This window comes from Sesamum indicum, linkage group LG11 (genome assembly GCF_026168435.1).
Source record: "Sesamum indicum cultivar Baizhima isolate 11 linkage group LG11, ASM2616843v1, whole genome shotgun sequence".
Classification (NCBI taxonomy): domain Eukaryota; kingdom Viridiplantae; phylum Streptophyta; class Magnoliopsida; order Lamiales; family Pedaliaceae; genus Sesamum; species Sesamum indicum.
The window spans coordinates 871,825-1,015,358 of NC_142667.1; the positions used below are offsets into that span (position 1 = coordinate 871,825).

The 143,534-nt window shown below is 35.7% G+C and overlaps 8 protein-coding genes, 5 long non-coding RNA genes and 8 pseudogenes across 17 annotated transcripts; 18 read left to right on the plus strand and 3 right to left on the minus strand.

Annotated features, from left to right (window-relative positions):
* Positions 1-681: 681 nt before the first annotated feature.
* Positions 682-3,480, minus strand: LOC105173122 (heavy metal-associated isoprenylated plant protein 39). Its single transcript, XM_011094778.2, has 4 exons — positions 3,401-3,480; positions 3,051-3,100; positions 2,439-2,514; positions 682-1,277 (listed from the first exon to the last, which is right to left on the minus strand). The coding sequence occupies exons 2-4, from the start codon at positions 3,054-3,056 to the stop codon at positions 892-894; spliced, it is 468 nt and encodes a 155-aa protein (XP_011093080.1). The 5' UTR covers positions 3,057-3,100; positions 3,401-3,480; the 3' UTR covers positions 682-891.
* Positions 3,481-32,013: 28,533 nt separating this feature from the next.
* LOC148784963 (uncharacterized) lies at positions 32,014-34,575 on the minus strand. Its single transcript, XR_016062899.1, has 3 exons — positions 34,524-34,575; positions 32,523-33,183; positions 32,014-32,449 (listed from the first exon to the last, which is right to left on the minus strand). It is a non-coding gene; the product is annotated as an uncharacterized LOC148784963 (long non-coding RNA).
* Positions 34,576-39,680: 5,105 nt separating this feature from the next.
* Positions 39,681-40,235, plus strand: LOC148784964 (uncharacterized). Its single transcript, XR_016062706.1, has 3 exons — positions 39,681-39,776; positions 39,876-39,953; positions 40,052-40,235. It is a non-coding gene; the product is annotated as an uncharacterized LOC148784964 (long non-coding RNA).
* Positions 40,236-41,844: 1,609 nt separating this feature from the next.
* Positions 41,845-45,113, plus strand: LOC105173123 (uncharacterized protein At1g01500). 2 transcript variants are annotated; one of them, XM_020697891.2, is made up of 2 exons: positions 41,845-42,754; positions 44,136-44,293. In XM_020697891.2, the coding sequence occupies exons 1-2, from the start codon at positions 42,059-42,061 to the stop codon at positions 44,190-44,192; spliced, it is 753 nt and encodes a 250-aa protein (XP_020553550.1). In that variant the 5' UTR covers positions 41,845-42,058; the 3' UTR covers positions 44,193-44,293. The 2 variants fall into 2 exon arrangements, with proteins under 2 accessions (XP_020553550.1, XP_011093082.1); XM_011094780.3 differs by lacking the exon at positions 44,136-44,293 and adding an exon at positions 44,314-45,113 and having other exon boundaries at positions 41,872-42,754.
* Positions 45,114-46,727: 1,614 nt separating this feature from the next.
* LOC105173124 (uncharacterized) lies at positions 46,728-50,091 on the plus strand. Its single transcript, XM_011094781.3, has 7 exons — positions 46,728-46,882; positions 48,079-48,178; positions 48,263-48,325; positions 48,405-48,452; positions 48,563-48,616; positions 49,429-49,486; positions 49,767-50,091. The coding sequence occupies exons 2-7, from the start codon at positions 48,095-48,097 to the stop codon at positions 49,808-49,810; spliced, it is 351 nt and encodes a 116-aa protein (XP_011093083.1). The 5' UTR covers positions 46,728-46,882; positions 48,079-48,094; the 3' UTR covers positions 49,811-50,091.
* Positions 50,092-53,417: 3,326 nt separating this feature from the next.
* LOC105173147 (C-terminal binding protein AN) lies at positions 53,418-58,785 on the plus strand. The gene is made up of 7 exons (XM_088875354.1): positions 53,418-54,256; positions 55,134-55,302; positions 55,388-55,518; positions 56,402-57,205; positions 57,390-57,437; positions 57,811-57,924; positions 58,466-58,785. The coding sequence occupies exons 1-7, from the start codon at positions 53,684-53,686 to the stop codon at positions 58,535-58,537; spliced, it is 1,911 nt and encodes a 636-aa protein (XP_088731480.1). The 5' UTR covers positions 53,418-53,683; the 3' UTR covers positions 58,538-58,785.
* A 1,665-nt stretch (positions 58,786-60,450) lies between these two features.
* On the plus strand, positions 60,451-64,462 carry LOC105173125 (protein REVEILLE 6). 3 transcript variants are annotated; one of them, XM_011094782.3, is made up of 8 exons: positions 60,451-60,925; positions 61,342-61,399; positions 61,920-62,043; positions 62,146-62,313; positions 62,400-62,516; positions 62,878-62,987; positions 63,445-63,504; positions 63,826-64,462. In XM_011094782.3, exons 1-8 carry the CDS (start codon positions 60,672-60,674, stop codon positions 63,898-63,900), a joined length of 966 nt encoding a protein of 321 aa, XP_011093084.1. In that variant the 5' UTR covers positions 60,451-60,671; the 3' UTR covers positions 63,901-64,462. The 3 variants fall into 3 exon arrangements, with proteins under 3 accessions (XP_011093084.1, XP_011093085.1, XP_020553549.1); XM_011094783.3 differs by having other exon boundaries at positions 62,158-62,313; XM_020697890.2 differs by having other exon boundaries at positions 62,164-62,313.
* Positions 64,463-64,590: 128 nt separating this feature from the next.
* LOC105173126 (uncharacterized) lies at positions 64,591-74,636 on the minus strand. Its single transcript, XM_011094785.3, has 10 exons — positions 73,812-74,636; positions 73,600-73,698; positions 73,211-73,422; positions 71,957-72,150; positions 71,728-71,833; positions 71,317-71,636; positions 68,923-69,318; positions 67,869-67,950; positions 66,189-67,775; positions 64,591-64,945 (listed from the first exon to the last, which is right to left on the minus strand). Exons 1-10 carry the CDS (start codon positions 73,877-73,879, stop codon positions 64,788-64,790), a joined length of 3,222 nt encoding a protein of 1,073 aa, XP_011093087.1. The 5' UTR covers positions 73,880-74,636; the 3' UTR covers positions 64,591-64,787.
* A 1,395-nt stretch (positions 74,637-76,031) lies between these two features.
* On the plus strand, positions 76,032-79,903 carry LOC105173127 (sphingoid long-chain bases kinase 2, mitochondrial). Of its 2 annotated transcripts, XM_011094786.3 has the most exons (13): positions 76,032-76,141; positions 76,226-76,387; positions 76,856-76,932; positions 77,071-77,124; positions 77,209-77,268; positions 77,803-77,880; positions 78,014-78,060; positions 78,141-78,181; positions 78,313-78,397; positions 78,488-78,602; positions 78,719-78,841; positions 78,926-79,026; positions 79,318-79,903. In XM_011094786.3, the coding sequence occupies exons 2-13, from the start codon at positions 76,228-76,230 to the stop codon at positions 79,445-79,447; spliced, it is 1,071 nt and encodes a 356-aa protein (XP_011093088.1). In that variant the 5' UTR covers positions 76,032-76,141; positions 76,226-76,227; the 3' UTR covers positions 79,448-79,903. The 2 variants fall into 2 exon arrangements, with proteins under 2 accessions (XP_011093088.1, XP_020553344.1); XM_020697685.2 differs by lacking the exon at positions 76,032-76,141 and having other exon boundaries at positions 76,162-76,387.
* A 689-nt stretch (positions 79,904-80,592) lies between these two features.
* Positions 80,593-83,432, plus strand: LOC105173129 (Nuclear transport factor 2 (NTF2) family protein). The gene is made up of 5 exons (XM_011094789.3): positions 80,593-81,017; positions 82,309-82,463; positions 82,645-82,711; positions 82,841-82,892; positions 82,979-83,432. The coding sequence occupies exons 1-5, from the start codon at positions 80,681-80,683 to the stop codon at positions 83,076-83,078; spliced, it is 711 nt and encodes a 236-aa protein (XP_011093091.2). The 5' UTR covers positions 80,593-80,680; the 3' UTR covers positions 83,079-83,432.
* A 2,738-nt stretch (positions 83,433-86,170) lies between these two features.
* LOC148784965 (putative UDP-rhamnose:rhamnosyltransferase 1 pseudogene) lies at positions 86,171-87,718 on the plus strand (annotated as a pseudogene).
* A 1,890-nt stretch (positions 87,719-89,608) lies between these two features.
* On the plus strand, positions 89,609-90,307 carry LOC148784966 (uncharacterized). The gene is made up of 3 exons (XR_016062758.1): positions 89,609-89,677; positions 89,807-89,858; positions 89,945-90,307. It is a non-coding gene; the product is annotated as an uncharacterized LOC148784966 (long non-coding RNA).
* A 1,040-nt stretch (positions 90,308-91,347) lies between these two features.
* Positions 91,348-92,894, plus strand: LOC148784967 (putative UDP-rhamnose:rhamnosyltransferase 1 pseudogene; annotated as a pseudogene).
* Positions 92,895-93,999: 1,105 nt separating this feature from the next.
* On the plus strand, positions 94,000-100,065 carry LOC148784968 (uncharacterized; annotated as a pseudogene).
* A 10,354-nt stretch (positions 100,066-110,419) lies between these two features.
* On the plus strand, positions 110,420-111,907 carry LOC148784969 (putative UDP-rhamnose:rhamnosyltransferase 1 pseudogene; annotated as a pseudogene).
* A 1,890-nt stretch (positions 111,908-113,797) lies between these two features.
* LOC148784970 (uncharacterized) lies at positions 113,798-114,496 on the plus strand. Its single transcript, XR_016062949.1, has 3 exons — positions 113,798-113,866; positions 113,996-114,047; positions 114,134-114,496. It is a non-coding gene; the product is annotated as an uncharacterized LOC148784970 (long non-coding RNA).
* A 1,040-nt stretch (positions 114,497-115,536) lies between these two features.
* LOC148784971 (putative UDP-rhamnose:rhamnosyltransferase 1 pseudogene) lies at positions 115,537-117,083 on the plus strand (annotated as a pseudogene).
* Positions 117,084-118,282: 1,199 nt separating this feature from the next.
* Positions 118,283-124,254, plus strand: LOC148784972 (uncharacterized; annotated as a pseudogene).
* A 10,354-nt stretch (positions 124,255-134,608) lies between these two features.
* Positions 134,609-136,096, plus strand: LOC148784973 (putative UDP-rhamnose:rhamnosyltransferase 1 pseudogene; annotated as a pseudogene).
* Positions 136,097-137,986: 1,890 nt separating this feature from the next.
* LOC105173149 (uncharacterized) lies at positions 137,987-138,685 on the plus strand. Its single transcript, XR_002288097.2, has 3 exons — positions 137,987-138,055; positions 138,185-138,236; positions 138,323-138,685. It is a non-coding gene; the product is annotated as an uncharacterized LOC105173149 (long non-coding RNA).
* A 1,040-nt stretch (positions 138,686-139,725) lies between these two features.
* Positions 139,726-141,272, plus strand: LOC105173148 (putative UDP-rhamnose:rhamnosyltransferase 1 pseudogene; annotated as a pseudogene).
* The last annotated feature ends 2,262 nt before the right edge of the window (positions 141,273-143,534 follow it).

Below are 143,534 nucleotides of genomic sequence, written 5' to 3' on the forward strand. Positions count from 1 at the left end.
TATTTATTAAATAAAAATAAATATCATAAACATTATATATAAGTTTTTTCAAACTATAAGAGTTGTGCATTATAATTCAAGCATCTAGTTTCAACTGGGCCACTGCCACAAAAGCAAATAACTACCACCAACTAATCATAACTTAATTCGGACATGATTCAAGACCACTAATACAACCAATTTCTCCACAAAAATTGATTCTCCCTTCCACTACTGCTACAGAAAATAATAATAATAATAATTTTTGAGGTACCAAATATTACATTTTTATCAGAATTTTTGTGTATTTTTTCTGGAGCGTAAGCAAAGAGCAGAATTGTGACTAGAAACAAACAACAACAAAAACTATGGCTAGCGATGCAGATTTGTCAGGTAATAAATCAGTTGTCACCCTCATCAGTTTTGTCTCAACCAATGGACATTACATGCACGATTCCTACTTTCCAGCAAAGATTTCATCTCTTCACAATTTCGTTACCGGAAATTTTAACTCAAATCGAGATTAATAGTACCCGAATCAATTATATGATAAGTAAAATACACTTATCATTTAATTAATATACAATTCAGGAAAAATGATAAATTACATAACAAGTATATCATACTTGTTGTGTGATTAATTTGATTCGATCAGGCTTGATTTGAATAAAAATAAAAAAAAATTAACTGTAAAAACAAAAATAATAGGCAAAAATGTCATTTATTAACTTCTATACACATCACAAAATCCTGAAAATGCCATAATAGCCTGACCATGTATGAGCAAAAGCTCAGGAGTTTTTTCCCCTATTTGCATCCATTCATATGATGCAACAAAACCAAGAACAACAAAAACATAAATCTTAGTACCATTGTTAAGGATGTTTTGTTTGTTTTTATTTTTCACGATACTTAGCAGATAACACAAGCATTTGGATTCTCTTCCATGCTGTGGTGATAGTAGTATGTGTTCATCGGCGGGTAGTACTGCCGGTACGGCATTATTGTGCCGACCACTAGTTCTTGTTCGGCCTTCTTCTCCTCCTCGCTCTTGGCTTCGTCTTTCTTCTCACCTTCCTTCTTGGGCTCGTCCTTCTTTGCTTCCTCCTTTCCCTCCTCTTTCTTGGCTTCTTCTTTCTTCGGCTCCTCTTTCTTCTCCGGCTCCTTGGCTGGCCCGACCGAGATGATGTCAGTCGGCCAATTCTTTTTCCGCAATTTGCTCACAACCGTCACTGGGTCAACCGTTCCAACCACGGTTAACTTCTTTGCTTTCATGTCGATGGTGATTTCATCAATTCCTATGACCAAAAAAGCCGTAAAATCAATCAAGTAAGCATATTTTGAACTCAATCCCAATCAAACAGAACCTCTTAGATCACTTAATTAGTAAATTCATAAGTTTAACATAGTCGTCATGAAAGCTTAAAATTTACAATAATGGTTGTTCCTACCAACGGCCATAATGATAAATGCCAAACCAGGAGAAGCGGGATGCATTTTTCAGTGAGTCCGCATCTATGCTCGACGACTTTACAGGCAAGATTACAATAACCGTCTTTCTTATTCACAGGCAAGATTACAATTTAATGCACGGATTCATAAGAAACAACTATGTCGCGCGAGGACTAATAAACACGTCCGACGCTTTACATTAAGTCTTCCGAATTCAAATAAATCATTAATGCCTAACCGATGAATGAGCTGTTCCTGACCATAACGTAAACACAAACCAAACAAAGAGGAAAAACGTAGCACTGCGATTTTCCAATGAACGATACTTTCCTTTTTGTCACGTAAAGTTACCTTTTATTTACCAAGTGATAATGCAAGAGCCACGTTCGTCCTTAGAGCAATTGAATATCGAATTATCTATTCCACACATTAGTTTCATTCTTATCTCTACATTACTCTCAAAACGCCGGCCCTAAGCAACATTGCGATATTTCAGTTTCATTTAAAGCTCTTCCAGCGAAAAATTAATCTATTTACGGAAAACTCTCGTCAAAAGCAGGTCTGGCGGACCGAACCAATCACACAGCAGCACTTACTATGTAACTGGTCAACATTCCTGAATTGTACAACAATCACATGGCAAGTGTATTACACTTACCGTGTAATTGGTTCAAGTCCGGCCATCCCCAGTCTGTACTAGAATTTCCCACTTTTTATGTTCTTGACTCATGCATTTTTATCTCCTTTTAAACTAAATAAATGTCAAGAAATATAGCAAAAAAATGTTTCATGGAATCCGATAATCGACTATGCAAATAGGATCAAACCGATGTAAAGACAGGCAACAATCTCTAACAACTAAATATATGTGAATCATAACATCCCACCAATTCATTTGCCTAAGACAATTAAAGTTCAGACAAAGATTGAACTAATTCATTTTTTCTTTTTTCAGAGAGTATTTGCAGAAGTTAAAAAGAGAAAAAAAAAAAAAAAAAAAGTACTACCTGAAAGAGTGGAGACCGTCTTCAAAGCCCTCCTCTTGTCTTTGTCTTCTTGCAAATCCAATTTCAACACAAACTTCTGTAAAAAAGAGAGAAAAATACACACAAACACACATATAAATGGTAAATGCAAAAATTCAAATTTAAACAAGAATCTTGGAGGAAAAAAAGGAAAAAACAAGTATCATCATGATCACTATGGTTACAGTCATCTAACTACACCCCATGAAAGTATAAAGACCATCAATGATCAGAAAAAATTACAAATTAACCCCAAAAAATCATAAAAATTCCAATAATAACCCAAAAAAAAACCGACAAACAAAGCCATACATATGATTTGTGACAACCCACAAAAGATTTTGTCCGAAGAAACAACATAAACAAGATCTTGGTCTCATTCAAACCAACAACCTATTTATTTAAAAAAGAATGTTTTAAACTGTAAAAAGAGAAAATACTCCATTAAACAGAAAAACTAAACCACAAAAAGAAATCCCATGAAGAATCAGAGCAAAAAAGGAAAGAGCTGCATGTAAAAAAAAGGGGGGGGTGGGGGGGGAACTCAAACTCAAATCACTCTGAAAAGGGGGGATTAAGAATCAAGAATCTAACCTTCATTTTCCTCCTGCTGTTTGTGGTCTGCTCAAAGAGTTTAACTACGCCTGTAAAACGTTGGATTCTGATCAGAAAACCAGAGAAAAAAGCAGGAAATATATATATATATATATCTCACTACTGTTCTACACTTCGAATAAAAAAGGGAAAAGAAGAGGGTGAGAGGAAAAGACAGAAGCGAAGAATTATGGGGTCATTTTAAAAAGAATCAAAAACAAAGAACCAAAACAATAAGAAAGAGAAAAAACAAAGTACTGCCCACTTCTCTCTCTCTCTCTCTATCTCTCTCTCTCACATATATATATATATATATGATATAGAGAGAGAAATGAATAGAAAATACAGACCAGTGCACGTTTCTCTTGAAGAAATGAGAAGACAGTCACCACACCACACTGAAAAACTACTGAGGCGGAGAGGGGGAAGAATTATTATATATAAAGCCCCGAATTTCTTTGAGGCTGTAATAAAATTACAGTTTAAACAACTGGCTCACAGATTTTCTGTTCCAACCCACACGCGCGCTTCTTCCGAGCGTTGCTTCACGTGTCCACGTGTGCGGCTAAGCTCATGCCACCTCGGATTCTGCATGCATGTGTCCATGCTGGAAAACCTTTTCACTTTTCTTTTTTGTGTGTGTTTTTGTGGCTTCGACTTCTCCATGCAAGCAATTAAAATTCAATTTATTGAAAATTATATGTTTGATTTTAATAATTATAAAAATATTATAACTCAAATCCAGTTTTGTCGAATCTATAACGATTATATATCAAATGCTTGTCAAGTAATTAATGTAAAATTAAAAAAAATAATCATTTACTTAATAAGTGTATTATATTTGCTCGACGATGATTCTATTCGGCAAAATTTAATATATCTTAAAAGTTTCTAGTAATTATTTTAATAATTAATCTGTAAGTACCATTTCTAAACACCAGAGTTGAAGTTAAACAGATCTTTTTGTGCATAAAAATAATTATTTTTGTATTATTATTTCTTTACTTGGAATTTATGTGATTAATTATAGTATTGTTGTAAGGATTCTTTGTCATGGAAAATAAAGATAAAAATTGCTAAAAAAGTACAAAGGGTAAATTACAACAACCTCTTCTAACATTTGCTATAATTACGAATATCTCTCATTGTTTGAAAAATTACCAATAATTCCCTAATTTTAACGGCTATTTAACAATTAGCTCATTCTGTCAGTCTCCATTAGGTTTTCATTTATTTTTTGTAGTGAACTGACTAAAATGTCATTATGGACTAAAAATTATATTTTTATTTATTTTTAATTTTTTTTTACTAAATGGATAATTTTTTTTTATAATTTTTTAATTCTTTTCATCCACTTTATTTGAATTTTTTATAAACTTTTATTTTTATTAAAACAAAATACAGTAAGAGTGTAGTTGACAATTTCATACATTCATCCAATAATTACATAATTTTATCAAATACCAGAGGGTATTTGCATTTTTTTAAAATAATAAAATAGTATTTATAATTATGACAAATCATAGAAGAGGTTGTTATAATTTACTCAAAATATAAATTAAATATCAAGATAATATTTTATAAAAAAAATAAATATTGTTCAAGCTGGACCTCTTAATGTGATGTGATACAACCCAATTGAGTAGACCAATGTCGTATACGATAAGGTCTCGTTTATTTCAAAAATATATTAAATGAATAATAGGATTATTCTTTACAAAATGAACGACAAAAAATCATGTATAGTTAGGCGTTTACTCACATGTATTATCAAAACAGAATAAATTCTATCAAATGTTTATTTTCATATATCCACATACTTTTGGTAGGAAAACTACCTTAGAGCCCTTATTCACAAAATTTAATAGATAACAAAATAATAATAATAATAATTTATTGTTATTATCATTATTATTATTTATTTTTATTATCATTATATTTATTATACTTTATTTATTATTGCAACAGTAGCATAATTTTTTTGGGTTGCTTTCTGTTTTTCTGAACGGAATCTAACTAATTACTCTTGTTCATTCATTAATTTTTCCTCCAAGTCTAATTTCAGAAGTATATGTTTCTATTATTTTCTTCCAATTAGGATTAGCAAGAATTAGACATGACAATGATTTAACTTTTTGTTTGATTAGTTTAACAATTATTATTATTTTATTATTATTATTAAGTTAAATTTCAAGGACAATGGTCATTTACATTTAATGCAATCTTAAAACTAATTATACCATCTCATAAAATGGTATTGGTATTCAGGTGTAATAGTAAATAGTCTAGCGTTTTGGTTTTATACGGCCCCCATACAATAAAATAAATATTGTATTAATTTATATTAATTTTTTTATACAAACTTATATATCAAAGTAAACGGGGCCTAGTATCTGCGCGTGAAAGTCAAATTTATATGGCGGAGAGGGTAAGTCACTCTGAATGATGCGGAAGATTTAGTTAATACATAATATTTCACAAATTCGATGAACAGAATATTTATTTACTCACTCTTCAATCAGATTACGTTTTGAAAATTGAATCTGTCAGTTTCTTTCAAAAAGTGTTTGAAAAATATAAATTTATTATCAGTTCTGAAAAATAGTCAAAAGCACATTAAATTTATGAAATAATTATTTGTCATGTGATTGTCCAGTGACTCAAAAATATTATATATATAATATTTGCCAAAATATTTGAAAATTATTGAAGATATAATTTGAAAAATCACTTATATATATTGCTCATTGTATCAGAAATTTAGACAAATTTAATATAAAAGTATCTCAACATGATAATAATACCTTAATAAATTGAGTGCAAATTTTAGAATGTAATAAAAATCAATTAACCACTAAATTAATTAACATCAATGATTATGGTTTCTATAGTTTTATTTATTAAGTATATCCAATATATGATTTCAAATTATGCATTAATACGATGCCATGTTTATCGTCATGTCTGATTTCGATTCATGTATATTAATACTGATACTTGCAAAAAAAAAACATGTATGAAATAAATGTTGCAAGCAAGAAATGCCGGATTTGGCCCATTTGGAGTGGAAAATGGTGAAATAAGTGGTAGAAGGTAAAAATAATTAAGTGAGTGAAGAAGAGTGTTATTGCTTGATTTTGTGTACAATAGAGAAATTAATACTGAATCAAAGTTCTACGTATGAAATTACAATGTTCCTTTAAGCAAAAGTAGTAGCAAAAAAATGAAAATTGTAGTAGATAGGCTCAAAGTGTAAAATATATATCAAAATGTATGAATGTGTGAATATGTCCTTCTAATCATGTTCTTTTGATAGTGTGAATTTGTCCTTCCCCACTAGAGGAACTCTCCATTTATAGACAACCACAAGGTTGTTGGAGAAGATCACGAATATAGGGGGCAGGATCTCAAAATTGTTGGATAATGCTGAGTTCCCCTCAAATTTGGTACAGAGTCCCTAATGGTTGGCTGATCCCCCTCGAACTTGAAGGGTAGCTGGAGGATCCTCATCAAATTCAGAGCACTGGTGGGGTTTGTTGTGTATCTACTAGGGGTAAGTATGTTTACATTCTCGGATTTTAAAAAAGGTGGTTGAGGAGACATCTCCCAACTAGAGTCCAATCCTTTTAGGGTTTATAATACTTCTCTTTGGGGGCGCCATGTGCTCCTGAGGGGGCTGTTGGTCCATATCTGATTCCGTGAGGGAACAACCAAACATCTTGTGTGGCTACCACCTAGATTTCCTGTGGGTGCCATGTGGATGACCTTTTACTTTAACCAGTGGAGTTCAAGTCCCTAAACCTCCTTGGATCAAGGTCCTTTCAAATTTAGGTCGGTTAGACTTCTTCTGGTCACTTTATTTTTTGGGGGACGTCTCCCTGGGCATCATGGGGGGGATCATGAGCTTGCATTTCTGCCTTCTTTTTGAGTTGCTTGAGCATTTTTGGGCCAACCCATTCTTATTCACATTAAATGCAATATTATTTCTGCCCTAATATATTTTAAAATATTGCCTACAGTTTTATTAGTTATGAACTAAAACCCAGGGTAAATAACTATTATCGACTATAGTTAAAGAAAAATTGACACAAAAGTTTAGTTTATCCACTATGAAAACTACTTTTACTATGGTTGTGTGCCATTGTAAATATTTTTGTCTTGACTTTTAATCATGACAAATATTTTAATTACACTTATAAAAATCACAATCAACAACCATCGCCTAACTTTAATTAATAATTATTTAGTAAGATTATTTATTTTTTAAGTATAACAATTAGCCATAATTTTTTATACATGTCATTATGTTTCGAGTTGGCACGCCCCGTATGCAGCGTGTTGCATAATTGAGTTATGTTAATCTCAAGATATTTAGAAATACTCAGTAAAATATTATTTACATATTTAATTAAGTTTTTAATATTAAAATTACAATAAATAGTATACTAAATTATATTTTATAAACAAATGTTGGTATATATACTCACAAGTTAGAAACACTAATTTATTTAATCGCAACATTATATAGATATAGAGTAAATTATAATTGAATTTTGAAAGTTGCGATAATTATAAATATCTAAATATTGTTTGAAAATTATAAATATTCTTTAAATTTGATATAAATATCTCATTGTTACTTTCCAGCATAAAGAAATATTTATTAAATAACGTTAATTTTAATGAGTATTTATAATTTTTTAAATAATAAAAAATATTTATAATTATTGCAATTTTTATAATTTTTTTAAGATAAATATAATTCTCATTAAATAAATAGTACAATCGTACAATATAACAGTATTCAATGAGTGGTATCTCCCTCAACAAGCCAAGGGATATCTTATAAAACATATTTTATAATTTTTTTTGGTAATTTACACTATATATATATTCAAGTATTCAACATTAATTCGTGAAAACAAAATGCAGACTGGTACACGCGTGTTTGAGGCGCGTGCAACAACTTATTCCGTTTAATTTGGATCCTCAGGAATCGGCCGGATCACAGCATTTGGGCCCGCTGGTCAATGTCAAAAGATATATGGTTAATTAGTGGTTCCGTTGTCTTTACATTTATATAATAAGTAATTTTTATATTTTAAAATATATTATAAACAAAAAATAAAAATATACAAATAAGCAATACACATTTGAAAAAACAAAGAAATTAACTTAATGGTATTAATCCACATAACTTAAAAATTAATATAGCGGTACCACATACAACCATTAATAAGAAAAAAATAGTTAATTAATTAGCTATCATATTTAAAAATAATGATTTAACATACAAATAATTTTTATTTACTTACCAACTTCCTCTTGTGCATGCAGACTGAGGAGAACCTCCCTATACACAGTCGAGGACGACGTGGAGTTCGCCGCCCGGTTCGCCTTATTCTTGGAGGACTCCTACCAGAAGTCCTCGCTAGCCCAGTACGACTGAAGTTGGTGCTAGACCTCGTTGGCCAGCCATAGTGGCCTGACCAGGCTGGATCGAGCGACAGAGAAGGTCTTTCGGATGTACTTCCCGACCCACATATGGATGACCCGAAATATGGACTCATCATCACAGTCCCACCAGTAGGTTATCTGCACTAATAAATTTTATTAAAACAGTAGTAAAATAAATTAAATAATTAGATTATATATTAGATAAAAAAATTAACTTAAAACTAATTACCTTCATGTTTTCGAAACAGAAATACTGGTGCTCTAGCGGCACCTGCCTCAGACACGACCACGGGTGGGGGAAAAGTTTCCGCACGACCGCATTGATGTGCTCGTGGAACTGCCGATCAGACCTTATTTTAATTTGATATTAAACAATTAATTAACATTTTTAAGATAAAACTATTCATAACAAAAAAATTATTTAATAAACTTACCTCGCGTCATCGAGGCTGGTGTACTAGCACGCTGATGGTGGGGGGATTGATGGTGGTGGTGGAGTAGCCGCCACTGTGGCAGGCTGTTGTAACGCGTCATCCGCAGCCGTACATACAGCTCCAGATGTACCAGCATCATCTGGAGTCTGCGGGTCGAGGGAAGTGCGGGCATATCAGGTGATGTGGGTGGTCGAGGGGATGCTTTCCCAACATGGGAAGCATCTGATGGTACTGGTGGTAGTACCGAGCCACGACCACGCCCTCGACTATACGATAGAAGCGGTGTACCACCAGACATTATCTACAGAAATTATATAAAAGTATTAGTCTAAAGCTCGTTGGATTATTGACATTAATATTAATCTACAGAATATACTATTTTTTTATTATTATGTAAAAATATTAGAAAATTTGGATTAGATTAATTTTGTGATTATTTACATTATTATGTGAAATGTTAGTATATATTGGGAATATTGTCCTAATTTATTTAATTTTTGTATTAATATGTAAAAATATTAAAATTGGTAAATTGGTCTAAATTAATTTTTTGATTATTTACATTATTATGTAAAAATGTTAATATTGGTGAAATTGGCCTAAATTCAGTTTTTGATTATTTACATTATTATGTAAAACTATTATGGGAATATTCTTGTAATTTATTTCAATGTTTTTTTATTATGATTGAAAAATGTTAATATTGGGGAAATTGATCCAAATTAATTTTGTGATTATGTACATTATTGTGTAACAATGTTAGTATGTACTGGGAATATTCTTGTAATTTATTTTAATTTTTATGATTATTTATATTTATTAATGTATTATTGTTAATATTGCCTAAATTGTTCCAAAATTCTTTATTCATGTGATTATTATGTAAAATTTTATTAAATTTTCTAAATTGCATAAATTACAAAAATTTGTGTAAATTACACATAAAAATTATAAATTGCATAAATTACACATGTATTGCATAGATTACACATAAATTGTATAAATTACACATAAAAACTATAAATTGCATAAATTACACATAAAAGTTATAAAATGCATAAATTACACATGTATTGCATAAATTACACATGTATTGCATAAATTACACATAAATTGTATAAATTACATAAATTTACAGAAAATTAGAAAATTTTGAAAAATTATTTCAGAAAATTATTTCTGAAAATTCTTACAATTTTTTTTAAATACCAAAAATTTTATAGAACATGTTTTAAAATACCAAAAATTTACAGAAAATTAGAAAAATTTTTAAAAAAATATTTTCAGAAAATTACACATAAATTTTATAAAATACAAAAAAATTATAGAAAATTTTTAAAAAATACCAAAAATTACGAAAATTTCAAAAATTTCAGACCACGGCGGCGGAAGGTGGTGCAGGTAAGAGAAAACCAACAGTTGCAGCAACAGCAGACTGATAGTGAGGGAGAGAAAGTAAGAAAGAAAAACAATCCTACTAAATGTTGTATATATATTAATCGTTGGAATGGTCACTCTTAAAGGAGAGTTCCTAAACCCGTTCCTACTGAGTAAAACGACGTCATTTCGTTTAACGCACATTGCTTAAAAAATCGTTCCTATTTAGTAACCGTGCCAAACACCTGTTCCAAATAGAACAAAACAATGTCATTTCTGTATAGTATTATGTAGACCGTTCCAAATAATTACACACTGTTCGTAATAGTGTCTCAAAATGAATTTTTCAAAAATTAAAAAAAATAAAAAATATAGGAGAAATCATCCCAAACATGTTAATGATAAAAAAAAAAAAAAAAGTAGACCAATAAGTAATTAAGACAATTGAAAATATATAATGTTACGAATAAAATTTGGCAACTATTCAAAAGATCAAGTACATTTGTATATACAGAATTGTTAGTATTATATAGATGTAACTAGCATCTTATACTATTGTATTGGATCGCATAATCAGACCGTTAAAATTTTAATTGGACCGTGGATATTATTAAATCGACAAAATACTACATTCGATGATGTTTCGAACATTTTTGTTATACGGATGCTGAGATATCGTATCTGAAACACAATCAACGATGTTAAAATGATATAATTGTCCATCAGACTGTTTGATTTTAGATCGGATAGCTAGAAATGTTCACATATGGTAAGTTTGTTATACATTTAAATTTAGCATTAATCAGGGTTTCAGATATAGAGATATGATAATCGAGAACAAAATATCAAGCTTGTTGACATTCTTAGGCACAGATTCAAAAACTCATTTAGGAACGGGCAGAAAAATATTATAGGAACAGATTTATCGACAAACTAAGGATCGGGTTTGGGAAAATTCAACTTTAGGAGTGGTAAAAAAATATCAAACCGTTCCTAATTTAATTTTTCCTCCGGTTCTCCTTTTGGCCCGTAATTAAATTTGTTGGAACAGAATTTGGAACGGTCAAATGTAGTCACCCATTCCTAAGTTTTGAATTTCTCCTGCTTTTTTGGAATATCAGCCAAATATAGGAACAGTTGAGGAGCGGTCTAGCAGTTTTTAACCGTTTCAAGGTGTAAAAATATTATACGTAGGCACAGTCTTGGAATAGTTCTGAAAATATTGATTGTGCCTAAATTTAAAAATATTTTTGTGGGTATTAAGTATAAGTAACATTTAAGAATGGTTATAGGAAAAGTTTGGCAAATTTTGACCATTCCAAATATTAAAATAAAGTTTGAAAGTTATACTTCTATAACTATGAAAATTAAGTTTGAACTTGCACTATCGACATTGTTTTTCGCTACCTCTCTTGATGATCTCTTACATAATTTCTTCTCAACTACTGGTAATTCCTCATCAACTCCGAATATAGTCCCATCAACATTAATTATGAAAATGGTGAGATTAAGTAGAGAATAAGTAGAATTGAAGAATAAGTAGAATTGAAGAAGAGGGTGAGATAAGTGAAAAGAGAGGAACATATTTATATAGAAAATATTGAAATGGTCTTAGGAACGGGTATAGGAACATATTAATAACCGTTAAAAAATAGTCGTTAATTCCTACTTCAGAAACGGTCGTTGACACGATTTTTGGAACGGTATATTGGACCATTGAAATATAGTCGTTGAAGATCAGTTGGAATGGACTCAGTAACACGTACGAAATAATTTAAAGGAACTGTTCCAATTTGTACCACATTTTGGAACGATTTTAGAAACACATCGCTTCTTTAACAAAACTTTTATTTGGAACGATTTATGGCATTTTTTAGTAGTGTACCCGTGACTGTTTCAAATTGTATCTAATTTAGGAATATATTTTTATCTGTCAATTCGGAACATACTTTGCATTGGATATAGGGACAGTTACACTGTGTTCGTTCCTAATCTGATATAGTGTTTCAAACTGAGTTCCAACGATTTTTAGTTATCATTTTGACACGGAATGTGGAACGGGTTTAGGAACTGTCCTTTTGGAACTCGACTTGGGACGATTGGACTATTCTAAATTTGTAATCCAAAAAAAAGATATTCCACCTGACATCATCTTTCAATATCCATTCCATAAGTGTTCCAAGGCCCGTTCCAAAATGGAATGGGTTCTCCGACTGTGCCAAATCCTACCTTTTCTTGTAGTGTTTCTCTTTTCCCTTGCCAGAACACTCCTTTGAGAACTTAGTAGTTTTCTTGGTAGGAACCTTAGAACGAGGCTCAGAAATCATGATCCCTTTCCTAGAAAGAGTTAGGATGGGCAGGTTATTAGCATTATCATCACCTTGCTCTTCATTAAAATCATTAGCCTTGATCAATATCCTCTTACAGCGTCGGGGAACGGCGACGATGGGAGAACCATGGTGATCCCCAGAATCCACATTGATGGGAATAATGGAGGGTTCCACCTACCCTTCGGGACGTGAAGAAGAATTGAGATAACCGCAGCAATAGAACTATGCAATCGGCTGCAGGAACCGTGAACAGGGGGAGTATTACTCCTAAAGGGAGCAAAGCTTGGATTTCAACTAGAGCCCCAATGTAGCGAGAGTAAAATACAAAGTACAATGATAAGTACCCAAATAGAAAGCATCCACAACAAATGTAGCGAGAGATAAACCCACAAATAAGAAGACCTCCTGGGTCATGAAGGTCTTATACTCATATAAAGTAGCAAGGATAGTATTCCTAAGGAAATTATCATCCCAAGTCGGGGAATCAAGGGCGACGAGGGAAGGCTTCTCTACATTCACCGATTAGGACTATGCTAATCGTGATGTGGAGGATAAGAGACATAAAAAAACCTTATTTCCACCAGTTGTAAGATATCTTATCCATTTTCACTAGCTTGTGACCCTTTCTGCTCATGTGGTAGATATATCCCTTACCACCTATGCTACTATTTACTTTATTCAAGGCACAAAAGTTGCTAAGGTAGGTTCAATATTGTAAAACTTCATTGATATGACAAAGGAAGCTATGGTCCCGAAAGAAGACGGATTTGATCGGGAGATGCATAATAATACATGTGGCCTAGATAAATCTAGTCCAAGAAGGAAGAGAAAAGCCCAAGAGCACTTAACAGCCCAATGAAATCACAGCACACAAGAAGAAGGAGGAGGCCTAATGTACTCATGAAAGTAGCCCAGAAGAAAGGCCAAACCAAAGATGCTTGGCCTGAGGCCTGTGCTCACATGTCCACACGGCACACACTTAGCTCTCTAAGTGTACCCCCTAAGTTAGCAGGAAAGAAACGGTTCCAGGGAGGTCCCCCCAAAGCCTCGGACTCTTTGGCGGCTAGGACTCCCTCAACAACTAGAAGTCCTCACAGATGAAAGATCTTCCCTAACTTGAATACAATCTTCAAAAAACAAACCTAACAGTAGATAAGAATAGATCAAGACTCATCCAAACAACCTTCACCATCTTTATGCAAAAATTAAAGAAAACATGAAGACTCCTATTACAGGAAGGCATCCCTCTATAAATACAGGTTTGGTCCCCAAGTGGGGGACACCTTCCAAACTCTAAAATATTGTTTTCAATTGTTACTTTGGACTCAAATCACACTTTTAACACGCTTTTTCTCACGAACCTGATCATCATATCTCAATTCTTATTACATTTAGTCTCTTACGATTATTTTCTCTTGAATCCAATACTAACTTAAGTGTCGGAGTGCTAACGTGTTGTTTTGCAGGTTCCATTTCTCAAGTTCTTTATTTGTTGGCCTGAATCCAGCATTAAAGTCCAAGCTTGCTAGACCCGTGCTATTTTCGCATGCATCAATTGGCGGCATCTGTGGGAAACACAGAGTTCAAGATGTGAGTTACAATGGAGATTCCTAACAACGCCGCGAACAAGCAGAAGGCTATGTAGGCACCTGGCAACACTCAGGCTTTCAAGTTCTTGCACCGACATCCCTGGCCCCAATTAGTGTAGGTTCTGCTCCCCCACATCTAGCACCAGTGCCACCACCTCCTAGAAGTACAGGTCTTGTGGATGACCCCCAAAGACGTAGCATTTCCTCGGATATTTTCTTGAGAGAATTATCCCTAGCCCTATTGGGAGCCATTTAGGAGATAGTTTTGGCAACTATTGAAAGCAAGTGGCAACATTGGTTCCCACCCGCACAACCGCTCTGTTTGATGTGGATGCCCCTAAAGAAGAAGCTGAGGGAAGTATCCCCATACCCACGCCTCTAATGGTTGAAAGACAAGGACCTCCGCCTTTGGTATCTCAGGAGGTTCCCCCGCAGTGGCTTGGGCATTTGGAATACCTTCAAAAAGGTCTCCAGGATATCTAGTACTAGATTGTAGAGGCCCCCAAAGATGAGCAGCAGGGTGTCCCTTCATAGACACGGTGATGGCGGACAACTCCTAGCAAATTTTCGTACCTCAGACATTGTTGAATACGATAGCATTACACCAAAAGGAGCATCTCTCGCGCTTTGAGAATGCAGCCCTCCCTCCCCTAGTACATGAACGAGATCAAATATTGTGTTTTTGTCACTACCTTAGCTCGGGTAGCACAACAGTGATTTAACCATTTGCCTACAGGAGCAATAGGAAGTTTTCAAGAGTTTCAATCTCTCTTTTTGCACCAGTTTGCCAGTAGTCAGAAGCTTCAAAAGATGAAACTTAGTCTCTTTGAACAAGCCTTTAAAGGAGTAACTCCAAAGATTCAATGCAGCTGTCTTGGAGGTGCCCTCTACTACCCAAAAAGTAAAAGCTAGTGTTTTCTCTCAGAGGCTTTTGGATAGAGACTTCTTTAAGTCCCCGACCAAGAAGCTTGTATCCAAATTCGACGCTCTTCTAGCTCGTGCTGCAAAATATATCATCATGGTGGATGGCCAAGCCTCCAAGAGGGAGAGCCATGGAGAAAAGAGGAAATAAACGAAAGAGGAGGCCCCCTCCAACAAACCGCGAACTGATTTTCAAGACAAAAGCTATCATGACATAAACTGAATGCGATGTACACTCCGTTGACTGTACTAATCACGCAAGGCTCTTGTGGCGGTAGAAGGAAAATGTTTATTGGCTCATTCTAAATCGTGGAAGGATGGCCCCCACCGCCCTTGTCCCTTTGTGGGATGATTTCCGCTTGCAATTCTTACTTTTAGAGGGACCGAACAAAGGTGATCTCGATTATTACTTAAGGAAAATTGAACGCATGGATTTTATGATGTTTTTGCCTTTTAGAATGCTCTTTGTGATACGCCCCCTTTTCTTTTAGCTATTGAGCCCTTTTGTTTGCTAAACCAGAAAAAATACCATAGCCTGCCTTTTTTGTCTTCCCATTTGGAGCCATTATTTCTTTTATTGCGTTTCAAGAATCCCTATGCAGTATCCTTGCTTTGAATTGGTCTATTTTAGAGCGGTCCTTCCCTGGAATTGCTTACCTCATAATTAATATTAGACTACATGGAGGAAGGATGGTCTTCGTTCTCCTTTAGCTTATTCCCCGATTGGATAAGTTCTGTCATTTTCATAATGATTACGGCCGCACCACTAAAGAATGTCGACACCTCAAAAATAAAATAAAGAGACTTATCCAAAATGGATACCTACAGGAATATGTGTGTCGAGAGAAGGCCCGGGGGAAGGACCCTATTAGAAATAGGAAATTGATAAGTCAAAGGAAACAAAAGTCTCTAGCCTAGAACCATTCCCTAAGGAAGAATCCAAACATGCTCCTGGAAGCAGAACTGAGGTCAATGACGCCCCTTGCAAAGAAGTCATATGAATGATAGCTAGAGGACCTATTGGGGGTGACTCCCACCATGCTACAAAGTCACAAGTAAAAGAAGCATATGATGTATCCTTGAAGGAAGTACTAGATGTGGAGGCGACGGAAGACACCCCCCCTTATCCAGTTCGGGCGAGCAGAACGATTAAGACCTAAAAACTCTCACAATGACGCTCTAGTTATCACAACATTGTTGGCCAATTACGAAGTAGGGTGAATTTTCATAGATTCTGGAAGTTCTGCAGACATACTATTTAGGGAAGCCTTTGACCAGATGCAGCTAGGGGATACTCTAACTTGGAAACATGAATACCTCCCTATATGGCTTTGTTGGGGAGGTAGTTCATCCTCGAGGCATGATTTCACTTCCCTTGACCCTAGGAGCTGGATCTACCCAAAAACCCTATCTACTAAAGTTCCTAGTGGTGGATGTACCCTCAGCCTATAATGTTATCTTGGGAGACTTACCCTCAACGCTTTCCAAGCCGTAATCTCTACTTATCATATGAAGATTCCCTGCACCTGGTGGCATGGGAGAAGTGCAAGGGGACCTCCTCCAATCATGCAATGCTATATGGAGATTGTATGCAAAAGGAAAAAGAGAAACAAAGACGAGGCATTTAAGGATGCACCCCCAAACAAGCGAGGGAAAAACACTGAGTTGGTGGAGGAACCTAAGTGAGGTGCGGGGGCGCCCGCCAAAGTTCAACCAGCTGAAGAATTTTTAAACATTGAACTCGTACTAGGAGACCCACAAAAAATCACTTGAATTGGTTCACAAATGGAAGATCCGTTGCAAGAAGAAGTAATTCACTATCTACGCCACAACACAGACATCTTCGAATGGACCCCCAAGATTTTGAAGTATTGATCCAAAAGTTATCACTCATCACCTTAATATAGATCCCAATATCAAAATCGATAAAATAAAAGAAAAGATATTTTGGGCCTGAGAAAGATAAGATAATCCAAGCTGAAGTCAATAAATTAATAGCGGTAGGACACATCAAGGAGATTCAGTTCCCTAAGTGGCTATCCAATATGGTCCTGGTAACCATGTCTGGAGGAAAGTGGAAAATGTGCATTAGTTTCAGGGACCTCAATAAGATTTGTCTCAAGGATTTTTATCCTTTACCCCAAATCAACTAGTCGACTCTACATTCGGATGCGAGTTACTAAGCATGATTGATGCTTCACAGGGTTACCACCAAATTATTTTGGCTCCTGAATATTGTAAGAGAGTCAATTTCATCACTTCTGTTGGCACATTATGTTATGTATCCATGCCATTCAGCCTGAAAAATATAGGAACCACATACCAGCATTTGGGGGACAAAATATTCCATCCACGGATAGGTTGGAATGTCGAAACTTATGTGGATGACATGTTAGATAAAAGTAAGGAAGCTACAGATCACATCATGAACCTAGAAGAAATATTTTTTATTTTGAGGAACTATTGATTGAAACTCAATCTAGGGAAGTGTGAGTTTGGAGTATGGGGAGGACATTTCCTCGAGTTCATTGTAACCGAAGAATTGAAGCCAACTCCCTCAAGATTAAAGTCATCTTAGACATGAAAGCACCAACTAACATTAATGAAGTACAGAAACTGGCTGGGAGGATAGTCGCACTTAGTCTTTATCTACAAAGCATATAAAAAGAGTTCGCCTTTTCTTCAAAGTGTTGAGAAAGGCGAAAATATTTGAGTGGGACACCACATGCCAACAAGCCTTTGAAGAATTCAAAATGTATTTAACGGGGACCCCCCTATTGGTGAAACTATCCCCAAGAGACACCCTCTATCTATATCTCTCAGCCACTCTTCAAGCTGTCAGCTCCATTCTCATTCGCGAAAATGAAGAAAAGAAAATGCCAATATATTATGTTAGTAAGGTACTTAATAGTGCGGAAGGACACTATACTCCTATAAAAAAAATGGCTCTCGCGTTAGTAATTATAGCTAGGGGATTGTGCTTCTATTTCCTTTCACATCCTATTGGAGCGAAGACAAGCTTACCATTGAAACAAATTTTGGGCAAACCAGATACTTCTGGACGCTTAGTGAAGTGGGCTATGATTTAAGTGAGTACGACATTTCATACCTGCCTCGAACAACCATCAAAGTCCAAGATCTAGCCGATTTCATCTCCGAAACGGCAGGAACATCCATAGAGGATACCTCCAAAGTCAAAAAGTGGTTACTTCATGTAGATGGATCATCTACAATCCAAGGTAGTGGTACGGGCATATCATCACTTCACCTCTTGAGGAGGATTTAGAATTTATTGTCAAATTCGAATTCAAAGCCTCTAACAATGAAGTTGAATATGAGGCACTGATGATAGGCATGAAAATGGCTCACGAAGCAAGAGCCGAACACCTTGTGACTTACTCAGATTCTCAACTGATAGTCAAATAGGTGGAAGGCACGTATGAAGCCAAAGAAGAAAATATGATACAGTACTTGCAACAGCTAGTGAAACTGAAAAACAGGATTTAAAAGCTTCCAGCTTGTTCAAATCCCCAGAAAATAAAACATTAAAGCAAACTGCCTAAAGCTTGCTAGTGATTTAGAGGATTGCAGAACCAGGCACATTACTATACAACACCTCTGCAAACCGATGGCTCCTTTAAGTATTCTAGCGATATCTCCTATAGAAGATTAGAGATGACCTGTGAGCTGATGGTTGGAAGAGGAACACCTACCTAACAATAGGTGGGATGCAACCAGGCTCAAGGTTCGAACCACTCGTTTTCTACTGCAAAAGGGGACCTCTATGATGCGTGTGGTTTTACCACAGATTCAACAAGCTTGGATTTAGGCGATGCACTTAGGCCAGTCAAATAAAAGAACTTGAAAAACAAGATCTGCAAAATAACACTTTAACACTCCGATTCCTAAGTTAGTTTCGAATTGAGGAATAAATAATCACAAAACTAAATTGTTATGAGAAATTGAGATATGATTAAGAAATTTTGATTAGAGTGTGATTCAAATGCTAAAGCAAGAATAAAGAGTGAATTTTTCATATCCTAAAAGGTGTCCCCATTGAGGGAATCAAACCTGTATATATAAAGGGGGAGTCCTCTTCTGCTGGGACTCTGCACACTACCCTAATTCTTACAAAAAAGAGTCAAAATACATGTAGATAAGGCCTGATTTGATCTTATCTCCAACTGACCACCTCACAGCAACATATCTTTGCTTGGGCAGGACTCTTTGCATGTGATGACTCCTATTCTATGGGGAGTCCCTCTAGGTTTAAGAGTCCGGGGTCTTAGGGCGCCACCCTTCTCCTGGACTGTCCTAGTTGGGCCCTAAGTGTGAGCCTGTGGTTTGGAAAGTTGTTTTACCAGGCCACCCTCTTGGGTCAGGTCCATGGTCCTCCTAATAGGTTATCCTCTTCTTGGGCTAATGGGCTATACTTAAGAGGTCTTAGACTCTATAAACCTCTTTTACCAAATCTTTTTGGGCCGTATACATCATTCAGTCCCCTCACTCTAAGGAGGAAGGGTCCCTCCAACTTCTTAGAGTAGGAGCCTTTGTTACACCAAAAAGGGTAATCCCCTTTTGAATTTTTTGCTGCATATTTGCCTCTGCGACTTTCTGCAACTTAGGGAAGCGGATCTTCACTTTTTGTCAGTTGATATGATGGCCATAATTATCTGTTGCATGGGGGATGGTATTTTGGTAACTACCCCACCCACGCACCTAGTAACCGCCTAACCAAAGGTGGTTAAAATGTGGGTTTAACTCCCTTCCCCTACGATCTTAACCAGGGTGTAACCTGTCTTCGCCCTTCATCTCCCCTCCACAAATTTCTTTTTTGAAGAACGAGGGTTTTCCATTTCCATATTCAGTAAGCATCTTTAACCTTTCTTCATCATCATCCAAACTTGTCTTTTTCCATGTCTTCTTCCAACAAATCCGTCTGTTTCATCAAGAAAACTATTCTAAGCGATGATCCTTCCGTAGCCACTTCAAGAAGGGCTAGCCCTGTTTTGCCTCAATTACTGGTGGACGGAGGAGGAGCTTGCGGCTGCTACCTGGAGGTTAATAGATGAGGAATTCAAACAGGAGGAGGCAGGGGGAATGAGGAAGATGGGTCTTCTCCTGAGGAAGAGAAGGGGTTGGGTCTTCTCATGAGAAAGAGAAGGGGCCTTAGTCTTCTCTTGGGGAAGAGAGGATGTCTAGGACTTCTCCTAGGTAGGAGGAGAATAGATCCCCCAAAGAGGTGGAGTTGGAGAGGGTGCTTCAATCACCGATAGACTAAGGGTCCTCTACTTTGAAAACTTCTTCCATAGATCAGTTGCTTCAAGAGTTCCATATTCCGTCCTCTTTTATTATTTATCCTCCCTCCCCCACGAGTCGTCCGTCTCATCCTCCCTCAAATTGCTTCAAGAAGGGCTAGCCCTGTTTTTCCATCCCTCTTTGTTATTCTGAAGTGTCTCGTCTCTTTCAGGTTCCTTTGACCAGTTAGTCCCCAGTTCTTTTAGAGTCTTGGCTAGTGCTTTTTATGGTTTTCCAGTTTCATGGATCCACTTTAACGACTCATATTTTTGCTAAGTGTTACCGCCTCAGGTAGGTTGAGATGGGTGTTTTCTATTTTGTACCTCGCAAGGGGGTATCCTTCTTGTCGACTCCAATTCCCCCAAAGTACTGGAAAAATGCTATTTTTATGTCCTCCCCGCCCCTCCATGCTTGGTCCTTCCTTAATCAATGGGTTCAACAAACGCTACCTCATGTGCATGTGGGGCGAGAACAGTTGCTTTATCCTCTCTGTTGGCCATATTGAATGAGACCCCTTATGACTGTTGGTCTCTTCTTAATGAAAGACTGTTGGGCCATTTTGGTCGAGCCCCTTAAACAGAAGCCTTGGAAGATTCCTTATGTATCTCTTTGTTTTCTTTTTGCTGTTATGCTTTTTTTCTTGTGTATCTTTGGATCATAACTTTCCTCTTTTGATTTCCTGATAGAAAACATCATGCTCAGCAAGCTTATGCGTGATCACTTCTTGGGGGGGTCGTGCTGGGAGACCCTTACTCCCAAATCTTTAAAGGGGGCTCCTTCTTCTAGCAAGTCGAAGGGCAAGCGACCTACTTCCTCCTTCTCCCCAGAATTTCTTGTTGGTTGTTCCACAAAGAAGTTTCATACTGGTTCTTTAGGGGCTCCTTCTTCTCGTCCGTCCCCTGGGCCTCTCCCTCCTCCTCCCCTCAAAGACGAGAGGGATACTCCTCTCAAGTCCTCGCTTATTTCTTCAAACTATCTTCACAATCGCCAGTCTCTGGATCAAGAGAGGGGGAAGTACCCTCTAGTGGCTAATCTTAGAAGGGGGGGGGGGGGGTCTTTTCCTACGGTGATAAACATCTTCTGGGACCCCTCCCTCGGGAAGAACTTGAGGGGACAACGGCTTCATGTTTGTTCAAGGTATTTCCCCCTTGTTGCATTTTTCTCTCCTCAGGGTGTTATTCTGATGTTTTGTATTTTTTCTATAGGCGGCTTCCATATGCGAGGAACTTTCTCCAAGTTCCATGGGGCTCCACCCATCCCTTCAACCGATGCCCAAAGACAAAAGTTGGAGGATAAGGTGGAGCGCCTAGGAAGTGAAAATGCTAAGCTAATAGAGGCAAGAAAAGAAGCTACAAGCCATTGTCTGCAGTTGGAGAGGGACCTAAAAACGTTGCAAAAGTAAATTGTTGGTCACGAGTGGACCGTTAAGAAAGCGGTAGAGAAAGCAATGCTGGACTTTCCTGATTCAAAAGAAGGCTAGAATTACTTGGAAGCCTACTGGGAAAGCCGCCTCAAGGAATTCAAAAAGTCCCAAGGTTATCAGGAGGAGGTAGCCAAAATAGTTGGGCTTTATTTTGAACACGGCTTCCTGGATTGCAAGGAGCAATTCCAGGCTCAAGGTTATCCTCCTTCAAGAGAAAAGCCCACTTTCCTCAACCTTGCAACCGCTCTATATAATGCACTGGATCCTTATGTTGAGCCTCCAATTCCCAAAAATGGGAGCCCCTCCATTGATTCAGGTTTATTTCTTCCTTCATCCTTTAATTATGCTTCATTCCCATTTTATGTTGATTCTGCAAAATTTTGATTTTGTAGAAGGAGACTTAGATCGTTTGTTAGGGGAGGTGGAAGCAGAGGTAAGGAGTCCCCTCATCAAAGCAACAATTGACTCTATAATAGGGCACATCCATGGTGAAAGCGCCCCCGAGTCGAAGGAAGGAGATGCCCTTTTGGTTGCTGATGTTGAACTGCCCACCACTTCTATGAATGCTCCTAGCAGCCAGACTGAGCAAGAAAAGGAAGACCTCGCTTGTGAGGAGAAAAATGATGATGTAGCTTGATTTTCCCCTCCCTTGTTGCCTTGAAAACAATTTTACTTTTTCTGTTGTGCTCCTTTCCCCCATTTGAAATGAGGATGAAACAATTGAATTTTTTTTCTTGGACGACTCTTTCGGCCCGGCCATGTTTTAGGACAAGCCTTATGACATGATGGGATAGGATGAGTTCCTTTTTGCTTTATGCTTATTTGGATGCGTACTTCATGTTTTCTCCTACTAGGTGGAGTATCAACATCCTGTTTGAGAATGACTTGTTATGAGGGATGTCCACTTCGAGGGGGGGGGGGGGTATCCCCCTCAACATTTTTCTTGCATTCCCTGTTCTTGAAACAAAAATTATTTTCCCACTTTTTACCATAAGCTATATATGTATATATGAGATGTGCATAAAAACAAATAAAAGGTGCATGAGGGCTTAGTAGTAGGAAGCAACGCTTCCTTTACAATTGGATGCCTGTTTGATTTTTAACAGGGCTTACTCCTATGTTCAATTTATGCCTCGCCTTATTACGCACACAAAGTAGGAAACCATACCTTTTGTTACGGGGATGCCCCCAACATAAGAAAAACTCATCCTTCTTCAAGAAAACTGATTGGGCGGATGTCTCTCAAGAGGATTTATTTAGGGGGAGTCCTTTAGGGGGATTTTTTTAGAGAGAGTCCTTCAAGAAGACTTATTAGAGGATGTCTTTAGGAAGACTTATTGGCTACGAAGGAGATACCCTCCTTCATGTATAGTATTTCTTGAGGTTGTGTATGTTCCAAGGACGTGATAGTGAGCGTCCCTCAGGATCTTCTAACTCGTATGCTCCTCGTCCTATTATCCCTGTAACTTTATAGGATCCTTCCCAAGTGGCGACTAGTTTTTCCACTGGTTTCAAAGTATCCACACTTCTTAATACTAGATCTCTGACCTAAAAGTTTTGTATTTTTACTCTTCTATTATTTGCATTAATCATAGTGTTCTTGTATCTTTGAATGCGAACGAAAGATTTCTCTCTCAAATTATCTATAAAATCCAGGGTTTTTTTACCAACTTCGTATTATTTTCTTTAGAAAAGTGTAAAATTCTGTGACAGGGTACCCCCAATTCTGCAGGAATGGTCGCCTTAGTTCCATAAACCATTGTGAAAAGACTCTCTCCTGAAGAACCTCAAGGGGTTATTCAGTATACTCATAAGACACTGGTTAGTTCTTTCGTCCAGTTTCCAGCAACTCATTCTAGTCTTTTTTTGATTCCTTGCACTAGGATCCAATTAGTGACCTCCACTTGCCCATTCTAAATCTTCTCTTTGGGGTGAAGTGACGACTATTCCTGTGCCGCTGCCTTGAATTGTGGATGATCCATCTACATGTAATAGCCATTTTTCGGCTTGGGGGTGGCTTCTTTAGACGCCCCCATTGTCTCAAAGACAAAATCGGCTAACGCTAGAACCTTGATGGTTGTCTGGAGCAAGTATGAGATGTCATATTTACTTAACTCTACTGCCCATTTCACTAATCGTTCTGATGTATTGGGTTTGCCTAGAGTTTACTTCAAAGGCAGGTTTGTCTTTATTCTAATAGGATGTGATAGAAAGCAGGGACGCAATGCTTTAATAACAAGTGCAATGGCCATTTTCTCAATAGAAGTGTATCGTCCTTTTGCTCCATTAAGTACTTTGTTGACATAGTAAATTGGCATTTGTTTTCTATCATCCTCATGAATCAAGAAGGAGCTAATAGCTTGGCAGTAACCGATAAGTATACATAGAGGGTATCTCCGGGGGACGGTTTTACCAATAAGGGGACCCCTACTAAATATCGCTTAAGTTCTTCAAACGCTCGTTGATAGGCAATGTCCCATTCAAAATTTTTCGCCTTCCGCAACACTTTAAAAAAGGGCAAACTTTACTCCACCTACTTAGAGATAAAACCGTTGAGTGCTGCCACCCTCCCACTCAGTCTTTGTACTTCATTAACGTTGTAAGGTGTCTTCATGTCCAGAATGGCTTTAACCTTGAGGGGGTTGGCCTCGATTCCTCTTCAGGCGACCATAAACCCCAGGAAACGTCCCTCTTTTACTTTAATTGGTTATTTTCTAGGATTGAGCTTTAATCGATAGTTCCTCATAATAGAAAATGTTTCCTCTAAATCTACAACATGGTCCTTAGGCTCCTTGCTTTTTACTAGCATATCATCCACGTATACCTAGACATTCCTTCCAATATGTGAACAAAATATTTTATCTACCAAATGTTGGTAGATGGCTCCTGCATTCATTAGGCGAAAATGGCATGGCCGCATAATAGAATGTTCTAGTGAAAGTGATGAAACTGACTCTTTTACGATCTTTCGGAGTCATCATTATTTGACGATATCGTTGAGATGCGTCCATCATGCTTAGCAATCCACATCCTGATGTGGAATCCACTAGTTAATCAATTCACGATAAATGATAAAAATCCTTGGGACACGCCTTGTTGAGATCCCTGAAGTCAATACACATCCTCCATTTTCCTCCAAGCTTGGGTACTAATACTACATTGGATAGCCATTTAGGATATTGTATTTATTCGATGTGTCCTATTGCCAATAATTTGTTAACTTCAGCTTGGATTATCTTATCTTTTTCAGGCCCGAAGTGTCCTTTTTTTTTTTATTTCACTGACTTGATGATGGGATCTATATTGAGGTGATGGGTAATGACATTAGGGTCGATCCCTTCTAAGTCTTGAGGGGTCTATGCAAAGATGTCCACATTGCGACGTAAATATTGAATTACTTTTTACGTACTGCATCTTCCATCTGGGAACTAATTCGTGTAATTTTCTCCAGTTCTTCGGGTACGAGTTCCACATTCATTATTTCTTCAGCTGGCCGAAACTTGGGGGACGCCCCCTCAGTTTCCTTATTTTCCACAGCCTCCTTCCCTCGCTAGGGGTTACCTCCTTAAGCGTTTCATCCTTGTAATTTTTCTACCCTTTGCGTACAGCTTCCACGTAACATTTGCTAGATTAGAGGGGGCCTCCTTGTACTTCTCCTACGCCACCAGATGTAGGGAACTTGATCTTCATATGAAACTACTTGGAAAGTGTTGAGGGTGGGTTTCCCTAACATGATGTTGTACGCTGAGGGTGTATCCACCACTAAAACTTTTAACAAGCAAGTCTTTTGAGTAGTTCCAGTACCTAGAGTTAATTGAAGTGAAACCATGGCCCGAAGGTGAACTACTTCTCCAGCAAAACCGTAGAGGGAAGTATTCACCTTTTCTAGGGGGGTGTCCCCTAACTACATCTGATCATACACCTTCCCGAATAATATGTCCGCAGAATTTTCCGAATCTATGAAGATGCACCCTACTTCATAATTTGCCAATACTACCATGATGACTAGACCATCATTATGAGAATTTTTAGGATCTGACCATTCTGCTCTCCCGAACTAGATGAGGGTGGTATCCTCCATTGCCCCAACATCCCACATTTCTTTTACAGTTTTGTCGTGCGCCTCCTTTACTTGAGTTTTTCTAGCATGATGGGAGTTGCCTCCACATGAGCCTCCTGCAATCATTCATATAACTCCTTCACTGGAGAGGGGAGGGTTCATTAGCCTCATCCCTCCCCCCAAATGCATTTTTTGTCTCCTTCTCTTGCGACAGATCCAGGGCTAGAAACCTTTGCCTCTTTTGCTTTGTTTGTCTCCTGCTTTCATATGGCCCTGTTCCTCAAGCTTTCTCCCAAAAACGTACCCCTGCAAATATCGATTTTGGATAAGTCTTTTGATCTCATTTTTCAGATGCCGACACTCTTTAGTGGTATGGCCATAATCTTTGTGAAAATGACAGAATTTCTCGGACTTAGGGCATTAGGGGCCATTTTTCCATGATTTAGGACGAGCTAGTAGGCTTTTTCCTTCTACCGACAGAAGGGGCTTGAGTGATAAGAACCGTCAATGGGTCTATACTACATTCACCCTTTGGAAGGGTGGCTTCTTGGAGGGGGCTTCCTCCTTCGTTTCTTTCCTTTTTTCTCCAAGACTCTCCTTTCTAGCAGCTTGGGCGTCCTTCATGTTAATACTTATTGCAGCACAAGCTAAAAGGGCGTCGAACTTGGAGACAGGTTTCTTGGCCCTGGACTTAAAGAAGTCCCCATCCAAAAGTCCTTGTGAGAAAGCATTAGCCTTCACTTCTTGAGTGGCAGAGGGCACCTCCAATACAGCAGGATTAAATCTCTGCAAGTACTCCTTCAAAGGTTTATTGTCTTTTTGGGCTATGGCAAAAACACTGAGCTCCATCTTTCTAAGCTTCCGACTACTAGCGAATTGGTGCAAAAGACACGATATTTGATTCTGTCTGTGTATCTATGTAAAGGAGCTACATTCTTAAAACGTGAGAGATGCTCTTGAGGATCAGTCGTCCCATCATATTCAGCAATAGCCGAGGTGCCGCAATTTGCTGGAAGTTTGTCAGCCACCACAGCATCCGTGAAGGGGACACCTTGTTGCTCGTCTTTGGGGGGCCCTACAATCTGGTATTGGACGTCTTGGAGACCCTTCTGCATGCATTCTAATTCTGCTAGCCATTGTCAGTGGACCTCCTAAGGGGCTGCTAGAGCGGGCCCTTTTTTTTCAACCATTTGGGGCCTAGATATGGGGCGTCTCCTTCAGCTATACCTCCTTCAACTCCTTCTTCAGGAACGCCTATTTCTAACACGGGAGTTGTGCGGGCAGGAACAAGCACTGCCATCTGCTCCCGAATGGCTAGCGTGACTACCTACTGTTGCATGTAACAAGGCTAGAGAAATAACTCCTGGAAAGTGGTATCCAAAGAGGTACTTTGTCTTGGGGGGTCGACCACAGGATCCACTGATCTGGGGGGTGGCATTGGTGCAAGGAGTGCTGGGGTAGATCCTCCATTAATCAGGGTTAGAGAAGTTCCTGCAACGACCTGCAAAACCTGATTGCTGCCAAGTGCCTTCACAACCTTTTGTTTGTTTGTGGGATTGCTAGAGGTTTTCTTGGTAACTCACATCTTTAACTCAAGCTTCCCAAAAATGGTGCCACTTGTGTGTGCGATTTTAGCATGGATCCAACAAACTTGGATTTGAGCGATGCACTTGGGTTAGTCAAATAAAAGAACTTGAAAAATGAGAGCTACAAAACAACACATTAGCACTCCGATGCCTAAGTTAGTTTTGAATCTAGGAATAAATAATCACAAAAATAAAGTGATGAGAAAATTGAGATATGATTAAGAAATTCGTAGAAGAAATTGTGATCAGAATGCGATCTGAATTCTGAAGCAAGAATAGAGAGTGATTTTTTCAGATCCTAGAAGGTGTCCCTATTGAGGGACTGAACTTGTATATATAAAGGAGAACGTCCTCTTCTGCTGGGACTCTACACTCCACCTTTATTCTCGAAAAAAGGGGTCAAAATACGTGTAGATAAGGCCTAATTTGATCACCTCACAACAAAATGTCTTTGCTTGGGGGAGGACCCTTGTATGTGAGAACTCCTATTTTGCGGGGAATCCCTCTAGGTTTAGGAGTCCTGGGTTTTGGGGGCATCTCACTTCTCCTGGGTTGTCCTAGTTGGGCCCTGAGTATGAGCCTAGGGTTTGGAAAATGTTTTACTATGCCTCCCTCTTAGGTTAGGTCCATGGTCCTCCTAATAAGCTACCCTCGTCTTGGACTGATTGACTATGCTTAAGAGGTCTTTGACTCCATAAACCCCTTTTAGGCCAAGTCTTTTTGGACCGTATACATCAGTCTATAAGAAATCCTTCACGCACCCTTTGCTCCAGTGTTTGTCCCAGCTAGAAGGGATGCATGTCCTTAAAGAAATACATAGTGGTTGTTGACGGGTGCACGCTAGAATATGGACACTCGCTACAAAGCTCTACGGGCTGGATACTTTTGGTTCACTATGAAGCAAGATGGACAACAATTAGTAGATAAGTGTGAAAAATGTCAGAAGTATTCTTCTCTTATCAATCAACAAGTAGAACCTCTCATCAGCATGTTATCACCTTGCCCTTTCGCACAATGGGGCATGGACATCGTGGGACCTTTTCCCCTAGCTCCCGACCAGAGGAAGTTTCTTCTAGTAGCTATTTTCTACTTTACTAAATGGGTGGAAGTAGAGCAACTCGCTCGCATTATTAAAAGAGAACTAATAAAGTTTATATGGAAGAATATTGTCTGCCGCTTCGGGCTACCCTGAGAAATAATCTCAGATAATGCCAAACAGTTTTAAGGTTGAAAAATACTAGAATGGTGCAAAAGGTTACATATCAAGCAGAGATTCACATCAATAGCACACCCTCAATCCAATGGGCAGGTTGAGGTTACCAACCGTATCTTAGTACAAGGGATTAAAAGGATATTAGAGCGCGTTGGCGGGAACTAGACGAAAGAGTTGATCAGTGTTTTATGACTTATAGAACAACCCCCCAAGAATCTACAGGGGAAAACCCCTTCACTTTGGTTTATGGTGTGACGCTCCAAAAATTATAATATATAATTGGGGGATCAATTGATAAATTTTTATGAAACTTAGTTAATTGGTAAATAAATTATGGGCCAAAATTGGAATATAATAACACTTGAATGAATAAATTGGAGTTCGTTATAATATTTTGGGACAATTTCTATTAATTAAGAAAATTAGGAAGAACGTAAATGGTATTTTAAGAAAAATTTAATTAAATAAATAAAATAATAATATGTATATATATACATATAGCAGGAGAGAGAGAGTTGATAGTGGGAGGTGGGGGCCACCAACCCACCGCCTCACTCTCTCTTTCTTTTCTTTCAATTTGTTGATTGTACACATACATTCACACACACATGCACAATTACACACACAACACACATTCTAAATTGCAATTTCTTCCTTCGGCCGAACGAGAAAACGGAGGTATGAAATTATAATTATAATTTTATTAATTTATATAATTATATTATTTAATTAGTCCATTTACTAAATGTTGTTTATACTAAGTGATGCACTATTTAATCGGAGTATTTTACGAGTTTGGCTATTTAAAATAGTGTCAAATTAAATATCAAATTGGATATAAAAAAGATATCATTGGTCAATTAGATTATTAAATTTATTAGATTTAAATATTGCTATAGCCAATTTATACAATTTCATTAGAATTGTTAACCAAATACACAATAATATGTATTATTGTTCAATTAAAGAGTATAATAGCGAGAAATTGATAGAAAATTTATAGAAATATTCCGAGAATTATATTTAATAAATTGTATGTTACTAAAGAGGAAAAACGACGATTTGTACTTTGATAGAAATGAAATATTAAAAAATTATTAGAAATTGTACGAATGATATTTAATATTATATTTAAAAGAAGTTACGATATTTTCGATATATTAACTGTATGTGATTCAATAACTCATTATAGGATACGGGGGTGAGGTCAAAGGACTGACAATTAGCGATTGAGTAGAAAAAAACGTTGTGAGGTTGAGGTAAGTAAATAATTGGTATTATCTATATATGTCCTCTTTATTTGTGGTATTAATATTATATGAATTTGTGGTTCATGCTGACGTTGGTTTATCTGAAAATATATGAGTGATGGATGATTTGATTTGATTGACGATATTGTGTATGTAGAATGAGGAAATACGTTGAAATACTATGTTTGTTGTTTGACGTGTTGTGGATGTCTGGAATGAGAATATATTGATACATTGTTTTACGTTACTAGTTGCTTACAAGAATTGTGATATGTGGAAATGAGGGAGTGGTGGAAATTGAATATAATTGTGGTGTGAATACCCCTTGATGTGCTGAAAAGCCTATAAGGCGAAAAGAAAGTGCTATGTGCGAAAAGAAAATACTATGTGCGAAATGAAACAGCTATGTGCGAAAAGAAAATGCTATGTGCGAAATGAGATTGATGAGCCGGCTGTCAAGGGGGTTCACTTGAATTTAATAATGGTGAGAATGAGTTGGCAGGAAAAACACAATATCACCTTCTGGTAAGCAAACTAGGAAAAAGAGGAAGTTTAATTGATTGTCTTATTGCGTGATAACTACGTGGTGTAATAAAGCTGATTATGTTGGAATTAAATTGACTGTATTCCATGCGTGTTGCTTGTTCCTCTTGTTTGGGCTGTGTTTGATATGCATATATAGATAGAGCTGGTTATTTACTTATTGAGTGGCAGGCTCATCCCTCTGCTGACGTTTTATTTCAAGAGTAGAGTTTGAGATGTCTGACTATTAAAACGCTAGGTCTACACGTTATACTCAGGCAGGTCGGGCCAGTATGCAGTTTTCTCCTCTTTGTCAGTTAGAGTACAAAACACATTTTGTCTGTACAAAGAGAATATAAGTGTACGGATTACTTGTGATGAATCACCTTGTGGTGTTTGATATGTATATATATATATATATAATATTGTGGGTTGATAATAACTATTATGATGTGTTGGGATTACGTATGCAAACTAATTATGTGCATTTATATATAAACACAGGGATTACTATAAGTATGACGTTTAGGGTAGATATAGCCCTCGTAGCGAAGGGGATGCTACATATGGGACTGATGCCATCATTCTCGTGGACTTGGGGATACCCTCTCACAGAGTCCTGCACTTTTTTTAATAATGTAATACGGAGCTTTTAAAAGAAAACTTGGATCTCATTGAAGAATTAAGAGAAAAAACTTTCATTTGCATATAAAGGTACAAAAACACCATAATTAATGCTCATAATAGAAGAGTTAAATTACGAAGTTTCCAAGTCAGAGATATGGTACTGCCAAGGGTGGATACCTTAAAGCCGGTGGAAAAATTAGACCCCATTTGGGAAGGACTCTACAAAGTCAAAGGACTAATTGGGCGAGAAGCTTATGAATTAGAAGATCTAGAGGGATGCCCCCTACCATGTCCTCGGAACATACACAATCTGAAGAAATATTACACGTGATGGAGGACGCCCCTCCCCCCACTACATAAGTCCTTCTGAAAGAAGTCTTTCTCAAAGAATAAGTCCTCCTGAAGGACGTCTTCCTCAAAGAATAAGGTCCTCCTAAAGGACGTCCTCTTCACGAAGTTTGAAGTCCTCCTGAAGGACATCTCTTGTCATTAGAAAAGTCTCCTATGTTGGTTTCCTCCCTAAGTTGGGGGAACCCCCTAAAGGTATGATTTTTCCGATTTTGCATAATAAAGCGAGACGTAAAATAATATAGGAGTAAGTCCTGCTAAGAAACATAGAAGATTATCAAGGGGACCCTACATCCCACTTCAAAGCCCTCATACGCCTTTCACTCATCTTTTACTTACATATATTTCGCGATATAACATGAAAACTAACTTTATCTCTAAGAGCATAGGATGCAGGACGAACATTAATGGGGGGCGCCCCTCATAAGGAGTATACCTCATAACATGCCCCTTCAAGCAAAGCATAGATACTCTATCAATTAGAAATAAGAAGATAGATAAGCAACATAGCACAGGTTTTATGATAGATAGCAAGCATGAACTCAAGCAAATCGCATTTCAAGCCCCCGGCCTAAAACATGGTCTGGAGAGAGCAAAATAGCATCCACAAAAAAAAAAGAAAAAAAACAAGAAAGTAAATTGTTTCACCCACATTTTCAATGGTGGAAGAAGAGCAGAATTCAAGAGTAAATTATTTTCAAGAATGATAGAGGGGCCAAATTATATCTTTATTTTTCTTCCTCACAAGCGGGGTCTTCTTTTCCTTCTCAGCCTAGTTCTTCGAGCGGGGGCATCTGCAGAAGCATCAGGGGGTCCTACATCAGCGGCCAACGGAACACCTCCATCTTTCGGATCTAGGGCTCCTTCACTTGGGATGTCGCCCACTACAGGATCAATTGCTGCTTCGAGGGGGGAATCCTCACTTCAGCCTTGACCTCGCCCAATAGGTGGTCGAAGTCTTCTTCTGCAAAGTCCTCCACGAGTCAATTCAAGGTAAAGAATAATCGAGATTAACCAAAAGAAGAAAAAGAAATAACCTAATCCAAGGGGGAAGCTTCCGTTTACTAGGACTGGAGGTTCAGCAAAGGGGTCTGGGGTATTATCCATGGCCGCCCCAAGATCAAGGAAAGAAGTCTCTTCCCCAGTTGGGGTGTAACCGCTATTTTTGCCACCTCTTGCTGGTACTCCGTGGATTTCTTAAGCTCACCAAGGCGGCTCGTCCAGTAAGCCTCCAAATAGTGTTGGCCTTCCTCAATATCGAGAAAATCCAACACAGCCTTCACCACTGCCTTTTTTATCACCCCCTCATGACCAGCAACTTCTTTTTGCAGCCTCTTCAGATCTTTCTCCAATTGCTGGCAACGGCTGGTAGTGTAGCACCCCCCTCGCTACAAGGGCTATATCTACCCTAAACGTCATACTTATAGTAATCCCTACGTTCATATATATAAATTCGCACATAATCATCTAATTAATTTGCATACGTAATCCCAACGTTATAACGACACAATCAACCCAAAACATCATATATACAAATCAAACATTACAAGTAATCCACCATAGTTAATCTCCACGATACAAACAAAATACGATTTATAATCTAACTGACAAAGAGGAGAAAACTGCATACTGGCCCGACCTGCCTGAGTATAATGCGTAGACCTAATCTTCAACAGTCAGACGCCTCAAAGTCTACTCCTGAAAGAAAATGTTAGCAGGGGAGTGAGCCTGCCACTCAGTAAGCAAATAACCAGCCTTATCTATATATGCATGTCAAACACAGCCCAAACAAGATAAACAAGCAACACGAATGGAATACAATCGATTTAATTCCAGCATAATCAGCTTTATTACACCACATGGCTATCTCATAATAAGACAACCAACCAAACTCCATTTTTCCTAGTTTGCTTACCAGAAGGTGATATTGTGTTTTTCCCGCCAACTCAATCTCACCGTTATATAAATTTAAGTGAACCCCCTTGACAGCCGGCTCATCAATCTCATTTCGCACATAGCATTTTCATATCGCACATAGCTCTTTCATATCGCACATAGCTCTTTCATGTCGCGCATAGCTCTTTCATATCGTACATAGCTCTTTCATATCATATTTTCGCCTTATAGGCTTTTCAACACATCAAGGGGTATTCACACCACAATTATATTCAATTTCCATCACTCCCTCATTTCCACATATCACCATTCTTGTAAGCAATTAGTAACGTAAAATAATATATTAACATATTCTCATTTTCAGATATCCACAATACATCAAACAACAAACATAATATTTCAACGTATTTCCTCATTCCACGTACATAATACCGTCAATCAAATCAAATCATCCATCACTCATATACTTCATATAAATCAATGTCAGCACGAACCACAAATTCATATAACAGTAAAATCACAAATACAGAAGGCATATATAGATAATACTAATTATTACTTACCTCGACCTTACAACGCTTTTATCTATCCAATAGGTAGTGGTTCGGTCTTTTCACTTTACCCCCGTATCCGATAATGAGTTAGACCACACACAATTAATATATCGAGAATATCGTAATTTCTTTTAAATATAATATTGAATATCATTTGTACAATTTCTAATAATTCTTTAATATTTCATTTCTATCGAAATACAAATCTTCGTTTTTCCTCTTTATTAACATACCATTTATTAAATATAATTTTTGAAATATTCATATGAATTTTCTATCAATTTCCCGCTACTATACAATTTAATTAAACAGTAATACATAGAATTGCGTATTTGGTTAATAATTCTGATGAAATTGTATAAATTGGCTATAGCAATATTTAAATCTAATAAATGTAATAATCTAATTAACCAACGATATCGTTTTTATATCTGATTTGATATTTAATTTGACACTATTTTAAATAGCCAAACTCGTAAAATATTCCGATTAAATGATACATCTCTCAATATAAACAACATTTAATAAATGGACTAATTAAATAATATAATTATATAATTAAATAAAAATTAAAATGATAACCCGTACCTCTGTTCCTTCTTCCTTTTTTTCTTTCCCAGATTGTGCGTGTGTGTTGTGTGTATTTGTGTGTGTATGTACCAAGAACAACAATAAAAACAAAAAGAAGAAAGAGAGAGAGAGTGAGGCGGTGGGAGGTGGGACCCTCAATTCCCTCTCTCTCTCTCTCTCTCATATGTATATATATATATTATTCACATATATATACTATTATTATTATTATTATTATTATTTTATTTATTTAATTTAACTTTTCTCAAAATACTCATTACGTCCTTCCTGAATTTTCTTAATTAATATAAGTTGCCCTCAAATATTATAACGAGCTCCAATTTAACCCGTTCAAGTTTTATTATATTTCAATTATGGCCCATAATTTATTTACCAATTAACTAAATTTCATAAAAATTTATCAATTAATCCCCCAATTATGTATTATAATCTTTGGGGCGTCACAGGTAGCCTCCTTCTTTGCCTCCTTTTAATTTGGCATTCTCAATACCCCAGGTGTTCCACCCTTTCCTCTAACTTTCTCCTCTCAGCTTCACTCTAAGGGGTGGGAGGGGTCTCCTGGGATCGGGAAAAGAGTTCCTCACATACGGAGACCATCTGCAATGAAGAAAACATCAAAGAAGCATTCCAAAGAAAGAAAAATAATCAAATCAAGAAAAAATACCTTAACCAAGTATGAAAAGAGTATCCCCTCCAGGTCCTCCCTAGACAAAAGGGCCAGAAGATGTCTATCCCCATAGATCAGTGCCCTCTCATAATTTCGGCCACCAAAGAGGAGCTCCTTCCTCTCTTCTACTCTAAAGATTGGCGAGTATGCAAGCAGTTCGAGGAAGCATGAGAAGACTTAAGGGACACCCCTCTCATCCTTGAAAGAAGGAGGGTGGGAAATCTAGAAGAAGGCTTTGTGGAGCTGATTGGGGGAGTACCCAAGGAACTCATTCTAGTTTTTTTGGAAGAACCTCCAGGCATAACCCCTAGAGAAGGAGAGGCAGATCGTTTCCCCTTAGATTAGCTAGATGCAGGGGTCCCCTAAGGAGATCTGGAAAGAGGGGTCCCCCCAACACAATCCATAGAATAAGGAGAAATATAAAATACCAAGAGAGTCTCCCAAAGGTTCCATCCAAGGACTCAAATCAAAGTACCCTAGAAGTCTTTCATCAATTAAAAATCGACAGTCATAAGAGCCCTCATTTAAAGTGCTCAAGAAGGAAGACAAGGCAACAGTCCTTGCCCCGATATTTATAGAAGGAGTAGCCTCCTTTATCCGATAATCTAGGAAAATCCAGGGCTGAGGGCCAAGACAAAAAAGAAATTGTTCTTCCAATGTTTTGAGGGGTTGGAGGCAGGCAAGAAGAACATCCTCCATCAGGGCATAAAAATAAAAAAAAAAATAAAAAAACAAGTTCAGCACATTTCAGCCGAAAATACTGGGGAAAGATGTTGGTAGTAACAGGGGACCCATTAAAGCAGAAAATCATATGAAAACTAGTAAAAATCCTAAAAGATTTGGGGACCAACTGATTCAAGGGAACTTGGAAAAGACGAGCAACAGCGGCATAAAAAAAGGGAATGGAAAAGCATAAACCTGGCTGTAATTGGGAAGAAAAGAAACACAAACAATTCAAGGAGGAGACTGGGGCCACTAGTATGGGAGGGGGTATAAATAGTGAAAGATGGGGGAATATGAACTTCATTGATCAACTGATCAACAGCAAAGGTTTTGAGACTGGAGGACCCCCAATCCACTGGCTATTAGGGCACCTCCCTCTATTCTTCCTTAGGAGAAGAGCTTTCCCCTTTGTTCTCCCTACCTCCTCTTTGTCAGTTTCCTCATCTATTAAATGATGAGCAGCCCCTACCGCTTGTGGCAGGCTCCGCCTCTAGCCACTTGGGAACCTAAACGATCCAGGGCCAGTTATTCTCGAAGTGTCTTTGAGAGATCATCACCTGGGAAGGTCTCATTGACAAAGCAAATGGATTCATCTGAAGAAGCCATGAGAAGACACCCAAAATAAAATAGTAAAAGGAGTTGTGAAAAAGAGAATGGATACTTGCAGATTTTTTAAAGAAAAAATCCTGATCCTTTAAGGAGGATGAAGAAAAAGGGAGTTACACTTTGATCAAGGATGTGGGAGAGGGAGTTAAACCCACATCAACCTATAATCGTCCCTTATTGGGCGGTTACCTAACAGCTCAGGCGTGTGGGAGGGGTGGTTATCAAACGCCCCCTGCAGCAGTAATCGTGATGGCTAGAAGTAACCCTAACCATATTTCCTTTACTAACAAGGGGCAGGGATCAAAGCCCCAAGTTTAGAAAAGAAAAGCAAAAGGTGGGAAATTAAGAAGTGGGGTATCTTGAACCAGTAGTTGCTTCCAAAAGAAAGAGGGAGCCCTCTTAGGCGCAAAAAGGACTTCTACTCTAAGGATTTGGGAGACACCCCTCCTCCTTAGAGTGGCGGGGCTGAATGACACATGTGGCCCAAATATAACCAGTCTAAGAAGGAATAGAAAACCCCAAGAACACTTAATAGGTCAATGAAATCCATAAAACACAAGAAGAATGAGGAGGCCAATGTACTCAAGAAAGTGAAGTGTCCCTTAATGTGAAAGTTTTGTATTTAGTTATTCGAATTAGTGCAAGAACTGAAGAATTTGCCTCAACTTCTATTGGGTAAGAATCTAGAGGAAGCGTCAAATGATGATGCATGTACGTGATCATTGGCGTGTAGAGGTCACCTTGTTAAGGTGTAAAAAATTTTTAAATTCAAAATTTGATGATGTCAAAACAAGTCTGGAACTAAAGTTTGGGCAAAATAACAAGGTCTAGAGAGACCTCTTGAGACAACTAAGTGTGAAAGCAACTTAAAGGTCATTCTGACACCACTCACCAAGCTTTGAGCTCCAAACCTTGATAAGTGGGGGCACTTCTCATCTGGGGATATTTATGAGTACCAAGTGACCTTCAAGCATATTGGAAGCTCCTGGCTGGAAGACCTCTAGAAAAAGGGCTTCATATAGATCTTCAATAAGGGCTCTGCGATGACTGGGTTTATCGATAATATCGTGAGTAAATTGCCTAAATCTTGAAGTATGTCAGAGACCTTAATACTCAGTGAAAAGGATAGTCGTCCTTCTCTGTCACTATTCCGACCACCTTTTGGCAGGGGCGTAGCTTTTGTTTGCCAAGACCACTCCTGTCAGTGTTACTGCAGATATGTGTGGCCTATTGCACCCGATTCATCATGATTGTTGATATAGGGTGCGAATAAGGTAGTACAATCAACCACCATCTATAAATACAGGCACTCCACCATCAGGTATAACTTTTGCCTCCCCAGTTATTGCTCTTATCTTTCCAGATACTATGAGTGAACACTAACTTGAGCGTCAGAGTGCCTAAATCGAAGCGCCCTCTAGCTTGGGACTAACTCCATCTTGTTTTACACGCATTATCCTGGTTGTTACTCATCGATTGAGCATTGGGAATAGGCTTAATACCTTGACCATCACTAAAATACCCTAAACACTTACCTACAATTTTTGGGTACAACAATATTATTCTCCTCTGAGGTTTAGTGTAATTACAAGCAAATCTCCTGTTGTGGGAGAAACTATACCTAGTACCCCTAGCGTTTCTTTTCATCCATTCATCTATTAGTAAAATTCACGTGAATTTGCTGATATCAACAAAAAAAATTAAACAATAATTCATATTTACCACGAAATAACTTACAGACCTATAGTAGGTCAAAGAAGTCTTTTTTGAACAAATACCTTTATAAAGGTGAAGATGTACCTTCTTACGTGAATTAAAGTATGAAAATGTATAAAGGTATTAGTTTTTTATTCAATTTTTTTTCTCATATCAATAGATTCAATAATTTTTGATCAATTGATATATTTATTTATAACAAAAACAAACATTAAAGATATTAAATGTAATTTTTCAAATCATAAAAAAATTTGTATAGGAGGTTGGTAGGGGTGGGCGAACGGGTCGGGTTAATTGGGTCCCGACCCGACCCAATCGTAGCAATGAATCGGATCGGGTTTCTCGAGTTTTTGCATGGGCTCGGGTTGTAGCATCCTACCCGAAGAACCCAATCGGGATAAAAGAAATAAGTCAGTTTGTCTTCACTCTTCACAGACGGGTTCCTTGGTTCTTTCTCTTCTTTCCCACAATCTTCTTCCTCCATGTCTCCAACGGTCCAATCTTCTTCTTCCCTATTGTCGTTGTTGCCGCTGAGTCGCCGACCACAAAAACTCCAGAACTCCGACGACCGACCCACCACCGCGAGTCCGCGACTTCTCCTTCTTCGCCGATAGAGTTCGTCGTCGCTATTTTGCTAGGTAATTTTTTAATAATGGAGTTGTAATCATGTAATGGACCTAATGGTGATGCATATTTTGTGAAATTAGATTAGATTTTTGGTTAGTTATTGGGTTTGTTTTGCATTTTTATTTGAAGGTACATTTATATCTTTGTATGCATGTTAAGTGTTTGTTGAAATGCCAAATTGAAGTGTTTGTTGATTATGCTTGAAATGCTCTAAATATGAAATGTAGATGTCAAGATTTACCAGCAGAAATTGTCAAAGATCATGTTAAACTCACCAGTGGAGCTTGAACCCTGAAACCCCTCTGTCCATTAGGAGATAAAAATAATTTGGTAGCAATATGCACTTGGAGGAGCGAATGCAGAATAGGTGAAAAGAGGGATTGCATGTTCCGTGGTGCTTGGAACTTTGATCTATAAGCAAAGAAGATGTAAAATAATAGAGAAAATATTTGGAGATAAGCTTTTGAAATCATGTTTGCTTTGAAGCCTAATTCATCCTGTTGTATCACTTTGAAATTACTAACTTTTATTTGAATTGGGATTGGTAAAACTTGTCATGTCCTCTTCTCAATTTCTTAAATTTTAAGCTCACGTTTAATCTTTTAGAGCCAGTTGTCCAAAGTATCTTTCATCTCCATGCTACCTTTCTCTACTTGTAAGAACATATAGCTACTTGAAAACGTGAAGGATATCTATTTCCTCCTCCTTATATGAGAGTGCATGAAATAATTTGAAATATCATCTGCTTTATATATATATATATATATATGTATGTATATTGGACGAAGCTTTACTTTTCCGTTCTTATACTTTGCAGATTGAAAATATTGATTTCTCAATGGACGGAATTAGAAGTCACTCTCAATCTCAGTCTAACTCGTCAACGAATGAACTTGAAGTGATTGAGAAAGGTACTTATTTATTTTTTTTCTTGTATTTTGATTATTGTTCAATTTTATGTATTCTACTTATATATTTTACTTGTCTAATTACTTTCTATTTTGTTGTAGAGTTGATTAAGTTGGGGGTTGATTCAACAATTATTGACATTTATTGGTGCTAACTGGTACTTGTAAATTTTTGACAAGGTATTAGAACGGTAAAACCTCATTGTGTAATATTAAATTTTTAATTTGTTTGACTTTCTCTAATAGTTCTTCCACTTTGTATATTTAATGCTTGACAGGTCGAGGACTTGAGGATGAAAATGTGATATGAGCTAGTTGCTTTTTCAGTCTGTAGGCATTAGGATTTAGGAGGCCTTGGCTTTATTGTTGTTACTGAAATAATTTACATAAACCTATGATAATTTATGGATGTGACTGAACTTTTTTTTTTTTTGTATTTATGTAAAGCTTTAAGTATTTGTGTCCATAATTTATATTTTAGATTTACATGGAGTGCATTACTTTAATTTTGCAAAATTGACCTTGTACATTTTTTGAAACTAAAAAAAACCCGAACCCGACTATCGGGTACCCGAACCCAATGGATACCCGATTGGTCGGGTATCCGACTTAGTCGGGTTCGGGTTCATTTTTCCCAAACCCGACGTATCGGATACCCGACCCGATGCCCACCCCTACAGGTTGGTGCAATAATCCAAATATAATATGGGCATTAATGTGGGAGGTAGAGAAATTAGCCGGCCTATTGCCTATATATCTGCTACATAATGAATATTAATTCCATTAAATGTCTTTTAAGTTGCCATTTAGTTACTTTTTAAACGATTAAATAACAATCTAGTTATGTCGGATAAACTGAGGTTGTGACTCATCCTTTGGATAGGATCACACTCTTCACTCAAATTGGACAAATTCTCACACCTAAAGAGGATTATTGGGTTGGTAAATTGAAGCCAGTTGACTTAGTATTTTGAGCATTTTTATGCGTAATTTTACTATCTTTTAAAGAATTTCAATTTTGAAATAGATTTCCAAACTAATAGTATGTCTATAAAAAAGAAAATATTTTTTATATTCCAAAAATCAAATATGGACAAATTTTGAACAATCGATCATGATATATATATATATATTCATTAGATTAAAAAAAATGAAACTAATACTATGTTAATATCCTGGGAAAATATTGTAGTTGGTTTTGTAAGATTGCATTCAAAATCATTTTAGTGTATAAAGTTTTTTTTTTAATCATCTATAAACTTTAATTTTTGTTTTAATTTGGAGTCTATTAATAATTTTTCAGTGAAAATATAACAATAAAATGGTCATGTGACCGTCACATGATGTTAGTCTACAGGGACAATTTTATTATTTTATATTGTTTCTTTTTTAAAATATAAAAAATATTAAACACGGCCAACATGCTATGAGATACATGCATGTTTTCCAAACAAATATATACAGCATCGAGACCGAGAGTTATATAGGTCATGTTGCACATACGACCGTGTTTTCAGATAGAGCTTCAACACGCAAATAGAAAATAACACAGTCAGGCCGTATTGTCATCCTAAAATTTAGGATTTTATCAAAATCATTCTCCTGTCATGATTTTATAAATTTTTTAAGCGGGAATATTTTATTTGAGCTTCAACGGTTTTATTTCGTTACCACATACATCATTTACTACAACAGTTAATTCACATACAGTAAAGTACTTAGTACAACATCTGCATTTTTAGCCCTCTCATTATATATTTCTTATAGATTCAGAACTATTTGAGCTGCCCAATACAGAATCAAGTACTTGTTATATATTTCTTATACATGGGCTAGGCCCAAATAAAATGAGGTCCGACCCACAAAATCGGACTCGGGCAGCGTGACCCGCATGTCCATCCGCTTTATTTATGAGTTTCATGGACCCAAAGCACAGATTTGGCAATTCGTGGCGGGTGGGGACCCGGGAAACCATAGCCCCACCTTGTGCGACCCACGTGGGTAGGATTTAGATTTTCCCCATTCCTCGCCTTCCTAGTTTCCACCCGCGTCTGACGCGTGTGACTACTACGCTCCAGTTGTCCTTTGTCTCTTCTTCTTGTTATTTCTCTCATTTTCAGCTCTTTTGAGTTGGAGAGCCTTTAATTCAACACATCCTGAAAATCCCCAATTTTGATGTCTAGAATTTGCCCTGAAATGATCCCAAGAGCGTGAAATTCCATACTCAAAACCCTAATCTGTGCGGAATAGTGCGATTGACGTACCCAAACTTAGGGTTTTTGAAAATGGACAAGAACGAGGATGAATTACAGCTAGCGATGTACAAGTCCCCGAGTTTCACAGGTGGATGCCTGGAAATTCGGCTTTTCTACGTCCGCATCTCGCCTTGTGCGGTGGACGACGTCCCGGACCAGCTCAAGCTCCGCCACCTCCGAACCGAGGTCGGTGTTTCATTGGAAATCAACGGCGCACGCGTCCCGTCATCGGAGTCTGTTTCTATTACCCTTCGTCGCGATCGCGTCGATAAGGATTCCTCCGAGGTTACGTACGTTAGCACCGACAGCGTTAAAATTTCGGGTCCCGCGGAATTCGAGGTCTGCGAAGAGAGGGATGATTTTGATTTAATTCTATGTGGCTCTCTGCAGAGAGCTGATGCTGCGGCTCCGTGGAGTAATGAGAGTGCGTTGGATAATGATATGAAAACTGGGTGGGGTATGGAGTGTTATGTGGCCGCCTCCATTACGAATGGAAGGTCGCCATTTTTCCAGCCGAAGATTGGGGTTTGCTCTCCATCCATTGAAGTTTACGTAGCTGGGTGTTGCTCGGGGACGCCTGTCATTTTGACGAAGACGATTTTGATTAGTCCGAGGAGGAAGGTGGCGAGGCAAGGGATGATTCTTGATGCTATCCCTGAGGACGAGGAGATGGGGAAGGAGCAAAGGAGTTTCTGTAACGGTTTGGCAAGGCAGCGGAAATTGCAGGTAGTCTTGATTTAGGTTTTAATTGTTTTCTGTTGATTTAAGCTTCTTTTGTTTGTCATCGGTAGGTAGCTACGAGGTCGTAATTGTTCTATAGATTATTGCACATGTTAGCTGAGCATGAATGTGGTTGTATACATGAAGCAGAGATATTTCTTGATATCATTCTAAGAATACCTTGGATTTCTAAAAGATGATATCATTTATCTAATGGCTAACAGAAAGGAATGTTGGGATTGTAAGTCGAGGAAGCTGAAGTAGCTACTTTTGAGATTAACAGAAGAAAGCAAAAATTGAGTGGAGTAATCATTATAAAATAGGCAGGTCAATGTTTGAGATTCTGCCATTAGATAAATATGGCCAGTTGAATTTAGATGGTGGGTTTAATCCCAATACTGCAACTGTTTTGATGCAAAAGTAACTTAAAACTTGTCTTTATCAAATGAGAATTTGGTTTTAGGTTGATCCCTATGGAGGTGATTATACCTGGGTAATATTATTTTGATTATGATCATGGTGGATATTGATCCTATTGACAGGCTCGATTAGAATGTCGTCTATAGGTAGTCAGTTTATCATCCATGTGCCGCATTATAGTCAATGTTGAAAGAAGTAATGGTATATGAGAAAAACATTGCTGGTTGCTAGTTGAATGGATTTCAAAGATATAGCCGGACAACTAAAACAAATGAATGCAGTACCAATCTGGTAATGCGTTGTTTTAGAAATTTAGTTTGTGCAACCCTATTAAATGATCCTATGATTCAGTTGTGGGGATGCATGATACATGTTGCCTGTGTTTGAACTTTTTATAAACAATGGCCCGGTTTTTTCTTCAAATCACAATCATAAAACTGTAAAAAAATGGGGGTAGTGTATGCATTAAGACACTATTGACCTATACAATGCACATATGTCTGGTAAAGGCAACCCCATCTGCTCGGAGCTCGAAAGCTTATATGCTTTTTCCTTAATCATAGTTCATCTGTTGTATATGGATCATTGTGCGTTGGATTTTGCTGTTGCTCCTAAGACGCTTTACAGCCAAAACTACTACCAAAGTATCTAGTTTTATGATGTGTGCAAACATTTTCTTTTCACATTGTTAAGTATAAAAAATGATCTGAAGAATATGCATGAATAACAAACTGATGCTATAGAAAACCTCATTATTGGCAGCAAAAGTCTAACGGTCTAACCACATTATACAACTTGAAGAGATCAATTCTAGGTCAAGGAGAGTTGTCACAGTCGTTGATTTCTTCATGTCAAAGCTTAAATTAAGTGTAATTTCCAGTTCATGTGAATGATTGTGAACATGTATACACTGATTTTGGAAATATTTGAACTATTTGGCCGATTATTTTGTGCCGTTGGACTGTAGGGTGGAGACTTGTATTCTTTTATATGCACTCGGAAGATATCCTGTTCTTTTGATTGATGTAGCTACTTTAACAAGGTAATCCATCCTTTGGGCGGCATCTGCCAGGAACAGAGTTAACCCTCAGAATGCTGCCTACTTGTGATCCTCTGAGTTTCTAATCTTAACTGATTTTCTGCAGTTCACAGCAGCTGACATGGATGACTACGAGTCAGATAGGAAAGTGGGATACAGCTATTACTCTGACGATATGTACTATGGTGAAGATGGCCAGCTTTCCTGGTTCAATGCGGGTGTGAGGGTTGGTGTGGGAATAGGGCTTGGGGTGTGCCTGGGCGTTGGAATTGGTGTTGGCCTGCTTATGCGATCGTATCAAGCTACAACTAGGAATTTCAGAAGGAGATTTTTCTGATTCTACATTCTGCCAAGGAAAATAGTGATGGTTATCATGGAAACATATTTCCTTTGGGATCGCTACCTAGAGACATGATGACGCAGCTGAAGAGTAAGAAGAAGCTCACCAATATATAGCTACTTAAAATGTGGCGTATAATCTGCTGCTACCCAAAATTCTAGTTATGGTAAAGGTGCTGCTTTTATCTATGCTGCCAAGTTCTTCCATCGTGCGCCACTGGAAGTGTTCATGTATCAGTGTGAAATGTTAAATACTCGGCCTGGTGTGCTACAAGGGATGCTGGGTTGATGTGTGGATATGGTCTGTTAATCTGGTCTCTATCTCTGTGCTTGATCCTCCGTAGATATACGTTCTCTTTTATGAAGTCGTTTGGTCTGATCATCTTTTGGAGTAACTTTTTTTTCTCCTTATTGCGTTTTTCTGTATCCAGCTTAAACATTATAGCCAATTTTGTTCTCTTTTGTGACTGCCCAAATAAGTAGGCATGGTGGGCATAAGAGTTGCTGCTTCACAGTACATTGTTGTAGAGTTCTATAACATCATTGCCGCCTTGTTGTTTGAGATCAGAGACTTTGTTTAGATCCGCGCCTGTGTTGAGTTGATTTGATGGATGAAGCTCTTCTAATTTATGCAATGAGCACATTGCAGTGGGTTGTTACAATAAAGAACCTTTTCTCCTACATTCCATGTTTGAATTGAACGGCAGTAGTATTTTTTTTGTTTTTTTTCCAAATAGTTTAATTGAATTTTGGAGGTGGGGCGGGCGGTGTAGAAATTTAATTGGGTTTTGTTGGTTAGACCACATCAAGGTGCACCGGCGTGATCGGCACGGATCAACCTAGAAAAGTTCAGTTCAAGATCAGTTCATTATTGTTTATGATCGGTCAGTCTAGAAAAGGTTAGTTCAAGATTAGTTCATTATTATTTATGATCGGTTTGATTGGATAAGATTTGATAAAATTTAATTGGGTTTTGAGTTCAGATTAGTTCATTATTGTTTATGGTTGGTCTGGTTGGATAAAACTTAATTAGGTTTTAATTCTTACAAAATAAAGTGGGTTGGTTGTTCAAATTGACATTTTTGCAGCTAATTAGGAGAAAGGAAACAACCAACAAAAATACTTTATTGAAAAAGAATATTACACTTTTTTTTTAATTTTATTTAATATATGTAGATTATGCATATTAAATATTTCTTAATCTAGATAAAATACGTTAGCTATGTATTTAAAAGATATTATATGATTTATATTAATTTAAAAATCAAGCGTTGCTTGAATCTAATTCAAATTGAATCACTCATTTCATTGATTAATATAATATAAAAAAAAAAGTGTCTCCCGTAGATTTTTAAATTTCCACGTAATCCCAAGTTCTTTTAAATAAACAAATATTTAATAGTGGATTTAAAAAATGTATCATTTGAATTTTGTGAAAGTTGGGTCTGTTTGTTTATATTTTCATTTTTAGTTTTTAAATAATAATTGAAGTAAAAATATTTTGTTTATTAATTTTTTATTGAAAATGTATTGATTTTTTTGACTCCACACAGTCTAATATAAGTACAAAAATATATAGGAATATAAATTAAAAATTTATGTACTTTTTTTTTTTTGTTGATGTTCGTACTTTTTTGTTTAAATCCTAATAAGAAAAGATTAAGTGTAGCCAAGAATTTTTAGAGGGTTTTCGATATAATTTCTAAATGTTTTTGAAAAAAATTATCACTATGTTTGTTTTCATTTTCAAATTGTTTTTGAGACAAGTCAAAACATACCCAATATTTGCCACAATTTAAAAACACCTAATTTTAGGTGTTTTTAACTGTTTTAGTATAAATACATGCATATATATACACACACGTATACATAAATATATAAAAAAAAGACATGATTTGACAATGAATAGTAATTTTTGTCTCCCCAAACACAACATTAAACATATAATACTTATTCTAAATTATCTTCAAAAACAAATCCAAACATATATATTATCTCTAACACACACTTGTTTATCTTCGTTTTTCTCTTTCTATCTCCATAAAACACAACAAAACACTCAAAAAACGAATCCAAACGTCATGTATAATTTTGCACTTTCAAGAGTCTTTTAAGTGTAACTAACCCTAATTATTTATTTATACTAAGGGAAAATGAAAAATGTAAAAATACGTAAGCTTGTGGGTTCGAAGGACATGTATGTCATTTTAGCATCACCCCTTCCTTCTGTATTTTTATTCATTTTTCCACTGCTCGCGGAACAGTCTCTCTCCCTCTCTCAAACCAACGCACGCAATCGATCTAACATAGAAACATACTTGGATTGTTTCTCCCAGGTGATTCTAAATTTCCAATTTTTTTGTCCGATTTTAATTTTATGTTGTATCTGTTTGAATTTCCATTTCTTTTGCCTGTTGGTCTTTTTAACTGCTTATGATTTCTTTCGTTCTCTCCCCCCCCCCCCCCCTTTTAGCTCGCGTGATTATTTGTTTGCATGTTTGGATGTTTATGCGATTCATAGGCAACGGAAATTAATTCCATAATTTATTATTCTGATCTCTGAGGATCTAGGTTGATGAAGATTTAGCGAGATGGATGGCCAAAAGAAAGAGAGAGAGAGAGAGAGAGAGAGAGGTTATGAATGTCTTGACTTAGTTGTTGTTGTTGGATCATATAGTTGAAGTTTATGATAAGTTCTTTTAATTAGATGATCTAATCTACTGCTTATGATTGTTCTAAGTACGATAATTTTTTTGGCTTGAATTGATGCTAATGCATGAATGGCATTGCGTTCCTGAATGCTGGGATGATATGTGGTGCCTAAAGTGTTCTAGATTTGTCTCTACTTTGGTGTCAGTTCTAAGTTGAAATTCTTACACTTAATTTCATTGCTCGGTGTTGAGATTGCAGCACCTTTTCTTGAAAATATTGATATGTGGAGTAGTGCAACTCTGTGCTTGGATGGAGATATTTCGAGTCTTTGAAGACTATTTAGGGTTCAGCAAATGAACAGACCTAGAAGATATTAAATATAGGTAGTGTTAAGATGGGTTTGATGTGCTTAAAAAGGTGATGTACTGGTGTGCTGAAGAGTGGTAAAGTACCATTAGTCAATGGCAGTAAGAACGAGATACTAGAAATTTCCTCATTATTCATGGTTTTCACGACTAGAGCTTAAGGGATTCAATAATATCATGCTATTGGAGAAAGACCACTACTTGACTATAGACCCAAACTATTCAAAATAAATGCATATTCTTGGATCAACCCTTATTTGGTTAAACTAAGATTTATCTACTTTTGTGATCTTCAAGCTTTCTGGATAAATATTTATGGAAGGGTTGGAAGTGCATTGATGGTACGAGCATGGTATATATTCTCAGCTTGTCTTCAGTTTGTCTGGCAGGAATATGCAAATTGTCAAAATGCTTAATTTTTTATCTTCAAGTAGTTACTTTTTAAGTATATGTTGTTTTGTAAACCATTCATGAAATTGGTAATTTGTGTATAAGCCAGGTGTTTTCTTATGCAGTTATTGTGGCAAGAATATGTCAGGCACTGAGGAAGTTAAAGAACAAACAGAAGTTGTTATGGAGGACACTGAGAAGTCCTTGCCATCGACAGAGCAAGAAGTTGCATTCAGATCATGTTCTGTTTGGGTACTCTTTTTAACTTTATTCTATTATGTTTTAATTTAGACTCATTATGTTTTGAAGGAGGAAGTTATTAAGAAGAAATATGGAGGAATAGTGCCCAAGAAACCACCTCTGATTTCTAAGGTATTATATATGACCTTGTTGCATAAATTTGTGATGTAGCTTTAGGATTCTTTCTGAAACTCTTTTGATTTGATATCAGGATCATGAACGTGCCTATTTTGACTCTGCTGATTGGGCTTTGGGCAAGGTACTCTCTTTTGGTATTTGAACCATTGTTTGAATACTTGAAGCTTGGGGTAGTGGTATAACTGTGATATGTAGAACTTAGTAACGTTCTTCCATCTTTTCTCACTACAGCAAGGTGGACAGAAGCCCAAAGGACCTCTTGAGGCTCTTCGGCCCAAGTTACAGGTAATTATTCTTTTTTCCCTTGTTTTTATGTGCAGTTAGTTACAGGAATCATCTATAGACTTGAAGATATTTTATGTATCTATTATGGTTTTCCCATCCATGTTAGCTATTCTGCTGCTTTAACTTCTGGTATACAATGTTACTTTCAGTCTTTGGCTTAGAAGGGGTATGGAAAATGGGTAGCCAGAGATATGGAAGGATATAATAGTATCTCACGTCAAGACATTTAGTGCATGCTTAATAATGATAGAGAAGCTTTTTGGAACATCAATGCGAATGCTAATTCTAAACATCTCTTTCTTTCCAGTGACCTTTTTTCTTTTCGTTTTTTCTTTTGAGTGTGATGCTATAAGACCCTGTTTCTGCGACTCATGGCTAAGGATTCCCCTATGAGTAGACGGGTGCATGACTTATTCTAATTTTCAGCTTTTTCTGCATGAATTCTTGCTGGTAGGATTGGTGATGATTTTGAGCAAATTTTGGTGGAAGATTTTGGGAATTTGAATTCACCTGAGTTCTTGAAATTAATGATGTCCACCACCATTTTTCACTAATTTAATGAGTGTAATGAAATTGAAAATACCTGACAACTCCTTTTGACATCTATGGTTCTAACAGTGAAGTCATTAATATTTACAGAATTTTCAGAACTAAAATGGGTTAATTTAACAGCATGATGATATTTTATGCTGCGATGTCATTTTGCTTCTCTTCAGAACTTGAGGTTGACACTTGATTTTTGTCCCTCTCTCTCTTTCTCTATGTGCCTCTCTGCTAACACATGCTTCTCCTTCTATATTTTTTTGTTCTAGCCAACACAACAACAAACACGGTACCGCAAATCGCCTTATGCACCATCAGAAGGTGAAGGTATGCATGATTTTTGTTGAATTTATAAAGTGTAACATTTGGAATTCAATTTATTCTATCGCGAATCACATCAGTTCAGTTGTTGTCTTATTCATTTGTTTCTGTATTTTTAATTTTCACTCAACAAATTTATGCTTAAGAAACACTTATGCTGTGTGAGGACTTTAATGTTTGAACCACACTTTTTTACTCTCTCAAAAAGCAGCTCTTTGTGGAATTAGCCAAGGATTGTTGTTGTTTCTCATAAAGATTGTTAACCAAATCTTGTCTTCCGGTGTAGATGGAACTGCTGCACCATCAGAAGACACAACTACAAATGAATGAGAAGCAGCCGTTGATCCTTTGATGATGGGGAGTTTCTCCAACATCACCTGCAATCTAGTGAAAGTAAATTACGGCTATAATAAAATTTTAAAAGATATTGTAATGCCTGTTTAGTGTTTAGAGAAAGAATGCAACTACATGTTGTACTTGCTGCTGTAATCCCCTAGATCAAGATGTCTTTCCTGATCTTTCCCTGTTGTAGACTATTTTCCAGTCACCTATGACTTTACTTATATTTAGGACACAAAACTCATCAATATCATCGACTTTTATTGCTCTTATTTTGGTTTCGTCTACTAACTTGTATTCTGAGCAATGCTTTTAAATTTGGATTGGACCAGTGGGTTCTACCGGTTCAGCCGGAACCAGACATACAGATGGTCCAGATATGGGCATAAAAATTGGGATGGTCAAACCCGGCATGAGTCTGCCAAAACTCGGAGAAAACAGGCCAGATTCGGAACCAATCACCTATGACTCAGAGAATACTAACATCGCATTTAATGATTGTTATTTTTTTATTTTAATATTTATTAGGCTTTAATTTTTATTTTTTTAATAGAATTGTTGTTAATTTTTAACGGAATGAAATTTTAATTTATTCTTGTTATAAATTATAGGAAATAAATTATAATATTTTATATATTATTATTATAATTGTATTTATTTTTATAAATTGTTGAATTTATTTTTGTGTGTTTCTTGTTAATTTTTTTTTAAAATTGTGTTGTTAAATGCAATGGAATTTACTTCAAACAAATTTAAACTTTAAACTTTATTATTTGAATATATTTTACCTTTTAGCTTAATCAATATATATATAATGTGTATTAATATGCTATATATATAGAGAGAGAGAGTATCTTTTTGGTTGATTTTTTCAATGTGATCCAACCAGTCGAACCAGTGACTCAATGATTCAATAATTTGCTCGATCCAATTTTCAAAGTATTGATTTCAAGAGAGTCCAACACGAGATATTCAACTATTCAACATAATGTTTGGTTTTGTTTTTAACTTGTTTTAAGGTATTTTGTGGAAATAGAGAGAGAAAAACCAAGATAAATAAAAATAAGTTAGAGATAGTGTGTATGTTTGGATTTGTATTTGGAGATAATATAAAATAAGTATGGTATGTTTGATGTTGGGTAGTGGGAGACAAAAAGTACTGTTCATTGTCAAATCATGTCTCTTTTATATATATTTATATATATATATATATAAAAATATATTTAATTTATTTAGTTGTGAACGGATTAAAATAAATTTTATTTTCTAATTATATATGTAGAGAAATGTAAAAAAAATAATTTATGTAGATACACTTTTATAAATAATTAAATGCACTCTAGTAATGGATTAACAGTATTTTTTGTTAGACGTTCTGTTCGAGGTGATAAATTTAAATATATTATTCAAATAATGTAATATATGAATTAATCGTATAGAATTTTTATATTATTTTGTATTTTTAAAATTTTTTAATTATTCCAATGATGTAGAAAATATTAAGTGGTTAAAATAAAATGTATTTGCATTTAAAAATCAAATACAAACCTCACCAAAGAAAATATTATACATCTAACATGTATATCAACTCTCTAATGCATCCTTCAATTTTTTATAATTTGAAGATCCACATAATCCAATATTAACTAAATATAATTTATAACTACATATTGCAATGGTTTGAAAAATATATTTTGGATTAATACGGTGTATTATCCAATTAAACTATGACAATGAAACCCTTAAGTCATTGAATGATATATGACGCACACAATCATGTTCCCGTTAACTTTATAATTAACATACGACAACAAGTGACTGGCTCACATATTCTACAACACCACTAATACTTAAGGACCGTCACGTCGACGTGGTGGAATTCCGGTTGGTCGCCGCGAGCGTGCTGTACTGTCTCCCTCACTATACGAATGGCTTCCACGGTCGGATTGCACGCCAAAGCGACGAATGTAATCTGTCCATGACCTGATCCCGCCAACTCCCGAACCCATGTCCAAACTTCTACGTGGCGCTAATGAAATATTGCGCGCCAATCGTGAGCCACCATTCCCACGAGCTACCTGTTCCTCAACATCCCAACTGGCAATATGGGTATGCGTTTGGTTTTGAAATGATTAATTTTAGAAAAAATAATTATGCCATTTTAATCAATAATTTTATAATAAGTTATATCAATGCAGATTATAGTAAAAATTAAAAATAATTGAATTAATTATACAAATACATATTAGAGTTAAACATAAAGGATAATTAAGTAAAGAATGATTGTTGTGGAATTAAAAATTAAAAATATAGTTTTTATAAAAAAATATTAGTCGGATGGAATTGATCATAAAAATAATTATTAAAAAATAAATTAAATAGCATTAAAATTGTTCTTGTACTGGAAATTTAAATTTGAATTGTTCAATTGCAAGACCAAACAAGGCTTAATTGACAACCCTAATTTTGAGATGGCGAAAGGTGAAGATAATTATCTTGGGATAAATATAATAAGAATAAAGAGAAAAAGAAAAGGCAACAGGAAAAAGGAAAAAATGGTACTATTTCAGTGTACTACAACACAACATTACACTAAACTACACCACCGCTCCACCGCCGAGAATCTACAAAGCCCGGCCGCAGCGGCCGACGACGACTCTTCCACCACATCAACCGGAGGCAGGACCCTCCCGTCGGCAAATAAAGCCCGCCCATTTCTTGGAAGCTCCTGAACAAGCCCTTCCTCGAGCTCCACAGCCGGTCCGCCAACACCACCGCCGTCCCCGAACCTCCTCTCCACCTCCAAGTACTCCCCAAGAGATGCCCTTCTGGATCACACTCGTCCCTGCACAGCCTCCACCACCTCCACCTTTTTCTCTGTTTGGAGAAAAATGGGCTAAAGAGCAGGAGATAATCATCCAATCTGGGATTAAGAACGGTATAGATTTGAAGAAGAAGGAAGACGATGAACAAAGGTGAAGGGCGATTTCTGCGAGGAAAGGCGATTTCTGCAAGAGAGGAAATAGATAATCTACTGCTGTAAATGAAGACAGTCAGTTTTGTTCTCCACTATTATTACAAAAACACCTAAAAATGAAATAAAATGGGTAAAACACTGCATGCCAAACATTACATTCAGAGATGGCCAAAAAACGAACCCAAACATAAGGCAAATTTTTCTAACGAGTGAATAATTTTAAATTATATTTTACTAACCACATTACAATTTTACAAAAAGTTGAGTATATATTACACTTATCCATTCAGATTGTTGCTCAACGTTGGTCTTGGCACACACTGTCACTGTAAAATGATAGAGCAGTTAGTACCAAAATCTACCAACGCGACTTTGATAAACTTAAAAATTGAAACTTCAACATTGCACAGTGAAAAGGTCTCTGACTTTGAATTTTAATTGAATAAAAGAATATAAATTTTTCTTAACATATTAATGGATTTAAAAATGTGTATATGTATTTAAATTAAGTTTTTGAGAGTGTCTAATCAGTCTTATTCAAAAAATGGAATATTCCCTTCCCCGTGCGAAATGGGAGTCATCTGGAAATAGCAAAATGTTGAAGGACATTCACAAGTCATAAACACCAAATCACACACACAACGCACGCACAACGAAGACTAAGGTCTTCATTTTCATTTTTGATTTGTGTCCCCCATTCCAAAACCACTGGAGAGTAGATACTCCCTTCTGTACATTTCGATAATCTTTCTGTTGCGAGATCATCCACACCCACGCAATAATGCTTCTCCATATTCACTCCTGAGCAGGCTAGCTGTTTGATTGGGTGTTAGTGTGTGAAGATTCCACGGACGTTTACATTGAGTGAAGGCGTGAGAGAGAGAGCGATGGCTAATCGTAACACCGTTGCTTCTCAATCTCGTCAGCTGCCTCTAGTCGTAACACTCAATTGCATAGAAGACACGGTGTTGGAGCAGGAATGCTTGTCCGGCGTCGCGCAACTGGAGCACGTCCCGCTGAGCAGACTCGCCGAGTCGCAGATCGAGTCGGCGGCCGCGGTTCTTCTCCACTCGCTTTCGTTCCTCCCACGCGCCGCGCAGCGCCGGCTTCGGCCTTGGCAGTTGATCCTATGCCTTGGATCCTCTGACCGTGCTGTCGACTCCGCCCTCGCGGCCGACCTCGGGTTGGACAGGCTGATCCACGTCGACGTGAGTCGAGCCGAGGAGGTGGCGGATACTGTGATGGCGCTTATTTTGGGGCTACTTAGGCGTACGCATCTCCTCTCAAGACACGCGCTCTCGGCTTCCGGGTGGCTGGGTTCGGTGCAGCCGCTCTGCCGTGGAATGCGAAGATGCCGCGGATTGGTGTTGGGGATTGTAGGTAGATCTGCCTCTGCGACGTCGTTGGCTAATAGGAGCTTGGCGTTTAAGATGAGTGTGTTGTACTTCGACGTGCAGGAGGTATGATAAAATATTAAATCTGAAGAAAAATATATCTTTTATAGATTTTGCAGTATATGCAGCTTACTTTACTTTTCTTCTTTTCATACTGATGTATCATTTATTTGTGCTTCTGGCAAAGTTACTGTCCAGTTCGTGCAAATTGTTAAGTGCGCTCTGTTGTACAGATTGTGGAACTTTCTTGTTCATGCTGATAATTGCGTGTTATATATATATATATATATATATACACACACACACACTAATCTTGCGTTCTGAAGATCTATTTGTGGAATCTGTGAATCTATGTGTTATTAGCATTGTGGTTTAGGTTGCTCCTGCGTTATTTTCGATTTTTTGAAGTTGTACCTTTGACATGTTTTATGATTCTTTCATCAGTAATGTATATCTATTGATGCTACAGATTATGAATGTTTTTTCCCGTACTGAAAGAGTACATGTTCCAGAGTGTTGCTTTTAGCATAAATACTCGCCTAATTCATGGAAATAGTTGCCTTCGCCTGTAGTACTAATGAAGAGTCATAGTTTTGGTTGCTAAAACTTGATGTTCATATGATCTTTGGTTTTTCTTCTAGTCTAGTTTATAAGTTTTAAAGGAATCTTTTAGGGTGAATCACTGTCTGATCATGGTTGGTAATGAGTTGGCTGATCTTCCTACACTAAGTTTGGTATCCAAGTTGTATCTATCTCTTCGACGTTCTAGAGATTTGTACTGTTTCCTTTTTATTATGGCAATATGTGAATAGTGGAGTTTGGTAATATTAAATTGGAGAACTCAATGTTCTTTGATGTTTGCAAGCAAATTGATGTTATTATCTTTCTTGATTTTATTTTTTATTATATTTATAAAGTTTTTATTGCTTGTATCTGTATGTAGGGAAATGGTAGAGTTAGTAGATCTTCCTTAAGGTTCCCAGCTGCAGCCAGAAGAATGGATACACTTAATGACTTGCTTGCTGCAAGTGACCTCATATCACTGCACTGCGCTCTGACTAACGACACGATTCAAATTATGAATGCAGATTGTTTGCAACATATAAAGCCTGGTAAACTGTTTAGTAGTTATTCATGAGGATTGTCATGGCTTGGTTATTTTCACCATCTCTCTCATGAGGTGATACTTCTCTAAAGGGGCATTTCTTGTGAATACGGGGAGCAGCCAGCTGCTGGATGATTGTGCTGTGAAACAACTTCTGATTGACGGCACCCTCGCAGGTTGTGCCCTAGATGGTGCTGAAGGGCCACAATGGATGGAAGCATGGGTATGGTGAATAGTCTTAGGGTATGAATGCAATAGAGATATGTAGTTCAGAAGTTTTCTGCTTTTTTTGCTGAGGGCTTGTCATGAAATTACATGATTTTGACTTGATTACTTGCCATTTAGTATGTACATCTTTCGAAGTTTTCTGCTCGATTTTGTTATATGTTTTTTCATTTGTGCCGAGCGGGGCTTTCCTCTGCCCTGTGGTCGCTGGGATGGTGCTTTCCTCTAAGAAAGCCAGCTCCATTCTCATTTTGCATCAATATGATTGTTGATATCATGCTTCAATTATATCTGTTTTGGAAAATTATGGCTCTTGCTTCACTTGATCTACCTACCCCTCTGATGGCACAGTTGCCCCAAGATATTAAGTGCAAGGTAGTGATAAGGAGCTAATGTGCTTGCATCATTTATTCATCTTGGGGAAGACTGTTGCATGTTCTCTATTCATTCAGCTTACTTTCGCTGTTCTTGGGCTTAAAAAATATAGCAACGCCTAAAACTGAAAGAAATAGCTTAATTCAGTTACTGCCTTGCTTTTTCCACAAGGACATGTATGTACTCCTTTCCTTGAGTTGAAAGAACTTATGAATAACAACAAAGTAAAAAAGCACACATATGCAAACTCTTTTCTGCTTGTTTTGCCCCTAATGATTTATGTGAGATCATATTAGTTACAGGTTTTGTGGAAATACTCAAACAGACATTATAAGTGTAGTATTTTTCCAAGGGAACTATAATTATATAGGTTCCACAGTCAACTGATACTGTATTGTAATTGCTACAGAAGGATTTTCTTAGTTTCTGATATTTCTCAGGACTATAGTTTTACTGCTTTTTCTCCTTCTTATTACTAAAATGATAGTACCATGACTTGATTTCAGCTTAGGGAGATGCCAAATGTTCTGATACTTCCTCGGAGTGCAGACTACAGTGAAGAAGCATGGATGGAGATAAGGGAAAAGGCTATTTCCATATTACAACAGTTCTTCATTGATAATATCATCCCAAAGAATGCTGTATCTGATGAGGAAGAAGAGGAGGAAAGTGAGGTGGGATACGAGAATGAACAGAGTCGCACACTAGACAATGAAACTTCATTCCGAGGTTCAGTTGGTGATAGACTGATTGAAGATATTCAGCCAGTGGCTGAAAGCTCACAGAAAAAGATCTTAAATAAGTCAAAAGATACTTCAACTCAAAATCAAGGTTCAGTTTTGTCTCAAAGTACTTCAAATAGATCTGATATAAAGCGAAGCAGATCAAGCAAGAAGGCAAAAAAGAGGCATGGCCGCGAAAAATATCAGCATAAAGCAGATGATGCTTTGACTTCTGAAAAAGAGAGTACTTCATACAGAGAAGATGATGCTACTATGAGCGGCACAGATCAAGTGTTGAGTTCTAGTTCACGTTCTGCTTCACCTGAAAATTCAAGGAACAGGAAAACACCTGTTGAATCAACAACAGAATTAGCTCCAGAGCTGCTCTTAAAATCAAGGATAGAACTTAATAAAAAGTCAGGTGAACTGCTGAAAGATGGCTATATTATAGCTTTACACGCAAGAGATCGTCCTGCGCTTCATGTGTCGAGGCAAAGAGTTCAGGGTGGCGGTTGGTTCCTTGATACATTGTCAAATGTAACAAAAAGAGATCCTGCAACACACTTCCTGGTTGTATTTAGAAGCAAGGTGTGTTGATGGAAGCTTAATATTGTTTTGACTATGTCTGACATTCCACTATTTCCGATTCTTGTGGACATACTGCACCAAATAAAATGTCCACGTGGAATTTACAGCATGTACAAGGATTGTAATTGGTGAGAGAATGAAATGAAGATAGCTAACTGATTTCTTTGATTGCTATATTTTGTAGGATACGGTTGGTTTTAGATCATTTACTGCTGGTGGAAAGTTATTACAGGTACTTCTCACGATCAAGTTTTCATGTGTATTTCATTTTCTGTCTATGGGGATGTTATTTGAACAGAATTTTAGCTCATGACTAGCTGAAATGGGTTCTGGTATGGTTCTTAATGAAGCTTCATTTGAGCTTTCTGGATGCGGGATCTCAGTACAGTGAAATATAATTAGAACTGTTTTTATATTTGCCGTTTTAGCTCTTTCACCTTGATTATTTTATATTAAGGATTATGGTTGTTTCTCATTTCCAATTTGGACATATGAAAAATTTTGTCACATAAATATTAGGTCACCACCTGGTATAAAGTCATCACTTAAAAGCAAACTGTTTAGTTAGAATTTATGTTATCTGAGCTTTCACTTTGACTTTGCAGATAAATCGGAGGATGGAATTTGTATTTGCTAGTCATAGTTTTGATGTTTGGGAGAGTTGGACTTTTGAAGGTCCTCTGGAAGAGTGCAGGCTGGTGAATTGCAGGAATCCTCTGGTAAGTTCATTTTTACTCTGCTCCGTATGATTTGATTCATCAATTGTTGCTACATATAGCCGTGAATTGATGGTGGTGCTATAATCACAAATATCACACACATGTTAATAAAACGACCTAATTGAGTATTCTTATGCTTAAATGACATTACTTAATCCTAGAAGTATACACTGTTGAGATTTGCAAATGAGTAAATCTAATCCAGCTGAGCAACTATGGCAATAAGAGAAACAATTTTCTAAAGTTGCTAAGAAAACCATTCTGACACTTGACAGTTTGAGTCAGTTCACTACACATGAGCTGTTCTACAAGAATCAATTGTATCATCTCCCTCATTTCTTTTTCTCCCTTGTCTGTATCATTTGTTTGTGTCGACCACTGCTTTCTTCATTTGCTGAAGTACTTCAATCAAAGTGGCCTCATGAGAAGTACTTCTTTGTATTTTCTCATACCCTTTTTGCCCTTATTAGCAGATCCCTCTCTCTCTCTCTCTATATATATATATATATTAAAATATGTCTTAAATATCCATAATCTGCAGGCCATGTTGGATGTACGCATTGAAATTCTTGCAGCTCTAGGTGAAGATGGAATTACTCGCTGGCTCGATTAAGACAGTTGGAACTAGCAATCTGAACAGCTTTACCAGATGCATGAGAATCTATTTACACCAAGGTTTGTGATGTTTGCCAAGAACTCATAATTTGTAATTTGTAAAGGATCATATTTTCCACACCGGAATCAAGGTTTTTTGCCTACTGTATTTGCTTTGCCAACTAATCTCCTTGACTGATACTATTGTTGTAGTTACAAGAGATGCACCTATTCTTACTCAAAATTTCAGGGCGTTTTGCTTGCTTATATCTACACATCAAATATCTCCCATTTGCTTTTTTTTCTTTCCCTACGTGCTTTTGCGATATGGGATGGTGGGGTATGTGTCGGTTGATTTTTCTTTCGAGGTCTTCATTTCGACATAACATCATGATCATCTGTCATGTGGGGTTCGAACGTAAGATCTACATATGAACGGTCATGATATCTTGAAACACTGTCATTATCTTAGACTCGGTGATCATTCATCTTTACGCAAAACCCCTCATATGAGTTTGTTCCCAAGTCTCTTGCAGTGAAAGCAAGGGATTGGGCAATGATTGCTGCCTGTACTAAACATGCCTAATTTTTAATTTAGCTATGACTTGAAGAAGCAGACTCAATAACTGTAGTGTTGAGGTAAAGAAATCTTTGTACGGATGAGTATGGTTCGTTTACACACCAAATATTTTCAATGCCGACTTCACATCAATTTCTTGTATTTTTTATTCAGCTACTACTTACTAAGCTTTTATTGTAGGTTACTGAATAGACTGCACAGCAGGGAATATGTTCGCTGCAAGTCAAAGGAACACGATGATAAATACTAGGATAAATTACAAATAGATTTTATGAAGTTTGTTATAATTAAAATTTTTTATTTATTATTTAAAAAATTACGAATACTCTCTTAAATTAACAACCATTTGGCAAAACCCTCCTACAATGCATTTTTTTTTTGTATTTGTTTGATGGTCATTAGTTTCAGTTGAATATTTATAAATTTTCAAAAGAATGGTATTTATAATTATGATAAATTTCAATAAAGTTGATTGAAATGTAGCCTAAATACTAATAAAGTGATAAGAGATAAGTGAGTAATACGAGTAAAATAGAAAGTCAGGGGCCCTCATGACCTAAGGAAAATATCTATGCTGTTTCAAATCAAGTATGTTTTAAGTATTATTGTATTGTTATTACATAAATAGGTATTATCACATAAAATTTTCATAGGATGTAGAAATAACAACAAAGGTTGAAAGGAACAAGTGTTGGTAGGAATGGTAAGAAGATTTAGCTGCATATTCTTCAATTTCAATATCAGGGAATCTTTCTCTATTGTTGACACACCTTCACAAACTCTTCAAATTGGTGTATGACTATGACAACAACAGCTTATTACCACTTTCCGTTGCTTGTCAGTGTCAGTAACTGAAAGTAAAATACACACATGTGCATTTCAAATAACTCTTTATTAATGAAATTAAATATTTCTTCTCTATTCGCTATTTAGATATAATAATAATAATATGATAACGTCAAAGCATTACTAATACATATCTAAGTAATAATTATATTAAAAATAATAAATTAAAATATTTTATATTTTTGGTACATAAAATGTGAGATTAAGGATTTAAAAGGGTTGGTTGGGTATATTAAGATTAGTCAAAATGGTAGTGAGAAAAAAGTCAAAGCATGAAAAGTAGCTTACAAAATTTTTCAGTTTTCTTCACTTTTCACCCCGCAAAAGGAGAAACTTCGGGAACCATCCATTCTCACACTGACACCTCATCATGCCGAACTGGAACAATTCCTCCCCATCACCATCTACCCCTACCCATACGTGTATGGCTCAGATCTCCTCTTCCCGCTCCCCCACACAAAGGCGGTTGGTTATTTACCCGCTCTCTCTCTCTCTCTATATATATACATATATATATATAGACCTCAAAGTCCAGTCCACCACTCTCTGCTTCTTGGTTCTTCCTCACCAACACAAACCACAGAAAAAACCCTCAAAATTTCAAGAGAACCGAAATTTATTTACTAGAGAATCATTCTTCCTTCTATTGTGGTTTGTGATTTCGTGTTTTTTATTTTTTATTTTTGGATTTTGAGGTTGTTGGGTTCTGGATATTTGATCAACATACATGGTGTCGGTGTATCCGAATCCACCACCGGATCAGAATTTTACCTATTTTTACAGTTACATGGGTGGGGATCCGATGAAGATTCCGGGTGTGAATAGGAGTGATGGTCATTTGCTTCAAGCGACGGCGATCGGGAATGTAGGTTCTGCAGTTGATGATACTAACAAGAAGATCCGAAAGCCGTACACGATTACTAAGTCGAGAGAGAGCTGGAGTGAGCAGGAGCATGACAAATTCCTTGAAGCCCTTCAGTTGTAAGTGTTCTTTTTTCTATTTTCGTTTTTATCATTTTTTTTTTTGTTTTTCGCTGGTTGGGGGGAGGGGTTGAGAAGTAGAAACTTTTTTCTTGTGGCTGGCAATTCTCGAATTGAGTTTTATATGTTTGAGTGTTCTATCCTGGTTTCTTTTAAGGTTTTTTGAGTTCTTTGAGTGGGAATTGAGTACAGGATAAAGGAGGCTTGTGAACTTTTGCTTTGAGAATATTGGGGTTTTCTTGTTTTCGTAGTATTTTTGTATATTATTTGTGCTTGTTCTGGGTTCTTGATGGTGGGAAAAATAAAATAATAGATTGGGGATATGGATGATACTCGAGTTTTTTGGTACGACTTTTCTTTGTTGTTAAACGCGTGATGATCTTAGCTGGTTTCTGATTTACATTTTTCACTTCCAGATTTGATCGTGACTGGAAGAAGATCGAAGCATTTGTCGGGTCAAAGACTGTTATCCAGGTAAACTTAAGTTGATTTACACTTCTATAAAAGGTGATGCAAGAAACTGTGGCTTTAGTATTTTGTCTGACTGCTTGAAATCTTGAAAGTTAATTACTCTGTTCATGGTCATTAAATGCGTAATGAAAATCGCCCTGACTCCAATAATTGTATCTATTTTTTTAACAGAGTCAGGATGTATGGAAAATTAAGTATCATGGTAGATATGGTCCATTTTCGGCATTGTGAGAGAGTTCCTGGCTGAGGCATGTGGTCCCTTCATTTTCCATAACAGTTTTTGCCTTAATTTAAATCCTGCAGTTTCTGTTTTTTCTAGCCTAGTCTTCCTTCTTCTGTCTCGAAATCTTTAATTTCCATTTTCATCTATAGGAGCATTTAGTTGCCAACGTTATGCCTCCGTAAAGGGTATGTGGCTAATTTGGCATGTGTACATAACGTATGCTGCAAAGTAAAAGTGACAGATTTTGTGAAAATGGCTGTATTCCGTGCTTCCAGAGACTCAAGAGAGTATGTTTTGCAGATCCGCAGCCATGCTCAAAAATATTTTCTGAAAGTCCAGAAAAATGGGACAAGTGAGCATGTACCTCCTCCACGCCCAAAAAGAAAAGCAGCTCATCCTTATCCACAGAAGGCCCAAAAAAATGGTTAGTTGTCTTTCTTGTCTGTGCACTTATTGCTCTTTGCACCAGGGCATCTTGTAACCTTAGCATCTTTGTATTGTTGTATTTTGCTCTGAACCAATGCAGTTCTGCCTCAAGCCACAGGAGTTTTGCAACCTTCAGCTGCTCTGGAATCTGGATATGCTGTCAGACCGGATTCACTTTTGATACCCAGGAAAACAATTGGTAATGCACCTGTCCCTTCTTGGACTTACAATGCTGTACCAACAGGATGTTTGTCACATATTTCAAAAGGTACGTTTCCTTTCTGGTGAAATGTTGTGTTAGCTAATAGTTGAGTCGCAGCAGCAGTAATGAAACATCTTTGTTTGTTGTTCCAGATGATACTGGATTAGCCAATAATTATAGCAGCAGTAGCAATGAGAGCACACATCGCGTATGGACATCTGATGGTACACAAGGAAACCTGAAAGTGGAACAGTACAACACAGCGAGAGGTCTGCTTCCCCGCCCTCCTCTCCTCTTCTTTTCTACATCTGTTGGTTCAAGCATGTATCTTAGGAGAATGACTTGCTTGCCTGCAATGTGCAAGCTCAAAACTATGACCCTCTGATTTAATTGGGATGTTTAGAAACTGATTTTTAACGGTTCCTCTCATTTGCTACGGTTTAACTTTATTGCTTGGATTTGTATGGTCAACACCGTAGATCTACTTCATCTATTTACAGCTGATTTTTACCAAGGAAGATCACATTGTTCTGTCTTCACAGAATTTCTCCGTTCTACATGGATGTCATTCTTTATTTGTCAAATTCTTTTTGCCACCGTTTTGAATTTACTTTGGTTTTTGTCGTGCAGTTATGCCAGATTTTGCTCAAGTTTATCACTTCATTGGCAGTGTTTTTGACCCTTGTGCAAGTGATCACTTGCAAAGATTAAAGAAGATGGAACCTATAAACGTTGAGACGGTAAGTTGATGCTTTGCATATATGTATCTTTTGCAGTTCTCTGGAACTGGATTTTGTATAGTAACTTCTTCCTTCAGTTATGCTTTTGCCTTTCTGGAGATTCCTGGATCATCCAATTAAGTTCTCTCCTAACTAGCCCTCCATGAGCTACTGTGGTCAGATTGATTCTGTATTCCTAATACCTTCTGTGCCTGAGGGGAAAACAATGCTGAATCAATCCATGAGAACATGGAATTTGACAACATGTTCTCTTGTCCTATGTATTCAAGTGCTGCTGCCACTTTAGCGATGTGCAATTTAGGATCATCAAAAGTTTGTGCATACATCTTTTGTTGTCTCAACAGCAATTGGCCTCTGACTTTTAATAGATCCTGATATTCTCCTCAATTTTGTATGTCGAAGTCTTGGTTCCTCAGTAGTTTTAATTATTTAGTAAGATGGTGCATGCTTGCTGTAGGTGTTGATGTTGATGAAGAATCTTGCAGTCAATCTGGTGAGCCCTGAATTTGAAGATCATGTAAGTCTAACTTTGTTCAATTTGGTATTGATATTGATTGAAGACAGATTAATTCCTAATGATGGAGATGCAAATCCATGCATGAAATTAACCACTTGTAGGTGGTGCCTATTTTTGGAAAATGAATGCTTCTATTCTCAGTGTTGTAAAAATCTTCGTTTTGAAGGAATATCTTTTTAAAAAAAAATTAATTACTATTTTGTCATGCCAATTGCCTAGGTGCAATCTGCAGTCATTATTTAGTTGTCACTTTAGTTGTTAAATCATGACATGCTTTTACATATTAGCGTACGCTTAGTGTTTCCCCTTGATGGTTAACAGAGGAGGTTGTTATCATCCTATACTGGTGTTGGTACTGAAAGCAATGGCACGGGGAGTACAATTCCATCTGTATGAAGTTCTCGAAAAGCAAATGTGAACTCTCATATCCAGAATTCTATAGCTCCTTACTGTTGACGAGCTTCCGTTAAACTGGGCAGCACAGCCGGACAAGTTTCTGAAGATTATTGGTTCTGCCGTCAGCTTAAAGCTCACAATATCCAGTGACCATGCACGCGTTCACGTGATCATCTACTGCAGCTGCTTTAATTTATTGATTTATCTTTATGTACAGAACTGGAAGGGTGTGTGCCAGTGGATTGGATTTTGAGTCTTTTTGACCAAGGAAATATCTGGAAATTATAGCTTGTACTTGTATAGTGAGTGGGAGTGGGGAGCATCTTCAGTTTTCACGTGTGTGTACATCTGTTGTAAACATGTCCTACGAAGTGTTCTCCCGCTAATAAATAATAAAAATGTTGTGGATCGGGCAGTATGTCTACCTGATCGAATAGGACAAATAGATAGCCTTCTGCAGTTCTTGCAGCCATGTACAGTTTGAGGCCCTACGCCTTGAAACAACACTTCTCTGTTCCTGTTCTTGATATTTACTATGGTGTGATATTACCATCTTTTTCTACCGCCGCCCCCCCCCCTCCCCCGCGGGTGGGCAAGTGTAACTTGTACCGCATTGGTGGTCCCTTCTTTCATTCTTTGAACAATTGTTTATCAATGTAGATCTGCTGAAACACACATGGGGCAGGAGAATTGAAAACCAGAGCCAAAAGAAATACTGTCGGATTGTCTCATTCATGCATATCGACATCCCTGTGTGTTGGTATATCCGCAAGTTACAAAGAAACAAATTCCACCATACAAAGAGCGTTATGTCAATCCTTGTGGAAAGATGGATTTGTACAATCAACATGGATATGCTATATTGTATGATTTCTATTAGAAACTATCTATCTATATCGGAAACCCATGTCAATCTCACGACCATATACTCCTTGGTTGTGACCAGTGGCAAATGGATGGATGTGCTTTGAGTTTGCCTGGAGCTCCATCTCAATTAGCCTTTGGAAAGCCTCAGGAGGATTACTTCCAGAATGGACGTCTGGAGCTGCAAAATAAAAATTGCAAGCGTAATTTCCATAGAAATAATCAAAGCAAATGATTTCTTTGACCTGGAGGCTATGCTTCTAACTAAAATTTTCTGACAGAATGATAATTCAGTTTCGAGAAGCAGCAACAAGACTGGTAAACCACGATACAATCAAAGTTAACAAGAATGAGAGTTGCTTTAACCCTAAAGATCTAAAGGACTGACCCACATAGTGATCAGAGATGCTTGATCTCGAGAAACAAATCCAAGATTCCCGCAAAAGGGTATATTAGCTTACAAGCATGTCGGCTGCAGCCATAAACTATTATTGTATAATTGCCAGAGGAGGTTGAGCACTAATTATGCTTTTACAACAAATAAAGAAAGAGGTAATTAATCCTCCCCCTCCCCACCGTGGTTCGATGTAGGAGAGGTAGATTTGAGTTCTTCCCCCCTTCAAAACATTCCAGTCTGAATCATACCAGCTGGGAGAATAGTGGTATCTTGGGATGCTTACTGGATTCTCCACCATTGGTTTTGACCATTTTCTGCAGATAGAGATGTCTTTTCCCTATGTGCATGTGATCGTTCAGGTGCACTGGGGTCTCCTTTTACTATAGGTGGTGTAAATGTTAGGTTATGCCCAGCAAATTTATGTTTCAGTTTAATTATTATTATTGTCTGTCTTTTTCTTCTCTTCTTCTTCTGCTGTTTCCTCTTTATTCTCCTACCAAACCAATCCACAGAACCACCCACCTCCCGCTATCCCAGCTGAACCCTGTTGCCTCCCCTACCAGGCGATGGTGTAGGTGTATGTGTGCATGTATGTAATAAAGTACACACCAGAGAGCTCGTGTGGTACACATAGATAGAGGGGAGAGGAGAGAGGAAGTTTCAAAATTTTCCAAATTTTTGGCTGTAAGGAAATTTGTTGCTTTTGGGTTTCTTTTTTCTTTTTGCAATATTTCCTACAGGGTAAAATGGATTGCAATTTCCAGATACTTCTTTTTAGCCGGCAGACACTAACAAAGGTTTTTCAGGAACCAGGGATCATACTGTAATATGACTAGTAACGAGAAGTCTGTATACAAGTATTCCTAAAATAGCAATAAAAAAAAGCAAACATATTTTTGCACAGCATCCCGTTCTGTCAAGGAAACTTGCGATGATAATCTTGTATCTTCAGTTATTATAAAAAGAATCGCAAAAGGCAAGAAATATTTAAATTAGTATCATTTAATGAAATATAAGAAGCATTTACCTGGTATGGGGAACCCATCACTGCCAATGTTCGGTTGGAGAGGCCTAAAAGGGAAGCCTTGGATTTGGTTCATTTCCTGGATAAAACCACTCGCTCGATTGCCATGGTGGGCAGCTGGCCCACCCCTTGGTAAGTCAGGTAGTACATGAGGAGTACGGTTGCCTGACATTTGCATCTGATGCAGCATTGAGTGATGGGATGGGCCGTCAAATCCAGAAACACCAATATTTGGGCGATGAAAAGGATGCTGATTCATGGCTGAAGGAAATTGGCCACTGGCTGGAAAATCATGATTAAACATGGGCTCTGGACCCAAGAACTTCATCTGGGAACTCATGTGAGCAAGATGTGACTCCAACTGATTATATGATGGCCTGACATGGGCCATTTGAGGAGGCTGAAACTCTGGTGATGATTGCTGCACCGGAAGATTCTGATAGGGAAATTCAGGCTCCATGTTTCCGAAAGGACCGTGTATGAAGGGCAGACTCTCTGGACCTGGCATAAATCTTTCATCCTTAACAGCACTAGCAGCTGCCAGTTTGTCCATCACATTGATTGGTATATTTGAGGAAAAGTTTACATTGTTAACTGAATTGTGGGCAGGCACAAATGTTGAAATCCGATGATTCCTAGGATCGGTGACAGGGATAATGTTCTCTTCAGGCAGCTGAAATCCAACTGCCTCTTCAAGCCCACTGTGTTTGGGGACTGCCTCAGGATGATGCTTTGGTGAAGTTGTTCCAATTTGGAAACCATCAAAACCAAGCCAGTTTTCAGCCGTACTCATCCTTATCTGCCGCCCGTGATTTGAAACAAAAACCCTACGGTCGTGACTTAGTTCTTGGAGGCCAACTTCATCAATTGCTGAAGAAGAAACTTCGTTGTTAATGACTGGAAAAGGTAATCCATGAGGGTCTCCGGCATCAACTTCCGCTGACCCAGCGGAGCTCCTTTGTATAGAAACAGGTGCTCCAACCGATTGTAGCTCCTTCATAAAAGCAGATCCAAACAGTGTTTCAAGAGTAAGTGTCTTTCCCGAATTAAGGTCATTCTTACAATTCTCTTCGCCTTTAGGCTCTTCTACGGCTGTGCCCATATCATTTTCTTGAGAGATTAGAGGTTTCTCTAACATATTGATATCAACCCCGGAGTTCAGAGTCACATTACTCTTGTCTGTTCCCTTCTGCAATAGAGAAAGCAGGTGAACAGATGCATGATCATTGACATGCTCACTTGGTTGTTCAGTATTTGTATCAGCAGAACTCCAGCCATTTAGAAGTGGGTTCTTAGTCTTTGCGGAGTACTCTGTCAAAATTGATTGTTCAAGGTCTTCACAGGTGAGGACAGTTGGAATAGTCCCATGTTTGTTATCAATACATGCCCGGTCAGAGACCCCATCAACTGCAGATGGCATGTCAAGTGTAAGCTTACTAGATTGTTTTGAGGTCTTATTGGAGAGATCACATGGAAAGTTCTGGGCTGCTTCTGTGTCAGAAACTTGATATCTGTCTTTATCACCACTGCCTATTAAAGACAATAGACTGCTTGGCTTTGCAGACGATGCATCATCAACAGGCTTTGGTTCTGAAAGAACATAAAATATTACTTATAACCAAATAAAGACAGTCGAGTCCGTAATTATTCAAATATTGAAAAGAAAAATCTTAATCATCGCACCTTCCTCAAAAAACCATTGGGCAAACTTTGATGACTTAGCCGAATTGGGGCTCCATGTGTCATCAGGTTTACTATCATTGTGCTAGTTAAGAACAAATAGGACATAGAAGTTAGTACTAGCGAAACAGACTCACATCAGATAGAAGAATACATGAAAAAGCTTACTAAAACAAAAGGAAAGTAGATATCAGCACTTATTTTGACCAAGATCAAATCCATTATCCACACAAACCAACTAGTAACAGGAAAACAGTCTCAGCCAAACACAAAATGCTCATCTCAGATAAATGAATAGACCATTGTTAAAAAAGAACATATCAATCTATTTCAACTCATAAATTTGGTAAATACAAATTCACGACGTATGAAAACTACAGCTCTCCGCTGGGGTTTATAGCTAACTTCTACAAGGTAACTGACATAAGATGCTCAAACACAAATAAGAAATTAATATCTGTATTACTGAAGTTTCACCGTCAACATGAGTAAATTTAGCTGATGGAATCCTAACAATTCCAAGCTTAACAGCGAATGTAGAGTTGCAAAATTTCATAATAGCTCCGGCATCTGTCATTGGTTCACATACCAACAACGGAAAGCACAGAAGTGAATACGTGGTCATCAACAATTCTCGATTACTTATGTCATAGTCTAGAGTAATCTGGCACCATATGGACTAACCAGTTAGACATAATAAAACATCTCAACAAGCCACAACAGATTATCCAGCTAGTGAGACCATTTTGCAAATCACTTCGCACTTCAATCCCTAGAAGTAGGTGTCCACATTCCTCCTAGTTCTCAAACGTTTTTCTTAGAGGAAGAGGGGGTTCAAAAATTACCAAATTTCACATCCATTTATCTAGACCAAGTGTGGCATATAAGGAGAACGAGAAGAACCAAAAGTCCAATAGTTTTCGAGTTTTACATTCATTTATCAAGTTTTAAGTTTCACAAACATAAAATGCAAGTTATTTTACGAGACATGAGATTGTTCAGCCCACAGAAAGTCTGCAGCAGTTGGATAGGTTGCAGCGACAACGAATTTAATTACCTCAGCTGCACTGGGACCATCTTCATTGATAGATAATGTACTGCCAAATATTTTTTCCAAAATTGAAGTTGAAAAACTTTTGTTGGAGTCACCAACTATCTTATCCTCCAATGCAACAACACTTAATTCAACACTTTCAGGGTTTTCCAAAGTCCCATTTGAATGACTCGAAGCATGGGGTAATTGATCTACCATGCCAGGTTTACTGATAGGCAAATCTGTACTCTTGCGTAACACATTTTCTCCTTTATCAAAAAGGGTTGTATGACATGTCTTCTCTGCAGGTTTCCCATCAAATAAACTGATATCTTGAGATAACCGTTGCTCTAAACCATCATTAATACCATTCTGCACAAGGTTGATTTCAGCATCCGAACCTGTTACACGTCTCCCCTCCTGTAAAAGCACAAGATACAATCTTTCAGAAGAGAAATAAACATGATAATGATCTTCATTTAGATGATGCAACAATTATTTAAAAAAATAGCATGAACCGGATAACAATTATTCCTAACAAATGCATTAGAGATAGAGTACATTGCCCTTAACATAAATTCATCACTGACAGAACAGAACAATGAGTACCACAAAAAATTAACAGATGCTCCTCACAAAGAGAAGGATTCCACTCTAAATTCATTGCACAAACCCAACAAGAAGAGCAAAGTGCAATATTTTGCTAAACTGGCTATATGAAATTCTCTTTAGTCTCCATAGTAGGCTTCTTAAACTTTAGGTAGTAGAAATGCAGGATGTAAGAAATCAATAGATGTGCATGTTTCCCGTAAAGCCCATCAACCAGCACGTAAATTATCTCAATGTTGGGTCAATTAATGCTGGCTAGGGAGACTCTACATGAGATGAATCTTCACATCTCTATTAGTCACAAGTATATCATTTATATAGATGGGGGGCCAAGGACCTTCAGGGCCTCACATCGAATCTCCTAAGAAGAATGAGTACAATCCATCTTTGCTTTGTGTTGCGCTGGTCTATAATATCAGTCTAGACTACTGGATGGATAACTCTACTCCATGCATGCTGTTAGATAAACGATTCAACTCATGGTTTGCTAGGAAGCAGGATTTCCATGGAGTAACTATTGCCATCTAAAAGTTAAAAATTTAACAGGAAGTAAAACAAAGAATCATATGTAATCGTAAAAGAACAAAATGACATGAGCCTTATTCCAAAGAGAGAAATTCTTATTAGGAAAAAATGGATCTCATTTATGTGAGTTACTATTTCTTGCAAGTAAAATTGAAGAAAAGGCTCATTTCCTCTTCTCTTGCTGAGGTCAGGTTGTTATTCAGCTACACATAAAACCAAGTTCCTAAGTCCACCCAGAGAGCAATAATCAAGGGAGGTGTTTCACCACAGAAATACACCCAAGGGGAAGTCAAACAATATTAAACAATGTTCTAAAACCAGAACACCAACATTACAACAGATTACGAATTCAACTTACAGTATTTGAAATTGTAAAAGTATCGTCAAGGAAAGTGCTCCGTAAAGCTTTAGAAGTGTTGGACAAGCAAAGAAATATTTTGCAAATTTGTTGCCTAGTACACCTTTAACTCAAGATCAGATGCTAAAGTTATTTTAACTTTATTAAAACAACCAGACATGCTCTGCCCCAGACGACCTAAAAGAGTAAGGACTCATTCACCTGGTTTAAGAAGTGCACCCAAAATTTTGGAGAAAAGCATAAGCAGTATACAGGGAGACAGCATCCAGGTCCAATGTGACAGAAAACAAAAGAGCAAGGATTTTGTCTACTGGTCTTAAGAAGTGAATCCAAATATTTTGGGGAGAAAAAAGTACAAGCAGTATCTTGAGAGACATCATTCAGGCCCAAATATGACAGAAAAACAAAAAGTAAGGACCCACATCTGGTATCAGAACTGGAAGTTATTGAACCAAAAATTTTAATGGAGAAAAGGTACAAGCAGAATCCTGAGAGCCAGAAATAGAGAAGACAAAGAAGGGGAAAAGCATAAGGATTATAGTTGCAGCCACGTTCCACGAACCCATTTTTTCACTTCTCAACATTGGGAACTTACCATGAAATAAAAGCAGACAACCAAATTGGTCAAAGTCATCAAGCTGAAGAAAACCCGCAAACATTAAAAGAGAATCATGTCCTTCAAAGAACTATTTAACATTCAGAGCTCTAATTGTAAAGGTTCAAGTGTCATAAATCCATTTATTTTTTGGCATCTTTAATGGGAAGTAAAAAAATATTGCATACAGCTCAAGCATGAAGATGCTAGACTACAATCTCATGCAGAGAATGAGCCTTACTATTGAAAAATATTGTAAAATCATCATGCATCTCTCCAACTGAAGCCTGTGGAGAAGATTAAAAAAAAAAGGAAAGTTGAACTAGCATACCTCTAATAATGGATTATGAATAGGAGATCTCACTACGGAACTTTTTTCCAGTATATTGTTTTTAAAACCAGGTGGAACAAGTGGTCTGGATGCAGGAGAATTTGAAGCGAAAGAAGATTTTTCTGAATCATTTCCCAAGGTAGGAGTTGCAGCAGAAACCTCAAACTCATTGTTCCTGAGAAATGGTTCCTTTTTCTCTTTTTTATCCTCCAGTAGTTCATGAAGTTCGGAGACATCAGTAGACTTATGCTTCTCCAGCAATAATTTTTGCTTCTCTTGAAGAGCCTTTTGCTGTTCCTTTCTCATCATCTCAAAAGAGGCTAAATTTTGGAAAGAGAGTATCCAACGAGTTAAAAGGATCGGATGAGCAATATAAAAACCAAGGATGCTTCAATTAGTATAAAACAGTACCTCTTCTCCTCCTCTCCTCCTCTGCCTTATCCTCATTACTGCATTCCGTTGAACCAAAAGTTTCATCATTGTAGGAGTCGGTGTCTCTTCTTGAATAAGGTACTGCCTGAAACAATTATGAGTTGCACAACACAATGTTCAGATATAAACAGACAAATCCAGGAAACAACAAACAAAAGAAAAACAAGTATAAATGTTAAGAATAAGATACTAGAAAGTATTGCTTAACCTTGTACGGTCGTGGAGGATGATATGGTTCAGTGCTCTTGCTAAGTTGATAGTGTTCATTTGCTCTCACCTTAGGAGCAGCGATCCCACCCGCATATCCAGATGGTCGTGGAAATGAACCACTCCCAAGGAGACCATCTTGCTCTGAAGTTTGCCAAGACCGTCGAGCATGATGGCCGTAGCGCCTCCCAGAATCTATATGAGAAGGGATCGAGTAATTAAAATCCAGGAAAAAAATTTGATAAAGGTAATCAGGAAAAGAAGTATGATAGAAGATGAAACTCACATAAATGTAAAATATGACACGTACACAGAGCAGGTAAGCGAGCATGGGAGTGCAGGAAAAGTTATTAGCAAAAAAGTCCTAACTACGTACATGCTACTCTGTCTACTCCAATTTGCATGCCCCATTTTCAGTTGGCACAAAGTATTGAATAAATAAACGCCTTAGTATCTTTACACTTTTGCCCTTAAAAGTAGTGTTAGAGTTAGTGGTATGACAACTTGCCTTACGATAAGAGGTACCTTCAGTAAGGAAATCGCGATTTAAGGAATGTTCGTACACATCCGAAAAAAGAGCACATAGGAGAATTCAATTTGTGATGCAAGTACAATTCAGAAGGTAAATGAGCTTGACCAATAAAGCACCACACTGTAGAGGATTATGCTTTTAAGTAGAGAACAACACTGACGAAAATTGATGGACCATTACACAGTGCTCCTAAATCCAGAGAAAGTTTAAGAAAAAGAAGTGAAGGAATGATTAAAGGCCTTAGAGTCAAGGAATGAATGAAGGCTATAGTTTTAGTACACAGCTAACCAAATATGATCCACAAATTTATCCAACTTTAGAAATGAAAAACGATGAGCTCATAGTTAGGTTCTACCTAACTGACAATTAGGCTAATTATTCATGCAACACCAGAGCATTTAGAAAAAAGTGCCTCAGGTGACTCAAGACTCAACCCAAAGGGAAATAAGGGTCAGAGTAGTACCAGAGCGTGGACTTCGAATATAACAGTCAAGATAATAAAGGATATCTAGTGTGCCCCCTGCAATCAAGAGATCCTGATCCAAGAGGACCCCAGAAACCAGATTTTTGTGCGATCAGTTACAAGAGTGGCTTTTGATACTCTAGTAGCAATAGTGCCTTTTAACACTCTAATCCAACCAGACAACTCGAGCACATTTCACCAAATTATAGAAGGCTATTTTGATTATTTGGTAAGCCAAAGTAAGAGTGCTGAACATGAACCTGATTCCCGGTCGGATTGAGAATCACTGTCTCGATCACTCCGTCCAGAAGAACGGCTTTCCCATTTTCCATAAATGCCTCTAGAGTAATTACCAGAATCCCCTCGACTAGGCGGAGATGATCCATACTCATTTCGTCTGAAACCCTGCAAAGGCAGACTTCCAGGATTTCTTGGTCGATCTTGTGTGCTTTGGATGGCATCCTCGAATTCACTACAACAGATAAACACACTCAAATAGGCAGAAGCTTCTACTACAGGCAAGAATCTCAAGCAAGGGACATATTAAATTTTGAGACATTAAAAACAATTGAATAACTGATATTTGTTTCTATTTATTACAAGAGCCTGAAATGTAACTAGCATAAGGGATGGCAGAGTTGTCTTTTACCATAACAGTGATTCGTCAAAACCGCCTGGCAACTTCTTGCAGATATCCAAATTACTCAAAGACAACAAGAACTCTCTTGGATAGGTTATTTTCGGCTTCCTATATCATCAAACAACCAAGTATTAATTAATTTACATAAAAGCTACCTTCAAATCCAACAATAACTGAACACGTTCGTGTAATAAAAAGCAAGACAGTTCAAAACAACTTACTTTAGAACCACATCAAACTCGGTAGACCCCTTGTCCGGGGATCTCTGGTCTTCATTTTCTAAGCTCATTCTGCAGTGTGCAATTCAAAATAACTTTCCACCAACTAAAACATACACTTTCAATTACACAAATCCCCTAGACACATCAAATCTAACTCAATCGTGCAAAAAGACAAATATTAGAAGAAAAAACTCCCCAGACTCGGATAAAAGAACCTCAAGTGTTGGAATCTCCAAACTGGATTCTCAATTCATCGAACTGATTCCTTACAAATTGAAGTCAATGCCCACAAAATTGCCAAAATATTACCACAATAAATGATACAAGCTAATCCATTAATTGATCTCCCCAGATCAATCGATGCCTAATCCCACAAAAATTCAATACACAAAAGTCGAAACAAGCCCCTTACTGCCCACAACATACAACACTAAAACCCCCAATTGCTCATCATGTCTTACCACGTTCGCTCCCTTTACAATCTAATCCAAACCAACTCCCAACCTAGGCCTCTCCACGGATCGAAATTGAGACACAGCGAATGCAAAAATTAGGGTTTAAATTTCCAATATTTCTTCCTAATTTCCCATGAATCATACGTCAGGAGAAAGATAATCCAGACACATCACACACACATTCACACGCACATGTATGTGTACGGTGCTCGTTTGCGTGTATCTTTATATACACATAGGAATCCGTATGTATACATTTATACGCATTCTTCGATTTGTTTGCAAAGAGAGAGAGAGAGAGAGCGATACGACTGAATTCTCAGGAACAAGATTGGAAATGACGTCGACGGACACCACTACAGAGCTCCAAAAATAGGAGGTTGCTTTCACGCTCTCAGTCGTGGCGTGAAGCCACTCCTCCACCGAATCCGTGGCGTGGGTTTGGTCAATTAGTTCGTCTGATTTTACCGCTCCCAGTGCGCGTACGTAATGAACTTCCATTGGGGTAAAAGAATATCTAAGGAGTCTTTGTTCTAAAACTATGGAGGACCTAAGTGGAATTTTGATATTTGATCTTTTTATGGTTTTTATTTATTTTTTTATTTTGGCAACTTTATAACTTCTTTTTTATAACCATATTATATTATATGTGTGCTACAAAATTATTATTAATAATAATTATTCCAACTTCCACATTCATCATTTAGTGTAATTTTTCAAAATTCGTAAATAAATTAGTTAAACAACTAGTCGGAGTCATATGGTCGTCGTGGCTTAGGCTATTTGTCCTCATCGTCTCTCTTCGCACTTACCCACCATATGTTGATATGGCGGTGTGCAGAACATATGAAAATAAACAAGTTATATATTTATCATTAACCAACAACTGTAAATAATAATTAAATAAAAGTATATATGATGTCAAAAAGTACTTGATTCAATATTATTAATAGGAGCGGAATTGTTTCAAGCACTAGTACTTGATCATATTATTATTAAGTATTTATTTGAATATTTGTCCAACTGTAAAAATTATATTTCAATTTGAGTAATTATCAGTGAAATTCGATTTTCATGAATTGTAATCAGACTGCATTCAAGTTGGGCTCAAACAACTTCACTTTTTTATAGGTGTTTTATTATTTTTCACTTGTTCCGAACTTAGATCGAGTTTCAAATTAATGCCTACCGAGGTCTAGCAACATCACAAAGTAAGATCTTTTTAAGAATTCTAAGATTATCATATGGTGATTTTTGTAGAACAGGTGCGCACTCTAATATTTAAGTTATGTTTCATGTTCTTCTGACAATGATAGGCGTCACAATATTAAAATAATCAAAAATAAATTTTAAAGTTTGATTTATTATTTTTGAAAAACTAAATTTAAATTAATTCTTAATAATTGATTTTATATGATTTAATCAATAATTTAATACATTCATAAACCCCAAAAATAATTCGTTTTTTGGGATAAATATAAGCAACCCCTGTGATATTACAAATGAATAAATTACTATCTTATGAAAAAATATATAATAATTTATCTTTTTATATTTTTTAAAATTCAACAATTTACCTTCCTACGTTTTTTGAAATGAAACAAATTACCTTTTTAGACAGGAATGTATATTGTTTCATTTTTAAAAATATAAAAAATAAATTATTATATTTTTTTTATAGGAAGATAATTTACTTATTTTCAATATCACAACAATAAATTGGTAATTCACACTTTGTTTCTTTTGTATTGAACAACAAAGTCCCACGCCCTCTTTGCTCAAGTGCACCATGTTTTTGGCTTATTGATCTCTTTAGTTCCGTTATTAACAACTAAACGCTCACCGTATCGATTCCTTACTTAGAACAACTCTATGGTATCTATCCGTTAACGTTGTAATCATACAATTCTCTCTCTCTCTCTCTCTTTCTATATATAACATACGTGTTTGCATTAGCAGATATGATTTTATGTCGCGCAGTGGTAATCGTGCCAATGGCTAAGCCTTCGTTTATCAGAGCAGAGCAACCGATGGCTCCAGATCTCGCAGCCGACCGTGCAATCCTCGGCGGTGGAGGTGCCCCTCGCCGCCGCGACATTGTGTTTGTTGTGAATCCCCGAGGTTTCTCTCAACTTTACGCGTTTCGTCGTCTGAATAAAATTTTGGGTTCACATAAGAGCAAACTCTCACTAACACACCGTGTTTTTGTTTGTGTTGAAGTTGTGGAATCCTAATTTTTTATGTTTTGGGTGGTTTTTGTATCCTTGGACGTTGTAGCCAAGTGTCAAAACACTGATGAAAACGTTTTTTCTTTTTTTTGGTTTATTCCCAAAAGGGGGAAAAAGGAAGAAAAGAAAAAGAAAGCGAATGCTTGTACATGCATAATTGAGATAGATATTTGGTGTTCGTTACGATGTTTCATTTATTTATTCCATGGTATTTGAGAAAGTTTCCAGAGTTTTTGTACTTATCTTGTTATAAAAGAAACGGTGATGAAAATTCCTTCTTTATTGGTTTGTCGTTTCTTTTTCACTCTTCTCTCTGCTGTAACCGGGTCTAAACGATGTGGAAATGGCTGAAATTGAGCAGGAGCTAATGGAAGGACTGGCAAGGAGTGGAAGAAACTGTTGCCTTACCTGAGGTCTCGTCTCGGTTCTGATTGTAACGTGAGTGAACCTTTTATTCAAAGAGCTATGTGAATCTTGATTTTGTTGCGTCTGTTGTATATTGAGCAATGAAGCTGCTTGTTCCGTCAATAGAGAAATTGCTGGTTCTGTATTCTGATTTTCTTGTATTGTGGTCAGATATGTGAATCTTTGACTTCTGGTCCTTGTCATGCCATTGACATTACAAGGGAGGTGAGCTTTAGCTAGATATTATACTTCTGAGTTCTGACTGCATGCTGCCCAAATTGTGGGAATTGACGGTTATTCTGTTTCCAGGCTATACGCGAGGGTGTTGATGCTGTGATTGCTGTTGGGGGTGATGGAACTCTTCATGAGGTGCATTTGGTTTCTCCTTCAGGAAGAATCTAGGTTTATTTTTTGCACAAATCAACTTACTTTTGTGACAAAATTATTTAATTTTAGCTGATTGCTACCCCTCTACTTAATAGTTGTGAATTACAATTAGATGGCAATATAATACTGGTTAATTTTTTTTGGCCACTAGTGAGATACACAGTACACATTTCTCATTGCTTTAGATATTGAAACAATTTGGTGCTTGTAAGACACACAATAATGACGTCTATGGACAAAAAGGTTGTCAATTAGATTGGTGAAGAGTTTAACGTTTCATTTCCATTATGCAGTCCCTTCATTTTGTTAAATGAGAAGATCATTATTTGTGTCAAATTTAGTGTCAAGATGATGTAGCATTCAATTGTCAGTGTAATGCCTGTTAATGTAATTTCTTCCGAAACTGAAAAACCAAGGTTTTACTGTAGCCATCTGACATCCATCATAAGTGAAACACTTCCAGTGCTGCTTAATGTGGACCCTATTCTCAAAGCCTAGTTCATCTGACAACTGCAGGTTGTTAACGGCTTTTTCTGGGCTGGGAAACCTGTTTCTAATCATGATCAGAAGGCTGTCCATACAACTGCTCTTGGCGTAAGTGATGATCACTGTGTTATATATTCAAATAGAGTAGTACTTGAATGGTGAACTTTCGTTGTGTTAGTCTCCCTTCCAATGGCTTGATGCGATCGATCAGAAAAAGTTATGTTTCTTGTCCTTCTGACAGCTTATTCCCTTGGGGACTGGTTCAGATTTTGCCAGAACATTTGGCTGGTCAGTTTGATCTCGTGCTGTTGTTATCTGTAGATGACTATTCCATTCCTAGAAATAATTGCTTTCTTTCTGGCTATCAGGAAGAATGATCCTCATTATGCCATTGAACGCATTGCCAAAGGTATTCAAAATGCTCAGCTCTACTTTTAGAATTATTGTTGGCAGATGTTTTACCTTGTTAAGGTCTTACCTCTGTGAAACTCGACCAAATCATCTGCTCTTTTGTTCTCTTCTCATTAAGTTATGTTTCAGGGTTTAGATCTCAAGTTGATGTTGGAGTTATTAGTGGAGAAAGTGGAGAACCACATTATTTTATAAATGTTGCTGATATTCATCTGTAAGCATAAGCTTGTTGAGAGCATATTTAAACTATGGTCTGGGATGAAAATCATCGACTTTATCGCCCCTCATTCTTTTAACCTTTCAGGAGTGCAAAGGCTGGTTATTATGCTTCAAGATACAAGAAGTTTGGAAATCTCTGTTATGTTATTGGTGCTTTGCAAGCGTTTTTCGATCATCATAACAAGGACCTTAGAATAAAGGTTAGCAGGGTCTCAAAATTTCCCCCTGTATTACTGTCCTGCATTAACTTGAGATATACCCACCTTACTTTCTTGGTTCCCTAAGAAAATATACCCTGTTCTATAATCTTGTCAAGGTTGATGATGGTGATTGGGAAGTATACTCCCAGGTCACAGCTCTCTGCATTGGGAATGCCAAATATTTTGGCGGTGGAATGAAGATTTCACCGAATGCCCACCCGACTAGCAGGAACTTTGAGGTAGAAGGAATAACTGTCTCACTTACTTTGGTTCCCCTCAACTAAACCGAAAAAAGGGTTCACTGTAACATACTTCTTGTTCAGGTGGTTGTTCTTCAGGACTTCAAATGGTATGACTTCATTCTCAAACTACATAAGCTATACAATGGGACACACTTGTCTGTGAAAAATGTATCTTCAAGAAGGTACAGTTGGATTTGAATTGTCCATATATTTTCATTACTAGCTTCAATTGCAGGGTTTTCGCTGTGGCCTATGTTTTATTATAGTCCACCAAAAGTAACGTAAATGGAAATGGTGCTTGCATATATTATCGTCTATGTTATCTATTGCGATATCTAATAGAAGGTTTTCTCTATCTTACTTGGTTTACTTGTGTTGGGTTTCTATTGTTACCATGTGGCTTGTAATCTTGCTCAAAATATTTGTTGGATATAACCTGATTATTCACAACTTTATGCATTATCTCCTTCCAGAGCATGTTCTATTGAAGTTGAAGAGGTTGGTAGCAGTTGCAGTATTTTCGTCCAGTCAGATGGGGAATACTTGGGGTTCCTCCCAAGAAAGTTTACCATTTTACCCGGTGCTATTGAGATGATATGCTAACATCTCCCTCGAAAGACAGTATGAAGAAACAGTGCATATGATGACTGTTTTCTATCAGCATCACTAGATTGAAGATACTTTTACATCCCTACATGGTGACAACATACGAAGACAAGAAACTTTCTACAACAGCATACGTTCTTGGGATGAGTTGGGAGCTGATTAAGAGCAAGGACCAACTTGGAGTTAAGATAGCATTGTAAGCTGATTAAAAGCAAAGAGGCCGAAGGGATGTAACATAATAAAACATTATTTAGTGATATATTCTCTGTAAAATTGTATGTTTCTCATACTATAGAACAGCCCTGCTTCTTTCTGTAGTGTTGTATCCTTGTTCGACATGCCGGACTTACACAGACTGACTATGGTGCTTTGTGATTTTGGTTGAGCAGAATCCTTCTGAACTGTTCTCATGCAACGCCACATTGTGAATTCAACTTGGTTGTTTTTGACTGAGCTCCAGCACACGGACCAACTACTGATACTTCTCTCTTATTTACATGTTTACAATAACCAGGCAGTCAATTCCAACAAATAATGAGGTGTTTGATTTTATTTTTAAAAGTCAAATTTCAATTTGACATTATTTCAGATATGAGAAGTTTATTTGTTTAGTTTAATTTCATTGAAAAACGTATATTTTCAATAGAAATTTGCAAATTAGTCTACTGAAAACACATTTGTCAAAACACTCTTTTAGATCTTAATATTCCGTAACAAAAAAGGACCGACGATGTCATGTTTACTTATTAATAAACTAGTCGTCGTTGCACGCAGTTCCTGCGAATATATAAAAAAGAACTATAATGTAAGATGAAGAGAAAAATAAAAATTTATGATAAAAAAAAGCATGTATTATACTATATATTCAAAATACAATATTTACAAAATACCTATATAAAAAATTAATAAAAATAAATTCTCAGTTCTTACAAACCTAGGTTTAAAAACTAACAATCTAAATATACTTTTAATATTTCATACAAAAAACAATAAAATATTTTTATCCCATTAAAAATACTAAAAATAAAATGAAAACAAAATCAAAATTTTCCCACACTACAACCCCTAAAAAAAAGAAAAAAAGAATGTAAATTTGGTAATTTAGGTTTCTTTTTCATGGTCAGCATTTGTGGAACTAGAAGATATTTGAAGGGCAAGAAAACCGCGGGACATGGGCTCCAGCGACTACAACCCAACTACCAACAGCTCTCCTTCACTTCACCAATTACCATGGCAACTTTCCTCCCTTTTACTTCCATCAACCCTCAAACTTCCCATCCAAACCCTCGCCAAAGAGTTCGCAAAACCCGATTCCTCGCAAAGAACCCTACCTCCAATTCATCAGCCAAAAATCCAGAATCCCAGCCTGAAAATGTGCTGCTCAAAATCGCCTGGTACGGCTCTGAGTTCCTCGGTGTGGCTGCTTCTCTCCTCCGTTCTCCGTCGAAAACTGGGGATAACGCCGGACCTAGTTCAGAGCTTTCTCTTGATGGGTTCGGAAGGATTGATCGAGCTGCTGTCGTGGAAAGCATTAAAGATGATTTCCAGAGATCCTATTTTGTTACAGGTACTTTCGTAGTTATGATTTGTGAGGCAATTATAGTTTAATTTTGGTGTTGGGGCCTTGGGATGTGGAAGTTTTCGGGTTCTTCTTTGGATGAAGTTGTATATATTATGTTGCAGGATCATGAGAACTATTCTTTTACTTTTCTAGAATTAGTAAGATTGTTCTTTCAAGTACCCCTCATTTTCTTTAGATTGCTTGTAATATTTAAAATTTTTATAGGAATGTTAATGTTGTAAATTAAGATAGAAAGAAATGTGATTAACTTAAGATGCTTCAATGGCAGAAATTTTTAGAATTTGGAAAGCAAGATAGTTAATAATTTTGATAACTTATGAGGGTTAATTCCTATTGTTAGTGTAATTATTTGCTGTATTTTTGTCTAATGAAATTATAAAGATTTACAATGTTTACATACCGCTTCATTTCTATAGGATTTGTTTTGTTGGGTGAAAAATGGGTGTATTCAAAAAGTAGAAGAAAAGATGAATGTATAAAAAAAAGCTTGGTCTCTGGTTAAGGAGAATAGTTGGAGGGAAAGTAAAACTGTATGTCTATGAAACTACTTGGAAATTCATTTTTGTTGCCGTCCAAAATTGGCGAAAAAGTAGAAGAATAAGGTCAAAAAGAAAAAAAAATACATATTTTTTTTTATTCTATTAACTATGTGTGTGTGTATATAAATACATATACTTTTCCTCCAATTTTTTCGTTCCAATGATAATACCGGTACATATTCTTTTAGAAAAGATGACTAATCATCGAAAAAACTCCTACCTCGTCAATCATTGATAGTAAATTTTAATTTATTTAAAATGAATAATTGATAATAAATGCATGGTACGCATTTTGATAAATATTTTTATTAATAAAAAGTCTTTTTGTTCTTGTTTTATGATTATATTTACTAATAAGATTTCAAAATCTTTTATATACTAAAATTATTTTAGTATAACATTAGATTGTTTATTTTCTAATATAAAAATAAAGGTAAATGGTTACTAAAACAATTCATAAAAATTACTCTTTTCTTCTCAATTTATGTTTCTCAATTTACTCCCTTTCCAATCATATCAAACAATTTGAAGAAAACTATTATTCTTTACCTCCCTTTGCTTTTTTACGATAGATGTGCAGTTAACTTAGGTAGGTTTCATTAAGTTTAGATATTTAGAGTGGAGATTTTTATGATTTTTAAAGTAAGAAGGGTTGTAGCACGAGGGAGGTCGTCGTAATTAACATCCAGAAAATTTTCTAGGTCTCTTTTAGGACTAATTATGTTGCAAATATACAGGAAATCTGGCAGTTGATGCTTATGAAGAGGACTGTGAATTTGCTGATCCAGCCGGTTCGTTCAGAGGGCTAAGTCGGTTCAAAAGAAACTGTACCAATTTTGGATATCTACTTGAGCAGTCAAATATGAAACTTATGAAATGGGAGGATTTTGAGGTGAGCTCTTACCATTCTTTACCTCAAACTTTTGCAACAACATTAATTTTCTATTCCTATTTGTTGAAGTTTTATGTATCAAGTAGTTCGTGATATATAAACATGTTTGTAGTTCAGGAGTTATGTCCATTTACTGCATCAGTAATTAGAGATTTCTTATGTTGTTCTTGCTCCGGAACAGGATAAAGGAATCGGGCACTGGCGTTTCATCTGCATCATGTCGTTTCCATGGAAGCCGATTCTATCAGGTATCTACAACTCAACTCCGTGGGAGAAATTTCAACAGCATTGCTGCTGTGTTTTTCCAACATTGTACGAACTCATTACCAGTATACTCCATGATTGTTTTTGATGTTTGGTTCTTGGAATTCTTGCAGCCACTGGCTATACAGAGTATTTCTTTGATGAAAAATCTGGAAAAGTATGCAGGTATTGCTATTGTATTTCAGTAATTTGTACCCTTATTCTACCTCTTCATCATTTATCCTTGTACTTAGCCTGCCTTAAATTTTCAGGCATGTGGAGCACTGGAACGTTCCCAAAATGGCTCTTTTGAAGCAAATTTTACGGCCTAGCAGGGGGAAAAGTGGCAAGAAATCCAGCTTAGAGAAATGAGATGAAGGGTCTGACGTTAAGTATGACAATGGTTCCTCTCCCTTTTGAGGGTATGGTGCTCATTTTCAGATAAAAACAAGGGCGTTGATGGTTGTGATTTCTTACGTATATTAAGGAGCATCATACATAGGCGAGCGACTAAGAGTGGAGTGTGTTGATGGCTAGTGTTTTACATGTATGTATGTATATACACAGGATATATCCGCAAAAACACACAAGTTTAATCATGGATGGGATGGAATGATAAAATACCAAAAAAGAAGAGAGAAGTTACTCAGAGTTGTATTAATGTTCGTTTCTGTTAAAAATTCATTCAAATTTAGTATTTAAAGTCGTATATTCATCTGGACTTAATCCATTCATCCCACCAATTGCAGTGATCTGACACATAAATTTCCTCTTTATTGGCTTTCAAGTGGCCGGACTCACATGCTTCAATATGATATTTGGTTTTGTTAAAGTTTTTTGGTGCCTATGCTTCTCCCATAATTGGGAATCCAATCTACTTCACTACTCAAGTAGATACATTTAGGCCCGTTCACTTTGAGTATAAAAATAAAAATAATTATATGATAGCATTAATCTGAATTGAATATAAAGTAAAAAAATTCAAGATTAATTATATGTAGTTTACTTTGATATAACATTTCATCCGTACAAAACATTTTTTTATATGTCCTTCAATTGATATAACCTTTTTTTTTGGAATGAGAAATTATTTATATGTCCTTCAAAGTATAACATCATTTTTTCTTTGATCAATGAAGGGACCGTCGGCATGGAGAAAGAAGAAGACGAAGATGATGGAGGTAGTGATGGTAAATTTTACTATTTGTGTTGAATAATTCAATTCACCTCACTATAGTAATTAATAGGGGGTTTGTCGCCCCCATCCTGCAATATACACACTCCACTAGCTCAATAAATATTCTCCTTCTACCTAATAAATTAAATTAAATAGGGCTTTTTTAAAAAATAGAATATAAGATGCAACCAAATTTGAAATTATGAATTCAAATTATATGTAAGATATAATAATGAAATATATATTTGTAGTTGATGAACAAAAATCATGAAAATGTTTTCTAGTTTAGGCGCAGCACTCTATATTTGAAATTTCAACACTTTCTCTCGGGATAGTTTTATTTAGTAAGATATATATATATATATCATTAATTATTAATAAATGTCATGTAACAATATATTATGTAGATGTATTCATAATTAGATCATCTCATATAACTCTTCTCATTTCTAAACATGTGTATTGAAAAATAAGGGATAAATACACCCCTTTCCACTGATATTTTGTGTAATTATATATTAACCTCCTATTATTTGAAATTTACATTTAGTACTTTTGAAGTTTACTTTTTTTTTAATAAATTAATAATTCTAATCGTCATTCAAAACTCACCGAAATTGACAATATTCACAAAAGAATAGAATAAAAATTCATACTACTCCTAGTTGACTTACTACTGATTTATGCCAGGTCAAAGAAATTCTTTTATAACCAAATTGCTCTTAAACATTTCAGTGTTAATGCGTGTGATGAGGTATTTTCACTGTATAATAGTAGTTTAGTTAAAGAAGATTTGTCTGGCAGGCAATAAATCAGTAATAAGTCAATTAATAGTAAATACTGATTTTTATTCAATTTTAATTTTTTTTTACTAATATCAACAAATCCAGTTAATTTTGTGTAACAGAGGGGCTTATTTATTAGATAGAGGGAAATTTTAGGAGTAATAGATGTAATTTTTTAAATTTCAGAGTATTTTACATATAATTATCTCAAAAATAATATTTCATGATTTAATGTTTGAGATACTCTTTATTCTTCTTTAAAAATAAACTATAAATATTTTAGGTTTTCCAATTTTTTATTCTATTATAAAAATAAAAATAAACAAAATTATTAAAAAAGCAAATAAACAAAAAGGAAGAAAATAATCCGGCTGGCATATGCTCAAGAATAACATAAATTTCAATTTGGGACTGGCAATCGAAGAAGGGGGATTTCAACTCCTTAAACGGCTTGCTGATATCCGCAATAAGGTAGTCACTGCTTTTGGGTCACCGACAGCATCAATTGAACATATGACGGGATGGGCTACCACTAAGGGCCTTCAAACGTCGAAATCATATGGGTACTTCAAACCGAAACTTACAAGACAACCTTAGAAAGCATCTATCTAGAAGGCTTTCATCCCACCGAAGTACTCGTTCATTATGTGGCTTGGACTGTGCAACAGATTGGCTACAAGGGACAGACTCGAGTTCTTCCATGAGGAGGATTTATGCTCACTTTGCGTCAACACCAAGGAATCGGCCAAACACCTTTTCCCCGTTCAGCAACTACGTTTGGTCACATATCCGAGTATAGCTTGGGATTAACCGACGTATGTCCATCCTACACAGTGCGGTGAAATGGCTCAAGAAGGAGAAAACCGGCTCCTCCATTCATAACAAAGCGCGATACCTAGCTTTGTCATGCACGGTCTACACCCTTTGGAGACATCGTAACGAATTCATATTTGAGGGTGCATTACCAAATCCCGAGGGCCTTATTATTTCTGTGAAGATCACTGTCTATAGGCTCCTCTTAGCACATTTCCCGTACGGTTTAATTGCTCTTTAAACTATAGTGAGGGTCCTTTTGTACCCCTCCGAGTATGCTCGAAGTATTCTGTAAATATTACTAAATGAATGAAAACTTACAATTCACCAAAAAAAAAAATAAAAAAAAATAGCATAAATTTCAAATGGTAGATCAATTTTTTAATTGCATCAAATCCCATCACGAAAACCCATAAAGCTACACCAATAATTGTAATTAATAAAAATAAATAATTCCACAAAGTGGTGCTATTTACATTAGATTCGTATCACATATTTTACAATAAATGTCACATACAAATATTAAAAACAATAAACGGTTCAATTATTGGAGTTAGTATAATTTGACTCTTCACATAAATATTAATATAAAAGAAATTTCATTTGTATTGCATTTTAAGAAGGGTGTAAGTGTAATTAACCCTATGATTGAGTGTCTATTATTATGAGAAGATGAAATAAAGTCCAGTTGATGCCCTGCACATGGATAATTATAAAAGAAGGTTTGAGTAAAATTTCTTGATAGGTAACACTGAAACTAGCAAAGCAGCTTCACACACACACACGAACAGAAACACAAACAACTGCAAAAAAATCATGATGAGTAGAGATGGATTAATCCATGTTGCTATGCTGCCATGGTCAGCATTTGGCCATCTTATCCCATTTCTCCAGCTCTCCATCGCCTTAGCCAAATCAGGGATCCACGTCTCCTTCCTCGCAACTCCAAGAAACATCCTCAGACTCCCCAAAATCCCTCCAAATCTGTCAAATCTCATAGATTTTGTGCCCCTTCCACTCCCCAAACCCGAATCAAGTCCCCTGCCTGAATCAGCCGAAGCCACCGTGGACATCCCCTCCGACAAGATCCAGTACCTGAAGCTCGCCTGTGATCTCCTCCAGGAACCCGTCAGGGGTTTCGTTTCAGAAAAATCACCCCACTGGATAATTGTCGACTTTTTCCATCACTGGGCTGTTGATATTGCTCAGGATTTCAACATCCCGATTGTCAGATTCTGCGTTGTTTCTGCTGCAACAGTAGTTTTCTTCGGCGCTCATAAGGTTCCCGTTGACGGCGACAAAAGAATGTTGCCTCAGAGCTGGACTCTCCCGCCCAAATACATCGATTTTTCGTCGACAGTTGCGTACAAGAAGCACGAGGCTGAAGAAATGCACGCTGGATATTTCGGGCTGAACGCGTCGGGAATGCCTGACGGCTCCCGGGTAGCTAAAATAATTCGAGCATGTGATGCGATTGCCTTGCGCACCTGCCCTGAATTCGAAGCCGATTACTTGAAACTGCATGAGAAACTCACCGGAAAGCTTGTCTTTCCGGTGGGATTCCTCCCGCCCGAAAAAATGAAGCGGAGATCACCAACTTCCAATGAAGAACCGTGGAGCGGAATTTTCCAGTGGTTGGACAAACAAAACCCAAGATCAGTTGTTTTCGTGGGGTTCGGCAGCGAGTGTAAATTGAACAAAGATCAAATTCACGAGATAGCACACGGGGTTGAGCTTTCCGGGCTGCCATTTTTATGGGCCCTGAGAAAACCCGACTGGGCTGACGACGATGAGGATGCGTTTCCGGCAGGGTTCCGCGAGCGGACCGCCGCGAGAGGAGTGGCACACGTTGGATGGGCGCCGCAGAGGGAGGTTCTTAGCCACCCGTCTGTTGGAGGGTGTTTGTTCCACGCGGGATGGGGGTCGATTATAGAGAGTTTGCAGTACGGTCATTGTCTTGTTTTTCTGCCGTTCATCATCGATCAGCCATTGAATGCGCGGCTGTTGGTGGAGAAGGGTTTGGGGTGGGAAGTTGAAAGGGGTGAAGATGGGTCGTTCAGCAGATATGACATTGCGAAAGCATTGGAGAAAGCTATGGTTTTGAAGGAAGGAGAAGAAGTTAGGGTAAGGAGTAGGGGAGCTGGTGATGGGATTTTTGGAGATGAAAAACTCCATCATTCTTATGTTGAGAAATTTGTTGAGTACCTTAAGAATCATAAATTTTAATTTAATTTGAATATTTAGTTAGCTCAACCCAAAATTCTTTCTTAAAATCAGTTGAATTAAATTAATAAGAGAGCTAGTATAATAATGAGTAAAATGCAGATCCCCCAACTCTTTTTTTTTTACACCTAGTCTCCCAATCTTTCAAATTTGTTGCACATGCCAATTTTTTTCAATTTTCAGTCCGATTATTGGTATTTTTGACTGGATAAAGCAATGCGCCGAAAGGGCTAATTTTCAATGTCCTTTTACGTAATTTCATCTATTTTGTACACCTCGTATCCCAACCTTTCAAATTTGTTGTACATGCCAATTTTTTTCAATTTTCAGTCCGGTTATTGGTATTTTCGACGGGATAAAGCAACGCGTCTAAAGGGCTGATTTTCAATGTCCTTTTACGTAATTTCATCTATTTTCTACCTCAAATAGTTGTTACAAGACAAGTCCTAAAATCAGTTGCCCTAATAGTTGGAGGGAAATTAAAACTATATGTATATGAAACTACTTTGAAATTCATTTTTGTTGCCATCCAAAAATGGGGAAAAAGTAGAAGGATAAGGTCAAAAAAAAAAAAAAGTACATATCTTTTTACTACTATGTATGTGTGTGTATATATATATAATTTTCCTCCAATTTTTATGTTCAATGATAATATCGGTACATATTCTTTTAGAAAAGATAACTAATCATCGGAAAAACTCCTACCTCGTCAATCATTGATAGTAAATTTTAATTTATTTAAAATGAATAATTTATAATAAATGCATAGTATGCATTTTGCTAAATATTTTTGTTAATAAAAAGTCTTTTTGTTCTTGTTTTATGATTATATTTACTAATAAGATTTCAAAATCTTTTATATACTAAAATTATTTTAGTATAACATTAGCTTGTTTATTTTCTAATATAAAAATAATGGTAAATGGTTACTAAAACAATTCATAAAAATTAGTCTTTTCTTCTCAATTTATGTTTCTCGATTTACTCCCTTTCCAATCATATCAAACAATTTGAAGAAAACTATCATTATGTTTGATTTTGTTTTTAACTTATTTTTGGGTATTTTGTGGAGATAGAGAGAGAAAAACAAAGATAAATAAAAATAAGTTAGAGATAGTGTATATGTTTGGATTTGTTTTTGGAGATAATATAAAATAAGTATGTTATGTTTGATGTTGTGTAGTGGGGAGACAAAAAATACTGTTCATTGTCAAATCATGTCTCTTTTATATATATTTATATATATATATATGTATAAAAATATATATAATTTATTTAGTTGTGAGTGGATTAAAATAAATATTATTTCTTAATTATATATGTATGGAAATGAAAAAGAATAATTTATGTAAAATACACTTTTAAAAATAATTAAATGCACTCTAATAATTGATTAACAATATTTTTTGTTAGTTGTTCTATTCAAGGTGATAAATTTAAACAAATTATTTAAATAATGTAATATATGAATTAACCGCGTAGAATAGTTATATTGTTTTATATTTTTTAAAATTTTTAATTATTCCAATGATGTAGAAAATATTACGTATAAAATATTAAGTGGTTAAAATAAAATATATTTGTATTTAAAAATCAAATACTTAGAAACAAGACAAAATACTTAGAAACAAAACAAAAATATGGCAAAATAAGCAATGCCAAACATTGCTTCGATTTTGCCCAAAACCGAAGCCAAACATAAGGATGAAATGGGAGGATTTTGAGATGAGCTCTTACCATTCTTCACCTCAAACTTTTGCAACAACATTAATTTTCTATTCCTATTTGTTGAAGTTTTATGTATCAAGTAGTTCGTGATATATAAACATGTTTGTAGTTCAGGAGTTATGTCCATTTACCGCATCAGTAATTAGAGATTTCTTATGTTGTTCTTGCTCCGGAACAGGATAAAGGAATCGGGCACTGGCGTTTCATCTGCGTCATGTCGTTTCCATGAAAGCCGATTCTATCAGGTATCTACAACTCAATTCCGTGGGAGAAATTTCAACAGCATTGCTGCTGTGTTTTTCCAACATTTTACAAACTCATTACAGGTATATTCCATGATTGCTTTTGATGTTTGGTTCTTGAATTTCTTGCAGCCACTGGCTATACAGAGTATTTCTTTGATGAAAAATCTGGAAAAGTATGCAGGTATTGCTATTGTATTTTAGAAATTAGTACCCTTATTCTACCTCTTCATCATGTATCCTTGTACTTAGCCTGCCTTAAACTTTCAGGCATGTGGAGCATTGGAACGTTCCCAAAATGGCTCTTTTGAAGCAAATTTTACGGCCTAGCAGAGGGCTAAGTGGCAAGAAATCCAGTTCAGAGAAATGAGATGAAGGGTCTGACGTTAAGTATGACAATGGGACCTCTTCCCTTTGAGGGTATGGTGCTCGTTTTCAGATAAAAAAATAAGGCGTTGATGGTTGTGATTTCTTACCTGTACTAAAGAGCATCATACATAGGCGAGCGACTAAGAGTGGAGTGTGTTGATTGCTAGTGTTTTACATGTATATATGTCTGTATATACACAGGACATATCGGCAAGAACACACAAGTTTAATCATGCAATGGATGGAATGATAAAATACCAAAAAAGAAAATATAATTTACGATTAATGTTAAAATTCATTCAACTTCACACAGTAACTAATAGGGGGTTTGTGGCCCCCATATAACTAGTCCACTAGCTCAATAAATATTCTTATTCTACCTAATAAATCAAAGCAAATGGGGGTTTTTAAAATTAGAATATATGATGAATTCAAATCATATGTAAGATATAATAATGAAATATATATTTGTAGTTGCATCCATCTTTTACTTGCATCAATATAAAAAATACTTGACGCAAATTCCATATCAAATCCCATCACGAAAACCCATAAATCTACACATTAATTGTAATTAATAAATAAATAATTCCACAAAGTGGTGCTATTCACATTGGATACGTATCACATATTTTACAATAAATGCCACATGCAAATATTAAAAGGAATAAACAGTTCAATTATTGGAGTTAGTATAATTTGACTCTTCACATAAATATTAATATAAAAGAAATTTCATTTATCATTTGCAAACAATTCATTAGTTGTATTAGGTACCATATATATAGTTTACTTAATATTAATGAGGGTTTAGTTATGCTTACTTTCCTAAAACTCTGAAATTACATTTTCAAATTTTCTTTTCTAAATAATTAAAATTACATCTCTTTCAAAAATTTCCGATTTATGTATACACACGATCCCCTTCCATTAGAATTTGGACGAAAAATGCTAAACGTTAACAAACAAATTATAAAAATTTAATATTTTCAAGTATATTTTTGTATTTATGAAGGAATAAATACAATATATGTATATATATGGAGTAAGGATAACATCATTATATTTTTTTTCTTTATAAGTATAAAATTATTATATGAAAATATTAAATGATGGGTAAAATTATAAATTTTATATAAATTTTTTGTTAACGTCAATATTATTATCCAAAGAATAAGGTGCAAACATTGAAGATTCGAAAAAAATTATAAATGTAATTTTGAAAATTTTATTGCATTTTAAGAGGGGGGTGTATATGTAATTAACCCTATGACTGAGTGTCCATTATTATGAGAAGATGAAATCAATTCCAGTTGATGATCTTCACATGGATGATTATAAAACAAGGTTTGAGTGAAACTTCTTGATAGGTAACACTGAGATTAGCAAAGCAGCTTCACACACACACACACACAACTGCAAAAAATATCATGATGAGTCGAGATGGATTAATCCATGTTGCTATGCTGCCATGGTCAGCATTCGGCCATCTCATCCCATTTTTCCAGCTCTCCATCGCCTTAGCCAAATCAGGGATCCACGTCTCCTTCCTCGCAACTCCAAGAAACATTCTCAGACTCCCCAAAATCCCTCCAAATCTGTCAAATCTCATACATTTTGTGCCCCTTCCACTCCCCAAACCCGAATCAAGTCCCCTACCTGAATCAGCCGAAGCCACCGTGGACATCCCCGCCGACAAGATCCAGTACCTGAAGCTCGCCTGTGATCTTCTCCAGGAACCCGTCAGGGGTTTCGTTTCAGAAAATCCACCCCACTGGATAATTGTCGACTTTTTCCATCACTGGGCAGTTGATATAGCTCAGGATTTCAACATCCCGATTGTAATATTCTGGGTTGTTTCTGCTGCAACAGTAGATTTCTTCGGCGTTCATAAGGTTCCCCTTGACGGCGACAAAAGAATGTTGCCTCAGAGCTGGACTCTCCCGCCCGAATACATCGATTTTTCGTCGAAAGTTGCGTACAAGAAGCACGAGGCTGAAGAAATGCACGCTGGATATTTCGGGCAGAACGCGTCGGGAATGCCTGACAGCTCCCGGGTAGCTAAAATAATTCAAGCATGTAATGCTATTGCCTTACGCACCTGCCCTGAATTCGAAGCCGATTACTTGAAACTGCATGAGAAACTCACCGGAAAGCCTGTCTTTCCGGTGGGATTCCTCCCGCCCGAAAAAATGAAGCGGAGATCACCAACTTCCAATGAAGAACCGTGGAGCGGAATTTTCCAGTGGTTGGACAAACAAAACCCAAGATCAGTTGTTTTCGTGGGGTTCGGCAGCGAGTGTAAACTGAACAAAGATCAAATTCACGAGATAGCACACGGGGTTGAGCTTTCCGGGCTGCCATTTTTATGGGCCCTGAGAAAACCCGACTGGGCTGACGACGATGAGGATGCGTTTCCGGCAGGGTTCCGCGAGCGGACCGCCGCGAGAGGAGTGGCGCACGTTGGATGGGCGCCGCAGAGGGAGGTTCTTAGCCACCCGTCTGTTGGAGGGTGTTTGTTCCACGCGGGATGGGGGTCGATTATAGAGAGTTTGCAGTACGGTCATTGTCTTGTTTTTCTGCCGTTCATCATCGATCAGCCATTGAATGCGCGGCTGTTGGTGGAGAAGGGTTTGGGGTGGGAAGTTGAAAGGGGTGAAGATGGGTCGTTCAGCAGATATGACATTGCGAAAGCATTGGAGAAAGCTATGGTTTTGAAGGAAGGAGAAGAAGTTAGGGTAAGGGGTAGGGAAGCTGGTGATGGGATTTTTGGAGATGAAAAACTCCATCATTCGTATGTTGAGAAATTTGTTGAGTACCTTAAGAATCATAAATTTTAATTTAATTTGAATATTTAGTTAGCTCAACCCAAAATTCTTTCTTAAATCACAATCAGTTGAATTAAATTAATAAGAAAGCTAGTATAATAATGAGTAAAATGCAGATCCCCCAACTCTTTTTTTTTTGCACCTAGTCTCCCAATCTTTCAAATTTGTTGCACATGCCAATTTTTTTCAATTTTCAGTCCGATTATTGGTATTTTCGACTGGATAAAGCAACGCGCCGAAATGCTAATTTTCAATGTCCTTTTACGTAATTTCATCTATTTTTTACACCTCGTCTCCCAACCTTTCAAATTTGTTGTACATGCCAATTTTTTTCAATTTCAGTCCGGTTATTGGTATTTTCGACGGGATAAAGCAACGCGCCTAAAGGGCTGATTTTCAATGTCCTTTTACGTAATTTCATCTATTTTCTACCTCAAGTAGTTGTTACAAGACAAGTCCTAAAATCATTTGTCCTAATAGTTGGAGGGAAAGTAAAACTGTATGTATATGAAACTACTTTGAAATTCATTTTTGTTGCCATCCAAAATTGGGGAAAAAGTAGAAGGATAAGGTCAAAAAGAAAAAAAAGTACATATCTTTTTACTACTATGTGTGTGTGTGTGTATATATATATATAATTTTCCTCCAATTTTTTCGTTCCAATGATAATACCGGTACATATTCTTTTAGAAAAGATAACTAATCATCGGAAAAACTCCTACCTCGTCAATCATTGATAGTAAATTTTAATTTATTTAAAATGAATAATTTATAATAAATGCATAGTACGCATTTTGATAAATATTTTTGTTGATAAAAAGTCTTTTTGTTCTGGTTTTATGATTATATTTACTAATAAGATTTCAAAGTCTTTTATATACTAAAATTATTTTAGTATAACATTAGCTTGTTTATATTCTAATATAGAAATAAAGGTAAATGGTTACTAAAACAATTCATAAAAATTAGTCTTTTCTTCTCAATTTATGTTTTTCGATTTACTTCCTTTCCAATCATATAAAACAATTTGAAGAAAACTATTATTCTTTACCTCCCTTTGCTTTTTCACGATTGATGTGCAGTTAACTTATGTAGGTTTCATTAAATTCAGATATTTATAGTGGAGATTTTTATGATTTTTAAAGTAAGAAGGGTTGTAGCACGAGGGAGGTCCTCGTAATTAACATCCAGAAAATTTTCTAGGTCTCTTTTAGGATTAATTATGTTGCAAATATACAGGAATCTGGCAGTTGATGCTTATGAAGAGGACTGTGAATTTGCTGATCCAGCCGGTTCGTTCAGAGGGCTAAGTCGGTTCAAAAGAAACTGTACCAATTTTGGATATCTACTTTGAGCAGTCAAATATGAAAGTTATGAAATGGGAGGATTTTGAGGTGAGCTCTTACCATTCTTCACCTCAAACTTTTACAAGAACATTAATTTTCTATTCCTATCTATTGAAGTTCAATGTATCAAGTAGTTCCTGATATATAAACATGTTTGTAGTTCAGGAGTTGTGTCCATTTACTGTATCAGTAATTAGAGATTTCTTATGTTGTTCTTGCTCCGGAACAGGATAAAGGAATCGAGCACTGGCGTTTCATCTGTGTCATGTCATTTTCATGGAAACCGATTCTATTAGGTATCTACAACTCAATTCCGTGGGAGAAATTTCAACAGCATTTCTGCTGTGTTTTTCCAACATTGTACGAACTCATTACATGTTGAGAATACAGAACATAAGCGAGCTGATCATGATGATGATGAAGGTGTTTTGGTTGCTTGGGAACCTGGTTGATGAACTCTGTTTTCAGTACTGCGAAGAAGAAGCGGGTTTCTGTGGAATGCGTTTTTATTTACCAAGCACGTTTGTGTTAGTTAGCTTATGTGGAGCTGATTAGTTGCCACCTGTAACTGATGTGGCCTGAATCTGTTTTTTTAGTTATTTTCGTTGCATTCTGTTTGGTCATCTTCCTCTGTATTTAAGTAGAGACCAACACTGCTCCTCTGTAATTTTTTCTGCACTTTTGTATCATCTATCTTTGAAGCAATACAACACACTGCTTCCTTACGAGCTTTGATGGCTCAATCAATCTTCTTCCTTACTTTTAACATGGTATCAGAGCCTTCTCAGTGAAGGTCTCTGTAAAAAAAAAAAAAAACAAAATCTAATCTTTAGTGTTCGATTATAGCAAACACTGTATTTGGAGATTCAGACATGGCGCACGGCATATCAGGATTTTATGTAGCTGCAAGCCTCTGATCAACTTGGGATGGTGATGGTCTCAACAATGTTGACTGGGAACAATTTTTTCGCATGGAGCAGAGCAGTAAAACGTGCACTGACAACAAAATTGAAGTTAGATTTCATCGATGGTACTGCGGTTAGGCCATCAGGGAACACTGATGAGTTCAAACGATGGAATCGCATTGATTCCATGGTCACTACCTGGATTTTGAATTGCATGTCGAAGGAATTAGCTGAGTCGTTCATGTACGTAAGTTCTACGAGAGAACTTTGGTTAGAATTGGAGGCGAGGTTTGGTGAGAGTAATAGCCCCATGGTTTACCAATTACAGAGGGAAATCGGTCAGGTAATGCAGGGAAACATGTCGATTACAGAGTATTACACTAAACTCAAACGCTTATGGGATGAATTAACTTGTTTAGCGCCCACTCCGAAGTGCATTTGTGCAAGGTGTACTTGCGGCGTTAATAAGGCAATGATGGAGATGACTGCCTCGAATCAATTGATACAATTTTTGGTTGGTTTAAACACGGTCTATGACCAAGCCAAGAGCCAAATCTTACTGCTGGAGGTAAAACTGCCTCGAATCAATTGATACAATTTTTGGTTGGTTTAAACACGATCTATGACCAAGCCAAGAGCCAAATCTTACTGCTGGAGCCTTTACCATCAGTTACAAAAGCGTATTCTATGCTCATTCGCATGGAAAAACAGATGCAAATGAACGTTAGCGGCATTGAAATGAATAGTGGCGCTGCTTTTCAAGTTAAGACTCACAACAGTTTTAAGAAAAAGGGTTTTGTGGATAAAAGACATCTGGTCTGTGAATATTGTTAGAGAATGGGGCATTCCAAGGATAGTTGCTTTAAACTTCATGGTGTACCTGAGTGGTACAAAGAGATTACAGACCAGCAACGAAAGTCAGGAGGCAGGGGACGAGGCTTTGCAGCTGCAGCAGCTAGTGAGCAAGTTCGTATCAGATCAGAAGGAGCTACCAATATAGCTGACATTGTTCGCACAGAAGTGCAGAGATTGATGCATGAAGAGATGCCTCTTGATCCTTTGAAAGTGAACTTTGCTCAAATGGACGATTATGCAGGTAATAGCATGAATTCTCCTTGCACTACTTTCGGCTTTTGGATTATTGATAGCGGGGCAACAAGCCATATATGTGGAGACATTCGTCTTTTTCAATCTTTTACCACATCCACACAATCTCTCACCATTCACTTGCCAAATAGACAAACACAAATAGTTTCTCACATAGGTTTCGTTGTTATCACCTCTGAAATTACTCTAACAAATGTGCTTCACATTCCCACTTTCTCTGTCAATTTATTGTCTGTTCGACAATTGTGTCATGATATGCCAGTTCAATTTCGATTTCTAAAGTCTTCTTGCATCCTGCAGGGCCTGGGGAATGACAGGGTCATGGCTACAGGAGAACTTTTAGGAAATCTGTATATTCTATCATCTACACCTGTGTCAAAGGAAAACACTCATTTTTCTTCTCTTCAAGCTAATTGTAATGTCAATTCTAGTGTTAATGTTGCCATGAATAATGGTGATGTATGGCATAAACGTCTTGGACATTTGTCCAAAAATTCAATGAAGCACATTACTTCATTACCTCAGTTAGATTTCATCAAAATGCCCTGTGAAATATGCCCCTTAGCTAAAATGCATCAACTCCCTTTTACTTCAAGTTCCATTCATTTGTCTTCGATCTTTGCTCTTGTTCACATGGATATTTGAGGGCCCTATAAAGAGCCCAGTGTCACTGGTTGTCAATATTTCTTAACCATTGTAGATGATTTCAGTCGGACCACATGGACATTCTTTATGCGATACAAGAGTCAATGTTTGGAAATGTTTCAAAATTTCTGCAAGCTTGTGCTTACTCAGTTTAATAAACATGTGCAATCCATTCGTACCGATAATGGTTCCGAATTCTAATCCTTCCTTAGCAGTTCAGGCATCATTCATCAACGTAGTTGTTCCTACACTCCGCAGCAAAACGGAGTTGTAGAGAGAAAACACATGTTTCTCCTTGATATAGCTCGTTCCATTATGTTTCAATCCTCTTTTCCTAGGCGTTTTTGGGGTGATGCCATACTCTCTGCTACCTACTTGATTAATAGGTTTCCTTCGGCCATTTTGGGATGGAAAACTCCTTATGAAATCTTGCACCAGAAAGTTTCCTCTTACACACATCTTAGAACTATTGGATGTCTCTATTTTGCCATTAAACCCAGTCCTTTTCAGTCTAAGTTTGATAAACGAGGTGTTAAATGTGTGCTCCTTGATTACCCTCCTGCCCGAAAGGGATATAGGTTGCTTGAGTTTGATTCCAACACGATATTCACTTCTAGGAATGTCATATTCCATGAAAAAAAATTTCCTTTTGCTCAATCTTCCCCAACAACTCCAGCCGTTCCTTTGCCCCTTATTCCTTTATCTGATGACTCTTGTAGTGTTCCTCCTACCACTGATACTTCAAATGGTAACTCTCCTGCTCCTCCACACTCTCACCCTGCATCCCCTCAGTCTACATCCCTTACCGTCCCCGTTCCAGTTCGTAGGTCTCAGAGAACACACACAAAATCAGTTTGGCTTTCTGATTTTGTCTGCAATTTGGCTGCTCATTCTTATGTCCCTACTGTCACCAGTTTTGGCTCCACATTTTTGGATTTTGATGCCTCTCTATCTGCTTTGCAGGAGCCACGCAGTTATAAGGAAGCCGCATCCTTTCCACATTGGGTTGATGCAATGGACAAAGAACTGCAGGCATTGGATTTGAATCACACTTGGGATGTGGTTCCTTTACCGCCTGGTAAACGCCCTATTGGTTGTCGATGGGTGTACAAAGTTAAATTGAAAGATGATGGATCGATTGAGCGTTATAAGGCCAGGTTAGTGGCCAAAGGATACACACAAGTTGAGGGGGTGGATTATATTGAACGGTTTTCTCCTGTGGCAAAGGCTGTGACTGTCCGTTTGTTCATCGCCATTGCCACTTTGTTTCAGTGGCTGCTGCATCAGGTTGATATCAACAATGCTTTTCTTTATGGTCATCTCGATGAAGAGATTTATATGAGCGTACCTGAAGGGTACTCTATTCAGCCTGGACATGTCTGTCTTCTTAGGCGATCCCTTTATGGTTTGAAGCAGGCCTCCCGCCAATGGAATCTGGAGTTTGCACGAAGTCTCACTGCGTTTGGCTTCAAGCAATCTGAACACGATCATTGTTTATTTCTTAAGCCACTGGACTCTGGTTTTATTGGATTGTTGGTCTATATTGATGATGTCCTCATCATGGCTCCTTCTATTTATTTTATTTCGCAGGTCAAGCTTCATCTTGATACTCTTTTCACCATCAAGGATTTGGGCTCTGCACGTTATTTTCTTGGCTTGCAGATTGCTAGATCAGAAGCTGGAACTTCCTTAACTCAGTCTAAATATATCTCAGACATTGTGGCTGATTGTGGTCTTCTCGAGGCTAAGACTGCTGCCACTCCCTTACCACCTGGAATCAAGTTACATGTTGATGATGATTCCTTGCTTGAAGATCCAGAACCATTTCGTCGATTGGTGGGACGTCTTCTGTACCTCAGCTTCACGCGTCCTGATATCTCGCACGGGGTTCAGCAGCTGAGTCAGTTCATTCAGCGCCCTCGTCGTTCGCATTGGCTTGCTGCTACCCACTTAGTTCGCTACTTGAAGGGTACTTCCACTCATGATCTTTTCTTCCCCGCCTCCAACTGTCTGCAGCTTCGTGCATTCTGTGATGCGGATTGGGCGGCTTGCCCGGACACTAGGCGTTCTCTCTCGGGTTTCTGTGTATTTCTTGGCCCTGCTCTCATTTTATGGAAGACGAAGAAACAGTGCACCGTCTTTCGGTCCTCTGCCGAGGCGGAATGTCGCAGTATGGCTGCAACAACATGTGAATTGAAATGGATTTCCTTTCTGTTGCGGGATTTTGGCATCACTTTGGATGTTCCTATTCCTTTCTATTGTAATAGTCAAGCTGTGCTTCATATCATGGCGAATCAGGTGTTTCATGAGCGTACGAAGCATTTAGACATAGATTGCCATATTGTTCGTAATTGTTACAAAGAGGGATTTCTTGATCCTGTTTTTGTTCGTAGCAAGGATCAGTTGGCCGATTTAGTAACGAAGTCCCTTTCATTTGCTCAGTTCTCCTGTTTGGTGCGCAAGTTGGACTTGTTCTTGGGTTTCCCAAGTCCAACTTGTGGGAGGGGTGTTGAGAATACAGAACATAAGCGAGCTGATCATGGTGGTGATGAAGGTGTTTTGGTTGCTTGGGAACCTGATTGATGAACTCTGTTTTCAGTACTGCGAAGAAGAAGCGGGTTTCTGTTGAATGCGTTTTTATTTACCAAGCACGATTGTGTTAGTTAGCTTATGTGGAGCTGATTAGTTGCCACCTGTAACTGATGTGGCCTGAATCTGTTTTTTTAGTTATTTTCGTTGCATTCTGTTTGGTCATCTTCCTCTGTATTTAAGTAGATATCAACACTGCTCCTCTGTAATTTTTTCTGCACTTTTGTATCATCTATCTTTGAAGCAATACAACGCACTTCTTCCTTACGAGCTTTGATGGCTCAATCAGTCTTCTTCCTTGCTTTTAACATTATAGGTATATTCCATGATTGTTTTTGATGTATGGTTCTTGGATTTCTTGCAGCCACTGGCTATACAGAGTATTTCTTTGATGAAAAATCTGGAAAAGTATGCAGGTATTGCTATTGTATTTCAGTAATTTGTACCCTTATTCTACCTCTTCATCATGTATCCTTGTACTTAGCCAGCCTTAAACTTTCAGGCATGTAGAGCATTAGAACGTTCCCAAAATGGCTCTTTTGAAGCAAATTTTACGGCCTAGCAGGGGAAAAAGTGGCAAGACATCCAGCTCAGAGAAATGAGATGAAGGGTCTGAAGTTATGACAATGATTCCTCTCCCTTTGAGGGTATGGTGCTCGTTTTCAGATAAAAACAAGGGCGTTGATGGTTATGATTTCTTACCTATATTAAGGAGCATCATACATAGGCGAGCGACTAAGAGTGTTTTTCATGTATGTATATACACAGGACATGTCGGCAAGAACACACAAGTTTAATCATGCATTGGATGGAATGATAAAATACCAAAAAAAAAAAAAGATAGTTTACGTTTGATGTTAAAATTCATTCAAATATAAAAAATACTTTACGCAATTCCATATCAAATCCCATCACGAAAACCCATAAATCTACCCCATTAATTGTACTGCTATTCACATTGGATTCCTATCACATATTTTACAGTAAATGCCACATGCAAATACTAAAAGGAATAAACAGTTCAATTATTGGAGTTGGTATAATTTAACTCTTCACATAAATATTAATATAAAAGAAAATTCATTTATCATTTGCAAACAATTCATTAGTATATTAATGAGGGGTTAGTTATGCTTACATTCCTAAAACTCTGAAATTACGTTTTCTTAAAAATTAAAATTATATCTTTTTTAAAAATTCCCAATTTATGTATACACACTATCCCCTTCCATTAAAATTTAAGAGGGGGTGTAAGTATAATTAACCCTATGGCTGAGTGTTCATTATTATGAGAAGATGAAAAATTCCGGTTGATGATCTTCACATGGATGATTATAAAAGAGGGGAATTTATTTAAAAAATACCAAAAAAAAAATTAGTAAAGTAGGGTGAAATTGAAGGCTTTAAAAAAGCATTTAACCGCGGTGCCACAATTTTTATTTAAAAAAAAAATTTCTTTATGTCACCGCGGTTAACCATGGCGGTGACATTGTTTTTTTTAAAAAAAAATTTTAAACGTGTCACCGTTCAAAATCGTGGTGATAATTTTTTTTTTTAAAAAAAATTATTTTATTGCACGATGAATTGCTGTCAATTTCTCGTTAAAATTTCGGCACTATCATGGCGAGTTGTCAATCATCAGATATACCGTTCGACTCTTTTTGGTGAGACGAACATTTCCCCGCAAACAATTTCACGTTTTATCAATCGTAAATAATGAATTTTTAGCACGAACACCGCACCTTCCGGCCGTTGATTCGCCGCCACCGGAGCGACCCACGATCACGAACCACCACCACTGGACTCGCCTCGACCTAACGGTTCTAACGAGACCAACCTAATTCAATTTTATTAAATATTTGTTGAGATATGAAAATTTGAAGATTTTTCCGCTGAAAATTCGCGTTGAAGCTGTTTGCTGCCATTTCTCCACCGTCAGGAAGAATCACAGATTAAGACCATAACCGTTAGAATTCTGTCGTCCAGACGATTCCAACAACACCAATCTTGCTCAATTTCATCAAGTATTTGTTTGTTCAATTAAAATACATATGTTTTAAAATAGTTATAATTTTATTAAATTCTATTTATTAATTAATAATACTATTTATAATTAATTAATAATTCTATTTATAATTAATTAATAATTCTATTTCTAATTAATTAATAATACTATTTATAATTAATTAATAATATTATTTATAATTAATTAATAATACTACTTATAATTAATTAAATAGAATTTAATAAAATTATAAATATTTTAAAACATATGTATTTTAATTGAACAAACAAAAAAAAGAAAATGAATTTGGCAAACAATTTGAGCGAATTTTTGGTGGAAAAATCTCTAAATTTTTAATTCTCAATAAATACTTGATGAAATTGAGCAAGACTGGTCTAAATAGTATTATTAATTATTAATTAATTATAAATAGTATTATTAATTAATTATTTTTATAAATAGTATTATTAATTAATTATTTTTATAAATAGTATTATTAATAATTACCACCAGGATCATCGGGCAGGGATAGGATAATTTTTATAAAATAATGAATAACTGGCAACCTTTCATAAAATTTATATCCAAATATAATACTCCAAAGTGCCCCTAAAAACGCCTTCAACACGGCTATGACCGGGGTCTTACCAGGAGCCATATATTTAGAACATAATTTTTATGTCAAGGCCAGTTATTATTATCCAACCTATATGTTTGATGAGTCCTAATTATTCATGATGTCAAATTCATGCTAGTGTAGTTAACAGTTAGGAATCAACACATGAATTGGTTAGCCTATATGGCTATCCATGAACAATAAAATAAGATTATAAATAAAATACAGAAATAAAAATAAAGCGATTAAAACTTACAGTAATCCTTATGTGGTTGCAAACTTTTATTTCAATATATAGATTTACAATAAGAAGAGGTTGCTCAACACATGAGCAAGAGAGAAAGAGAGAAAACAAGAGAGAGGTTTCTTCTAAGGTTCTGCCCTTAACGCCCTAAACATCTGCATTTATAGAATGCAGAGGAGCCTATTCTACAGGGGCCTATCCCTACTTAGTACAGTAGAAACCGTGTATCACACAGTATAAGGCCGATATTTCGGGATGAAAATTTAAAAAGTGCTACAGTTATAATAATAATTGAACTAGAAGTCAAAAATGAATAGTTGAAAAGCCAAGATTCCCCGCCTTCTGTCTGCTTTGACGTCATTGATTACTTCATCTTATTAATTGCGTCATTTGACTGCTGATAATTGTGCATTGATGTCTTCTTTAATCAGACTTTCTTCCAGTTCTTGCCTGGTTTGAGGAAGATTCTTCCATGTCTTTTTTATGAATCTTTTCTACCAAGGTTTCCTTGATAGCTTCAAAAATATCCTCAAACTCAACATCATTAGGATCTTGAGCATCTTGCATGAATTCACATGCCATGATTGAGTCTGATTTGGTGGATTTATTATCCTACCCAAAATGTGCCATAAGGTCCTTTTTCATTTCTTCCACATATGCAGCAACCATCTGCTCTTTAGTCAGAAATTCTGACTTCATTTTGAATTTTCTTGAGATATGATCAAAAGGTGATGGGGTAGCAATATCTTCCTTCTGATTTTCATAAAGGCTTATCTTCGTTTGAAGGAGATCCATTGTCTCTTTTCCAAATATATCCTTTGTATTCGGATCAATCTTCATCATTTTATACCAAAATTTAATATGGGATATTCTGTATAAGCAAGGAATTCCAACATCTGTTTGACCAATTTTTGGCGTCCATTTCCAAATCCAGGGTATTGAAAATTCAATTAAGAAGAAACATGAGGCTATTCCCTCTATAAATAATTTAGCTTCTTGTTTCTTTATCAGCTGTGGTGAAACATCCACCCATTTATCAAAAAAGAATTTTATTTTTTCTGGTAGAATATTTGGAGTTGGACCAAAATAGTAAAACCAGTGTATAAACCAGTGTGGGATATCAGCGTTATAAACATTGGCACAAACTTTTATAAACCAGGAATGTTTGTGCTTATCATTTTCATAATCTAATACCTTCATAAACGCATCGCAATAATCCCAGTAATTATACTTTACTGCTGATTTATTAATCACAATTTCTTTGTCTTTCATGGGAGAAATTCCCCAGTCTTCCAAAGGTATGACCTTTTTAATAATTATTTTACTGAAATTATAAATTTCTTTATTAGTGCTCATAAAATGTGATATTTCACATGAGCCATTTTGAACAAGTATTTGTTCATAAAAATATCTGGACTTATAAGTCCTTGCCGGTAAGAATGAATTATCCAAATACCTTTGCATTAAAACCCATGGATCATTCTTCCATTTTAAATCTTTTTCTTCCAAAAGAAATATAATTTCTTTATGTTGGGTTTTTGAAAATCCAATATTATTGGATTCAGATTCTTCATCATCAATTATTTTGGCATATGATGGACTATCATTCCCTTCAGTTTGAGATTGCTGACCTTTTTTATATTCCAAAAATGCCTGATATTCAGGATCTTGTGTTAAATCCATAGCTATAAGCTTTTGTTTTTCATTTTGAGATATAATCTCAGGTGCTTTGCCTCGACCACCTCTTCCTCTATAAGAGGAAGATCCCCGACCTCGGGAGTTCATGCCTGTCATTTGTTAAAATATTCCCGAGTTAAGAAATTTGGAATACTATTATCTTCTCCCTTTTTATAAAATATTTCAAAATCAAATGGGGTTAATTGAGTCTGCCATCTTGCAAACATTTGTTTAGAAACATCATGTTTAAAATCCTTTTGAAACATAAATTTGGCTGCTTTGCAGTCTGTCATAATCAAAAAAATTTGATTATATAAATCATTTTGAAATTTTAAAACACATTTGACTATAGTTAGAATCTCTTTTGCTATAGTTGCATAATTTTTTTGAGAATCATTCCATTTTCCTGAATGGAATCTAACAAGATATACTTGTTTTATCTGGGCTAATATTCCTCCAAACCCTATATCAGATGCGTCAGTTTCTATAATCTTTTTCCAATCTGGATTACTTAACATTAAACAAGGAAGTGTTTTAACTTTAGATTTTATTCTTTTAACAGCTTCTGTATGAGCAATTGTCCATGGCTTAGGATTCTTCTTCAGTCTATCATATAAGATAGTCGTATCTTCTATTAAATTTTTGTAATAAGGAGCAATATAATTTAGACTTCCTAAAAATCTTTGTAACTGAGTTTTTTCAGTTATTTCATTTGAAAATTTATCTGCAAAATCAATACTTCTATTAATAGGAATAATATTTCCTTTTTCAATGATATGACCTAGAAATCTTATTCTTGTCTGAAATAATTCCATCTTTGACTTAGAGATTACTAAACCATTTTGTATAATTAGACGTTTAAATATATTTAAATGTTTAAAATGCATTTCAATAGTTTTTGAATAGACTAATATGTCATCAATATATACTATTATAAAAGTACTATAAGGAGTAAAAATATCATTTATAATCTTCTGGAATTCAGAAAGAGCATTTTTCAAACTAAATGGCATAACATTTCATTCATAATGTCCAATAGGAACATTAAATGCAGTTTTATTTCTATCAGATTTATTAATCTGTATTTGCCAATATCCTGATTTTAAATCAAATTTAGAAAATACTAAACTATCATAAAGTCTATCAAGTAGATCTTTTTTATTAGGAATAGGATGCCTAATCCATTTTAATGCCTTATTAAGGGGTTTATAATTTATAACTAATCTTGGAGTACCTCTTTCAATTTCAGAATGTTTATTAACATAAAAAGCAGTACATGACCATGAGGATTGAGATGACTTATTAATTCTTTCTGTAAAAGGGATTCAATTTCTTTTTTACATAATTCTAAGTATTCAGAATTCATTTGACAAGGCCTCGCCTTAGTAGGTATATTCTTTTCATAAAAAGAATCTTCATAAGGTAAAGAAACTATATGTTTCTTTCTATCCCAAAAAGCATTAGGATGATCATTACAAATTTCTAAAGAGAATTGATTTTTTAATAGACTAATTTTATCCTGTAATTTAGGATTCTTCAATTCTTCTTCAATTGTTATTATGTTTATTTCTTGTTTTAAGAAGTTAATTTGATTTTGTTTTGCTTTAATATTATCATAGATATTATGCAACATTTTACTAAATGGTTCAATAATAAATTCAAGAAATATATCATCATTCTGGAAAGTTCCTATAATTCCTTTACTATCAATCTTTTTTATTGGATAAATATTATGTAAAAATGGAGTCCCAAGTATTACTTGGTTAGTAATATTCTTAGCAAGAATAAAACTTTGAGAAATACATTTATTATCAATACAAACAAAAGCTTTAGCAATTTTATACTGTATTTGGAGTTTATCACCTCCAGCATGCCATAAAGTATGACTAGTTTTATGAAAATATCTAGTTGGTATTAATCCTTCCTGAATAACATTTAAATCAGCACCACTATCAACAAGAGCTATAAATGATTTTGTATAATGATTATCAATCAGAAGAGATATTTTTATATACCATTTTTGGGATATAACCATTTCTATAGTGGATAAAAAGTTTTCAGAGAAAATACTATGCTCATCTATTTTTAATTTATTATTATTTTGAGATATATTTTCTGATCTAGAAATATTTTCTAAGTCAGAAATTCTAGATTCCTGAATAGTATTTTTATCTTTCAATATTTTAATTTCTTCTTTTAGATTGTTTATTTCTTTATATAAATTTTGAAGAGATATATTATCTTCTTTATGTTGATATTTACTTCTAAGTTGGTTCATTACCTCATTCATATTATATGATCTTTTTGGGTTTATAATTGTTCCATTTAAGTCTTCTTCTGGATTATAAGAAGTAGAAGTACTGGATTCAGTATTAATCTCATCAATAATTTGCATTCTTGATTTTGGATCTTTAATTGCTTTTAATAATTCAAAAGCATGATTTGAAGTAAGAACATTAATATTCATTTCTGAGAATTGGGAAAGTATTTTATACAATTCAGATTTTTCAATATCATTCTTATTAATATTATTTAATTCTTTAGGACAAGCTAGTCCTAGGCAACAAGGTTCACATTCTAAACTTGATTCTGAAATATTTTCATTTTCTAACACATTTAATATTTCTTTTTCTTCTGATTCAGAAGTACTTATTGATTCTGTTTCTGTATTTTCAGATTCTGATTCTTGTGAAGTTTGTATTATTATATTCTTTATATAATCTGATATTTCAAGATTATTAATCTTCTTTTTAGTCCAACAGTATTTTGCAGTATGACCTAATTTTTTGTAAATCTTACAATATCTATTTTTATTTTTCAAATATTTCGGTTTTCTTTGAGATTTTTCTTCTTTTCTTTTATTCTTTTTCTCTATATGTTTCTGAGAATATTTTCTATGTTTTCATTTATAGGGCCTATTAATTTTATGGTCCTTACTAGTAGTAGGGTTTTCTAAATCAAATTGTTGACAAAATTGTCCTAATTGTTTCCTTTCATCAAGGTTTTGTTTTTTAATTTGTTGACTAAGCTTTATCTCATTAAACAAAGTTAATCCTTCTTGTATACAAGTATCTATTAGAGCTCCATAAGTATAACTTTCATATGGGATATTAATCTGGTTTTTTCTTAGTTTTTTCCTAATCCTTTCTGCAAATAGACTAGGCAGACCATCAATAAATTTTGATTTTCAGTGTATATTATTACATTCTGGTAATTCCATTACTCTACTTAAAAAAGTATCTTTATACCATCTAAAGTCTGAAAGTGTTTTACACCTTAGATTTTGTAATAAAGTTCTAATAGTATCACTATTATCACTAAATCTTCCTGTAAAATGTTCAATAATATTGACAGCGAGTGTATAAATTGCATTTTCAACTAAATTATTATTTTCTTGTTTAACAGTATTGATAATACTATCTTTATCTTGTTGAGATAGATAATTATCCCACCAACCTTTAAGTTGTCCAGTAAATCCAGCAACAATCATTGCTGCAATAGTTTTATCTGAATTATTACTATTTTTACAAATAGTGGAATACATAAGCATTCTATGTACCGTGTTATAAATCTGTTTATTAGAATATTCATCTATGTTCCATTCATAAATCTTATTACCTGAATAACTAATATCTATTGTATCAGTATATTTTTCATATAAAACTTCCATAGGTGTTGGTCTATTATAATAGAATTTACTCTGAATAGGTTTATCAACCCATTTATTAGTGATTTTATTGATTTGGTTCTTAAAAACTTGTTTATGATTAGTATTTTCTATCAATTCATACTGTAACTCCTTATCAAGAGTTTTTATACTTAATTTACTGAATTTTTCTTCAAGCATTTTTTCTAATTCATGGATTGGTCTTATTTTGAAATCAGATATAACTAGAGGAGGCTGAAAGCTAGGAGATGCTTCTTTTTCTTCAGATTTTGTTTCTATTATAACCGGTTGTATATTATTTATAGCTTTAATAATCATTTCAATTTTATTATGAATTAATTGAATTTGTTCTCCCAAAATATTAAGGAATAAATTTATATAATTTTTTTGTTCAAACATATTATTTATATGTTTACAAGTTACTGTGAGAGTGTCTGTTTCTATTAATTTAGAAAAGGCTGAAAAATTATGAATTTTTCCATTCTTTTCAATATGAAGAATCCTTGATAAACTTTCCTTGATTCTAGTTTGTAATTTCTTTCTATAACAGAAATATAGTTTTTGACATATGTATCAATAAACCATGTCACAAAAGGAATTAAAGCATTTTTTTTCTTTGCAAACCTTATAAAATTCATCTTGGAAATATAACATTTATTGCTTATCAAAGCTTTGGAAAAACCATTCTCTGAATTGGCTATAACCTACGTCTTTAAATTCTTCTGAAATAATTTTTCTGGCTGGAGAGCCAGGACTAAAATCTATAATAGAGCTATAATCTATTAAATATTAAACTCCATTTCTGACATAGTCGGTTCTAACTCATTATTATCCTGAGTTTGATTATTAGCTTCTCTTACAATATTTTGTCTGTTAATGTATAATTTTTCTGTAACAGGAGTAAATATTTCTGTTTCTCTTATTTGAGAAGTAGAGGCTCTAGAAGGCGTAGGAGATTCTACCCTATAATCTATAGGTGATATGTAAGATCTCATCGAGTTGCATTTTTGAAATAGTAATGATTTAGAATTTGTTTCAAATTTAATATTTACAGTTCCTTCATTATATTGAAGAATATCTATAATCTTATTATGATCATGTATTTGTGGCCTTTTAGGTACAGCTTGTTCAATTATCCAATTTTCTGGAAAAGTTATTTCTTCCCATTTAATGGGTCTTCTTGTAGTAATATTTGAATTACTGAAATTAGTTTCAATTAATATAGTTTCATTTTTTGATTTATTAATCCTTTTACATTGTGGATTTAATGTAAATAAAGGCTTATAATATATTCTATAACATATACATATAACTTCAGTTCCAGGCATATAATCATAACCATGAGGTTTAACATTTAATGTCAAAGCATCTAATATATTAATATCAGATAAAGATAATTGTAAATTTGGATATACATTAAAATAAACTGGTTCATGTGCCAGACTAAATTGTATTATACCCATAAGGGATTGTTTCCAATTTAAATTTCTACCATCTCTTAAGGCTGCAATAAAGCTTTCCGGTAAACCTTCTAAAGTCAAAGATTTAAAAACAATTTGTACAAGTCCTATATGTAGGAATTTATGTGTTTGTCTATAATGGCTAATGTCTTTTTTAGATAATAATCTTATTATCATTTCATCATTATCTAATGAGATAGATTTTTCAATAGTTTGTACTACTTGTTTTAATCCTAATTTTTTAAAAGTTCCTAACTGATATATTAATCTTGGTTCAACTTTTGGAATTGTCCATCTATTTAATAGATCCAAATTCTGAGGTATATCATATTCCTTATTTTTAATATTTTTAATATTAGAATTCTTATTAAGTATGTTCATGTGATTCATGAGTAAAGTCATGTATTGATCCATAACATATTAATTACTACTAAATAATAGTATTAATTAATTATCAATTTAATTATTAATTATTAATTAATTATAAATAGTATTATTAATCAACTATTTATTATAAATAGTATTATTAATTCATAAATAGAATTTAATAAAATTATAATTATTTTAAAACATATGTATTTTAATTGAACAAATAAATATTTGATGAAATTGAGCAAGATTGGTCTTGTTGGAATCGTTTGGACGACAGAATTCTAACGGCTATGGTCATAATCTGTGATTCGTCCTGACGGTGGAGAAATGGCAGCAAACAGTTTCAGCGCGAATTTTCGACGGAAAATCTTCAAATTTTCATATCTCAACAAATATTTAATAAAATTAAACTAGATTGGTCTCGTTAGAACCGTTAGGTCGAGGCGAGTCCAGTGGTGGTGGTTCGTGATCGTGGGTCGCTCCGGTGGCGGCGAATCGACAGCCGAAAGGTGCGGTGTTCGTGCTAAAAATTCATTATTTACAATTTATAAAACTTGAAATTGTTTGCGGGAAATGTTCGTCCCATCAAGGAGTGTCGAACGGTATATTTGATGATTGACAACTCGCCATGATGGTGCCGAAATTTTAACGAGAAGTTTGCAGCAATCGTCGTGCAATAAAATAATTTTTCTTTTAAAAAAAATTATCACCGCGGTGACACATTAAAATTTTTTTTTTTTTTAAAATCAATGCCACCGCGGTGGTTAACCACGGTGACATAAAGAAATTTTTTTTTAAAATAAAAATTGTGGCACCGCGGTTACTTTTCTAAAGCCTTCAATTTTATCTTACTTTACATTTTTTTTTTTTGACATTTTTTAAATAAATTCCCCTATAAAAGAAGGTTTGAGTGAAATTTCTTGATAGGTAACACTGAGATTAGCAAAGCAGCTTCACACACACACACAACTGCAAAAAAATCATGATGAGTCGAGATGGATTAATCCATGTTGCTATGCTGCCATGGTCAGCATTCGGCCATCTCATCCCATTTCTCCAGCTCTCCATCGCCTTAGCCAAATCAGGGATCCACGTCTCCTTCCTCGCAACTCCAAGAAACATCCTCAGACTCCCCAAAATCCCTCCAAATCTGTCAAATCTCATAGATTTTGTGCCCCTTCCACTCCCCAAACCCGAATCAAGTCCCCTGCCTGAATCAGCCGAAGCCACCGTGGACATCCCCGCCGACAAGATCCAGTACCTGAAGCTCGCCTGTGATCTTCTCCAGGAACCCGTCAGGGATTTCGTTTCAGAAAAATCACCCCACTGGATAATTGTCGACTTTTTCCATCACTGGGCTGTTGATATTGCTCAGGATTTCAACATCCCGATTGTCACATTCTGGGTTTTTTCTGCTGCAACAGTAGATTTTTTCGGCGTTCATAAGGTTCCCCTTGACGGCGACAAAAGAATGTTGCCTCAGAGCTGGACTCTCCCGCCCGAATACATCGATTTTTCGTCGACAGTTGCGTACAAGAAGCACGAGGCTGAAGAAATGCACGCTGGATATTTCGGGCAGAACGCGTCGGGAGAGCCTGACAGCTCCCGGGTAGCTAAAATAATTCAAGCAACTAATGCTATTGCCATACGCACCTGTCCTGAATTCGAAGCCGATTACTTGAAACTGCATGAGAAACTCACAGGAAAGCCTGTCTTTCCGGTGGGATTCCTCCCGCCCGAAAAAATGAAGCGGAGATCACCAACTTCCAATGAAAAACCGTGGAGCGGAATTTTCCAGTGGTTGGACAAACAAAACCCAAGATCAGTTGTTTTCGTGGGGTTCGGCAGCGAGTGTAAACTGAACAAAGATCAAATTCACGATATAGCACACGGGGTTGAGCTTTCCGGGCTGCCATTTTTATGGGCCCTGAGAAAACCCGACTGGGCTGACGACGATGAGGATGCGTTTCCGGCAGGGTTCCGCGAGCGGACCGCCGCGAGAGGAGTGGCACACGTTGGATGGGCGCCGCAGAGGGAGGTTCTTAGCCACCCGTCTGTTGGAGGGTGTTTGTTCCACGCGGGATGGGGGTCGATTATAGAGAGTTTGCAGTACGGTCATTGTCTTGTTTTTCTGCCGTTCATCATCGATCAGCCATTGAATGCGCGGCTGTTGGTGGAGAAGGGTTTGGGGTGGGAAGTTGAAAGGGGTGAAGATGGGTCGTTCAGCAGATATGACATTGCGAAAGCATTGGAGAAAGCTATGGTTTTGAAGGAAGGAGAAGAAGTTAGGGTAAGGAGTAGGGGAGCTGGTGATGGGATTTTTGGAGATGAAAAACTCCATCATTCTTATGTTGAGAAATTTGTTGAGTACCTTAAGAATCATAAATTTTAATTTAATTTGAATATTTAGTTAGCTCAACCCAAAATTCTTTCTTAAAATCAGTTGAATTAAATTAATAAGAGAGCTAGTATAATAATGAGTAAAATGCAGATCCCCCAACTCTTTTTTTTTTACACCTAGTCTCCCAATCTTTCAAATTTGTTGCACATGCCAATTTTTTTCAATTTTCAGTCCGATTATTGGTATTTTTGACTGGATAAAGCAATGCGCCGAAAGGGCTAATTTTCAATGTCCTTTTACGTAATTTCATCTATTTTGTACACCTCGTATCCCAACCTTTCAAATTTGTTGTACATGCCAATTTTTTTCAATTTTCAGTCCGGTTATTGGTATTTTCGACGGGATAAAGCAACGCGTCTAAAGGGCTGATTTTCAATGTCCTTTTACGTAATTTCATCTATTTTCTACCTCAAATAGTTGTTACAAGACAAGTCCTAAAATCAGTTGCCCTAATAGTTGGAGGGAAATTAAAACTATATGTATATGAAACTACTTTGAAATTCATTTTTGTTGCCATCCAAAAATGGGGAAAAAGTAGAAGGATAAGGTCAAAAAAAAAAAAAAGTACATATCTTTTTACTACTATGTATGTGTGTGTATATATATATAATTTTCCTCCAATTTTTATGTTCAATGATAATATCGGTACATATTCTTTTAGAAAAGATAACTAATCATCGGAAAAACTCCTACCTCGTCAATCATTGATAGTAAATTTTAATTTATTTAAAATGAATAATTTATAATAAATGCATAGTATGCATTTTGCTAAATATTTTTGTTAATAAAAAGTCTTTTTGTTCTTGTTTTATGATTATATTTACTAATAAGATTTCAAAATCTTTTATATACTAAAATTATTTTAGTATAACATTAGCTTGTTTATTTTCTAATATAAAAATAATGGTAAATGGTTACTAAAACAATTCATAAAAATTAGTCTTTTCTTCTCAATTTATGTTTCTCGATTTACTCCCTTTCCAATCATATCAAACAATTTGAAGAAAACTATCATTATGTTTGATTTTGTTTTTAACTTATTTTTGGGTATTTTGTGGAGATAGAGAGAGAAAAACAAAGATAAATAAAAATAAGTTAGAGATAGTGTATATGTTTGGATTTGTTTTTGGAGATAATATAAAATAAGTATGTTATGTTTGATGTTGTGTAGTGGGGAGACAAAAAATACTGTTCATTGTCAAATCATGTCTCTTTTATATATATTTATATATATATATATGTATAAAAATATATATAATTTATTTAGTTGTGAGTGGATTAAAATAAATATTATTTCTTAATTATATATGTATGGAAATGAAAAAGAATAATTTATGTAAAATACACTTTTAAAAATAATTAAATGCACTCTAATAATTGATTAACAATATTTTTTGTTAGTTGTTCTATTCAAGGTGATAAATTTAAACAAATTATTTAAATAATGTAATATATGAATTAACCGCGTAGAATAGTTATATTGTTTTATATTTTTTAAAATTTTTAATTATTCCAATGATGTAGAAAATATTACGTATAAAATATTAAGTGGTTAAAATAAAATATATTTGTATTTAAAAATCAAATACTTAGAAACAAGACAAAATACTTAGAAACAAAACAAAAATATGGCAAAATAAGCAATGCCAAACATTGCTTCGATTTTGCCCAAAACCGAAGCCAAACATAAGGATGAAATGGGAGGATTTTGAGATGAGCTCTTACCATTCTTCACCTCAAACTTTTGCAACAACATTAATTTTCTATTCCTATTTGTTGAAGTTTTATGTATCAAGTAGTTCGTGATATATAAACATGTTTGTAGTTCAGGAGTTATGTCCATTTACCGCATCAGTAATTAGAGATTTCTTATGTTGTTCTTGCTCCGGAACAGGATAAAGGAATCGGGCACTGGCGTTTCATCTGCGTCATGTCGTTTCCATGAAAGCCGATTCTATCAGGTATCTACAACTCAATTCCGTGGGAGAAATTTCAACAGCATTGCTGCTGTGTTTTTCCAACATTTTACAAACTCATTACAGGTATATTCCATGATTGCTTTTGATGTTTGGTTCTTGAATTTCTTGCAGCCACTGGCTATACAGAGTATTTCTTTGATGAAAAATCTGGAAAAGTATGCAGGTATTGCTATTGTATTTTAGAAATTAGTACCCTTATTCTACCTCTTCATCATGTATCCTTGTACTTAGCCTGCCTTAAACTTTCAGGCATGTGGAGCATTGGAACGTTCCCAAAATGGCTCTTTTGAAGCAAATTTTACGGCCTAGCAGAGGGCTAAGTGGCAAGAAATCCAGTTCAGAGAAATGAGATGAAGGGTCTGACGTTAAGTATGACAATGGGACCTCTTCCCTTTGAGGGTATGGTGCTCGTTTTCAGATAAAAAAATAAGGCGTTGATGGTTGTGATTTCTTACCTGTACTAAAGAGCATCATACATAGGCGAGCGACTAAGAGTGGAGTGTGTTGATTGCTAGTGTTTTACATGTATATATGTCTGTATATACACAGGACATATCGGCAAGAACACACAAGTTTAATCATGCAATGGATGGAATGATAAAATACCAAAAAAGAAAATATAATTTACGATTAATGTTAAAATTCATTCAACTTCACACAGTAACTAATAGGGGGTTTGTGGCCCCCATATAACTAGTCCACTAGCTCAATAAATATTCTTATTCTACCTAATAAATCAAAGCAAATGGGGGTTTTTAAAATTAGAATATATGATGAATTCAAATCATATGTAAGATATAATAATGAAATATATATTTGTAGTTGCATCCATCTTTTACTTGCATCAATATAAAAAATACTTGACGCAAATTCCATATCAAATCCCATCACGAAAACCCATAAATCTACACATTAATTGTAATTAATAAATAAATAATTCCACAAAGTGGTGCTATTCACATTGGATACGTATCACATATTTTACAATAAATGCCACATGCAAATATTAAAAGGAATAAACAGTTCAATTATTGGAGTTAGTATAATTTGACTCTTCACATAAATATTAATATAAAAGAAATTTCATTTATCATTTGCAAACAATTCATTAGTTGTATTAGGTACCATATATATAGTTTACTTAATATTAATGAGGGTTTAGTTATGCTTACTTTCCTAAAACTCTGAAATTACATTTTCAAATTTTCTTTTCTAAATAATTAAAATTACATCTCTTTCAAAAATTTCCGATTTATGTATACACACGATCCCCTTCCATTAGAATTTGGACGAAAAATGCTAAACGTTAACAAACAAATTATAAAAATTTAATATTTTCAAGTATATTTTTGTATTTATGAAGGAATAAATACAATATATGTATATATATGGAGTAAGGATAACATCATTATATTTTTTTTCTTTATAAGTATAAAATTATTATATGAAAATATTAAATGATGGGTAAAATTATAAATTTTATATAAATTTTTTGTTAACGTCAATATTATTATCCAAAGAATAAGGTGCAAACATTGAAGATTCGAAAAAAATTATAAATGTAATTTTGAAAATTTTATTGCATTTTAAGAGGGGGGTGTATATGTAATTAACCCTATGACTGAGTGTCCATTATTATGAGAAGATGAAATCAATTCCAGTTGATGATCTTCACATGGATGATTATAAAACAAGGTTTGAGTGAAACTTCTTGATAGGTAACACTGAGATTAGCAAAGCAGCTTCACACACACACACACACAACTGCAAAAAATATCATGATGAGTCGAGATGGATTAATCCATGTTGCTATGCTGCCATGGTCAGCATTCGGCCATCTCATCCCATTTTTCCAGCTCTCCATCGCCTTAGCCAAATCAGGGATCCACGTCTCCTTCCTCGCAACTCCAAGAAACATTCTCAGACTCCCCAAAATCCCTCCAAATCTGTCAAATCTCATACATTTTGTGCCCCTTCCACTCCCCAAACCCGAATCAAGTCCCCTACCTGAATCAGCCGAAGCCACCGTGGACATCCCCGCCGACAAGATCCAGTACCTGAAGCTCGCCTGTGATCTTCTCCAGGAACCCGTCAGGGGTTTCGTTTCAGAAAATCCACCCCACTGGATAATTGTCGACTTTTTCCATCACTGGGCAGTTGATATAGCTCAGGATTTCAACATCCCGATTGTAATATTCTGGGTTGTTTCTGCTGCAACAGTAGATTTCTTCGGCGTTCATAAGGTTCCCCTTGACGGCGACAAAAGAATGTTGCCTCAGAGCTGGACTCTCCCGCCCGAATACATCGATTTTTCGTCGAAAGTTGCGTACAAGAAGCACGAGGCTGAAGAAATGCACGCTGGATATTTCGGGCAGAACGCGTCGGGAATGCCTGACAGCTCCCGGGTAGCTAAAATAATTCAAGCATGTAATGCTATTGCCTTACGCACCTGCCCTGAATTCGAAGCCGATTACTTGAAACTGCATGAGAAACTCACCGGAAAGCCTGTCTTTCCGGTGGGATTCCTCCCGCCCGAAAAAATGAAGCGGAGATCACCAACTTCCAATGAAGAACCGTGGAGCGGAATTTTCCAGTGGTTGGACAAACAAAACCCAAGATCAGTTGTTTTCGTGGGGTTCGGCAGCGAGTGTAAACTGAACAAAGATCAAATTCACGAGATAGCACACGGGGTTGAGCTTTCCGGGCTGCCATTTTTATGGGCCCTGAGAAAACCCGACTGGGCTGACGACGATGAGGATGCGTTTCCGGCAGGGTTCCGCGAGCGGACCGCCGCGAGAGGAGTGGCGCACGTTGGATGGGCGCCGCAGAGGGAGGTTCTTAGCCACCCGTCTGTTGGAGGGTGTTTGTTCCACGCGGGATGGGGGTCGATTATAGAGAGTTTGCAGTACGGTCATTGTCTTGTTTTTCTGCCGTTCATCATCGATCAGCCATTGAATGCGCGGCTGTTGGTGGAGAAGGGTTTGGGGTGGGAAGTTGAAAGGGGTGAAGATGGGTCGTTCAGCAGATATGACATTGCGAAAGCATTGGAGAAAGCTATGGTTTTGAAGGAAGGAGAAGAAGTTAGGGTAAGGGGTAGGGAAGCTGGTGATGGGATTTTTGGAGATGAAAAACTCCATCATTCGTATGTTGAGAAATTTGTTGAGTACCTTAAGAATCATAAATTTTAATTTAATTTGAATATTTAGTTAGCTCAACCCAAAATTCTTTCTTAAATCACAATCAGTTGAATTAAATTAATAAGAAAGCTAGTATAATAATGAGTAAAATGCAGATCCCCCAACTCTTTTTTTTTTGCACCTAGTCTCCCAATCTTTCAAATTTGTTGCACATGCCAATTTTTTTCAATTTTCAGTCCGATTATTGGTATTTTCGACTGGATAAAGCAACGCGCCGAAATGCTAATTTTCAATGTCCTTTTACGTAATTTCATCTATTTTTTACACCTCGTCTCCCAACCTTTCAAATTTGTTGTACATGCCAATTTTTTTCAATTTCAGTCCGGTTATTGGTATTTTCGACGGGATAAAGCAACCCGCCTAAAGGGCTGATTTTCAATGTCCTTTTACGTAATTTCATCTATTTTCTACCTCAAGTAGTTGTTACAAGACAAGTCCTAAAATCATTTGTCCTAATAGTTGGAGGGAAAGTAAAACTGTATGTATATGAAACTACTTTGAAATTCATTTTTGTTGCCATCCAAAATTGGGGAAAAAGTAGAAGGATAAGGTCAAAAAGAAAAAAAAGTACATATCTTTTTACTACTATGTGTGTGTGTGTGTATATATATATATAATTTTCCTCCAATTTTTTCGTTCCAATGATAATACCGGTACATATTCTTTTAGAAAAGATAACTAATCATCGGAAAAACTCCTACCTCGTCAATCATTGATAGTAAATTTTAATTTATTTAAAATGAATAATTTATAATAAATGCATAGTACGCATTTTGATAAATATTTTTGTTGATAAAAAGTCTTTTTGTTCTGGTTTTATGATTATATTTACTAATAAGATTTCAAAGTCTTTTATATACTAAAATTATTTTAGTATAACATTAGCTTGTTTATATTCTAATATAGAAATAAAGGTAAATGGTTACTAAAACAATTCATAAAAATTAGTCTTTTCTTCTCAATTTATGTTTTTCGATTTACTTCCTTTCCAATCATATAAAACAATTTGAAGAAAACTATTATTCTTTACCTCCCTTTGCTTTTTCACGATTGATGTGCAGTTAACTTATGTAGGTTTCATTAAATTCAGATATTTATAGTGGAGATTTTTATGATTTTTAAAGTAAGAAGGGTTGTAGCACGAGGGAGGTCCTCGTAATTAACATCCAGAAAATTTTCTAGGTCTCTTTTAGGATTAATTATGTTGCAAATATACAGGAATCTGGCAGTTGATGCATATGAAGAGGACTGTGAATTTGCTGATCCAGCCGGTTCGTTCAGAGGGCTAAGTCGGTTCAAAAGAAACTGTACCAATTTTGGATATCTACTTTGAGCAGTCAAATATGAAAGTTATGAAATGGGAGGATTTTGAGGTGAGCTCTTACCATTCTTCACCTCAAACTTTTACAAGAACATTAATTTTCTATTCCTATCTATTGAAGTTCAATGTATCAAGTAGTTCCTGATATATAAACATGTTTGTAGTTCAGGAGTTGTGTCCATTTACTGTATCAGTAATTAGAGATTTCTTATGTTGTTCTTGCTCCGGAACAGGATAAAGGAATCGAGCACTGGCGTTTCATCTGTGTCATGTCATTTTCATGGAAACCGATTCTATTAGGTATCTACAACTCAATTCCGTGGGAGAAATTTCAACAGCATTTCTGCTGTGTTTTTCCAACATTGTACGAACTCATTACATGTTGAGAATACAGAACATAAGCGAGCTGATCATGATGATGATGAAGGTGTTTTGGTTGCTTGGGAACCTGGTTGATGAACTCTGTTTTCAGTACTGCGAAGAAGAAGCGGGTTTCTGTGGAATGCGTTTTTATTTACCAAGCACGTTTGTGTTAGTTAGCTTATGTGGAGCTGATTAGTTGCCACCTGTAACTGATATGGCCTGAATCTGTTTTTTTAGTTATTTTCGTTGCATTCTGTTTGGTCATCTTCCTCTGTATTTAAGTAGAGACCAACACTGCTCCTCTGTAATTTTTTCTGCACTTTTGTATCATCTATCTTTGAAGCAATACAACACACTGCTTCCTTACGAGCTTTGATGGCTCAATCAATCTTCTTCCTTACTTTTAACATGGTATCAGAGCCTTCTCAGTGAAGGTCTCTGTAAAAAAAAAAAAAAACAAAATCTAATCTTTAGTGTTCGATTATAGCAAACACTGTATTTGGAGATTCAGACATGGCGCACGGCATATCAGGATTTTATGCAGCTGCAAGCCTCTGATCAACTTGGGATGGTGATGGTCTCAACAATGTTGACTGGGAACAATTTTTTCGCATGGAGCAGAGCAGTAAAACGTGCACTGACAACAAAATTGAAGTTAGATTTCATCGATGGTACTGCGGTTAGGCCATCAGGGAACACTGATGAGTTCAAACGATGGAATCGCATTGATTCCATGGTCACTACCTGGATTTTGAATTGCATGTCGAAGGAATTAGCTGAGTCGTTCATGTACGTAAGTTCTACGAGAGAACTTTGGTTAGAATTGGAGGCGAGGTTTGGTGAGAGTAATAGCCCCATGGTTTACCAATTACAGAGGGAAATCGGTCAGGTAATGCAGGGAAACATGTCGATTACAGAGTATTACACTAAACTCAAACGCTTATGGGATGAATTAACTTGTTTAGCGCCCACTCCGAAGTGCATTTGTGCAAGGTGTACTTGCGGCGTTAATAAGGCAATGATGGAGATGACTGCCTCGAATCAATTGATACAATTTTTGGTTGGTTTAAACACGGTCTATGACCAAGCCAAGAGCCAAATCTTACTGCTGGAGGTAAAACTGCCTCGAATCAATTGATACAATTTTTGGTTGGTTTAAACACGATCTATGACCAAGCCAAGAGCCAAATCTTACTGCTGGAGCCTTTACCATCAGTTACAAAAGCGTATTCTATGCTCATTCGCATGGAAAAACAGATGCAAATGAACGTTAGCGGCATTGAAATGAATAGTGGCGCTGCTTTTCAAGTTAAGACTCACAACAGTTTTAAGAAAAAGGGTTTTGTGGATAAAAGACATCTGGTCTGTGAATATTGTTAGAGAATGGGGCATTCCAAGGATAGTTGCTTTAAACTTCATGGTGTACCTGAGTGGTACAAAGAGATTACAGACCAGCAACGAAAGTCAGGAGGCAGGGGACGAGGCTTTGCAGCTGCAGCAGCTAGTGAGCAAGTTCGTATCAGATCAGAAGGAGCTACCAATATAGCTGACATTGTTCGCACAGAAGTGCAGAGATTGATGCATGAAGAGATGCCTCTTGATCCTTTGAAAGTGAACTTTGCTCAAATGGACGATTATGCAGGTAATAGCATGAATTCTCCTTGCACTACTTTCGGCTTTTGGATTATTGATAGCGGGGCAACAAGCCATATATGTGGAGACATTCGTCTTTTTCAATCTTTTACCACATCCACACAATCTCTCACCATTCACTTGCCAAATAGACAAACACAAATAGTTTCTCACATAGGTTTCGTTGTTATCACCTCTGAAATTACTCTAACAAATGTGCTTCACATTCCCACTTTCTCTGTCAATTTATTGTCTGTTCGACAATTGTGTCATGATATGCCAGTTCAATTTCGATTTCTAAAGTCTTCTTGCATCCTGCAGGGCCTGGGGAATGACAGGGTCATGGCTACAGGAGAACTTTTAGGAAATCTGTATATTCTATCATCTACACCTGTGTCAAAGGAAAACACTCATTTTTCTTCTCTTCAAGCTAATTGTAATGTCAATTCTAGTGTTAATGTTGCCATGAATAATGGTGATGTATGGCATAAACGTCTTGGACATTTGTCCAAAAATTCAATGAAGCACATTACTTCATTACCTCAGTTAGATTTCATCAAAATGCCCTGTGAAATATGCCCCTTAGCTAAAATGCATCAACTCCCTTTTACTTCAAGTTCCATTCATTTGTCTTCGATCTTTGCTCTTGTTCACATGGATATTTGAGGGCCCTATAAAGAGCCCAGTGTCACTGGTTGTCAATATTTCTTAACCATTGTAGATGATTTCAGTCGGACCACATGGACATTCTTTATGCGATACAAGAGTCAATGTTTGGAAATGTTTCAAAATTTCTGCAAGCTTGTGCTTACTCAGTTTAATAAACATGTGCAATCCATTCGTACCGATAATGGTTCCGAATTCTAATCCTTCCTTAGCAGTTCAGGCATCATTCATCAACGTAGTTGTTCCTACACTCCGCAGCAAAACGGAGTTGTAGAGAGAAAACACATGTTTCTCCTTGATATAGCTCGTTCCATTATGTTTCAATCCTCTTTTCCTAGGCGTTTTTGGGGTGATGCCATACTCTCTGCTACCTACTTGATTAATAGGTTTCCTTCGGCCATTTTGGGATGGAAAACTCCTTATGAAATCTTGCACCAGAAAGTTTCCTCTTACACACATCTTAGAACTATTGGATGTCTCTATTTTGCCATTAAACCCAGTCCTTTTCAGTCTAAGTTTGATAAACGAGGTGTTAAATGTGTGCTCCTTGATTACCCTCCTGCCCGAAAGGGATATAGGTTGCTTGAGTTTGATTCCAACACGATATTCACTTCTAGGAATGTCATATTCCATGAAAAAAAATTTCCTTTTGCTCAATCTTCCCCAACAACTCCAGCCGTTCCTTTGCCCCTTATTCCTTTATCTGATGACTCTTGTAGTGTTCCTCCTACCACTGATACTTCAAATGGTAACTCTCCTGCTCCTCCACACTCTCACCCTGCATCCCCTCAGTCTACATCCCTTACCGTCCCCGTTCCAGTTCGTAGGTCTCAGAGAACACACACAAAATCAGTTTGGCTTTCTGATTTTGTCTGCAATTTGGCTGCTCATTCTTATGTCCCTACTATCACCAGTTTTGGCTCCACATTTTTGGATTTTGATGCCTCTCTATCTGCTTTGCAGGAGCCACGCAGTTATAAGGAAGCCGCATCCTTTCCACATTGGGTTGATGCAATGGACAAAGAACTGCAGGCATTGGATTTGAATCACACTTGGGATGTGGTTCCTTTACCGCCTGGTAAACGCCCTATTGGTTGTCGATGGGTGTACAAAGTTAAATTGAAAGATGATGGATCGATTGAGCGTTATAAGGCCAGGTTAGTGGCCAAAGGATACACACAAGTTGAGGGGGTGGATTATATTGAACGGTTTTCTCCTGTGGCAAAGGCTGTGACTGTCCGTTTGTTCATCGCCATTGCCACTTTGTTTCAGTGGCTGCTGCATCAGGTTGATATCAACAATGCTTTTCTTTATGGTCATCTCGATGAAGAGATTTATATGAGCGTACCTGAAGGGTACTCTATTCAGCCTGGACATGTCTGTCTTCTTAGGCGATCCCTTTATGGTTTGAAGCAGGCCTCCCGCCAATGGAATCTGGAGTTTGCACGAAGTCTCACTGCGTTTGGCTTCAAGCAATCTGAACACGATCATTGTTTATTTCTTAAGCCACTGGACTCTGGTTTTATTGGATTGTTGGTCTATATTGATGATGTCCTCATCATGGCTCCTTCTATTTATTTTATTTCGCAGGTCAAGCTTCATCTTGATACTCTTTTCACCATCAAGGATTTGGGCTCTGCACGTTATTTTCTTGGCTTGCAGATTGCTAGATCAGAAGCTGGAACTTCCTTAACTCAGTCTAAATATATCTCAGACATTGTGGCTGATTGTGGTCTTCTCGAGGCTAAGACTGCTGCCACTCCCTTACCACCTGGAATCAAGTTACATGTTGATGATGATTCCTTGCTTGAAGATCCAGAACCATTTCGTCGATTGGTGGGACGTCTTCTGTACCTCAGCTTCACGCGTCCTGATATCTCGCACGGGGTTCAGCAGCTGAGTCAGTTCATTCAGCGCCCTCGTCGTTCGCATTGGCTTGCTGCTACCCACTTAGTTCGCTACTTGAAGGGTACTTCCACTCATGATCTTTTCTTCCCCGCCTCCAACTGTCTGCAGCTTCGTGCATTCTGTGATGCGGATTGGGCGGCTTGCCCGGACACTAGGCGTTCTCTCTCGGGTTTCTGTGTATTTCTTGGCCCTGCTCTCATTTTATGGAAGACGAAGAAACAGTGCACCGTCTTTCGGTCCTCTGCCGAGGCGGAATGTCGCAGTATGGCTGCAACAACATGTGAATTGAAATGGATTTCCTTTCTGTTGCGGGATTTTGGCATCACTTTGGATGTTCCTATTCCTTTCTATTGTAATAGTCAAGCTGTGCTTCATATCATGGCGAATCAGGTGTTTCATGAGCGTACGAAGCATTTAGACATAGATTGCCATATTGTTCGTAATTGTTACAAAGAGGGATTTCTTGATCCTGTTTTTGTTCGTAGCAAGGATCAGTTGGCCGATTTAGTAACGAAGTCCCTTTCATTTGCTCAGTTCTCCTGTTTGGTGCGCAAGTTGGACTTGTTCTTGGGTTTCCCAAGTCCAACTTGTGGGAGGGGTGTTGAGAATACAGAACATAAGCGAGCTGATCATGGTGGTGATGAAGGTGTTTTGGTTGCTTGGGAACCTGATTGATGAACTCTGTTTTCAGTACTGCGAAGAAGAAGCGGGTTTCTGTTGAATGCGTTTTTATTTACCAAGCACGATTGTGTTAGTTAGCTTATGTGGAGCTGATTAGTTGCCACCTGTAACTGATGTGGCCTGAATCTGTTTTTTTAGTTATTTTCGTTGCATTCTGTTTGGTCATCTTCCTCTGTATTTAAGTAGATATCAACACTGCTCCTCTGTAATTTTTTCTGCACTTTTGTATCATCTATCTTTGAAGCAATACAACGCACTTCTTCCTTACGAGCTTTGATGGCTCAATCAGTCTTCTTCCTTGCTTTTAACATTATAGGTATATTCCATGATTGTTTTTGATGTATGGTTCTTGGATTTCTTGCAGCCACTGGCTATACAGAGTATTTCTTTGATGAAAAATCTGGAAAAGTATGCAGGTATTGCTATTGTATTTCAGTAATTTGTACCCTTATTCTACCTCTTCATCATGTATCCTTGTACTTAGCCAGCCTTAAACTTTCAGGCATGTAGAGCATTAGAACGTTCCCAAAATGGCTCTTTTGAAGCAAATTTTACGGCCTAGCAGGGGAAAAAGTGGCAAGACATCCAGCTCAGAGAAATGAGATGAAGGGTCTGAAGTTATGACAATGATTCCTCTCCCTTTGAGGGTATGGTGCTCGTTTTCAGATAAAAACAAGGGCGTTGATGGTTATGATTTCTTACCTATATTAAGGAGCATCATACATAGGCGAGCGACTAAGAGTGTTTTTCATGTATGTATATACACAGGACATGTCGGCAAGAACACACAAGTTTAATCATGCATTGGATGGAATGATAAAATACCAAAAAAAAAAAAAGATAGTTTACGTTTGATGTTAAAATTCATTCAAATATAAAAAATACTTTACGCAATTCCATATCAAATCCCATCACGAAAACCCATAAATCTACCCCATTAATTGTACTGCTATTCACATTGGATTCCTATCACATATTTTACAGTAAATGCCACATGCAAATACTAAAAGGAATAAACAGTTCAATTATTGGAGTTGGTATAATTTAACTCTTCACATAAATATTAATATAAAAGAAAATTCATTTATCATTTGCAAACAATTCATTAGTATATTAATGAGGGGTTAGTTATGCTTACATTCCTAAAACTCTGAAATTACGTTTTCTTAAAAATTAAAATTATATCTTTTTTAAAAATTCCCAATTTATGTATACACACTATCCCCTTCCATTAAAATTTAAGAGGGGGTGTAAGTATAATTAACCCTATGGCTGAGTGTTCATTATTATGAGAAGATGAAAAATTCCGGTTGATGATCTTCACATGGATGATTATAAAAGAGGGGAATTTATTTAAAAAATACCAAAAAAAAAATTAGTAAAGTAGGGTGAAATTGAAGGCTTTAAAAAAGCATTTAACCGCGGTGCCACAATTTTTATTTAAAAAAAAAATTTCTTTATGTCACCGCGGTTAACCATGGCGGTGACATTGTTTTTTTTAAAAAAAAATTTTAAACGTGTCACCGTTCAAAATCGTGGTGATAATTTTTTTTTTTAAAAAAAATTATTTTATTGCACGATGAATTGCTGCCAATTTCTCGTTAAAATTTCGGCACTATCATGGCGAGTTGTCAATCATCAGATATACCGTTCGACTCTTTTTGGTGAGACGAACATTTCCCCGCAAACAATTTCACGTTTTATCAATCGTAAATAATGAATTTTTAGCACGAACACCGCACCTTCCGGCCGTTGATTCGCCGCCACCGGAGCGACCCACGATCACGAACCACCACCACTGGACTCGCCTCGACCTAACGGTTCTAACGAGACCAACCTAATTCAATTTTATTAAATATTTGTTGAGATATGAAAATTTGAAGATTTTTCCGCTGAAAATTCGCGTTGAAGCTGTTTGCTGCCATTTCTCCACCGTCAGGAAGAATCACAGATTAAGACCATAACCGTTAGAATTCTGTCGTCCAGACGATTCCAACAACACCAATCTTGCTCAATTTCATCAAGTATTTGTTTGTTCAATTAAAATACATATGTTTTAAAATAGTTATAATTTTATTAAATTCTATTTATTAATTAATAATACTATTTATAATTAATTAATAATTCTATTTATAATTAATTAATAATTCTATTTCTAATTAATTAATAATACTATTTATAATTAATTAATAATATTATTTATAATTAATTAATAATACTACTTATAATTAATTAAATAGAATTTAATAAAATTATAAATATTTTAAAACATATGTATTTTAATTGAACAAACAAAAAAAAGAAAATGAATTTGGCAAACAATTTGAGCGAATTTTTGGTGGAAAAATCTCTAAATTTTTAATTCTCAATAAATACTTGATGAAATTGAGCAAGACTGGTCTAAATAGTATTATTAATTATTAATTAATTATAAATAGTATTATTAATTAATTATTTTTATAAATAGTATTATTAATTAATTATTTTTATAAATAGTATTATTAATAATTACCACCAGGATCATCGGGCAGGGATAGGATAATTTTTATAAAATAATGAATAACTGGCAACCTTTCATAAAATTTATATCCAAATATAATACTCCAAAGTGCCCCTAAAAACGCCTTCAACACGGCTATGACCGGGGTCTTACCAGGAGCCATATATTTAGAACATAATTTTTATGTCAAGGCCAGTTATTATTATCCAACCTATATGTTTGATGAGTCCTAATTATTCATGATGTCAAATTCATGCTAGTGTAGTTAACAGTTAGGAATCAACACATGAATTGGTTAGCCTATATGGCTATCCATGAACAATAAAATAAGATTATAAATAAAATACAGAAATAAAAATAAAGCGATTAAAACTTACAGTAATCCTTATGTGGTTGCAAACTTTTATTTCAATATATAGATTTACAATAAGAAGAGGTTGCTCAACACATGAGCAAGAGAGAAAGAGAGAAAACAAGAGAGAGGTTTCTTCTAAGGTTCTGCCCTTAACGCCCTAAACATCTGCATTTATAGAATGCAGAGGAGCCTATTCTACAGGGGCCTATCCCTACTTAGTACAGTAGAAACCGTGTATCACACAGTATAAGGCCGATATTTCGAGATGAAAATTTAAAAAGTGCTACAGTTATAATAATAATTGAACTAGAAGTCAAAAATGAATAGTTGAAAAGCCAAGATTCCCCGCCTTCTGTCTGCTTTGACGTCATTGATTACTTCATCTTATTAATTGCGTCATTTGACTGCTGATAATTGTGCATTGATGTCTTCTTTAATCAAACTTTCTTCCAGTTCTTGCCTGGTTTGAGGAAGATTCTTCCATGTCTTTTTTATGAATCTTTTCTACCAAGGTTTCCTTGATAGCTTCAAAAATATCCTCAAACTCAACATCATTAGGATCTTGAGCATCTTGCATGAATTCACATGCCATGATTGAGTCTGATTTGGTGGATTTATTATCCTACCCAAAATGTGCCATAAGGTCCTTTTTCATTTCTTCCACATATGCAGCAACCATCTGCTCTTTAGTCAGAAATTCTGACTTCATTTTGAATTTTCTTGAGATATGATCAAAAGGTGATGGGGTAGCAATATCTTCCTTCTGATTTTCATAAAGGCTTATCTTCGTTTGAAGGAGATCCATTGTCTCTTTTCCAAATATATCCTTTGTATTCGGATCAATCTTCATCATTTTATACCAAAATTTAATATGGGATATTCTGTATAAGCAAGGAATTCCAACATCTGTTTGACCAATTTTTGGCGTCCATTTCCAAATCCAGGGTATTGAAAATTCAATTAAGAAGAAACATGAGGCTATTCCCTCTATAAATAATTTAGCTTCTTGTTTCTTTATCAGCTGTGGTGAAACATCCACCCATTTATCAAAAAAGAATTTTATTTTTTCTGGTAGAATATTTGGAGTTGGACCAAAATAGTAAAACCAGTGTATAAACCAGTGTGGGATATCAGCGTTATAAACATTGGCACAAACTTTTATAAACCAGGAATGTTTGTGCTTATCATTTTCATAATCTAATACCTTCATAAACGCATCGCAATAATCCCAGTAATTATACTTTACTGCTGATTTATTAATCACAATTTCTTTGTCTTTCATGGGAGAAATTCCCCAGTCTTCCAAAGGTATGACCTTTTTAATAATTATTTTACTGAAATTATAAATTTCTTTATTAGTGCTCATAAAATGTGATATTTCACATGAGCCATTTTGAACAAGTATTTGTTCATAAAAATATCTGGACTTATAAGTCCTTGCCGGTAAGAATGAATTATCCAAATACCTTTGCATTAAAACCCATGGATCATTCTTCCATTTTAAATCTTTTTCTTCCAAAAGAAATATAATTTCTTTATGTTGGGTTTTTGAAAATCCAATATTATTGGATTCAGATTCTTCATCATCAATTATTTTGGCATATGATGGACTATCATTCCCTTCAGTTTGAGATTGCTGACCTTTTTTATATTCCAAAAATGCCTGATATTCAGGATCTTGTGTTAAATCCATAGCTATAAGCTTTTGTTTTTCATTTTGAGATATAATCTCAGGTGCTTTGCCTCGACCACCTCTTCCTCTATAAGAGGAAGATCCCCGACCTCGGGAGTTCATGCCTGTCATTTGTTAAAATATTCCCGAGTTAAGAAATTTGGAATACTATTATCTTCTCCCTTTTTATAAAATATTTCAAAATCAAATGGGGTTAATTGAGTCTGCCATCTTGCAAACATTTGTTTAGAAACATCATGTTTAAAATCCTTTTGAAACATAAATTTGGCTGCTTTGCAGTCTGTCATAATCAAAAAAATTTGATTATATAAATCATTTTGAAATTTTAAAACACATTTGACTATAGTTAGAATCTCTTTTGCTATAGTTGCATAATTTTTTTGAGAATCATTCCATTTTCCTGAATGGAATCTAACAAGATATACTTGTTTTATCTGGGCTAATATTCCTCCAAACCCTATATCAGATGCGTCAGTTTCTATAATCTTTTTCCAATCTGGATTACTTAACATTAAACAAGGAAGTGTTTTAACTTTAGATTTTATTCTTTTAACAGCTTCTGTATGAGCAATTGTCCATGGCTTAGGATTCTTCTTCAGTCTATCATATAAGATAGTCGTATCTTCTATTAAATTTTTGTAATAAGGAGCAATATAATTTAGACTTCCTAAAAATCTTTGTAACTGAGTTTTTTCAGTTATTTCATTTGAAAATTTATCTGCAAAATCAATACTTCTATTAATAGGAATAATATTTCCTTTTTCAATGATATGACCTAGAAATCTTATTCTTGTCTGAAATAATTCCATCTTTGACTTAGAGATTACTAAACCATTTTGTATAATTAGACGTTTAAATATATTTAAATGTTTAAAATGCATTTCAATAGTTTTTGAATAGACTAATATGTCATCAATATATACTATTATAAAAGTACTATAAGGAGTAAAAATATCATTTATAATCTTCTGGAATTCAGAAAGAGCATTTTTCAAACTAAATGGCATAACATTTCATTCATAATGTCCAATAGGAACATTAAATGCAGTTTTATTTCTATCAGATTTATTAATCTGTATTTGCCAATATCCTGATTTTAAATCAAATTTAGAAAATACTAAACTATCATAAAGTCTATCAAGTAGATCTTTTTTATTAGGAATAGGATGCCTAATCCATTTTAATGCCTTATTAAGGGGTTTATAATTTATAACTAATCTTGGAGTACCTCTTTCAATTTCAGAATGTTTATTAACATAAAAAGCAGTACATGACCATGAGGATTGAGATGACTTATTAATTCTTTCTGTAAAAGGGATTCAATTTCTTTTTTACATAATTCTAAGTATTCAGAATTCATTTGACAAGGCCTCGCCTTAGTAGGTATATTCTTTTCATAAAAAGAATCTTCATAAGGTAAAGAAACTATATGTTTCTTTCTATCCCAAAAAGCATTAGGATGATCATTACAAATTTCTAAAGAGAATTGATTTTTTAATAGACTAATTTTATCCTGTAATTTAGGATTCTTCAATTCTTCTTCAATTGTTATTATGTTTATTTCTTGTTTTAAGAAGTTAATTTGATTTTGTTTTGCTTTAATATTATCATAGATATTATGCAACATTTTACTAAATGGTTCAATAATAAATTCAAGAAATATATCATCATTCTGGAAAGTTCCTATAATTCCTTTACTATCAATCTTTTTTATTGGATAAATATTATGTAAAAATGGAGTCCCAAGTATTACTTGGTTAGTAATATTCTTAGCAAGAATAAAACTTTGAGAAATACATTTATTATCAATACAAACAAAAGCTTTAGCAATTTTATACTGTATTTGGAGTTTATCACCTCCAGCATGCCATAAAGTATGACTAGTTTTATGAAAATATCTAGTTGGTATTAATCCTTCCTGAATAACATTTAAATCAGCACCACTATCAACAAGAGCTATAAATGATTTTGTATAATGATTATCAATCAGAAGAGATATTTTTATATACCATTTTTGGGATATAACCATTTCTATAGTGGATAAAAAGTTTTCAGAGAAAATACTATGCTCATCTATTTTTAATTTATTATTATTTTGAGATATATTTTCTGATCTAGAAATATTTTCTAAGTCAGAAATTCTAGATTCCTGAATAGTATTTTTATCTTTCAATATTTTAATTTCTTCTTTTAGATTGTTTATTTCTTTATATAAATTTTGAAGAGATATATTATCTTCTTTATGTTGATATTTACTTCTAAGTTGGTTCATTACCTCATTCATATTATATGATCTTTTTGGGTTTATAATTGTTCCATTTAAGTCTTCTTCTGGATTATAAGAAGTAGAAGTACTGGATTCAGTATTAATCTCATCAATAATTTGCATTCTTGATTTTGGATCTTTAATTGCTTTTAATAATTCAAAAGCATGATTTGAAGTAAGAACATTAATATTCATTTCTGAGAATTGGGAAAGTATTTTATACAATTCAGATTTTTCAATATCATTCTTATTAATATTATTTAATTCTTTAGGACAAGCTAGTCCTAGGCAACAAGGTTCACATTCTAAACTTGATTCTGAAATATTTTCATTTTCTAACACATTTAATATTTCTTTTTCTTCTGATTCAGAAGTACTTATTGATTCTGTTTCTGTATTTTCAGATTCTGATTCTTGTGAAGTTTGTATTATTATATTCTTTATATAATCTGATATTTCAAGATTATTAATCTTCTTTTTAGTCCAACAGTATTTTGCAGTATGACCTAATTTTTTGTAAATCTTACAATATCTATTTTTATTTTTCAAATATTTCGGTTTTCTTTGAGATTTTTCTTCTTTTCTTTTATTCTTTTTCTCTATATGTTTCTGAGAATATTTTCTATGTTTTCATTTATAGGGCCTATTAATTTTATGGTCCTTACTAGTAGTAGGGTTTTCTAAATCAAATTGTTGACAAAATTGTCCTAATTGTTTCCTTTCATCAAGGTTTTGTTTTTTAATTTGTTGACTAAGCTTTATCTCATTAAACAAAGTTAATCCTTCTTGTATACAAGTATCTATTAGAGCTCCATAAGTATAACTTTCATATGGGATATTAATCTGGTTTTTTCTTAGTTTTTTCCTAATCCTTTCTGCAAATAGACTAGGCAGACCATCAATAAATTTTGATTTTCAGTGTATATTATTACATTCTGGTAATTCCATTACTCTACTTAAAAAAGTATCTTTATACCATCTAAAGTCTGAAAGTGTTTTACACCTTAGATTTTGTAATAAAGTTCTAATAGTATCACTATTATCACTAAATCTTCCTGTAAAATGTTCAATAATATTGACAGCGAGTGTATAAATTGCATTTTCAACTAAATTATTATTTTCTTGTTTAACAGTATTGATAATACTATCTTTATCTTGTTGAGATAGATAATTATCCCACCAACCTTTAAGTTGTCCAGTAAATCCAGCAACAATCATTGCTGCAATAGTTTTATCTGAATTATTACTATTTTTACAAATAGTGGAATACATAAGCATTCTATGTACCGTGTTATAAATCTGTTTATTAGAATATTCATCTATGTTCCATTCATAAATCTTATTACCTGAATAACTAATATCTATTGTATCAGTATATTTTTCATATAAAACTTCCATAGGTGTTGGTCTATTATAATAGAATTTACTCTGAATAGGTTTATCAACCCATTTATTAGTGATTTTATTGATTTGGTTCTTAAAAACTTGTTTATGATTAGTATTTTCTATCAATTCATACTGTAACTCCTTATCAAGAGTTTTTATACTTAATTTACTGAATTTTTCTTCAAGCATTTTTTCTAATTCATGGATTGGTCTTATTTTGAAATCAGATATAACTAGAGGAGGCTGAAAGCTAGGAGATGCTTCTTTTTCTTCAGATTTTGTTTCTATTATAACCGGTTGTATATTATTTATAGCTTTAATAATCATTTCAATTTTATTATGAATTAATTGAATTTGTTCTCCCAAAATATTAAGGAATAAATTTATATAATTTTTTTGTTCAAACATATTATTTATATGTTTACAAGTTACTGTGAGAGTGTCTGTTTCTATTAATTTAGAAAAGGCTGAAAAATTATGAATTTTTCCATTCTTTTCAATATGAAGAATCCTTGATAAACTTTCCTTGATTCTAGTTTGTAATTTCTTTCTATAACAGAAATATAGTTTTTGACATATGTATCAATAAACCATGTCACAAAAGGAATTAAAGCATTTTTTTTCTTTGCAAACCTTATAAAATTCATCTTGGAAATATAACATTTATTGCTTATCAAAGCTTTGGAAAAACCATTCTCTGAATTGGCTATAACCTACGTCTTTAAATTCTTCTGAAATAATTTTTCTGGCTGGAGAGCCAGGACTAAAATCTATAATAGAGCTATAATCTATTAAATATTAAACTCCATTTCTGACATAGTCGGTTCTAACTCATTATTATCCTGAGTTTGATTATTAGCTTCTCTTACAATATTTTGTCTGTTAATGTATAATTTTTCTGTAACAGGAGTAAATATTTCTGTTTCTCTTATTTGAGAAGTAGAGGCTCTAGAAGGCGTAGGAGATTCTACCCTATAATCTATAGGTGATATGTAAGATCTCATCGAGTTGCATTTTTGAAATAGTAATGATTTAGAATTTGTTTCAAATTTAATATTTACAGTTCCTTCATTATATTGAAGAATATCTATAATCTTATTATGATCATGTATTTGTGGCCTTTTAGGTACAGCTTGTTCAATTATCCAATTTTCTGGAAAAGTTATTTCTTCCCATTTAATGGGTCTTCTTGTAGTAATATTTGAATTACTGAAATTAGTTTCAATTAATATAGTTTCATTTTTTGATTTATTAATCCTTTTACATTGTGGATTTAATGTAAATAAAGGCTTATAATATATTCTATAACATATACATATAACTTCAGTTCCAGGCATATAATCATAACCATGAGGTTTAACATTTAATGTCAAAGCATCTAATATATTAATATCAGATAAAGATAATTGTAAATTTGGATATACATTAAAATAAACTGGTTCATGTGCCAGACTAAATTGTATTATACCCATAAGGGATTGTTTCCAATTTAAATTTCTACCATCTCTTAAGGCTGCAATAAAGCTTTCCGGTAAACCTTCTAAAGTCAAAGATTTAAAAACAATTTGTACAAGTCCTATATGTAGGAATTTATGTGTTTGTCTATAATGGCTAATGTCTTTTTTAGATAATAATCTTATTATCATTTCATCATTATCTAATGAGATAGATTTTTCAATAGTTTGTACTACTTGTTTTAATCCTAATTTTTTAAAAGTTCCTAACTGATATATTAATCTTGGTTCAACTTTTGGAATTGTCCATCTATTTAATAGATCCAAATTCTGAGGTATATCATATTCCTTATTTTTAATATTTTTAATATTAGAATTCTTATTAAGTATGTTCATGTGATTCATGAGTAAAGTCATGTATTGATCCATAACATATTAATTACTACTAAATAATAGTATTAATTAATTATCAATTTAATTATTAATTATTAATTAATTATAAATAGTATTATTAATCAACTATTTATTATAAATAGTATTATTAATTCATAAATAGAATTTAATAAAATTATAATTATTTTAAAACATATGTATTTTAATTGAACAAATAAATATTTGATGAAATTGAGCAAGATTGGTCTTGTTGGAATCGTTTGGACGACAGAATTCTAACGGCTATGGTCATAATCTGTGATTCGTCCTGACGGTGGAGAAATGGCAGCAAACAGTTTCAGCGCGAATTTTCGACGGAAAATCTTCAAATTTTCATATCTCAACAAATATTTAATAAAATTAAACTAGATTGGTCTCGTTAGAACCGTTAGGTCGAGGCGAGTCCAGTGGTGGTGGTTCGTGATCGTGGGTCGCTCCGGTGGCGGCGAATCGACAGCCGAAAGGTGCGGTGTTCGTGCTAAAAATTCATTATTTACAATTTATAAAACTTGAAATTGTTTGCGGGAAATGTTCGTCCCATCAAGGAGTGTCGAACGGTATATTTGATGATTGACAACTCGCCATGATGGTGCCGAAATTTTAACGAGAAGTTTGCAGCAATCGTCGTGCAATAAAATAATTTTTCTTTTAAAAAAAATTATCACCGCGGTGACACATTAAAATTTTTTTTTTTTTTAAAATCAATGCCACCGCGGTGGTTAACCACGGTGACATAAAGAAATTTTTTTTTAAAATAAAAATTGTGGCACCGCGGTTACTTTTCTAAAGCCTTCAATTTTATCTTACTTTACATTTTTTTTTTTTGACATTTTTTAAATAAATTCCCCTATAAAAGAAGGTTTGAGTGAAATTTCTTGATAGGTAACACTGAGATTAGCAAAGCAGCTTCACACACACACACAACTGCAAAAAAATCATGATGAGTCGAGATGGATTAATCCATGTTGCTATGCTGCCATGGTCAGCATTCGGCCATCTCATCCCATTTCTCCAGCTCTCCATCGCCTTAGCCAAATCAGGGATCCACGTCTCCTTCCTCGCAACTCCAAGAAACATCCTCAGACTCCCCAAAATCCCTCCAAATCTGTCAAATCTCATAGATTTTGTGCCCCTTCCACTCCCCAAACCCGAATCAAGTCCCCTGCCTGAATCAGCCGAAGCCACCGTGGACATCCCCGCCGACAAGATCCAGTACCTGAAGCTCGCCTGTGATCTTCTCCAGGAACCCGTCAGGGATTTCGTTTCAGAAAAATCACCCCACTGGATAATTGTCGACTTTTTCCATCACTGGGCTGTTGATATTGCTCAGGATTTCAACATCCCGATTGTCACATTCTGGGTTTTTTCTGCTGCAACAGTAGATTTTTTCGGCGTTCATAAGGTTCCCCTTGACGGCGACAAAAGAATGTTGCCTCAGAGCTGGACTCTCCCGCCCGAATACATCGATTTTTCGTCGACAGTTGCGTACAAGAAGCACGAGGCTGAAGAAATGCACGCTGGATATTTCGGGCAGAACGCGTCGGGAGAGCCTGACAGCTCCCGGGTAGCTAAAATAATTCAAGCAACTAATGCTATTGCCATACGCACCTGTCCTGAATTCGAAGCCGATTACTTGAAACTGCATGAGAAACTCACAGGAAAGCCTGTCTTTCCGGTGGGATTCCTCCCGCCCGAAAAAATGAAGCGGAGATCACCAACTTCCAATGAAAAACCGTGGAGCGGAATTTTCCAGTGGTTGGACAAACAAAACCCAAGATCAGTTGTTTTCGTGGGGTTCGGCAGCGAGTGTAAACTGAACAAAGATCAAATTCACGATATAGCACACGGGGTTGAGCTTTCCGGGCTGCCATTTTTATGGGCCCTGAGAAAACCCGACTGGGCTGACGACGATGAGGATGCGTTTCCGGCAGGGTTCCGCGAGCGGACCGCCGCGAGAGGAGTGGCACACGTTGGATGGGCGCCGCAGAGGGAGGTTCTTAGCCACCCGTCTGTTGGAGGGTGTTTGTTCCACGCGGGATGGGGGTCGATTATAGAGAGTTTGCAGTACGGTCATTGTCTTGTTTTTCTGCCGTTCATCATCGATCAGCCATTGAATGCGCGGCTGTTGGTGGAGAAGGGTTTGGGGTGGGAAGTTGAAAGGGGTGAAGATGGGTCGTTCAGCAGATATGACATTGCGAAAGCATTGGAGAAAGCTATGGTTTTGAAGGAAGGAGAAGAAGTTAGGGTAAGGAGTAGGGGAGCTGGTGATGGGATTTTTGGAGATGAAAAACTCCATCATTCTTATGTTGAGAAATTTGTTGAGTACCTTAAGAATCATAAATTTTAATTTAATTTGAATATTTAGTTAGCTCAACCCAAAATTCTTTCTTAAAATCAGTTGAATTAAATTAATAAGAGAGCTAGTATAATAATGAGTAAAATGCAGATCCCCCAACTCTTTTTTTTTTACACCTAGTCTCCCAATCTTTCAAATTTGTTGCACATGCCAATTTTTTTCAATTTTCAGTCCGATTATTGGTATTTTTGACTGGATAAAGCAATGCGCCGAAAGGGCTAATTTTCAATGTCCTTTTACGTAATTTCATCTATTTTGTACACCTCGTATCCCAACCTTTCAAATTTGTTGTACATGCCAATTTTTTTCAATTTTCAGTCCGGTTATTGGTATTTTCGACGGGATAAAGCAACGCGTCTAAAGGGCTGATTTTCAATGTCCTTTTACGTAATTTCATCTATTTTCTACCTCAAATAGTTGTTACAAGACAAGTCCTAAAATCAGTTGCCCTAATAGTTGGAGGGAAATTAAAACTATATGTATATGAAACTACTTTGAAATTCATTTTTGTTGCCATCCAAAAATGGGGAAAAAGTAGAAGGATAAGGTCAAAAAAAAAAAAAAGTACATATCTTTTTACTACTATGTATGTGTGTGTATATATATATAATTTTCCTCCAATTTTTATGTTCAATGATAATATCGGTACATATTCTTTTAGAAAAGATAACTAATCATCGGAAAAACTCCTACCTCGTCAATCATTGATAGTAAATTTTAATTTATTTAAAATGAATAATTTATAATAAATGCATAGTATGCATTTTGCTAAATATTTTTGTTAATAAAAAGTCTTTTTGTTCTTGTTTTATGATTATATTTACTAATAAGATTTCAAAATCTTTTATATACTAAAATTATTTTAGTATAACATTAGCTTGTTTATTTTCTAATATAAAAATAATGGTAAATGGTTACTAAAACAATTCATAAAAATTAGTCTTTTCTTCTCAATTTATGTTTCTCGATTTACTCCCTTTCCAATCATATCAAACAATTTGAAGAAAACTATCATTATGTTTGATTTTGTTTTTAACTTATTTTTGGGTATTTTGTGGAGATAGAGAGAGAAAAACAAAGATAAATAAAAATAAGTTAGAGATAGTGTATATGTTTGGATTTGTTTTTGGAGATAATATAAAATAAGTATGTTATGTTTGATGTTGTGTAGTGGGGAGACAAAAAATACTGTTCATTGTCAAATCATGTCTCTTTTATATATATTTATATATATATATATGTATAAAAATATATATAATTTATTTAGTTGTGAGTGGATTAAAATAAATATTATTTCTTAATTATATATGTATGGAAATGAAAAAGAATAATTTATGTAAAATACACTTTTAAAAATAATTAAATGCACTCTAATAATTGATTAACAATATTTTTTGTTAGTTGTTCTATTCAAGGTGATAAATTTAAACAAATTATTTAAATAATGTAATATATGAATTAACCGCGTAGAATAGTTATATTGTTTTATATTTTTTAAAATTTTTAATTATTCCAATGATGTAGAAAATATTACGTATAAAATATTAAGTGGTTAAAATAAAATATATTTGTATTTAAAAATCAAATACTTAGAAACAAGACAAAATACTTAGAAACAAAACAAAAATATGGCAAAATAAGCAATGCCAAACATTGCTTCGATTTTGCCCAAAACCGAAGCCAAACATAAGGATGAAATGGGAGGATTTTGAGATGAGCTCTTACCATTCTTCACCTCAAACTTTTGCAACAACATTAATTTTCTATTCCTATTTGTTGAAGTTTTATGTATCAAGTAGTTCGTGATATATAAACATGTTTGTAGTTCAGGAGTTATGTCCATTTACCGCATCAGTAATTAGAGATTTCTTATGTTGTTCTTGCTCCGGAACAGGATAAAGGAATCGGGCACTGGCGTTTCATCTGCGTCATGTCGTTTCCATGAAAGCCGATTCTATCAGGTATCTACAACTCAATTCCGTGGGAGAAATTTCAACAGCATTGCTGCTGTGTTTTTCCAACATTTTACAAACTCATTACAGGTATATTCCATGATTGCTTTTGATGTTTGGTTCTTGAATTTCTTGCAGCCACTGGCTATACAGAGTATTTCTTTGATGAAAAATCTGGAAAAGTATGCAGGTATTGCTATTGTATTTTAGAAATTAGTACCCTTATTCTACCTCTTCATCATGTATCCTTGTACTTAGCCTGCCTTAAACTTTCAGGCATGTGGAGCATTGGAACGTTCCCAAAATGGCTCTTTTGAAGCAAATTTTACGGCCTAGCAGAGGGCTAAGTGGCAAGAAATCCAGTTCAGAGAAATGAGATGAAGGGTCTGACGTTAAGTATGACAATGGGACCTCTTCCCTTTGAGGGTATGGTGCTCGTTTTCAGATAAAAAAATAAGGCGTTGATGGTTGTGATTTCTTACCTGTACTAAAGAGCATCATACATAGGCGAGCGACTAAGAGTGGAGTGTGTTGATTGCTAGTGTTTTACATGTATATATGTCTGTATATACACAGGACATATCGGCAAGAACACACAAGTTTAATCATGCAATGGATGGAATGATAAAATACCAAAAAAGAAAATATAATTTACGATTAATGTTAAAATTCATTCAACTTCACACAGTAACTAATAGGGGGTTTGTGGCCCCCATATAACTAGTCCACTAGCTCAATAAATATTCTTATTCTACCTAATAAATCAAAGCAAATGGGGGTTTTTAAAATTAGAATATATGATGAATTCAAATCATATGTAAGATATAATAATGAAATATATATTTGTAGTTGCATCCATCTTTTACTTGCATCAATATAAAAAATACTTGACGCAAATTCCATATCAAATCCCATCACGAAAACCCATAAATCTACACATTAATTGTAATTAATAAATAAATAATTCCACAAAGTGGTGCTATTCACATTGGATACGTATCACATATTTTACAATAAATGCCACATGCAAATATTAAAAGGAATAAACAGTTCAATTATTGGAGTTAGTATAATTTGACTCTTCACATAAATATTAATATAAAAGAAATTTCATTTATCATTTGCAAACAATTCATTAGTTGTATTAGGTACCATATATATAGTTTACTTAATATTAATGAGGGTTTAGTTATGCTTACTTTCCTAAAACTCTGAAATTACATTTTCAAATTTTCTTTTCTAAATAATTAAAATTACATCTCTTTCAAAAATTTCCGATTTATGTATACACACGATCCCCTTCCATTAGAATTTGGACGAAAAATGCTAAACGTTAACAAACAAATTATAAAAATTTAATATTTTCAAGTATATTTTTGTATTTATGAAGGAATAAATACAATATATGTATATATATGGAGTAAGGATAACATCATTATATTTTTTTTCTTTATAAGTATAAAATTATTATATGAAAATATTAAATGATGGGTAAAATTATAAATTTTATATAAATTTTTTGTTAACGTCAATATTATTATCCAAAGAATAAGGTGCAAACATTGAAGATTCGAAAAAAATTATAAATGTAATTTTGAAAATTTTATTGCATTTTAAGAGGGGGGTGTATATGTAATTAACCCTATGACTGAGTGTCCATTATTATGAGAAGATGAAATCAATTCCAGTTGATGATCTTCACATGGATGATTATAAAACAAGGTTTGAGTGAAACTTCTTGATAGGTAACACTGAGATTAGCAAAGCAGCTTCACACACACACACACACAACTGCAAAAAATATCATGATGAGTCGAGATGGATTAATCCATGTTGCTATGCTGCCATGGTCAGCATTCGGCCATCTCATCCCATTTTTCCAGCTCTCCATCGCCTTAGCCAAATCAGGGATCCACGTCTCCTTCCTCGCAACTCCAAGAAACATTCTCAGACTCCCCAAAATCCCTCCAAATCTGTCAAATCTCATACATTTTGTGCCCCTTCCACTCCCCAAACCCGAATCAAGTCCCCTACCTGAATCAGCCGAAGCCACCGTGGACATCCCCGCCGACAAGATCCAGTACCTGAAGCTCGCCTGTGATCTTCTCCAGGAACCCGTCAGGGGTTTCGTTTCAGAAAATCCACCCCACTGGATAATTGTCGACTTTTTCCATCACTGGGCAGTTGATATAGCTCAGGATTTCAACATCCCGATTGTAATATTCTGGGTTGTTTCTGCTGCAACAGTAGATTTCTTCGGCGTTCATAAGGTTCCCCTTGACGGCGACAAAAGAATGTTGCCTCAGAGCTGGACTCTCCCGCCCGAATACATCGATTTTTCGTCGAAAGTTGCGTACAAGAAGCACGAGGCTGAAGAAATGCACGCTGGATATTTCGGGCAGAACGCGTCGGGAATGCCTGACAGCTCCCGGGTAGCTAAAATAATTCAAGCATGTAATGCTATTGCCTTACGCACCTGCCCTGAATTCGAAGCCGATTACTTGAAACTGCATGAGAAACTCACCGGAAAGCCTGTCTTTCCGGTGGGATTCCTCCCGCCCGAAAAAATGAAGCGGAGATCACCAACTTCCAATGAAGAACCGTGGAGCGGAATTTTCCAGTGGTTGGACAAACAAAACCCAAGATCAGTTGTTTTCGTGGGGTTCGGCAGCGAGTGTAAACTGAACAAAGATCAAATTCACGAGATAGCACACGGGGTTGAGCTTTCCGGGCTGCCATTTTTATGGGCCCTGAGAAAACCCGACTGGGCTGACGACGATGAGGATGCGTTTCCGGCAGGGTTCCGCGAGCGGACCGCCGCGAGAGGAGTGGCGCACGTTGGATGGGCGCCGCAGAGGGAGGTTCTTAGCCACCCGTCTGTTGGAGGGTGTTTGTTCCACGCGGGATGGGGGTCGATTATAGAGAGTTTGCAGTACGGTCATTGTCTTGTTTTTCTGCCGTTCATCATCGATCAGCCATTGAATGCGCGGCTGTTGGTGGAGAAGGGTTTGGGGTGGGAAGTTGAAAGGGGTGAAGATGGGTCGTTCAGCAGATATGACATTGCGAAAGCATTGGAGAAAGCTATGGTTTTGAAGGAAGGAGAAGAAGTTAGGGTAAGGGGTAGGGAAGCTGGTGATGGGATTTTTGGAGATGAAAAACTCCATCATTCGTATGTTGAGAAATTTGTTGAGTACCTTAAGAATCATAAATTTTAATTTAATTTGAATATTTAGTTAGCTCAACCCAAAATTCTTTCTTAAATCACAATCAGTTGAATTAAATTAATAAGAAAGCTAGTATAATAATGAGTAAAATGCAGATCCCCCAACTCTTTTTTTTTTGCACCTAGTCTCCCAATCTTTCAAATTTGTTGCACATGCCAATTTTTTTCAATTTTCAGTCCGATTATTGGTATTTTCGACTGGATAAAGCAACGCGCCGAAATGCTAATTTTCAATGTCCTTTTACGTAATTTCATCTATTTTTTACACCTCGTCTCCCAACCTTTCAAATTTGTTGTACATGCCAATTTTTTTCAATTTCAGTCCGGTTATTGGTATTTTCGACGGGATAAAGCAACGCGCCTAAAGGGCTGATTTTCAATGTCCTTTTACGTAATTTCATCTATTTTCTACCTCAAGTAGTTGTTACAAGACAAGTCCTAAAATCATTTGTCCTAATAGTTGGAGGGAAAGTAAAACTGTATGTATATGAAACTACTTTGAAATTCATTTTTGTTGCCATCCAAAATTGGGGAAAAAGTAGAAGGATAAGGTCAAAAAGAAAAAAAAGTACATATCTTTTTACTACTATGTGTGTGTGTGTGTATATATATATATAATTTTCCTCCAATTTTTTCGTTCCAATGATAATACCGGTACATATTCTTTTAGAAAAGATAACTAATCATCGGAAAAACTCCTACCTCGTCAATCATTGATAGTAAATTTTAATTTATTTAAAATGAATAATTTATAATAAATGCATAGTACGCATTTTGATAAATATTTTTGTTGATAAAAAGTCTTTTTGTTCTGGTTTTATGATTATATTTACTAATAAGATTTCAAAGTCTTTTATATACTAAAATTATTTTAGTATAACATTAGCTTGTTTATATTCTAATATAGAAATAAAGGTAAATGGTTACTAAAACAATTCATAAAAATTAGTCTTTTCTTCTCAATTTATGTTTTTCGATTTACTTCCTTTCCAATCATATAAAACAATTTGAAGAAAACTATTATTCTTTACCTCCCTTTGCTTTTTCACGATTGATGTGCAGTTAACTTATGTAGGTTTCATTAAATTCAGATATTTATAGTGGAGATTTTTATGATTTTTAAAGTAAGAAGGGTTGTAGCACGAGGGAGGTCCTCGTAATTAACATCCAGAAAATTTTCTAGGTCTCTTTTAGGATTAATTATGTTGCAAATATACAGGAATCTGGCAGTTGATGCTTATGAAGAGGACTGTGAATTTGCTGATCCAGCCGGTTCGTTCAGAGGGCTAAGTCGGTTCAAAAGAAACTGTACCAATTTTGGATATCTACTTTGAGCAGTCAAATATGAAAGTTATGAAATGGGAGGATTTTGAGGTGAGCTCTTACCATTCTTCACCTCAAACTTTTACAAGAACATTAATTTTCTATTCCTATCTATTGAAGTTCAATGTATCAAGTAGTTCCTGATATATAAACATGTTTGTAGTTCAGGAGTTGTGTCCATTTACTGTATCAGTAATTAGAGATTTCTTATGTTGTTCTTGCTCCGGAACAGGATAAAGGAATCGAGCACTGGCGTTTCATCTGTGTCATGTCATTTTCATGGAAACCGATTCTATTAGGTATCTACAACTCAATTCCGTGGGAGAAATTTCAACAGCATTTCTGCTGTGTTTTTCCAACATTGTACGAACTCATTACATGTTGAGAATACAGAACATAAGCGAGCTGATCATGATGATGATGAAGGTGTTTTGGTTGCTTGGGAACCTGGTTGATGAACTCTGTTTTCAGTACTGCGAAGAAGAAGCGGGTTTCTGTGGAATGCGTTTTTATTTACCAAGCACGTTTGTGTTAGTTAGCTTATGTGGAGCTGATTAGTTGCCACCTGTAACTGATATGGCCTGAATCTGTTTTTTTAGTTATTTTCGTTGCATTCTGTTTGGTCATCTTCCTCTGTATTTAAGTAGAGACCAACACTGCTCCTCTGTAATTTTTTCTGCACTTTTGTATCATCTATCTTTGAAGCAATACAACACACTGCTTCCTTACGAGCTTTGATGGCTCAATCAATCTTCTTCCTTACTTTTAACATGGTATCAGAGCCTTCTCAGTGAAGGTCTCTGTAAAAAAAAAAAAAAACAAAATCTAATCTTTAGTGTTCGATTATAGCAAACACTGTATTTGGAGATTCAGACATGGCGCACGGCATATCAGGATTTTATGCAGCTGCAAGCCTCTGATCAACTTGGGATGGTGATGGTC

What these genes read in the sequence shown, in the direction of transcription:
- LOC105173122 (XM_011094778.2), bottom strand. An exon ending in GACGGTCTCCACTCTTTCAG is followed by an intron (nt 1,278 to 2,438) that starts GTAGTACTTTTT and finishes TTTTGGTCATAG; the next exon opens with GAATTGATGAAATCACCATC.
- LOC105173127 (XM_011094786.3), top strand. Translation starts at nt 76,228, where the DNA reads ATGATTTTATGTCGCGCAGTGGTAATCGTGCCAATGGCTAAGCCTTCG. An exon ending in AATGTTGCTGATATTCATCT is followed by an intron (nt 78,398 to 78,487) that starts GTAAGCATAAGC and finishes TTAACCTTTCAG; the next exon opens with GAGTGCAAAGGCTGGTTATT. An exon ending in CGACTAGCAGGAACTTTGAG is followed by an intron (nt 78,842 to 78,925) that starts GTAGAAGGAATA and finishes CTTCTTGTTCAG; the next exon opens with GTGGTTGTTCTTCAGGACTT.
- LOC105173126 (XM_011094785.3), bottom strand. Translation starts at nt 73,879, where the DNA reads ATGAGCTTAGAAAATGAAGACCAGAGATCCCCGGACAAGGGGTCTACC. An exon ending in TTCATAATCCATTATTAGAG is followed by an intron (nt 69,319 to 71,316) that starts GTATGCTAGTTC and finishes GTGCTTTTACAG; the next exon opens with GAGGGGAGACGTGTAACAGG. An exon ending in TGATGGGTTCCCCATACCAG is followed by an intron (nt 64,946 to 66,188) that starts GTAAATGCTTCT and finishes TTTATTTTGCAG; the next exon opens with CTCCAGACGTCCATTCTGGA.
- LOC105173147 (XM_088875354.1), top strand. Translation starts at nt 53,684, where the DNA reads ATGGCTAATCGTAACACCGTTGCTTCTCAATCTCGTCAGCTGCCTCTA. An exon ending in TGTACTTCGACGTGCAGGAG is followed by an intron (nt 54,257 to 55,133) that starts GTATGATAAAAT and finishes ATCTGTATGTAG; the next exon opens with GGAAATGGTAGAGTTAGTAG. An exon ending in TTTGCAACATATAAAGCCTG is followed by an intron (nt 55,303 to 55,387) that starts GTAAACTGTTTA and finishes ACTTCTCTAAAG; the next exon opens with GGGCATTTCTTGTGAATACG.
- LOC105173129 (XM_011094789.3), top strand. Translation starts at nt 80,681, where the DNA reads ATGGCAACTTTCCTCCCTTTTACTTCCATCAACCCTCAAACTTCCCAT. An exon ending in GAGATCCTATTTTGTTACAG is followed by an intron (nt 81,018 to 82,308) that starts GTACTTTCGTAG and finishes GCAAATATACAG; the next exon opens with GAAATCTGGCAGTTGATGCT. An exon ending in ATGGAAGCCGATTCTATCAG is followed by an intron (nt 82,712 to 82,840) that starts GTATCTACAACT and finishes GAATTCTTGCAG; the next exon opens with CCACTGGCTATACAGAGTAT.
- LOC105173125 (XM_011094782.3), top strand. Translation starts at nt 60,672, where the DNA reads ATGGTGTCGGTGTATCCGAATCCACCACCGGATCAGAATTTTACCTAT. An exon ending in ACAGAAGGCCCAAAAAAATG is followed by an intron (nt 62,044 to 62,145) that starts GTTAGTTGTCTT and finishes GAACCAATGCAG; the next exon opens with TTCTGCCTCAAGCCACAGGA. An exon ending in TTTGTCACATATTTCAAAAG is followed by an intron (nt 62,314 to 62,399) that starts GTACGTTTCCTT and finishes TTGTTGTTCCAG; the next exon opens with ATGATACTGGATTAGCCAAT.
- LOC105173124 (XM_011094781.3), top strand. Translation starts at nt 48,095, where the DNA reads ATGTCAGGCACTGAGGAAGTTAAAGAACAAACAGAAGTTGTTATGGAG. An exon ending in CTGATTGGGCTTTGGGCAAG is followed by an intron (nt 48,453 to 48,562) that starts GTACTCTCTTTT and finishes TTCTCACTACAG; the next exon opens with CAAGGTGGACAGAAGCCCAA. An exon ending in CTCTTCGGCCCAAGTTACAG is followed by an intron (nt 48,617 to 49,428) that starts GTAATTATTCTT and finishes TTTTTGTTCTAG; the next exon opens with CCAACACAACAACAAACACG.
- LOC105173123 (XM_011094780.3), top strand. Translation starts at nt 42,059, where the DNA reads ATGGACAAGAACGAGGATGAATTACAGCTAGCGATGTACAAGTCCCCG. An exon ending in CAAGGCAGCGGAAATTGCAG is followed by an intron (nt 42,755 to 44,313) that starts GTAGTCTTGATT and finishes GATTTTCTGCAG; the next exon opens with TTCACAGCAGCTGACATGGA.